The following is a 144179-nucleotide window of genomic DNA, read 5'->3' on the forward strand; positions in this document are numbered from 1 at the left end:
AGACCTATAATGGTTTATACAACTATGCACAATATTCCTGCAATTTTAAAGTGGAAATATATTACACAAAAAGCAGCGATACTAGCTGTGAAACGTCTGAAGTTCATGTAATACTAGCATCTTGATTAAACCTCTTATCAAGTCAAGCGCTATATTATTGGTTTTCTGGTAAACGCGTCTTATACTAGCAGAAGATTCATAGCTGCTAAGTGTGGCCAGTAAACATACAATATGCTGATCTGTCCGAGACCCATGCTAGGTTGGTTTATTAGATGTGGAGTATAATTATCATGCACTCTATCTTAAATGTATGAACCCTAATCAAATTAACTCCGACTAATTCCTATCAGCTGAAAATAACACATGCTACGATTACAGACATTCTGCCAGACGAGATATATTTACTACCTTGGAAGAGAGCTATAAAAAAAGGTTTAGTGACCTTTTTTTTACAAGTTTCTTCTCTTGACAGCATCAGCGTCTGAATTATTTTAGCTGATCTACTCTTAGTCGTCAATGACTATGTCATAGACGAGCATTGTCGGAGTTCACATGATGTATCTGAGCCGGGAGACGGCGAAAAAGAACTGATGTAAAGATTGTGTTAGAATCTTAACATAAATGTGTTTTTCCTACAAAATAACATTTTTGGTAATACAACTATGGGTCAACCTATCATCTCACAGATGTGCAATAACAGTTATTTGAATGCATTTTTATTCTTACAGCTCCTGCTAGCTGCTTCCCACTCTTGCCAGACGATACGATGGTAGTCTTACCAAACAGATTTTTGTGATTACAGTTCTGGTACTAGTGTGTGGATGCTACTCACACTGCATTTCCGTAACAGCTGCACAGCAAAGCAGCCTATCGACAGTGTGATGGAGATTCATGGGGTAGTGGGGTGGGTCCACGTTTATCAGTGTGTGTAAGCCATTGTTCCACAGTTTCCATCATCCACTGTCTGTTAGTTGAAGGTGTTGACCTTGGGATCGGCAGCCGTATATACAAAAAGGCGACGGCTAGTGGCGCTCTGATCACAGCTCCCAGGGCTGGCTGCAGGCTCTGTGTCCCCGTCGAAACCTGAACCGCTCACTATTTCTATTTTTGCCTTTTTTACAGTGCGGTACACTTTCTTCTTGTTTTCATATCTGATCTGTGTTCAGTTTTTGACTGGGTCCTCTTAACAGTAAATCTGAGGGGAGTTTCCCCATGTGAGAAGCGTAAGAGCCTAAAGCACATCACCGTCGTTTATGAGATTGCTGCATTTATTCATGCTTCTGAAATCTGCTCATCTTATGTTGACAGGTTTATCTGTGCTGTAGGCCCATATTGTATATTCACGAAAAGCTCTATCACTGGTTTCTCTGATGTTTACACGGAATTGTGTGTTTGGAGTTCGATGTTTACTGTGCGGAAATCAGCTTTCATGTGCAATGTAAACATGAACTATGTATATTTTAAATACTAACAGACAAGTAAAGATGTGAGGACGAGTGGTGCCTCGTGCTTGGGGAGCTCAGGTGGTAGAGCACTTGCCCGCGTGAGGCAAATGTCCCTACTTCGGGCCTCGGTGCGGCGCACAGCTGTAATCTGCCAGGAAGTTTCGTATCAGCGCACATCCCGCTGAAGAGTGAAAATCTCACCCTGGGAAGAGAAGACCAGATTACTGGCAAAAGTTAGCGAAGGAACTAGGGCCTCCGAGAACAGATCCTTTGAGAGAGGGACAACATCAAATTAGCGTAACTACTAGTGAACACTTAACAAGGAAGTGTACAGTTAGCACAAATTGCTTACACTCAAATTTTTCTGAAATTAGGAATTTGTAAACACCCAGACTGTACACTCACGAGCCGCCACTGATCACAGGACAGTTAAGTGACGACCTCTGATATAAATCGCACAAATACCCGAGATTTGCGATTCCTCTGGGTGATCTTGATCAATTCCCAGCGGTTCCTCAGGGGAGCACGAGTAGGGACGATGCTGAATATAAGTCGCCTAAGTATGCACCGTTACATTGTATCTTAAGATCGTCATTGTTCCAGAACAGGCACACAGTTAAACTATACATAGAGAAACTTATTGTTAATTTTTTTTGTATTTGTAACAGAGCTACACCTTTCCCCCGTATTACTCAGACCTTAAATGCGGCGACCTACAAATAATGAGCTAGTTGTTAAATGTTGATAAGTGATCAGCTCACTTCCTGCAGTTACAATATGTTCCTTGTCATTTTATTGTGCTTCCATTGGCTGAGTGGGGTTTACAGCTAATTTAATATGACGTGCCCAGTGTCAAGTTACGTCATGACCGTCAATAACTCTCACAATCGCGTAAAACTTGTGGGAGGTTCCCCTTGGTGACATTTACAAATCCCCGCGATTCCGCGGAGGGGGAGAGCGGCGATGAGGAGGCACCAAGCAGATCAATTGTGTAATCTGACTCCAGATATCCTGACCAGTGACCTTAGATAGGATCGTTATCTTCACAACACACTACCATCTACTGAAATGCCTGGTTTATGTATCCATGCTGACAGCTGTTCATCAGCGACGAAGGTTGGAATTTGAACGCCAGTACCGCAACGAACATCCATTGAGAGGCGACAGGCAGCCGAGAGAGAGAGAGAGAGAGAGAGAGAGAGAGAGAGAGAGAGAGAGAGAGAGAGAGAGAGAGAGAGAGAGAGAGAGAGAGAGGGGGGGGGCATTCCGAATCACGGGGTTTTATGGTCTGGTGAATTTTATTTCTTCTCAGTAGGACCTGCTGCATGAACTACGTCGAATTAAGACTTTTACAATTATGCCTTTCAACCACTTGAATTTACTTCATGTACAAGATCTGGTATATGTGTGTGCTGCATTCAGTGCGTGAGCTCGTTATTCTGGAACGCACAATGGACCACCTCAAGCTTGCATCCTTCCTTGGGGACCTTGTCCAGCAGTGCATGCAGTGTGTTTTCTGCCGCACTGTTATACACCGCTCAATGTACGGACATGGTTCGAAGAGTACCAGAGTGATCTTATCGTACTCCCCCTGGCTACCAGATTCCCCTGATTTAAGCCCAGTAGAGACTGTGGTACCACCTCAATCGGGCTTGTCGCCCCATGGTTGCTCACCAGAGAAACCTACAGCAGCTGGCCACGGCACGAGTCTGTATGGCACCATATCCGAGTCGGTATCTCCCAGAACATCAAAGACATGTCTCGCAGCTGTCTACGCTGCAAAACGTGGTTGTTCAGGCTTTTGACATTTGGTCATAATGTGATTCGACGGAGTGTAAAACTAGCCGATTGCTGGGCGTTGTCTGTGTATGTATTTTATTCCAGTCTACAAGTCTGTCTGCCCCACTTTGTCCATTTTTGTTTCCCTCTACGTTATCAGCCGCAACCAGTAGGAAGTGGGCGGTTCTTATTGCACAGTATCTCTCCAGCTAGTAAGCCAATGTATGTACAAAGTTTGCTTGGAAGAAAAACGCACGCACAGTCAGCCATATGCAAAGCATTAATCTGTAACGGTATAGGCTGCCTTCAAACCTTTCTATAGTAAGCTTATGGGACAAATAAATGGTCACCCCTAGGGAAATCATTAGAAGCTTTATTTAATACGCTGTAATTCCGTCAGTCTTTGTAACTGCCTGGATTCAGTTAGGAAATGAGTCCTTAAGGTTATGCAGGTACGTCGCATTCAAATTAAAGCGCTCGTTTTGCCTTTGATAGGCTCAAATTCAAGCAAATAGCGGGAATAGTGATGTATGCCTTTTATCCACTGTTTCAACATATCCTATAGATGTGCATTTTCAACTTCTCGCGGCGTAATGAATAGTTCATTAAATTTCGAGTATGCAGCCGCGTAAATAAAATTTCTTCCGCTGATATTTTGTCTGCGCATCGTCTGGCCGTCCTGTGTGAGTGGTCGAAATATCAGTGGGGGAAAAAAATTTATTTACACGGCTGCATTCCCAACATTTAATAGACTATATCCCTAGACAGGTTGAAGTCAGGTGATTTCGCAGGCCAGTCTAAATGTAGTAGGGAAAGACGGGTGGACTGTTCATAAACTAGTGACATTCTTCCAGCCCGATTAACTGTTTTTGTGTGCCCGTGAGAGTAATGGCCTCTAGCAAGTTGAGCAACTTCGAATGTTCGAGTCAGTTCCAGTCGCAATATTCTCGCGAACAAAGAATGGACCTTCATTCAACGCCTGTAGCAATTCGTGTACGGTTGGAAGAAATTTTATTTCAAAAACAGTGAAACGGTTCTCCGGTCGCTCTTAGGATCTGTTTCCAGCCACAATTCTGAGGTTTTGTGGCCACATGTGTTACACCACTGCTTTCACACAAGTTTAACAATCCGCCGCGAGACAAAAATCATATCCAGCAAATTCGTGCACCGTATGACCACGGGTATGGCCAGACGAATGAGCCTTTTTTGCCACTGCCACTCACGTCCTTGCTTTTTGCAAGTTTACGTGCAAATGTCCACTTAGAACACGAATGTCACTGATAACTACTGTCTTAAGGTTACGTAGATGCAGTGGGCGTGTAGTTGAGCACGTGACTCACTGCGCCATCTGCAAAGACTTAACGATTCATCTGCGTGCGCACTGGGACGACTTTTTGTCCAGTGAGCCTTGTAGTAATTTTAGCTATTCCGCTACAACAATGAAGAGCTTTGCACACGACTGCATTCGGTTTTGATTGTCAGCTGACAACACTAATTCCCCGAAGTAGGTATCGGGACAGCCAGAGTAGTTTTAACTCCTTAGGTACACCATCATATGAAAACTGTCTTCGCCAACATTTATTTAGCCACAAGCTCAGTAGTAATCTCTGTCGTAATAATTATACCTCGTCAACAGTTTCGCTGCGGTATCGGTGCAGGTGTGCAACTCTCCAGTGCGGCCCGCCAACGTGCGAGTGCGGCCGGTAAGACTAACGGCAGGTTCCGCTCGGAGCCGACGCTTCTAAGTACACCTGAGCTACAGGCTGACGTCAAGACCTTTTAAGATCTGTACGATCATGTTCTATACTGACTTAATGATGACTTAGATGGATTACTTCAAACAAGCTTCGACTGTATTGCGGTCATGTTTTAAAGTATGTTTGCTGTCTGACACCAATAGGGGTCACAGGCATCATTCAGATGTTCGTGATTTGTTAATGTAACAAAAAATATAATTCAAACAAGCAACAAATCACTGCAATCAGGGCCGGCCGCGGTGGTCTCGCGGTTCTAGGCGCGCAGTCCGGAACCGTGCGACTGCTACGGTCGCAGGTTCGAATCCTGCCTCGGGCATGGATGTGTGTGATGTCCTTAGGTTAGTTAGGTTTAAGTAGTTCTAAGTTCTAGGGGACTGATGACCACAGCAGTTGAGTCCCATAGTGCTCAGAGCCATTTTTTGAACTGCATTCAGGAAAAATTTGGATTCCAAAACGCAAATTATTAAGAAGGAATAAAAGGAAACTGGATTCATTTGAACTGATATTTACTTCAAATGCGCATTTTTAAGATTGACTGATAGAGGTCGTCAATCTAGTAGCATGTTTGCTCCTGGTATGAGAGAATGAACCGTCTACATTTATCATAGACGCCCAGAGGACGCCCGGATGTGTAGAAATTAATCTTGTAACCGCGGATATTTAGCGTTACCCATATGTAACGAAACACCCAGGATAACTAGCAATTCTCCTATACTTAGAGGTTTCCATTTATAGATCCTAGCTCCCTCTTTTGTATTTTCGCTCAGCAATATGTTGGCTGCGTTATCGTTCGTTTCGTCAACTACAAGTTGCAACAATCTGAAGAAATCCATAGGAGAATTGCCACCAGGATGAATTTGCAAAAAGTCTTCGTTCGTAAATGGGTGATACTGCATATTAAGTGGTTCTTTATGCCAGGACTCACCTGGATTCTCTGTGACAGGTCGAGCTCTTTTTCGTCGTCTATTTCCACTCAATCGTCGTGATACGTATTGTCAGATTTGGAACTGTCACGAAACAGATTCGAAAGCTGTGTTTCCACGTTATCATTCTGCAATTCGTCTGCAGTCTCTAAATGACAATCTCCGTGGTATGCCTCGTTCTCACTACACAGAAAAATCACTTTCGTCTAGTACACTAAGTAACTGATCCTCTGTCAATTTAATGTTTTTCCTGCTCCTTTTCACATTGGAAGGTCCAGGTGTCTGTTGATTAGCCACAATTACGATTAATATACGTTCGATAACTGACCACACAAAACAAAAGTTTACACGCTTTGATGCTAGCTTAGACGCTGCAACTAGACTGAGTAATCCGACAGTGAGCGCAGACGCTTATCAGCGTGAGCCGCAATGGCTTGCGGCTTGTTATGACGCTTATAAGCGTCAGCCGCAGCGAAAATGTTAATGCTTTAGTATTTTGATAGCCTGAGACCTCGTATGAAACTTTCATACGAAATTAACAAGCCGAGAGGAACTGCATAGAAATTACCTCAAAAATGAGGCTACTACTGCGCGATCCACTGAATTTCATGACTTTTCCATTTTACTATGAATGAGTTTCTTTCCACTTTCAGTCGCATATGAATGATAGGTAGAATGACTGCAGGAACGACCGTGTTCTGCAGTTTGATCTCGCCTTTGCATCCTCTATGGCATCGATACGCAGGGGGTTTTAGTGTGTTCCCAAACTCGCTAAGTACCAGTCGTTGGTTGAGTAGGTATTTATTCCAATCTTTCATTAGTCCCTCTCCACTTTCTCCACGTTATCACACCCAGCCCAATGTAAGGCTCGTGGCTTTCACCGCCACAGTATCTTTCCAGATGGTAACTAGTGCGCAAAATGCTGAACATTTCGTATGTATTTTTACACATTTCACCTGTATCTCCAGCGAATTTCGTCCTGCAGTTTCATATTCTGATTTAAAGTTCAGGTGTAACCCCTAAACTTTCGCTGCAGTGTGAGAGGCTCGCTCCTCACAGAGGCTGCAACTGATCTCACTCTGCGAATCACTTTGCATTGCCACAACTGTATCAGAAAAAGTAATAGAACCTTATTTCAGTAACTCAGCAGTGCTGTGGTGCTTAGGGCTCAGATGGTAACAATTGTGGAAACCCTATACAAGTACCTTGAAAGTATTGACAAACTAAGCTAATGACTTGATCCGTGGATAAGCTACAGCTACTATTTAAGGTAGACCATGCGAAATTTTCATGAAAGAAACTTCAAGAAGTATTTAAGAAACCCTTAATACAATCAGTCACGTATTCATACAACAAGGACTAAAATTAACAGTTGAGGAAAATTAAAAATAGACTATCGTGGAAAAACGGTGATGTTAACATAAACTAGGCGTACTTGGTATAGGTTGATCAATGACATTTAAAGTATCGTACCATAGCATTAGGCGATGGAATCTACCTCGAGGGCGGATTAGTGGCCGCGCCAATACATGAAGTACTTACACCCAATATGTATTAAATCTTGTGGCTCTATAGAGAGTTAATTGCGTGAGGCTTAATAGCCGTTTTGCCCAGATCATGTAAAATTTCAATGCTAAATCCTATAAAGAATGTACTAGACGTCATGAAAATAGGGACTTCAGCAAACTGTCCTGTATGCACTATTATGGTACAGGTTAACGGTATCATGAGATTTTATCTGTACGAAGACTTGCGGCAAACGTAATTAACACCGATTAACATTTGTGCAGGAACAAATGCTGCACGGTCATCAGTACAGGCCGAAGTGGCTGTATTTTAAATTCCGCATGGAAATTTATTAATAGCATGACTGCTGGTCCAAACCATTGCCCCAGGTAGTTTTTATGCTCATACGCGACGGTGAGTCATGTAGCGAGTTGGAGCAAATAAGGTCAGTCATAGGCCATCCGTGCATTGTTTGCCGACACCCTTTCCTTACAGCTCTGGCACCGTTCGGTAGGTGAATGTTACGGTTTATGGCGGCTACCGCGTAATGTAGACCATACTGTGCTGGTGTCCTTTCACTTCACGACAGGGATTACGGGCTTCATGAACCCGGCTGCATGAAGAGTTTTCTGATGACATCACTGTTTAGCAGTTTATGAATTTGTACTTTGAACATCGACTCAAAGTCTGACGAAAATAGGGAGAGAAACCCTTCGGGTAAATTTCCTTCAGTTTTTGGGTTCTAGTTGCCTAAGACTGAAAATACAGCAAACTTTCGTTCTCGACATGCTAACTTTATTAAACTTGGCAAACATTTAAAATTCCACAGGAACATAAAATCTTTTACAACAGATGTTTCAGAGCAATAAAATTTTAAATCCATTGTATGTCCTCGCCATGCCTAGTGAAGCATGCTAGTTCCAATACGCATTCTCTTAACCATTGTGGTTGCTTAATTTTGCATATTCGTCCAGACTTCAGGCAGATGTTGGAGAATGCCATGTTGTCAAGAGCATTACATGTTTCGTGGTTATACAGTTCGTTCCGCTACTCCCGACCCCAAGACAGAAGCTTGGCTCAGGGAAGTCCTAAGCTCTGCTGCATCCACAGGCTCGTCTGGTCTGAATTTGTAGAAGATACCCGCAACAATACCGCCTACGCACGGCCCCACCCAGTACACCTGCAAGAGAAAGGACGAATAAATATGACAAAGTGTCAAAATTATAGTTTTGTCAGTAACTCACTATCATAACACATTTCACTTTTCGTTGACTACACACCCAGTGGCTTGTCCATGAGCCTGTAACGAAAGCAGGTCCGAAGGAACGAGCCGGATTCATACTTGCTCCAGTATACTGCATCTGGAAACAAGGTAATTTAGTCATGGATGATTTCTCAGGAATATTTCTCGTTGACATTTAAATTAATCTGAATGACTGTACAGCTTATTGAATAGTAGGCGATCGTGTCATTCAGACGAGTTTTCTTTTTCCGCTGCAATCAGGTTTTGCTCTGATTATGTACAAACCGAACTTGATTTTACAACGTTGGCCATTTGGGCGCAATGCTCTATAACATCTCACCGAATATCTGATTTCGTAGCAGTTTTATCTTCCTCGGAGATAAATCTCTCTAACGTGTTCTCACATTTTAAATCCGGAGCTTTGTGCTTGTCGAACTATACGTGGGTGTTTAGTCTGGCATGTACTGAACCTGACTTTAGTGTTCGTTATAAGGAAGAACTTAATCTGGCGTACAAGACAAATGCGATACGGAGAGTTAATCGAGAGCAGATTTACAGTTATCAGATTGTGACCTTTGCGTCAGTAGGTCACTTTGCTTGCTCTCTAAAGAGCAAATAGAAGTGTAAACATTCAAGAGTAATTTTATTTATAGTACACGTTATGGGCAGCTATTGAATGAAACTGAACAGCGAAGAAGTTCGAGAAGTTCTCTAGCTGCAGAACTGGTCAATATGGAGGTTTAACTGAAGGTATAAATCTCGACTGACATTGAACTGTCAGCAGTCCTTATCTCTTGTAAAAGACCGTAATGATTTCGCAAAACCTGACTGACGCCATGCGTTAATGGTCAAATTGCGAAATTTGAAGCAGGGGTGAAGTGTTTCATAGTTAGGCAGATATCTTAACTTTTATCAAATTACCAGTTTTATGTACAAACATACGTCGAACGTGTGTTGCCGGTTCCTGTATATTAATCGAGGTACTATAATCTGTATTACTTCCACAATTAAATCTGCAGCTGACTTAGGAAGAGTTTCAACGTTAGCACAGCAGTCGTCCATAGGCAACTATGGAACCGTATCACTCATCGAAATTAAGCCTTACTGCACCAATGCACAGGGTCCCTTGGCGGCTGACGAACATACCGCGAACAAATGGCAGGCTGTCACGGAGAGGCCGATAGTGAAAGGTCCTGCTGCTGCCGCCCCTCTCGCGGCGCCCAGCACTGCGCTGTACACTGCCATCACGAGCACGAACGAGGTGAGCATCTCCACGAAGTAGCCCTGCGTCGGTGTCACGAGCCGATTTAAGGCAGTAATGCCCAGCGTTGCTACCGTCTCGTTAGGTGTCAGGACCTGTAACAACCAGAACATACGGTTACAAGGCGGCGGCTGCTGCTGCGGCAGAAAGTAGCATGTTGAATTACCTCAGATCATAAGTTGACATAGCACGAAAAATTAAGGCAGTTAATGTCTGTTACGGTTAACACGGCTCAAATTTTATAGTCTTAGTACTGTTCTTGTTCAGGAAAATCTTCGAATAAACTCAAGCGAACTATCGCTGACGTGTGCTTCACAAACATTAGGAATTTGCCCGTAAGCTTAACGTCCATCAATATGCCAACAACTTGAACCGCGTGCTTCCGTTTAGCACCTGTGCTTGCCTGTGTGTAACTAACGCTTACATGTTCAGGAAGCCAATAAGGGAACAGGGGTTCCGCACTGAATTCGTTCCAACAGCCAGACGATAGTGGAAACTAGGCTTTCCGTGTATGAAGATCGCCAAGGATTTTAGTCGCTGGTCCGATTAGCATTTTGCTGTCTCAGAACTTTGAACTGGTTCAAATGGCTCTGAGCACTATGGGACTCAACTGCTGAGGTCATTAGTCTCCTAGAACTTAGAACTAGTTAAACCTAACTAACCTACGGACATCACAAACATTCACGCCCGACGCATGATTCGAGCCTGCGACCGTAGCGGTCGCTCGGCTCCAGACTAGCGCCTAGAACCGCACGGCCACTCCGGCCGGCCGAACTTTGAACTACTTACGGAATTACTGCGTCGTTCTCTGGCAACTAGTTCCACGTACAGTCATGGTCAGATTTTAAGGAATCTGAATTCGAGACGTACTCACCAGTCTGATGTGTGGGTTTGAAGCAACCTTTTGGCTCCCCATTTAATATATACTTGTTACAGGTAAATAGCTACTTCAATAGGCTCATCTCCGAGTACCTGGAGCATGGATGAGCCAGCGGTGGCGCCCACGCACTGCGCCGTCACGTACAGCAGAGCCTTCAGCGGGCCCAGGAAGCCGCCCACCATCAGGCCCACAGTCACAGCCGGGTTCACGTGGGCGCCACTTACGTGACCAAGCATCTGGAAGAAAATATTTCGCCTGTTATATTTATTTTTGTTGACAACTTCTTACAGTACGACTACCAGGAGAGGCAGTCTTAGAGTGGAAATTGACAGCGTTAGTCTCAACACTTTGAAACAGGTCGAGCAACTTAGTATTTCATGTCGAGTTTCTGTGCCGATATGTTTGTCTATCGATTTCGAAGGAAGCGCTTCGTAACTAGTCTCTAAACATACTGTAACTGCGACGTTTGTTAAACGCTACAAGAAATAGCGAGTTTAAGTTCTCGTAACTGCTATTTTACTCCGTGCTCTTTCATGGCCCTTTATTATTCATTTTCTAGATGTGGGGCCAGTGTTTACAAAATGTGTTGAAGGTGTATAGCCTTTGTGCAAAGGCATGCCGCCCTCAGGTTCCGAAATCTGAAGCTGAAGAACTTATTTGGAGTAGCAAAACCCTTATGCTGTTTTCACTTTTGTTATAAAAATTTGAGGCGTGCCTCAGTATTAACGGCACTTCGAACAAAAACCTTTCTCGAATACACACCGCGGATGTATATAAACTAGAAATGTATTCTTGCGAAGAAGAAACCCACAATCAGCCACTTAATGCTACTATACCAATAGCGCATTATTCTGTATGATATGCAGGACTTGGTCATGGTCTTACTTCAGCTGTTCAAGAGAAATGGAATGTAGGTGTTAACAGTTGCCTGTTAACTAAACTGTGTCAAAGATCTGCCGTGGAACTATTTGGGTAAGAAAATACCATTACAAATTTTACTACTTTCTTTTGTATAAAAAAGAAATTAAGAATAATTAGGACGTAGACCCTTCAGTTTCCTGGTGTGGCACAACGTTCCTAATAATCTTTGTAATGTCTTATTTTGTGGTGACGCTGTGAGCACAATACTTTCATCTGAGTGCTCTCCGTTTGTTTGGCTGCTTATCAGTGGTGTGAAGTATATTCTGTCTTAAAGGTCAGATTCTGCTCATGCAAGCACGTCTATTTTCACGAACTATATTCTGACAAACCTCCTGGCAGATTAGAACTGTGTGCCGGACCGAGACTGTCCACGCAATGGCTTCTGCCTAGCCATTCGTGTAGCGTTCGTTTGAAGTTCGTATGTAATAGTGCCAGGCTTTTACGTTATGGGCCTGCCAATAAGTTATATAATTTCGCAGTGGAATATTTGTGCGAGTTCCCAGACTCCTTTAAGCCATTGAAGTTTAATGGGTTTGTTTAATTATCTCACCGAACGAGTGATTAGTTCAATACAGATGACAACGGTAACCATGACTTCCTAGATAAGACCGCCTTACCTCTAACCTTCACCACGGTTCACTTTCAGATTTTAATTGTTCATTTCGAAACCTACTTCGTTACCTCATCAGATTGTCAGTTCAGGACCGTTACTGCCTGTGCTTCATGACTTACGTCGATAGCCATACGAATCAGTCCATGGTTGTCATAAACTTAATGTTTGTAATTTAAGCTAATACGGCTGGCTGTAACAAACCTGGAGCGACGTTAATGCCTCTTCCTGCAATTATTACACGTCCTTTGAATTTCCGAAGTATCTGGCTGACTTCTAGTAAGGCACGATGAAGGCAGTACCAGCACCGACACTACTTGCAGAACTTTCTGCCGTTGCCGCTTTTGCTGTCCGCCGCCAAATCTCAGCCGCAACAAGCAATGACCTGGTACTAGCTCAGTAGCAGCAATGTGATTCTGTCCTTAAGGTATTTCTGATTCGCGTCTCAGTATACTCATTGCAGTTTCATTACTTCCTCCAAGTTACCGGTACACTTGGTGAGTTTCTATCCTCCTGCAGTGCGACCATACCGCTGTACCTACCTGCACAATGCATGCGACAGTAAGTCCAAATGTCAGGGCGATCTGAACGGTGGTCGGCTGGTAGCCTTCGGACCATGCTGTTGTCGATCCACACCCAACTAGCACCAGCAGGAACGTGCCGAGAAGCTCAGCAACCAGTTGTCTCAGCACTGTTTTCCAGGGCTTCAGGTCGTCCAACACCAACAGGTCCAGGAAACCTAGAATTAGCGTTTCTGAAGTAAATTGGCGATCGGAATATTGTACCTGCCAAGTCTAGACATTCGCACGTTCATGATTACACAAAAGAGCGGAAATCAAGTTATCAGTGTATGTCAAGGAGAATAAAGCCAGGTGAGTGAAAAATTAAGCCTTCAAGTCGTCACGAAAGTTTGGGAAACTGCTCAAAGAAGCCTTCGTCTGAAAATTAGAAGGCCTGACAACGAAAAATCTTACCGTAGTTTTTATGTCACCGCATCACGTTTGTCTGGCTATGTGAAGGCTAATCTCACCGACTACTGTTGAGATTCATACTGTTCCCTGATATTAAGGGTTATTCATTGAGAGGGTTTGGGTGTAACTTATTACTGGTACACCAGAAAAGTTATCCGGCCAGTAGATACTAAGTGCTGTTAATGTAAAGGTGCGGCGGGTCGCTAGTTAAGAAATTTAAGACTAAAGGTTTAGGATAATTTGAGAATATTTAAGCCGTAGGAGACACCCCTCTGAACCTATTTAACTTTTAAGTCAAGGGATGAAAATTGGATGAGAGCTTACCAAGAGAAAAGCTGTCCTTAACTAGGGAACAAAAGTTAATACCAGCGATTTCAAACGTGATCCAACTCTTTGTCGGATAAGAGAGCTGGGCCCGAATCGTTTAAGTTATGTGTAATTTATTACTTTAAGGTTAGGAAAGATAATGAAATTTATGATTTAATTTTTAACAAACTGGACAGTATGGTTCAAATGTATAGTTATTAAACTGAAGGAACATTCAGTTTTCGAAATTGAAGGATACGCTACGGAAAGTGGAAGTGTAATACCAGCCAGTGACCATAAACTGGGATTTTCTCAATTGTGCGTCGTCTACGACGTCTGGATTACTCTTCAAGTGCTGTTTCCAACAGACGCCTACCAGCCACAGTAACACGCAAAAATCTAGATAATTTTAGGTGAATTTGATTACTTAACACTGGATATAAAATGTTTTCCAAGGTAACTTAACGAACTCTTATCTCTTGAGTTCAGTTTTTGCATTAGGCGTAGATCTTGTTCAGGTAACACATTGGAAGACAATTGACAAGTAGATTGTAAGGAGAAGCACTGAAAATCTAATGACTACTTGGAAGTTTACGTGCGTACATACATACCATTTGTGGGCATACTGGATAGGAGGGGCACACTACAGCATTTGCAATATAAGCCGACAAATTTACGAAGATTCAGAAATTGCCAGAAGAGTAAGTAACGACAAACTTAGGCTTAGGATAATGATGGCGCTTATCCACAATACTTTATTATGTTTGGGCAATTTCTGACAATTTCCAACCCTAAATAACCAACGAGGTCGACTACTGATCAATGTTTTAGCTCATTATGTCAAATACCTTCAAAGTTGTTTATGAAGTATGAATTTTTGTTAAAAAGCTTTAACACTAACTACTCAAACACAAGTCACGCTTTTTGTATGCCAACACCTTGTCCAAAGCAAATTTTAACGAACGACCATAAGATTAAACGAGTTGACATTCTTGGAGGAAATGTCTTGTTTCACAAAGAGATTTGAAAATTTTGATGTGCCCAGGGAACACTGAATGAAGTGAGAAATCACTAAGCTTTTCACAAGTTAACGATAGTAGGTGGAAAGCAACTTTAACTTCGGGGAATTAGGTTCCTTAAGATAAGCAGCCAGCACAAACTGATATTAGAAGTAAGAAAATAAGACGAAAGCATAAACCTATCAAGTACTACAAAAATAGATGTAAAGACCGTATCCCAAGAATTTAAAGACTGCTTAAGCTAACGAAATGTCTACCACCAAGCTGTTCTCCGCCGTATTGATAATCTTAAGTACCCCACCCCTGAAACCACTCCCGTTTCCTCTGAAGGTTAGCTGCCATTTTTTTTTTTACTACTGTGTCAGCTGTAGCGTGCCCGTATCTACACTCTTCCCTTGTCTGTTCCGTTAGTGCAGAAGCTTTCTGTATTACCCCTTTTCTCTAACCAAGTTGAAAATGGTTTTTCCCGATTTTCTTCTCCTGTCTGAATGCAGCAACCTAGTTTCGCAAAGATCTATATCGCATCATTGTTTGTTCTGTATATGGTAAATGACAGTAGTTTATATTTGGCCCTCACAGACTTCACCTCCGTTCCTATAACAGCACTAAGCAGCTGACTGCTTCGCACCTACCATCAGACACTGACAAGCTACGTAACGATTCTTCGGTAAGGTAAAAGTAAGCTATGAAACATCGCTAAATACTGCTCTGTCCTCTTCACCTGAAGTAATCTGGTGCGACACCGCTTCCAATAAAACCTAGTAGAAAGGGTGCAATGAAAATTTCATTCTACGTGAATTGACGGATGGCTGGAGTATACTACAAAACTTCACAGACGGAACTGCGCTCTGTCAAAAAAAGTGAGCTGTTTGTTGTAAGTATTAATACTATAGTGAAAAGTGCAGATCGGTAATGATGGGAAGAGAATCCGACATTCTTACGGATGCCACGAGAAAAATAGAACTGCCGTTTTCCTCCTGTTCCGATACTGAGTACGGAATGTTAACCTGCAAACTGTTACATTATTTTTTCATCTACAGATGCTTAATGGATATCACGAATTTTTCTGTAAAAATTAAGGTAATTGTTACGAAAAGCTGTACGTTTTACATGTTTATCGGTGGAGGATATGTCTATCCTTTCTTATACTGCCGAACCTCAGGTATTTCTTTTGAAAAAGAAACCCGGAGACTATTTGCATGTTTAGTACCTCTTTACCCTTTATTTCAGAAACAAATTTGAGAACGTTAAATTTGGACGTACTGCAAGGTTAACTACGCAGAAGTTAACTACCGATTAAAGGATAAAAATACTTCCCCATATAGAAGTTGGCTTTTAAGAAGTTTCAATTTCGTTAATGGCGAAGTAATTTGTACACAAATTACTATTAGACAGGCGTTGCACAGGTGGGATTTTCTTTTGACTGAAGCTTAATTATCACTAAACATGGAAAAAAATTTATAACATCGGGAGAAATATGTGCAGGCCTAGCGCGATGGTTGCACCTTACACCTTAAAGACTGATCCCGCTAACGCTGTCTTTTTTTTGTTTACAGGGATGTCTCACTGCGAGCCTAATTCCATTACATCCTATTCGTTTATTTACTAGACAACAGAGCCTTTCTGTCCAGTGAGCTGCTTACAAAAACAAGCAGTTAGGAAGGCAGCAACATGAAGCGGCGATTCCGAACTCAGATTTCAAGCAGTTTGCGTTCGAAGCGTGCGTGTGCGCGTGTGCGTTCCTACTAACAGAACCAATTTTTAGCGTTTTGTCCACTTCGTGACACTGGACCGAATTGTGGATGTGTCGCGTGGCTCAAGTGGCATACACGAACATAGTTTCTTAAACCGCGGAAAAATTTTGACTGAACTCTAGAGCCGCGTACAGGGACTCTTTCCATATTATGGTGCCAAAATTTCTAACAAGGGACGTTAAGCAATGGTATACCTTTCTACGCCAAAGCTAGCACGGCTTCCCATATTCTAGACCATAACCCTTAATACGAACGCAAACAAATACGAAAATAGAGGTTCACTGTTCTGTGCGTTGTCGGAGTTACTCTCAGTGTTCAGCACTGGGTAAAAACTGGAAATATTTACCTACTCTGTGGTAGAGTTATCCGAATACCCCTGCTCCCGCACAATGCTAGTTTATCAAGATACGCTTGTCTAAAAGGTAGGAGCCGGTGGAGAAGTAAAGCTTTTAGCGTAGGTCGTGAACTGGGCAATGAATTTCATAGGTGAGAGTGTTGCGGATCAGGCGAGGATGTAGGTAAGATTCCTTTTCTGCCTTCCGGTCTTAATATATTAGCAAGTTGCTTCGACTAATATGCTCTTCATCACGGAGCTGCCAGACGAAACAAAGGATTATCTCATTAGAGCCATCAGAATAACTACGTAGCTGTTACACTACTGCCTGCTATTAACTGTTTCTGCCGTTCGTAAGCCATCCGATTTCAGCGTTTAGTGTGACACTTAATTCAGAGCCGGGAGAAGGAGAGTTATTGCCACACTATTCCTTATGGACAAGAACCTATACTTTCCTCCTCCTCCTCCTCCTCCTCCTCCTCCTCCTCCTCCCAACCGCTATAATATATATAAATGTCACCATCCATGTATTGTTATCTACTTGATGTGAGAGTCAAAAGTGACAAACTACGAGTAAGGCTCACCATAATACTTAAACATCATTCACCACAAAAACCATTTACGCATTAGGAATACCAACATCCCGGTCTTTCGGACCCGTCTACAACTGTGACAGACGGGCCTAAATTTAAATAATTTAACAAACTATTTTGTTAATGAAATGCGGAATGTAACTGCCTAAGAAACATTGGGTTATGATGAAAAGAAACGTTTTCGGCCCTTTTAAAATAAACCACGATAATCAGTTGGGATATTATTTGATTACTATCCCGAGTTCAGAGAGCTTCACCCGCACCACTAACATAGTAACCATAATATAAAATGTGGACGACTAGTTACATAATCATCACTTCATAATGAATAAATGGTAAAATTCGTATCTTGCACATCCGGAATTCAATCGCGTAATGTTAGAAAACATACGGGAGAAAGATCCAACTGCTACAACACCATACGGAGTAATGAGGCATAACGAAAGAACGTAAATGAAGGACAAACACCTACATTAACGTTCCTATCTCCAAACAATCCTAAGAGCCTTCAGGCAAGCAGATTTTAACGTATACTATACTATACTATACTATGCTATACATTACCAAGAAGTACAACTTACATTGCGAGGTAAAAAAATGCTTCAGCGCAAACATGCACATGTTGTTATTCTATACTAACAACAACAGCTGCGTTGCTAACAGGACCACACCACAAGCGAACAGGCTGGCTGCTCCTACATATACCTCTACTTGACCAAACACCATTGCAGCAAAGACGGCACAGGTCAAGACAGCAGTCACTGCTGAACGTGCTACAGTATAGTCTCTGTCGAGTTTGCATATCACAATTTCTTTATTTGTTTGACACAACGCCTCTGTCCAGTTTGCATACCACTATTTCCTTACTTTTTTGACACAACGCCACTTTCACAGTGTTTTACTGTAACACTTCATGGAATTCCTTTTTAAAGGAGTGTTTCTTTGCTTTACTTTTCCAGGTTTTAATGAGATGTGTAGCCTCCAAACTTTAACGTTTTAGGTAACAATAGCGTCTGACAACCAAACCTCGTCTATTGATAGCGTGTAAAATAAAATCTTGCAAGTAACCGTCATTTCATTCGATAAACTTCAATTGAAGGATCGAACAGAATTTAACGTTAATGACATCTAATGGATAACACCAAGAGGCAACTTCTGTTGCTGCCGGCTTTATGTGTAACATCTAATAGAGAGGATTAGCTATATTTCGTTGCAGCCGGTTTACTTCTACAGAGCACGGCAGACTTAAATGAAACATAATGTCTTGTAGAGCCAATGTTCCATGTGGTCTTAGTGTTACGTTAAAATGTGATTCGGCGTTACAGCTACAGGTGTTATTTCTAAGTACAATTAATTTATACATTTTTCAAGAACCGTATGGTTACGATTGGTCTCTTCAGTTTGTCGTTGAACTTCCCTCCAGCAACCTTATCGTTTCCCCCTAATGTCCAGTCCTGATGTTCTATGAGGCTAATATCAATACAACACACCGACTCTACATCTACACGCCCTACACATCGTTTCAGGATTGATCTTCCGCAATTTCCCCCTTTCATACAACGAATCCGCTCTGACATTCATCCTTCCTAACACATCAAATCCGTGCTTCCCTGTCCTTTTGGGCTGCAGGGTTCGCTCCTCCTTTCACGTCATTTCTGTTACTTTCCTCCCGATAATCATGCTATTGCCTCCATCCTAGCCTCCGTAAGCAACGTCAAATGACTCCAGGAAGCGTCGAAACACTAGTCTTCCTCTTCAGCAAGCCACTCTAATGCGCTGGACATGCAGTCATACCAACGAACTTAAACTTATACTTGAATTAAAAAGTTTAATCTGGGGTATACTTTTGTATCTAAATTTGTTGTTTGGATCAGAACTGATTTAAATATTTGGCAGGAGCATAATACTCCGGATTGGTGCTCACTTGCCATGGACTCAGCATGTCACCCAGAGTAACACTGATTTGAAACTTAGTATTCCCCTGCAAATTTGGTTCTATTGAAATCCCACTCCTCACAGCAGCACTTAATCCTCCTACGTCCAATGCATCCTCTCCCTGAGCGGACCTCACAACTTATTGTGGTGGACTGGAATCGTGCGTACTTCGTATACAGACTACCAACAATATCTGTGTTTTAAAAGACATATGTTAGTTTTAGGCACGTTCACCGTACAAATGACACTGCAATAAAGCGAATAAAACCTGTAGACATTTTAATATTTTAAAATTATGTAGGTATTTTTTATCTATGCTCTCGGCTGAAGAGCGACAGTTGTCTGCCGGTAGCGTACTTCTGCTCTGATTGGTAAGGGAATGACATTAATTTAAAGAAAAATTATCTGCAGTGATTGTACTAAGTATGAAAAAAAAGGAGTTGCATTCCTCGTGGGCTTTTCATAGTGCTGCTCTTAGGTACATGTTGCAGCAATATCCACTTCCCAGGTTGAGAATATTTTGTCTTTTCCTGATCATCATATAATTTTTTGTTCAGGGCTGCGAACAACGCGGAAAAAGTTTCATATTATTTTGTTGAAAGAAAATCCTAAGTAGACGATTCCCTACTGTGTGTTTCATTAAAGAAAATGAACGAAGTTTAGGGTTTAACACTACTTGGACGAAGCGGCCATTAGGGACGGGGAACAAGTTAGATCTGAAAAGAAACTGATCTTTTTCAGATCAACAGTTTCCTCAGGCGAAATAGGAAAAGGAAGAAAAACATAAATCTTGATGGCCGGAAGATGATTTGAACAGCAGCTCTCTTGGATTCGAGTCTAGTGTCTTATCTCTGTGCCATCTCGCAAGGTCCAAGCAGGAGAGGAATGAGAATGTACAATAACTTATGAAACCTAACATTTTCAGGAATATTGTTAGGAAGTACTGGATGTTAAAAGTGTTCGGGGCTCGCCATGAAAGTTTCACTTTCTTTTCAAATCTGTACTGAAATGTCCACTTCTGTGGGAAACGTGTGCTGAGTCATCTCAGTTTATCAATTTTTTCCACAAAATGTGATGTTCCGTCTCAACCTACATATCTGACACACAGGTTTAATGCATTAGAAAGGTTTCGTGTCAGCTAAAGTCATCATCATCATTATCATACTGTGCTTCACAGTCTAAGCCTGAGGGCTTATTCCGATCCATCAGTTCACATCTCCTTCGACCTCTCAGACATCCTGTGACCATCGGTCGGCATTGAGTGGTCTGCACTGGTAGGCGATCACTGCTCTTTCTAAGAACATTGTTGAGCCATTTTTGCCCGTGTTCTTCTATTTTTTGTAGTAATCTTCTGATCTCTTCATTGCCGTTACAATTCACTCTACTGCATTCCTCTCAGATACATTATTTCTGTGGCTTGCATTAGGTTCGTGGCGTTCAACTTTGGGATGCATACTTTCCTACCGTACAGGAGAGATATGACTGCCATTGCCTTATATACTTTCATCTGGGTGTCCGTGTGATAGATGTTAGACTGTGTTCTTCTGATTGTGCCGCACATCTGTGACAAACTTACTTTCTCTCGACGTATAGAAGGCAATTATATGTGACGTAGCTGCACAGGTAATCCAAGTTTGATATTTTGTTCTTGACAAGTGCCATCTGAGCATTTTTATCATCATATAACTTCTTTTCCGTTAAATACTATGAGTTTAGCTATAGTTTTTAAGAGTTTGCAGTCATATATTTTGGCTATTGTCTACAGCGGATGGTTTTCATTTCGAGAGCTACCTTTAAGGAAGATTACATTCTACCACGTTACTCTTGTAGAACTAACAAGGGAAAGGGAGACTTCTTTTGCTTCTTTTGATAGTGCCTTTGTCCCGCATTTTGCGTAGGGTCGGCATGGTTAAGATCGGATTTGGCATGGTTAGTTTTAATGGGTGACCAGATGCCCTTCCTACCGCCACCCCATACCCCCCCGGGATGGAATAAGTGTACCCCAGCTGTCTGCGTCTAGTGTAAACTATGAAATACTGCAAACATGTTCCAAATGTCTGCGAGGCGGGTAACTGAGGCGGGACGTGGGGACCAGCCGGGTATTCACCCAGGGGGATGTGGAAAACCCACTAACAACCACATCCAGGCTGGCCAGCACACCGGCCTTCGTCGTTAATCCGTCGGGCGGATTCGATCTGGGGCCGGCGTGCCTACCAAGAAGCAGCGCATTAGCGATCTCGGCTAACAAGGAAAAGGGAGACGTTACACATATTGATACAGAACGGAAGTTTAGAAACAATGAGGCAAGTACATTTTATAGTGATGCAGCAGTTCACTTTTAATTGTAACAGAATATCGATTCCCTAGATGTATGAGACAGGCGAAATACCCTCAGACTTCAAGAAGAATATAATATTTCCAGTCCCAAAGAAAGCAGGTGTTGACAGATGTGAAAATTACCAAACTATCAGTTTAATAAGTCACGGCTGCAAAATACTAACGCGAATTCTTTACAGACGAATGGAAAAACTAGTAGAAGCCGACCTAGGGGAAGATCAGTTTGTATTTCGTAGAAATATTGGAACACGTGAGGCAATACTGACCCTACGACTTATCTTAGAAGCTAGATTAAGGAAAGGCAAAACTACGTTTCTAGCATTTGTAGACTTAGAGAAAGCTTTTGACAATGTTGACTGGAACACTCTCTTTCAAATTCTTAAGTGGGCGGGGGTAAAATATAGGAAGCGAAAGGCTATTTACAATTTCTATAGAAACCAAATGGCAGTTTTGAGAGTTGTGGGGCATGAAAGGGAAGCAGTGGTTGGGAAGGGAGTGAGACAGGGTTGTAGCCTCTCCCCAATGTTATTCAATCTGTATATTGAGCAAGCAGTGAAGGAAACAAAAGAAAAATTCGGAGTAGGTATTAAAATCCATGGAGAAGAAATAAAAACTTTGAGGTTCGCCGATGACATTGTAATTCTGTCAGAGACAGCAAAGGACTTGGAAGAGCAGTTGAGTGGAATGGATAGTGTCTTGAAAGGAGGATATAAGATTAACATCAACAAAAGCAAAACAAGGATAATGGAATGTAATCGAATCAAGTCGGGTGATGCTGAGGGTATTAGATTTCAAATGAGACACTTAAAGTAGTGAAGGAGTTTTGCTATTTGGGGAGCAAAATAACTGATGATGGTAGAAGTGGAGAGTATGTAAGGTGTAGGCTGGCAATGGGAAGGAAAGAGTTTCTGAAGAAGAGAAATTTGTTAACATCGAGTATAGATTTAAGTGTCAGGAAGTCGTTTCTGAAAGTATTTGTATGGAGTGTAGCCATGTATGGAAGTGAAACATGGACAATAAATAGTTTAGACAAGAAGAGAATAGAAGCTTTCGAAATGCGGTGCTACAGAAGAATGCTGAAAATTAGATGGGTAGATCACATAACTAATGAGGAGGTGTTGAATAGGATTGGGGAGAAGAGAAGTGTGTGGCACAACTTGACTAGAAGAAGGGATCGGTTGGTAGGACATGTTCTGAGGCATCAAGGGATCACCAATTTAGTATTGGAGGGCAGCGTGGAGGGTAAAAATCGTAGAGGGAGACCAAGAGATGAATACACCAAGCAGATTCAGAAGGATGTAGGGTGCAGTAGGTATTGGGAGATGAAGAAGCTTGCACAGAATAGAGTAGCATGGAGAGCTGCATCAAACCAGTCTCAGGACTGAAGACCACAACAACAACAAATCGATTCCCTACTATGCTATCTGTCAGACAGCAGAAAGCAGTTAATACAGATAGGGTAAACGACTGGAAACCTTACTATGATCCTATAATTTGATCTCAATAATTAACTTTCCAACCAGCTGGATAAAGACAGTAGAGCCCTAACTAATAACATTTTCTTTGATGAAGCTCAAAACAAGGAAATAGCTGTACACCCAGTAACAAATGCTATCTCTGATAGTGATGCAACGATAGGATAAATGAGATAGTGCCCTACAGCACAGCTACTGCTCAGTGGAAACCACAATAATTAATGATTCCAGGACAGATATTTTTACAAATAGTTTACAAAATCATACCGGGGATGAAATTTATAATGAAACAGACGATAACATAAATTTCAATCTATTTCATGATAAATTCATATCACTGTTTGAGAACAGCTTTCCACGTCAGCTAATCAGAAAGGCCATTAAACAATCATGCAAAAAACATTGGATCAGTAGAGCTAGTAAAATTTATTGTGAAAGGAGAAGAAAATATATGTTTGCAAAAACAAGTAGAGATCCTGCAGTAATTGCACACTGCAAAAAAGTAATCAAAATTTACAAAAGTTTTAAAAAATTAAGAAACATCCACATTATTTCAGAAATCAGTAATGCTGACAACAGACTTAAGTCTATATGGCATGTAGTGAAACGAAAGACAAAACAACAGATCGTAGAACAAGATAAGTTCACTGTTGAATTCAGTGGAAGGGCTCTAAATAATCAGTGACAGATGGTAAATACAATAAACGATCATTTATTAACTGTAGTAGACACTATAAGGACAAACAGATCAAGGGAAATAAAACAGTACGTTGAACAAATAACTTACATAAAATTCAGTCATATGGATGTCTCACCCACTTCTCTTTCTGGAATTAAGAAAATTATATATTCTTTCGAAAATAAAAATTTGTCTGTATTTGATGGTTTCTCCAACAGTGTTAAAGATGTGTGCCCATGTAATAAGCCTTATATTATCTGAAATACATCATGCATCACTAACTCAGGCCATTTTCCCAGAGAGATTGAAATATACCATTGCCACACCTCTCTATAAAAAAGGTAGTACGAGAGATGTCAATAATTGCTCGCCCATTTCGCTACAAACATCAGTTTTCAGAAGTTCATGTATTCTAGAATAGTACATCACCTGAGCAACTATAAATGCTTAGTAAATCATAATTACAGAAAACTAGCTCAGCTGAGAATTACATAACTGCGTGGAATATGTTCTTTCGTACGTGTCTGAAAGGACAGTCAACACGCAAAATCCGCGGCTGCGATACATTACATGTAAATGGAGGGTGGAGATGGGGAGAAAGAAACGGAAAGCGAAGGGACTACTAATGTCAGTTGCATCGGAAATTTACGTGGAATCAGTGGCGAGTGAAAATATGTGCTGGACTGTGATTCGAACCTATGATCTACTGTCGACTTGACAGTTGCGTTAACCACTGCGCCATCGAAACACAGGGTTTACCGCAATTACACGAACTATCTCGGCACGCCTCTCTATCTACCCACTTTCCCACCTAGCGCCACCTATCTGTAGTCCCTGTCCACGTCCTCTACTTTGACATTCCAGCAGGAGGTCAGACGTAATTGTGAATCTGCACTGAAAGTTGTGGATCCGTTGCCCATCGAGGAATATCAGTTATATGAATGAGCGGTGTCATGTTAGAAAGAACAGACACATTCATATGACTGATTCGCCTCGATGGGCAACGACTCCATCACTTTCATGTCCGAGAGAACAGACACCACGCATTCGTATAATTGAATCGCTCGATGGGTAACGAATCCATCACTTTCATTGTGGATGCACAATTACGGCTGACCTCCTGTGGGAATCTCAAAGCAGCGAGCATGTAGGAAATGGACAGGGACTGCAGACAGATGGCGCCAGGTGAGTATCTTGGTCGGCCGAGAGACATGCCCACATACTCTGAGCAGTTGCGATAAACACAGTGTCCGGGTGGCGCAGCGGTTAACGCAACTTCCTAATAAGCAGGAGATCCCGGGTTCGAATTCCGCACACACTTTTACTTGTCGCCTCTGATTCCGCGTAAAGTCCCAATGCAGCTGACATCAGTAGTCCCTTTCCTTTCCTTTCTGTCCTTCCACCTTCAATTTACATTAGCCGAGAATGCTATTTACTAGTGCGCTCATCAGTTTTACAAGCACTAAATAACAAAATAGCGACAGTTGGTATTTTCTGTGAAGTATGTAACACATTTGACTGTGTGAATCACAATCTCTCCTGGATAAATCGACCTTTTATGGAATTGAATTAATGCATTACGGTTGACATCAGATACGTCAACATCACTGATACTGATGATGTCATCGAAAGTCCCTCGATATACGTTGTGACATATTGGTATGCAGTTAACTGGATTTCTGCTTTGATACTTTCCTACGAAGAAAATGCCAAAATGTGAAGACGTAGCTACATTCTTTGATCGCTAGCATGAACAATAACATGTATAAACTGCTTTTATAGATTAATCAATAATTACTTCTCCGTCCTTCAGTTATGCAAAAGTTATATACAGCTAATGGAGTCAATTCTGGTTAGAAATAACTAGGGGTACCAGACATGTACGGCTGGATTTGAACTTAATATTCTTTGTTTTTGTGATAATAGGAAATGCTACTACGGTTCCTAATTTAAAGCTGTGTGGTAAATTATTATCCTAACTTTGTGAACCAATTCTCGAAGTAATTAGTACAATACGTCTGGCGACATAAGTGATCTATGGGCGTTTAACATGCACAGGTGGTACCAGAATACTAGAGAATGAATGTGATTCACTATATCATTCGCATGGTGTGGGTTAATTTCTGAATTTCTGTAGCCATCTGTAAAAAGCAATAAAGGGTGTGGTTGGTAGGCCCCTTTACTCATTTTTAAATACGTTTAACATATCTGATGTATTTGCTGTCAAACATGTGTAAAACTGTAGCAAAAATGTTCTTCAATACTGTGTTCACATTACTGAAACAACATCTCGAAAAAAAGGCAAATTTTACTTACCTTCTACAAATAAAAGTACTCTGAAAATATTTACCTTTCTTTTAAATTCTACGTGACATACTTTTATTTGATGGAAGATTCCACAGAAACTAACTGAACTATAAGAGAGGTCTATCAGCAAGTTCACTTAACTTAAAAAAGGGAAATCGTTGTTTAACATCCTGTCAACGACGACGACCCTAGAGAAGAGGCACAGTGTGAGAGAGAATAGTGATGGGCCACGAAACCAGTCAAGACGTTCTCAATGGTACCATACTGGCATTCGTCTTAAAATATAGAAAAACCGCGGGAAACCTAACCCTGGTTGGCCAAACGTGGGTCTGATCAGAGCTCCTTCCGAACGCAGGTTCAGTGGATTAAGCATGGCGCCATCTTTGCTAAGTGTAATTCTGATCAGTTAATTATTTTTTCTATCAATAGCTTCTGCGAAGCTCTCTTTCTTTCGAGGAGATGCGTATACAATTTAAAAAATAATGCAGGACCAAGCTGTAAGAGATGTGTGGTTCAGAAAAAACGACAAACGAGAGATAAATGATGACCAAGAGTTAGAAGTAGCTAACAAATTAACATTGTTGGTGGTCTGGAAGACTGCAAAGCTTGTTTTTTCCTTATTCGCGAAAATCCTCTTGCGACTTACGATGAAACAGGTAATTACTCGCACTGAAGAATGTACTACCAAAAGCTCAAACAAAACGGAACTAACGTTCTTCAGGATTATTGCACTTCTAATGTGATTTATTTCTCATTTATTTCCCAAGTTTTCTTTATTTTTTCCTGTGATAAAATTATCATAGCTTAGTATATACTGGCGAGTACTGAATGACAAATTCAAATATAACCGAATACAGGCTGACAAAAAAAACTGCTGAACAAACCAAACCAATCGTAACGATAACCGTGCGAGAAGCGGCGAATGAACTCATAGCAAAATGTTACCTGCCGGGATACCAAAAAAATCATGACACGTTTTTGTCCTATGCAAAATCAGTTGTTTTTTCAAATTGTTGTTGATCAAGATAGCACCGGAACGGAATATAAATACGTGCATAATGAATTACTAAATTAGTTTTAAATGACACCAATTTCAGGTACCTTTGGCTGCAATATGAAATTTCAATTTTGACGTCGAATATACTTCGGACCAAAGAACAGTTGCAACAGTAGTCCTGGCCAAGAGAAAAGCAAACACAATATTACAGAAAATAATGTAAAAGCATTTTTATTGCTATAATTAAGGCCTTAATGGCAGAAAACTTACGTAATAAAATAAAGGTATTTGTATTATCATTCAAACTTATACCTATCTTACGTAATAATAAAGGAAGTAAGATATTAGTTTTACGTCCCCTCAACGACAAGATTATTCGAGACGGGACACAAGCTCAGATTTTGGAGGATGGGGTAGGAAATCCCTTTTAATGAAACCATACCAGCATCTGAGTCAAGCAATTTTGGAAAATCCTCGAGAACGCGAATCTGGAAGGTCGTATTCTACCCGATTACGAATCCAATACTTAACCACCTCGCTCTATGCGTTAGATACGTTCCTTATTCATCAAGATACTAGAGGCAAAATGTGAAGAGAAAAAAGATACATAATGTTTCGTGGGCAGCTCACAACTGTAAATGTAACTTATTGCACTTCGTGTATCTTAAGAAAACAGACATGTTAAGGATAATCCTGCAGTATGTTCATCTTAATTGACTTGAAGCTGTGATATAATATTCGTTTTGGGCACAAATTTTGACGAATCAAGAAAATTATTCAGGATTAAATGCCTGAAACATCCGCTTAAAACCTTACGATGTATATATATATATATATATATATATATATATATATATATATATATATATATATTAGAAAAATTATAAAAGTTAAAGTACAAATCATAGTTATCAGTACAGCGTAAGATTATGGACAAATTTCTAATTCCTGTGAGATATGCGTACCGCAAACCTAATTTATATCTTGAGAAATAGTTTCTCCTAAGATGACCACATCATAGTTTCTAAGTTTAACTGTTGCACTGTTGGGAAAATGGTAGATATAGAAATAAACTAGCAAAGACTACGAACACAATTAATGACGTTCAATAAAGGAAAGCGATGGGCGTGGCTCCTCTTGTAGTAATGTGGGTTGACGGAAAAAATTAGAGTTTCAGAAAAAGGTGAAGGTTGTTTCAGCCTTTCAGATGGAACGCAGTAGACCTGTCCTGACTTGAATCAGCTGAACAATTATGAAGCTTACATTTTGCCCACACGTCATGTCTTTTTAGGATACCGAAAACGTTCCGTCTTGGAACAGACGATGTATCTCTAATCTCCAATGAAGGGGAACTCAGCCTCCCAGGTGGCTGCAGGTAACGGAAACCAGGTCACTGCCGTATTTCCTGACTTTCATACAGCATTCGAAACAACTTAGCATCGTTGTCCTTACAGAATAACAGGACAGGTGTGTGATGAGTCCAAAGCCTTCCCAATTAACGGAAACCAATAAGTTATTAATGGAGGGATATCGGCAGAAGCCAAAGAAGAGTCACATGTATCTTGAGAACGTTTTATGCGATAGTTACTATACACAATCTACATAAATTCCCGGAGGATAATATTTCTAGTTTACTGAGGCTGTCCGCAGACGACACAATTTCATACCCCATACAAAAATTAAGAAAAAGGCGCTAAAACGGACAATTGATACTAAAGATGAGTGAACGAAGTGTAATAAGCGGAGCTTGAAGAGCCCTATAGCAACACAGCTGCCGTACACGCTGGTAGTCATATAGAGATCGCAGAAATCATATGTGATATGAAAGTGAAAGGACCTCGATGTCCCGACGGCATACCAGGTGAGATAATACCATCATTAAGTCCTTATGTAGTTCCTTACATGAGCACACTAATTAATGAATCCATTATCCAGGGGCGCTTTTCAAAATGTTGGAAAATGACAGAAGCAGTCATTATAAAAAAAGGAGAAGATAGATATCCCCTAATTCCCAAATCATACCGGTCGATTTACCTACTATATCTACTATGTAAGATTTTGGAAAAGCACTAACCAATAGATTAAAATGTCACAGGATTCTAACGGGATTAACTAACGCGCAATATGGATTCACGAAGGGTAAACGTACTGGGGATGGCATTAAGGAGGCGAAAAAATTAGTTTACGCTACAGATACAAAATATGTAATAGGTATGATGATAGACATATCTGGGACATTTGACAGCTTATGGTACACTTCATTCTTTAAAAGATTAAGGAAAACGGGCTGCCTGAGAATTTTACACAACCGCCTACTGGATTATTGGGAAGAGCGATATGTGACGCTGTCAAGTCCCACAGCTACAGTTACCAAACTTATTACGAAAGGACGTCCTCAGGGCTCTATTCGCGGTGACGATTGCTCGGACGTTAACTTAGAACCACCATTCGGCAGATTACAAAGCAGTCGGAATTGTTAGGAGTTGTTGCAATTTTGAGGATTTGTTACTTTTAGTGCACGCCAACAGTCGAGATAGGGTAGAAAATAAATATGACAAACTTCTCGGAATCCTGCATGAGTGGTGCTGGCAGGTGCGACTCAAGATAGCTCCACAAAAATCGACGTATATGTTACTTAGAGGACGACTTATTAGGGATCTATTGACTAAAATAAATCAGGAGGTAATTCAAAAGCATAGCGTCAGTCGGTATTTAGGTGTAAACTTAGACGAACGCTGGACATTGAATGCCCACTTAGAAATTGTAACGAGGAAAGGAAATTTTATAATGAATGAAATTATTAACTTGAGACAAAGGAGGTTCCGTTAGCCTCTGAGTGTAAGTAGACTGTACTAAGAGACTGTATTAACTGTAGTTGTGGGATATGGTGCCAGTGTTTCGGCGCATAGGTTACGACTGGTCAGACCTGCCGCTGCAGTAAGAAAAGTATAGCAAGAAATTCTACTTCGATGCTGCGGGGCCTTCAGCACCAAAGACGTGCTAACTATATGAATGGGCGTTTGTCCTCTGGAAACGCAAATAACAAAAAAAGCTGCCATCTATTGGCTGATGAAGAAACAATACGAAAAAATACACAGAATTCCCGGGAAACCGGCAACAAATCCAAGAGAAATGAAGAATTTAACATTTCCAGAATGGCACCAGAAAAGTAACTCATCAGACACAGGAAGGAGCACGTTACAGTTTCTTTCTCATGTAACTGAAAAGCATCAGAAGACGTATTTTGTGCCAAGTAGGGGACTGGTCCGCTAGATTAGCGGACATGTGCAATGTCCTAAATATCTGAATAGAAATCAAGAGCTTTTTTCAATAGTGGTACAAGTCCATTTCTGTTCATTCTGAGATACAGAGTCTTAAAGTTAAAAGAGCGCTGAAAAATTTGCAGTTGAGATACCAGGAGTTTTAACTTTAGGACTCTGTATCTCAGAATGAACGAAAATAGACTTGTGCCACTACTGAAATAAGCCCTTCAAATGGTAAAAGGGCAACGAGCAGCTGTGACTGTGGCGAAATGTGCACACCAGATCATGTCCTATGGGACTGGCAGGCTTTAAGAGGTAAAAGTGTTTATGACTTAGTTAGAGTAAAAGAGGACTTCAGTATCTTAAATCTTATAGCTGATACTGTCTCAGAAAAAGCATGGTGTAAGTGTAGCCAACAGACACCACAGCAGAGGCGAGTAAGGCCTGTATACTATCCTAAGGGACGTGAACGAAGCTCGATAGCTCTACGATGACGTGGTCCAGAAATGGGATCAGTGAAGGGAGGTGGTGACAAACGTACTCAAGAAGACTGAGAGGAATCAGTGCAAGTGATACGCGCTCATCCGGCACCATGCTGCCTGGAGGCGGCAAAATATTGTTGGACTCGACATGATGGCGGATCTGGTGCGGCGCGTAGACAGAAAGTTGATTCATTTCGATAGTAGTTAATTATATGTGTGTCCATCTCAGGGTAAACTAAGGACAAATAGTGATAATTTGTAACCACAGTAGCAATATTGGGATATTTGTATTAGTAATAGTAACATAATTTTCAGTAATAGTAGCATTTGCTGAATAACCCAGGTGGCGGCTTTTTGTGATTGTAACAGTTACATAGTCTGTTACTGAAGCGGTAGTATATGGTGTTGTGAGAGTAGTAATAGTAGTAGCTATAATAATGACTGTAAATTAGTCAATGCAATTTGAAACAACGAAAAGCTATGAGCCACTTTCTATATGGCTCTCTTTCTATCACAGTGAAGACCCGACTGAATGTGGATAGAGGTGCCCTAGGAAAATAATTGGTAGCCATCTAAATATTACTTGAAAGTAGTAGAAAAAAATAAAGACAAGTAAAAACAGCATATAGACAATGTAAACTTAATTCATGTTCAGAAAAAAAGATGAAAAATGAGTAGATAGTTGTCAAAATTCACGTGCATATAATTCTGTATGTAACAGACAATTGCTGAAATCAAGAAAGTGGACTATGCAAAATAAATAAATAAAATAAAATAAAATTTAATATGGGTAAACAGACGTAAAAACACGTTGCATTTGATTACACAACCTGTGATCAGTCAATGGGTTATGATGATGATGTTTGGATTGTGGGTGGGGGGGGGGGGTTATAGCGTCCGTACAAATTCCCAACCTTTCCAATCTTGCCACTTTCAAGAATGATGATGACAACAGAAACACCCAGTCACCTCGAGGCATGTGAAAATCCCTGATCCCGCCGGGAATCGAACCCGGGACCTCGTTCTCCAGAGACGAGAACGCAACCGCGAGACCACGAGCTGCGGACATCAGTCAATGTAGTCCGTTACACTTGCAAGTATGTAGGATTTCATGAGCCTAACTATAAAGATTATATAATGTAACTCTGAGTAATGCAGATGTGAGGTAATCCAGTGGAAATGTAATTCTCTCATAAACAAGGTAACTTACAAAATCTTCGTTCGCCTAATTCTTGAGTATTGACTCTCGACTTGGAACCTTTACGAACTGGATTAACAGGACAAGAGAAGATCGAAAGAAGATCACCGGGCTGCGTCATGGATTCGTTTAGTCACAAATTCTCCATAAACTGTAATAGGAAGCGGTACAAGACACGGTCCTTGAGTCGTGGACAGCTTTACTCTCCAAATCTGTAGCGCCTACAATAAGAGAGATGAATTATATTACTTCAGCCAACTAATATTGCGCATATTCATTACGACGAGAAGTTATAGGAATTCGAGCATATCAAGAGGAGGATCTACTATATTTCTTGTCGCTCATTACCCGCGAAGGGAGCAGAGAGGAAAAGGGAGTGTTTGTAGTACTCTATGAACCATCGGCGACATACAGTGCCATGGCTGGTGAAGTGTAGATTTAGGTGTGGATGCAGAGTCGTTCGATGGGCAACCAAAACTCGCCAAAAGGAAGCAGATGTCGTATTATTACGAATCTGGACTCCAATTCGGGTGGTCGCTGATTAAAAGTCCTGATCAGCCATACTGATTTAGTTTTTCCGTAGTTTCCCTAAATACCTTAATTGCTTAAGATAAAAGCCGGACTCCAGTTCGGGTGGTCGCTGATTAAAAGTCCTGATCAGCCATACTGATTTAGTTTTTCCGTAGTTTCCCTAAATACCTTAATTGCTTAAGATAAAAGCCGGGACGCTTCCTTTGGAATGAACACGACTGATTTCCTTCACGATAATACCCTTTTCTCCGGGCTTGTGCAGCATCCTTTTTTTCCCCATAACAGCTGAGGTCAGCTCCGTCTCCAACAACCTCGTCGTTTACGTAGCGTTTAACGTTAATCTTCCTCCATTTGACCGAGCGAGGTGGCGCAGTGGTTAGCACACTGGACTCGCATTCGGGAGGATGACGGTTCAATCCCGTCTCCGGCCATCCTGATTTAGGTTTTCCGTGATTTCCCTAAATCGTTTCAGGCAAATGCCGGGATGGTTCCTTTGAAAGGGCACGGCCGATTTCCTTCCCAATCCTTCCCTAACCCGAGCTTGCGCTCCGTCTCTAATGACCTCGATGTCGACGGGACGTTAAACACTAACCACCACCACCACCACCTTCCTCCATTTCTAGAACTTATTTACTACTGCCCGTTGGTGTGTAATCGATTATGGAAATCTTCTTTCACACCTACTCTCTTCTTACCAGCGAAATTAAAATCACTTACCATATTTTCACCACCTTGTATCTGTGATCTTAATCGGTCCGTTTTAGCGATCTCCACTTTGAAGAGAGATTAAAGAATTCATAAAATGCTGATTAATGTCAATAATTCATAGGAGTGTCAACCGTTTCCTTAACAGGAAGAGACCCCTGTGCGGGTATACAGTAAGTTTCTTACAACTCACAAATTTACGAAGAAACGAGTTTACTTGTTACTGACAAGGATGACCTTCGCATGTACGTCGTTATTAGTTCCGGCCTGTCAGAACTAAAACCACCAATGCAGATCTAAACCAAAAAATTAATTAACTTTATGGTTTGCATCCCGAGGTGAACATGATCGCCGGCCGGAGTGGACGAGCGGTTCTAGGCGCTACAGTCGGGAACCGCGCGACCGCTACGGTCGCAGGTTCGAATCCTGCCTCGGGCGTGGATGTGTGTGATGTTCAAAATGGTTCAAATGGCTCTGAGCACTATGCGACTTAACTTCTGAGGTCATCAGTCGCCAAGAACTTAGAACTAATTAAACGTAACTAACCTAAGGACACCACACACATCCATGCCCGAGGCAGGATTCGAACCTGCGACCGTAGCGGTCGCTCGGCTCCAGATTGTAGCGCCTAGAACCGCACGGCCACTCCGGCCGGCGATGTGTGTGATGTCATTAGGTTAGTTAGGTTTAAGTAGTTCTAAGTTCTAGGGGACTGATGACCTCAGAAGTTAAGTCCCATAGTGCTCAGAGCCATTTTTGAATACGATCGCTAGCGACTGGAGGATTTGAGAACTTACTTTTATTTTCTATCGAGTTCAATCAAAGCTCAAACAATACACGTTAATATAATTGTATGTTACGTATTCTTCAATAAAAAAGCTTTGCTGAGTGAGTATTTGTGAAGAGCAAGTTATATATTTAATGGAGTTAGTCGAGCTATAGGTTGAGAGGTCCACATGGTGACCCTTGGCACGGTGTGGGTTGTCTTTGCCGTGCTGGTGTTTACTCTTGCGCGATACTAATAGGGCCGGGAGCAGACGGCTTGGGTAGTCGGTGTAGAGCAGTGATATTGGTTGGACCGTGCTTACTTTTGTAATTCAATATGCCGTGCTCACCGTTTGTAGAAGAATGTTGTAGTACAAAAAGTGAGTTTGAATATGGAGAGCTAAATATCTATTTTCGTGTTCTTGCTGGTTGTTATGTGATGTTTCTGAGGAAGTTTCTGTGTTCTATTGTTTGTTTGTTCCACTATGGATTTCATACGCCAGCTATCGGTTTATAGGTTTTACTTTTCTTGGTGACTTGTAGTGAGGCTACTCTTCCTTGTAGTGGGTTGCACATGGTGTTCGTATTTCGTGTTGAGTGTTTTCGCGTTTTATTTAAAGTTTTGCTTTATCGGTGCACTGATGTTTGTAGTAAGTCTTCGTAGCTATCTGCATGGCTACGTCAGCCAGAACATCCATGAGTAGCATTAACTTCTTTGTGGAACATTATCGTAGTTGTTGCAGTGTGATTGGCTAGCGCGTAGATAGTATTTTCAGTTAAATTTTAAGTGTTCACTGATAATAGGGAAAACTAGACTCGAAGAGATTACTTTCTTCGTATGTGATCGGGACCGGCCGTGATGCCTGCATTTGAAGCTGAATCGGTGTGCGGTAAGAACCTTCGTGGGTTTTCTGTTTAAAGTGTTCTGAATAACTAAGAAAATCTGCGGAAACGCGTTCACAGCATACCGGTTATCGTTAATCTTATAACGTCGGTGTTAAGTTATATGTAACCGCACTAGTATTAGTTTCGTAGTGGAAAAAAAAAATGTTAGGTATATTAGCACATTACTAAGAGGAAACTTGTGCGACGTATGTAGGGCAGTAAGTGGGGGGGGGGGGGGGGGGAATAAGATAGAGGAAAAATTTCTGATGGATGTTCATCACTTTCATGGCGAAAGTCACGTGACTCTCGATCACTAGTTTCATCCGTTCATATGTTAGCTCAAAATAACTGTAAAGTAAGCCATGTAATGGTAAAATGAGTATAAATTTACTTTCAACTTTTTTACAGGAATAACAGCAGCAGCAGGAGTGCACGAGGTGAAAGAACGCAGTTCTACACTGCGAAAGTTTGCGGCAGAGTTCTTAGGAACGTTTATATTGGTGCTCGTCGGGTGCGGTTCCACCACTGTGGCTTGGTCCGACGGATACAAGCCAACAACAGTTCAAATTGCCCTGGCGTTTGGGCTGACTGTTGCGTGTGTTGTACAGGTTAGTCTCAAATTTCGTAGTAGTGTAAAACAACTTCTATAGACACGTAGTACTACTGGCAATGTTGGCGTGCAGTTGGGCTTAATAGAACCTATTGTTCCTACCCACTTAAAACGATGCCAATGTTACCGCTTTAGCGACGTTCGCTCTAAATCGGTCTTACTGCCCCAATTCTAGTTGTCGCTTTAAGGAGCCATTTTTACCAATACTCTTCGTTAGTCTCAAGAGCAGATAAATTACATGAAGTCTAGTCGGCACCAAAAATAGTTTACTATTACAAAATTCGCTGGACGAACATACGTTAATCGAAACTCAAATTCGGTTGCTATTGGATGCTTAAAATAAGTGTCACTAGCAATGTAAACGTAAATAGCGGATAATGGTTAAATCCAGTCTTTATTGGAAGATTGATTTGTTTCAGAAGTCCGTAAATTCTCGCAGGTCAGCGTGTTGGATAAGTAGACTCACGTAATATAAAATGAGTCGTAAAACGTATTTGCAGGACTTAATTGGTAAGTGTAATTTCATGGGTAAAACATGGACACTATAGAAAAAAAATCTACTTAGAATTTTTAGTGGACCTTCATTAGTACTACGCGGGAAAAATGGTGTTTTAAGTGTCCTTTCGGTCTAAGGTTGTCGAGGTTCTAAGATACTCCGTAGAAGTAGAGCCTCTAACACGCAGTTTTTCAGTTAATGAATGCCTCGTATTTTCAACTCTTCAGCTTTGTGCTCCGCATGTCTTCTTAATTTAAAATGAATATACGTGACACTCCATTAGTTAAACTCCCACAACATCTAAGTGATAGGTTCGTAATACTAAGTAATTATTCTAATACAACGCACAATGTGCTAGTGTACGGAGATGGAAAACCATAAACAACCTATCGCTCAGGCAAGTAAAGTTGCCACTTAAACCGATATGAGTTTAAAGCCTCGACAGCATTAAGAACGTTACCAGCTCATCCTGGTGAATAGTCCGGGACTCTAGGGAAGAAATTATGTCACAATATACTTCGTACTGTAAATTGTGCTGCAGTAACGTCGTACACTATAATAAGACAGATTTCCATTAGTTCTGTATAAAAGGAAAATAGTTCACACGCTGTGCACTATTTCCAGTGCTGAGGGAGATGAATTGCTTTGGGATAACACATGTTGATTAAATTTACTTAACTCCATGGGATTCGTGTAGAGATGAGAAACAAAAATTACTAGAACGTGGTGATATGCTCCAGCGGTCATCTCTCCTTTTGGGCATAGCGGATTACATTTATCTTCAACCGAGAACTGAGAGCACCCTAACAGGAGGCAACTCTTCAAAGGTGCAGAGTCTTAGGGCGAGGGCGTGCTTCCGACAAATAGGGGCAAGTGTTGAAACGAAACACGGGTTTGTTAGGCGTGGACAGCTAGTGGTGGGCACAATACTCAATGCCAAATCTTGCAAGTCTGGCGTAGACAACGCGTATCACTAGTGCTGGCGGACAAAATAAAAGTACTGCATTGCTCAAGGGTATCGGACGGAACGATTCTGCAAACGGTAGAACGCTATGGCACCGTAATAAATGCTTAGCTGTATGCTCTAGTGCAAAGAAACATAACATTGACATACGTACTGGACGAACTAAGAACGTACTGGGCCACGCTTTAACCTGCCGCCGTATCGTTGCAACACGAACGCAACTGGCATGGACGAAAAGGCATATGTTGGCCAGATCCTCGGAAATAAGTAAAGGCTCCTCCCTACCGTTAATGCCAAGGACTGGGAAGCTTAATCCATAAGATGAGGGGCGGTATTGCAGGAGGTGCGATGGTGTTATGGAAGTAGAAATTTACACAACGAAAGCTAAAGACTTTGACAACTCGTCTCGTTCTAAGTGAAATAAATTAATGTAGTTGCAGATATCCGTAATGGGTCTCTTTAGAATTCCATATGCTTTTCCGATGAGTGATACGTAAGTCACAGAAATGGATGTCTACATGGAAAGTCGACGAGTCAATCAGTTTCCATTAGCCAACACATTCCGGCGTTCGCTATCGCAAGACCGTTCTGCCTTCATAGAAGAGGAACTAAGGTATACTTACCGGATTCGGTGGTGTCGAATCGCTATTAAGCCTCTCGGCAACCTTACGCTTTCATGTTTCCACTCTGGGGTGAATGCTACGTTAGTGGTCTCTTAATACATGACTTAAGTGTAGGTGATACACAGTAAAAGTACATAAACTCTAGAAGCTGTACAAAACACTTCATTTCTTAAACGGTTAATTGCACCCACAGGAAGGTGCAAATTAAACGGTTTGTAACAGTTAAATTCAGTAAATACTAATTTCTAATACGGATGCGAAAAATATTAAGCTTACTGATTTCTAACGCTTTAAGCCTCACTAACACTTCCCATAACTGTGTAGTCGTTTGCGGTTTTAAAATTGTGGTTACAGTAAAACTCGCTACTTACGAGAACCCGATGGATAGTAAGTGGAGCAATGACTCACTGGAAGCATTTGTAACGACACGGGAAGGAAAACAACAAATAAGAGGGAAAAAACATTCCTCGTAAACAAGAGGAACATGTTAATCGCGCATGCTCCGAAGAGCTCTGGAATGCATTAAACCATTCCATAGGATGCTCACTTAAACACCTCAGTTAAGAGAATAAAACAATCAATGATATGTTAAGTATCATTTGCTGAGAATCTTTGGTTACAAAAAACTCGTTTGTTTAATCGTTTATACATCTCAAACGGCTACATGTTCCTCTTACACTCCCATTACCTTCCAGGTTGTGTGGTGCTGAATCCACGTTGCACGTGACGCTAACAACTCGGACACCCAAATGTAGGCAAATTTCTTCAAAAATAGAAATTGGGGTACAGCTTTTGTAAATCTGCGTATATTAGAAAAGCTTCTTACCCACTGTCTAGAGCGAATGGGGAAAGTAATGTTAAGAGCTTGATGAAACATGCCATGAAATGGAAACCACGTAGTAAATGTCATATCAAACTAACACATTAAAATGAGGTGTCACGTGCAAATACTCTCCCAGTGCTACTTTCAATTAAATGTTACACTAGCACCTGTATCTAACAAACATGCTCGTACTTTACATTTGTAGACATCCATGAGTAACAGTACGTAAAATTAAACATTCTAACATGTTAAATCTAGCCAGTCAGTACGGCTTTAACTTCTTTAACTGAAGTCAGTGTTCGTGTGCACCTAATGTGGAAGTCCCTAAGCTTTATTGGTGTGCCCGGTCCTAATAAAATTCAAAGTTTGCTACTGCCTCTGAATCTCTAATTGAATTTGCCTCACGTTCTGCCAGCTTGAATGGGAGGCACTGTGGAAAAGCCACGTGGGAACTACCATAAGTCGGTTGATCCTTCGACAAAACCAGCCACTCGCCTCCTCGGCGGTCTCAACTCTTTCGTGGCTACTTCGGTAGCGTGCAATAGACCCTAAGCTATTACAGAACCTACCTGCTTACTCTTGGTGCAGTCTTTGACTGTTCTTACTGCCTACTTCCTCTGGATGGCAGTCTTTGACATTGGCTCCGTTTCCCTAGGCTCTGCTTTCCTTCGTTGGTGTTGTCCTTTACTTTCCGGCTAAAGTGATTTTGTTCCTTCATGGGTTTGACCTAAAGTCTAGAATATTTTCCTGTAGTGCTGACCCACTGGTAAAGATAGCGCTCACTCAAATGTCTGACACGCGTTGTAAAAATAAACTTTCACGCACTTAGTTGATTCAGAAAATTTTATAAATTTTCCAGAATTTTGGACAATTCTGTACATGAATATACATTAAATAATGAACAAAATATTCCATAATGATTCGGTCGGGTAACACTTAACCCAATATGCGATGATTTTTTTACCACGCATGTATGACATGATCGCAGAGATTCTGGGCCTATTAAATTACGCACAGGAAATTTAAGGTTTTTCTGTATAATTTAGTTGAACACGTCATGTTGGATCTTAGGTATAAACAAGGAATGATTTATGAGTGCCCAAATATTGAAATACATGCGGAAAATTCCCAATCAGTCATGCATCGCAAAATGATACGAACACTCTCCATCCTGCTGCATTTTATCTTAAAGCTTCCTCTTACTCCTTTCAGTAAGTTTTGCTTCAATGGTAAATGTGTTCGTACACATTCACTAAAACTCACCTTTTCCATAAAAATCTAAATCGTTCCTTTAAGGACGATTCAGATTAACTACAGTATTCTAATCGTGGAATAGCGCTTGTATTGTGAATACCGTCGATCCCAATAAGCTCGTGATGAGAGCTGGAGTACGTAAAAAGATTTAGCGTGAGGCTACGGAGCGATAGTTCATAATCATAAAATCTCTTCGTAATTCTGTCTGCACTTGGCAAGGTGTTAAGTGCTGCGTCTGTCCATCTATGTGTTCTTCCGAAAGATAGGTCGTAAGACATGTTGCAAGAAACAAACGAGGACGCTTGTCACGCTTGCTGCGGTTTTCTCGGTTTTTCTGCTGGTTCCTATCCTTCATCTGTAAAAGATCGTCGACCTAACCCGCTCGACACATACCGCCTTGCTTCTCTCGCCCACCTGTCGGGCATAACTTGAATTTGCCTTTCGCGATGTACGTTTAAATAACATGTTTCTAATATGTACCACTTCCTATTGTGGCGTAACAATTCGGTATTAAATACTTAAGTTACCTTCGAATTTTCTTCTATTGCATTTCTTGGTGTGCCACTGATCGTATTTATTGCTCATAAAGGAACTCAAATTGCGAGTACTTCCGCAGCAGACCGTAAACAAGGCATTGCACCAAAGAGAAATGAAACGGGAACGGACAATTCAGATAGTGCAAAACTAGCAGTGTTGCAAACGTATAGAGACAGCAAACAGAACAGCTATGAGCCTAAATTTTTGTTTCGTGAAATACTGTTTTGTGAAATTTTGATGTGACATGGCAGGGTACACTATAAAATTCAGTACATAGGTACTATTTGGTCCAAACCCAATAAACGTAATAGGGAAGGCTACAGTAATTACTTCCCGTCATTCGAAACCACATGGTCTCCAAAATGCCCCACACAACTATTGCGTAGTCTCACGTGTGCTCAAAATAAACGCAGTAGCCCATCGGGCATGGTACGGTCGCTACGGGTATTTTGGTAGAGCCCACTGGGAGCAGCCGTCATCTATTAAGGTTGAGCCGGTAGCTCCCCCTGTCTCCCTTGGGGCATCAGGACTCGATGTAACGGGCGCATGCCAGACAACCGGTGCTGCAGCTTCGTGGGGCGACATCTTGATAGGCGACAACAGGGGGGACATTCCGCACACGAAACGCCTTATATAAAAAAATTGCCGTACGGATCGTCTCAAGACGCTAATTATTCAAACCGGTCAATTCAAACCTCACAGCTTTCCCTACCCTGGCTCTCCCGTGGAAGAGAGAAAAATGAAACATGGAGGAGCGAAAAATTCATCAGATACTTAGTGTGTACTTCAACTAAGGGCGGAGTACTTAAACCCCGATAGCTCCGTGGAACATATTGAAGATTAAATTTCCTCAAGCAAAAAAAGCGCAAAAGGTAACTGTTAATCATATTCAGTTGCAATCTACAGATAAGCAAACAGGTGAACGTCTGGCTGGCATAAAACCATAAAAGATCGTTGCCTTCACAGTAGACTCGAAAAATGGACAAGTGAATTATCTTTCACTGAGACTTGGTACTAAAGACGACGCGCTTCGTTAAAATCTTAAGCAGTTAAGAATACGTTTTGTCACGCCTTAAAGGTCCCAGAGATAATACAGGTCCTCTAACCATTAAAGGGAATCTCCTCTAAGAAAGTTGGGTCCTACAGTTGGCGTGAAACTCATCTCCCATTAGGTGCTGCAGATGAAATGACGTAATCATCCTGCTGCACAACGATCCAAAATTTGGTGACTCCGATCGCTCCACGAAAGTAGTCTTCCTGAAAATTGGTATTTAAATTGAACAGAATACCATTCTCGACAATCATTCGTTTGCTCAGTGTTTAACAACGAAACTACAGGAAAAATACAATCACAGCTTGTACAGTGAGGCATGCCAAAACGGGAATCCCTACAGCCTGTTGATGTCGGATAATGGGAAACTCAGGTGCCATTGACTGAAACTTTTGATAAACAAGTAGGCAAACTGCCATCTCCAGTAGTTTCCATCGGTGTCTTCGGGGAAATACTTCCGGCACGTAGCCAGAACACCTCCCTCCCAGAACGCCACTGATAAGCGGCCCAGTGCCAGCTAATCAATCAAGCTGTGGCCTGTAGCTAAATTACTGGCTCTTACTTGCCCCACCACTCCCACTTGTCTCGAGTAGGGTCTCCAGATTCCCAGGATGGAGTCTAGGATCTCAAAAGCTACTAGAATGTCCCAAAGTGTCCTCAGAGGTAGCAGATGCTAAATCGATGATCACTGATAAGGCCCCCCAGGGGGCTCAAGGTTCTTTGGTGAGTACGTACATGGCGAGCATGGGGCCCCGAGCTATTGCACCCTTCCTTCTTTCCAGGGCTCAATTTCCTTGCCCTTCCCCCTTCTTTCCTCTCCTTGCTCCTTCCCCTTCGCTTTCTCCTATCCCTCTCCTGGTGTCCTTTCTTATTATGGCCTCGCTATCCTCCTGGTTATGTTCGTATTGCAATTTAGTTTAGTTGCATAATCACCTCATCCTTCTGGCATTCCCTGGTCCCCTGCGGTGTTTAGCCTCCATTACTAAACTTCTCTTCAGTAGTGTGAGCCATTTGGGGAAGAGCACGTTACCTAGTGTCTGACTTGTGCCCTCCTTGTTCATGCCACCTTTCCTTTCACATTGTTGACTGATGCTAGGGTGCATAGCCAGCACGGTAGCCCCCCCCACCCCGCAGGGGGATCCACAACTCTTTTGTGTATACGAGCGTAGCGAGCATGGGACCCCAAGCTAATGCGGCCCTCCTTCCTTTCCAGGCTGCATACCTTCCTTTTCCACGTCCTTCCCCATCCCCCATCTTCGCTCCCCCCCCTCCCCCCACCTCCGCCTCTTTCCTTCCCTTCCTCCTGCTCTGGCAGTATGTTTAGTACCTACGTCCAGAGATGGTCGCTCAAAAATGTAACAAATTCTTCGCTTTCTCTGCTTGCAAGTCTTCATCCTTCCTTTGTCCTTCTTTTCCTTACCTCTTCTCTTCACCCTTTCTTCCACTGTGGCGTTTGAGACCCCTCTTCTTTCCTTTCCCTTTCTTTGTTTTTCCCTTCCTCTTTATTCCTCCCTGTGCGTGTCTGAAGGCCGACCCACGCATTTCCATGCGTAGCTGGTGACGGGGTAACGCGTAATTCCCCGCCCGGGTAGACAGGTAGGACATGTACATACCCCCTGGTAACGGCCAGGCCCAGGGAGGTGTGATTACCCGAGTTGATACCTTCCGAAAGTGCCGATTGGTCCCTCCATCCATTTGTTGGGAGGTGACCTGAGGTGTGAACAATCACCTAAGGCGTGAGTGGCCTCAGAGAGGGCCCCCACAAGGGAGCAGCACGCCATCGGAGACGCCGGTAATCATGGGATGCTTCGCAATGGTTTCCTCAGCTTCTTCTATGTCTGCTCACAAGCGTAAGTTCGAGTCTCAGCCACAGACAGTTCTTCCATCGTTGCCACAGTTCGTCGTTGTTTCTCGGTCTGACGAAGGTCACGACTTCTCCATGGTCAACCCTTTCATTATTCAGAAAGGCGTCGATGCAATTGCAGGTCCTGTAAAGTCTTGTTCCAGATTACGAAATGGCACCTTGTTGTTAGAAACAGTTAGTGCCCTCCAGGCACAAAAATTACTGCGTACTTCCCTGCTACACACCTTCCCTGTCGGGGTGGATGCGCAACACACTTTAAATTCCTCACGTGGGGTCGTTTATACACGCTCCCTCGACGGATTGCCAGCGAGGAAATTCACCACCACCTGTCTGTCGAGGGCGTAACGGCTGTTCATAAAGTAATGAAAAGGATTGACACGAACATCGTTCCAACCCATACTGTCTTCTTGACATTTGACAAAGTTAAACTCCCATCGAAAATCAAAGCGGGCTATGAGAATTTCCGTTCGCCCTTACATCCCAAACCCTACACGTTGCTATCGGTGTCAGCGGTTCAATCACACTAGCCAGTCCTGTTCCAATCCGGCCAAATGTGTTACGTGTGGCAAGGATGCCCATGAGGGTGCTTGTCCACCTCCATCCCCTCATTGGATCAATTGTATGGGTGACCACGCTGCTTCCTCTATAGATTGCCCCATTTTTAAAGACGAAAAGCTCATTCAGGAAATCAGAGTGAAGGAAAAGGTGTCGACCTTTAATGCTCGAAAATTATTCGCCAGTCGAAAGCCCACTGTGCTTCACACAGGTAAATACAGCACTGTCCTTGCCTCTCCTCGGCCAACGAAGGTGGCCACGCAGACTTGTGATCTCACCTTTAGTGCCACGGTCGTCAGATCGGCCAGCGCGAAGATCGCCCATTCAACCTCCCCACTTTCGCCTGCTCACGCTATGGCTCACCCTTCATCGGGTTCTGCTAAATCTCGAGCCCAGAAGTCAGGCATCAAGACTTCCAAAACAGAGCATACTCGTGAAGATTTTTTACGTACCTCAACTTCACAACTATCGGTTCCTCCTTCATCTAAAAATCCTTTTGCCAAGAAGGCTAATAGGAAACCCAGTTCCTCTCCTTCACCGCCACGGCGTGTCTCATCTCCAGCACAACCTGGCGGTAGCCGCCCTCGGCTGTCTTCTGTGTCGCCGAGGCGCACTCCTGGCGGCCGATCGCTGGTGGCAGGAGCTGCTCCTGAACAACCTATGGATCAGGATCTTATGCCTTCGGCTGAATGCCGTTCCACGCTGTCGGTCGCATGGTCTGATCAGTCGTTGAGTTGAGGGCAACTATGGTTACATTCTTCCATTTTCTGTCCACCCTATGACCATTATCCATTATAATATCCGCGGCATTGGAGCCAGTCGGGATGAATTGTCGATCCTCTTAGGGTCCTACTCGCCAGTCATCTTCTGTCTTCTGGAAACAAAGCTGCGTCCCCACGACTGCTCTGTTCTCCCCATTCTCAGTCAGTCGGATTTGATCTCCACTCTGTTGCAGGCACTCCAGCACATGAACTCATGATTCTCCTCCATCATACTATCCATTATAACCCAATCCACTTCAACACTTCCTTCCAAGCTGCCGCCGTCCGTCTTTCCCTTTCTGGATACACGTTCTCTCTTTGTACTGTATACATTCCATCGTCCACACTAATGGCACGAGCTGATATCCTTCATCTTCTTGGTCAGCTTCCACCCCCCTATTTGCTGGTTGGGGACTTCAATGCCCACCACCCACTTTGGGGATCTCCACATCCTTGTCCACGTGGCTCACTATTGCTAGACGTCTTCCACCAAGCGGATCTAGTTTGCCTCAACACTGGGGTCCCTACATTTTTATCTGCCTCCACGACAAATTTCTCATTTGGACCTTGCGGTTGGTACTGTTACGCTAGCTCGGCGCTTCCAATGGTTCGCCCTTGATGATACACACTCGAGTGACCACTTTCCATGTGTCCTTAAAATGCAGCCTCAACTGCCATATATGCGCCCGCGACGCTGGAAGTTTGCCGAAGCTGATTGGACACATTTTTCGTCTCTAGCGACATTCGATGACCGTCACTTTCCCAGCGACGACAATGAGGTCACACAAATGACAGACGTTATTCTTACAGCTGCGGAACGTTCAATACCTCGCACCTCCGAATTGCCCTGGCGCCCCCAGTTCCTTGGCAGAACGAGGCATGCCGTGACGCAATACGTGAGCGGCGACGTGCTCTTCGCATTTAGACACCATCCTACTTTAGCCAACTGTATCCGCTATAAGCAGTTCCGTGCGCGATGCCGTCGTGTCATGCGCGATAGCAAGAAGGCAAGCTGGAAATTCTTTATTAGCTCATTTAACACCTTCACTCCCTCTTCGGAAGTTTGGAGTCGGCTCAGACGGTTCTCAGGCGCGCCTAGTCTCTCCCCGGGCTCTGGGCTCACTGTCGCGCATGATACATTAGTGGACCCCGTCGCAATTTCTAACTCATTGGGTCAGCACTTTGCTGACATTTCGAGCTCTTCAAATTACCCGCCAGCGTTTCTCCCGAAGAAACGTGCAGCGGAAGTGCGACATCTTGCTTTTTCCTCTCAAAATCGCGAAAGCTACAATACTGTTTTCTCCATGCGGGAACTCCAACATGCACTCTCTTCTTCTCGCTCCTCCGCCCCAGGACCGGATGGTATCCACGTCCACATGTTGCAGCATTTATCAACCCATAGTTTGCGTTACCTCCTTCGCCTGTATAATCGAATTTGGACCGACAGTACTTTTCCCAGACGATGGCGGGAAGCTATCGTCGTTCCAGTTCCGAAACCTGGAGAGGACAAACATCTCCCCTCTAGCTATCGCCCCATTTCTCTCACGAGTAGTGTCTGTAAGGTTTTGGAGAGTATGGTGAATTACCGTTTAGAGTGGTGGCTGGAATCCCGCAGTCTTTTAACACCTGCCTAATGCGGATTCCGAAAGCATCGTTCTGCAGTTGACCATCTTGTTGCTCTCTCCACTTATATCATGAATAATTTTCTCCGGAAACGCCAAACAGTAGCAATATTTTTTGATCTGCAGAGAGCATACGATACCTGTTGGAGGACAGGCATCCTCCGCACACCGTTGTCTCGGGGCTTTCGAGGTCGGCTGCCCCTTTTCCTTCGCGAATTTATGGCAGAGCGCACATTTAGGGTGCGGGTGAACACTACTCTCTCCCGTACTTTCTCCCAAGAAAACGGGGTACCCCAGGGCCCCGTGCTGAGTGTTGTACTGTTTGCCTTTGCCATCAATCCAATTATGGATTGTCTCCTTCCTGATGTCTCGGGCTCCCTCTTTGTGGACGATTTTGCGATCTACTACAGCTCTCAACTGACCAGCCTTCTTGAAGGACGTCTTCAAAGATGTCTCGATCACCTCCACTCTTGGAGCATCGAAACCGGCTTCCGTTTTTCTCCCAGTAAGACAGTTTGTGTTAATTTTTGGCGACGTAAGGAGTCTCTTCCACCCTCTCTACATCTAGGACCTGTGAAACTTCAGTTTTCGGACGTCGTTAAATTCTTGGGTCTTATGTTTGACAGAAAACTGTGGTGGTCCTCCCACGTTTCTTACCTTTCGGCTCGCTGTCTGCAATCCCTTAACACCCTCCGTGTCCTGAATGGTACCTCGTGGGGAGTGGGCCGAGTGGTCCTTCTCCGCCTCTATCGCGCCTTAGTGCGCTCGAAATTGGATTATGGAAGCATAGTCTACTCCTGCTCGGCCTTCTATTGTTCGGCGTCTCGACTCTATCCACCACAGTGGATTACGTTTAGTATCTGGAGCTTTTTACACCAGCCCTGTGGAAAGCCTTTATGCTGAGACTGCTGAACCTCCGCTGTCCAATCGGCGAGCAGTCCTTCTGAGTCGTTCTGCTAGCCATCTGTCTTCCATGCCTGCTAATCCAGCCCATGACCTTTTTTTCGACGCCTCCTTTGATGTAGGGTATGCAGGCCGCTCCTCCTCCCTACTACCCCCGGGAGTCCGCTTCCGTCAACTGCTCCATTCTCTTTCCTTCCGCTTTCCTAAAACCTTCATGACAACTTGGGGTACAGCACCGCCTTGGCTCCGTCCCCGGATCTACTTGCTCCGTGACCTATGTCAATTTCCCAAGGATGGTACCCCCTTCACTTGTTTATCGTCGGGCATTTTGTGCTCTATGTGCACAAATGAAGGAAGCCACATTTATTTACACTGATGGCTTAAAAACATCGTTCACTGTAGGGAGTGCCTATATTGTTGGCGACACCCCAAACCGATTTGGGCTTCCCGACCAGTGTTCGGTTTATACTGCGGAGCTTTACGCTGTTCTCCAGGCTGTCCAATATATCTGTCGCCATCAGCGGATACAGTATGTTCTCTGTTCAGATTGTCAGCTCTCTCCTCAGTCTCCAAGCTATCTACCCGGTCCACCCTCTGGTCCACCGGATTCAGGACTGCCTACACTTGCTCCACTTGAGGGGCGTCTCTGTGGCATTCCTTTGGATCCCAGAACACGTTGGTACCTGTGGAAATGAGGTGGCTGATATAGCGGCCAAGGCTGCAGTCTCTCTTCTTCGGCCAGCTATTCGCACGATTCCCTTCACCGATCTACGGAGTGTTTTGTCGTTGTGTTGCTCTTTTATGGCACGCACATTGGTCGACACTTCCCCATAATAAATTGCGGGACGTGAAAGCTCTTCCTTGTGCTTGGACCTCTTCCTCCCGAACGCGTCGTCGGGAGGAGGTAATTTTATCTAGACTCCGGATAGGGCACTGTCGTTTTAGCCATCGACATCTTTTAAGCGGCGATCCTCCCTCCTCTGTCCCAACTGCTCTCAGCTGTGGACGGTAAGACACCTTTTAATTGAGTGCCCCTATTTTAATGTCACGCTCCCGTCTACAGCTATCGCCTGATATATCGTCGATTTTAGCATATGACACGCGCTCAGCCGATCGCGTTCACGAGTTTATTAGTGCCAGTGAGATGACAGTCATTTGAAGCTCTTTTTGGGGACAACCAACCCCTTTCTGTAGTGGTTTTTTAAGCTTTTCTTCTGCTTTTAGTTCCTCCAATTTTTTGAGTTTCGTTCCCATTGCTGCTGGTTTCCATTTTCGTTTTTTACCTTTTCCTAAGTCACAGACCGGGCGCTAATGACCGTAGTAGTTTTGCGCCCTAAAACCCTAACAAGAAAAAGCACAGTAGCCAGCCCATGTGGTGGGGTCGCTGTGTACCCTTTTGGTTGAGCCCCCTGAACAAAGGGTCACACTTCAGATACCTGAGCTCTGACCTCATGTAAGGAGTGGTTGCTTGTCACCCTGGAGCATTGGAACTCCCAGCAATGGCTGCTGTGCCAGACGGCCCTTGCTGTGACTGGGTGGCGCCTGTGAGGAGAGCCCCTGATCGGAGTGGGTGGTATCAGGGCGGATGCTACGCAAATGAAATGCCTACAGGTCCAGAACTCTGGCCGTTCTTCTGCGGCTGACTTTTTGTGTGGAACAGATTCTTTTGGTGCTGCTTCTCCTGCCCCTTCTGCCTACCCTTCCATGGCTAGCCCCATGGTGTAGTACAGCCATTGCCATCTGTGATCGCCGTCGGTGTTTGCAACACCTTAAAAGGCAACCATCCGTTGCCAACCTTACTACCTTTAAACGCCTTCGCGCTAAAGCCCCTTATTTAATCAAAGCAAACGGATGTGTTGGGAACGATCTGGTTTTTTCCCTCGCTTCTACTGTCCGTATGTCACGGGTGTGGACTACACTTCTCTCTCCAAGGTTGCCATAGGCAGTCCACCCTCCGACCTCCACCTCCCAGATGGCCTTTGTACGGACCCGTTGATTCTTGCGGAACATCTTGCGACCCATTTTGCAATGGCATTTGCATCAACCTCTCATCTGGCTGCTTTCCTTCACTGGAAACTGCAGGCCAAAGCTTCTGTTCCACATTTTACCCCTTGTCAGAATTTTACAACGAACCTTCTACTGAATGGGAATATCTTTCCACACTTTCTTCTCATGATACAGCCCCTGGCCCAGACTAGATTCATAACGAATTGCTTCAAAATATCAGTGCTCAACAATGGCAATGTCTTCTCCAGGTGTTAAACCGTATTTGGCTCCAGGGTGATTTCCTTCTCAGTGGAGGGATGGCATCGTGGTTCCTGTCCTTACTCCTAGTAAGAACCCCTTATTTGTTGACAGCTATCGGCCAATTAGTCTGACAAATGTTGTTTCCAAGTTACTTGAACAGATGGTAGCCCGTTGGCTCAATTGGGTCTTCGAATCTTGGTATCTATTGTCACTTTACCATTGTGACTTCAGAGAGGGACGGTCTCCGATCACTTACTTCGCTTGGAATCCACAGTGTGGCAGGCTTTTCCCAGCACTGCCATTTGGTTGCAGTAGCTTTCGACCTTTGAAAGGCCTATGACACGGATTGGCGCCGTCACATCTTACTCACACTTCATCAGTGGAGTCTTCGGGCCTCACTCGAAATTGTTATCCGCGAGTTCCGGTTCCATCGGCCTTCCACGGTTCGGGTTGGTACTGTTGTTTGTTCTCCACAGACACAGGAGACGGGCATCGCACAGGGTTCTGCATTGAGTGTACTCCCTTTCGTCATTGCTATCGATGGACTTGTGGCCTCTGTCGGTCCTTTGGTCGCCCCTGCTCTGTATGTGGATGATTTCTGCATTTGGGTTAGTTCCTCTTCGATGGCCTCTGCAGTGTGACAGCTCCAGGGAGCTAAACGGCGTGCCTCTCCATGGACCTTCACACACGGGTTTCAATTCTCTCCTTTAAAATCGCGGGTGGTTCACTTCTGTCGCCGTACTACGATCCACCCTGATCCTGAGCCCTATCTCGATGCACAACGATTGCCTGTGGGCCCGCAGTTTCATTTCCTGGGTCTTCTTTTCGACAACAAGCTCACTTGGCTGCCCATATCAGACTTCTGAAGGTAGGATGTTTCTGTCAACTTAATGTTCTTCGCTTCCTTGTCCACACCTCTTCGGGTGGGCACCGCTCCATCCTTATCCGCCTTTATCGTGCTTTTGTTTTCTCTCTTGCACTATGGTTGTCAAGCTTATGGTTAGACTGCTCCTTCCACACTGCATGTGCTGGATCCAGTCCACCATCATAGCAGTGTGGCAACTGGTGCCTTCCGTACTAGCCCTCTTAATAGTCCCCTGGTTGAAGCTTGGGATCCCCTCTCCCTTTCAGTCCAGCGATCCCAGCTTCTGGTGTCTTATGCAATCGCTGTCCGTTCCTCTCCCACTCTTCCTTCCTAGTCTATCCTGTTCCCGAACCATGGACGTCGCCCACCTGATTCCCGCCCTTGGGCGGGTTCACCGGTTGGGCTACACCTTGATCGCCGTGATTTTCAGCTTCCTTCTTCGTCCTGTCTCCCCAGTTTTCTCCCCCCCCCCCCCTCCCCCACCACCACCTCGGTTAGTTCCTCGATCCTGAATTCTAATGGATCTCCGCCGAGGTCCGAGAGATTCCATCCCCCCTATGGTGTTCCGTTCCCTTTTACGCCGAATTTTATGGGAGTTTCGGGATGCTGTTGTTTTTTTTTACACCGATGGCTCTAAATCTGCTGACCGTGTGGGATATGCCTTCACGTCCTCTGTTGGCACGGGAAATCATCTGCTGCCACCTAAACGTGGGGTGTTTACTGTGGAATTGATGACAATTTCCCAGGCCCTTACCTTTATTAAACAGTCCAAACACAACCGCGTTTTGTTAGATACAAACTCGATGAGTGGCCTTCTGGCTATTGACTGGTGGTTTTTCGCGCCGTTTCTTGGTCTCTGCCACCCATGGCCATCTCGCTGATATTCACCGTGCTGCTTGTTCCGTTGACTTACTTTAGGTTCCTGGCCATGTGGGTATCCCAAGTAATGAGCATGCTGATCGTCTGGCTGGGGGAGCAGCCGCTTACCCCCATTCTCTGTAACCCCTCCTGCAGCGGATTTACGGCTTCACATCAAATCGCACTTCGCGCAATCATGGGCCAACTCTTGGGAAGCTACCTCCCTGTCTAATAAACTCCATGCGATTAAGGTGACACCAGGCCCGTGGCGTTCTTCTTTTCGCTTCTCCCGAAAGGACTCGACCACACTGTCGTCTCTGCATTGGCCATTCCAGGCTAAACCACTGTTTTCTTTTGTGTAATGAGCCACCCACCTTTGTGGTTGTGGAGCCTTCCAGTCAGTAGCCTACATTTTGGTGGAATGTCCCTTACTTTGCTCTGCGTACTAAGTACAGACTCTTCTGAACTTTACTTTTAATGTTGGCTGACGATTCCCGGACAGTCGAACTCGTTCTCAGTTTCCTCCAGGAATGTAGTTTTATTCTCAGTTTTAAGGTCTTTAATCTCACTCGGGTGTTGGGGCAGGGCGGTGAGCGTTGGGGTATCTCCCACTGTAAGATGTGTCTGGAGATTCCCCTCTGGCCAAGATAATTTTTCTTCCCCTTTTAGTCTGTTTTTCACTTTTTGGGATTGGTTAGTCTCCTTTCCGCATACGCACTTCTGCATTCTAGCTGTTGAACGCTTTTAAGTCGCAGGTGGTCTTGCCTCTACTGCTTAAGAGGTGGGATATTTCCTGCCTCTAGCATAGCGTTGGGGTCGCTCTCTTGCCGACTTATCTCATTTTGTCTTTACCATTGACAAGACTGCTCTTCCACGTTTTTTAGCCTTTCCTCTTTTATCGTTCTGACTATTGAGATGTCAGGTATTGCACCATAATTAAAGAATAAAATTGAAAATTAAAGTAGCTTTTCTAAGTTTGGTCAAAATACGCGTCAGTATATTGTTTAAAATGTCTGGGTGATCAGATCTCTTCCTAAATTAACCCTTTCTTAAGTGGCGCTAGAAAGCCAAAAATTTGCATGAAGTCTGTCTGATACGAAAACCTGATGTGACCCCTTTAAGCTACCTCTATATTACAGTAACTTGCTGAGAATTAAATCTGCAGCAAATTCCTTATTTGTGGTAAAGTATCAGTTCTGTTAATGCTAGAAAGTTTTAATTACAGCACGTGATCAAACCCATTAAATAATAGAGCAAGTTCAGGCTTTCAGAGACATTGTATAGACATGAACATCAAAGTTGTAGTTCAGAAGTCATGTTCTATCAGTTCCGTTCTAAAAATTCTAGACTACATTGAAATGCAGCCCACCTAAAACTTTCTTGGTGACTAGAACCTACTTGAACTCGTATAAAAAATCACGAAAGTTCTAAATTTATACACAGATGTTATCGTTAGAAAATGGCTATTTAGTGGCTACCACTGGGGGCGTAGAGCGGATGACAGGTGTTCCCTTGGCCATCCGCTGCGCCCATATACAGGGATGGTGTTACAAAAAGGTACGGCCAAACTTTCAGGAAACATTCCTCAAACACAAAGAAAGAATGTTACGGGGACATGTGTCCGGAAACGCTTACTTCCCATGTTAGGGCTCATTTTATTACTTCTCTTCAAATCACATTAATCATGGAATGGAAACACACAGCAACAGAACGTACCAGCGTGACTTCAAACACTTTGTTACAGGAAATGTTCAAAATGTCTTCCGTTAGCGAGGATACATGCATCCACCCTCCGTCGCATGGAACCCCTGATTGGCTGATGCAGCCCGGGAGAATGGCGTATTGTATCACAGCCGTCCACAATACGAGCACGAAAAGTCTCTACATTTGGTACCGGAGTTGCGTAGACAAGAGCTTTCTAATGCCCCCATAAATGAAAGTAAAGAGGGTTGAGGTCAGGAGAGGGTTGAGGCCATGGAATTAGTCTGCCTTTACCAATCCATCGGTCGCCGAATCTGTTGTTGAGAAGCGTACGAACACCTCGACCGAAATTTGCAGGAGTTCCATCGTGCATGAACCACATGTTGTGTCGTACTTGTAAAGGCACATGTTCTAGCAGCACAGGTAGAGCATCCCGTATGAAATCATAACGTGCTACATTGAGCGTAGGCGGAAGAACATGGGGCCCCATCAAGACATCACCAACAATGCCTGCCCAAACGCTCACAGAAAATCTGTGATGATGACGTGATTGCACAATTGTGTGCGGATTCTCGTCATCCCGCACATGTTGATTGTGAAAATTTACAATTTAATCACGTTGGAATGAAGCCTTATCCGTCAAGAGAACATTTGCACTGAAATGAGGATTGACCCATTGTTGAATGAACCATTCGCAGGAGTGCAACCGTGGAGGCCAATCAGCTGCTGATAGTGCCTGTACATGGTACGGAAACAACTGGTTCTCCGGTAGCACTCTCCATACAGTGACGTGGTCAACGTTACCTTGTACAGCAGCAACTTCTCTGACACTGACATTAGGGTTATCGTCAACTGCACGAAGAATTGCCTCGTCCATTGCAGGTGTCCTCGTCGTTCTAGGTCTTCCCCAGTCGCGAGTCATAGGCTTGAATGTTCCGTGCTCCCTAAGACGCCGATCAATTGCTTCGAACGTCTTCCCGTCGGGACACCTTCGTTCTGGAAATTTGTCTAGATACAATCTTACCGCGCCACGGCTATTGCCCCGTGCTAATCCATACATCAAATGGGCATCTGCCAACTCCGCATTTGTAAACATTGCACTGACTGCAAAACAACGTTCGTGATGAACACTAACCTGTTGATGCTACGTAATGATGTGCTTGATGCTAGTACTGTAGAGCAATGAGTCGCATATCAACACAAGCACCGAAGTCAATACCTTCCTTCAATTGGGGCAACTGGCGGTGAATGGAGGAAGTACAGCACATACTGACGAAACTAAAATGAGCTCTAACATGGAAATTAAGCGTTTCTGGACACATGTCTACATAACATCTTTTCTTTATTTGTGAGGAACGTTTCCTGAAAGTTTGGCCGTACCTTTTCGTAACACTCTGTATAAATTCTGCCTGAGGCAGAGACTTCACTTAAATTTGCACCCAACCACCTCGCAGTCGGCGTCAAACGTCGGCTTACGCGCTGCCTCGGGTGACGTCACAGCTAGACTACAACTAAACTCATGTTTTCGGTAAAAATAGGAAGTGAACTCGAGAGAACTGTATAGTACTGGATCCCTTACACTTCACGGAAGTAATTGTGCCGCCCGTAATGGTAACAAAATCACGTGGCAAGTGGTGATATGATTCCCACTTCTGTGGCGAGCAATTAACTCAGATGAGAAGAGGGCGAAAGACCATTTATTGGAACTTACTGTATAGGTCACATCTGAACTGCTAATAGTGCGGTTTGATAGTATTACTCTTTTAATAAATATCACTGTGTTATACGTATGACAATTATCAAATGTCTATCAATTAGAACTCAATTTTCATGTATCATAGATTCTGATCCCGCAGAGTAGAGTAGAAACGTTTATTCCAGTGGGCAAGACAAGAACGTGGACGTGCAGACTAGATACTATGTACAGTATGTTCGCCATCGGTTTGTGGCCGACCACGGAAATAATTTTCAGGCTTCTCGTAAAAGGGGCCCCCCACCCCTGTCTTTGCCACTAACGAATCACTGGGAACTGAATTGGTTTTCTATGCAAAAGTGGTTTCTATTTTCAGGTAAGACTTAAGCTAACTTTGAGCTACGTGGATTGGTCTCGGCTTGGCGCCATCTACCACTGCATGCAGCGTGTGGTGAACCCTTCCTCTTTAACCAGCTCACTCTTCCATCCCTTTCCTGTTTGAATCGCTCTTGAGCGCAGTATCTCCTTTTCTGCCACACGTCCCTCTTTGAGGTAGCACTATTAAATAGTGGGTGCTCCTTAGGGCTTGTCTGCAATGCAAACGACGGCTGTGGGTGGAAAAATTCGTGTCGCATGCAGAGGCCCAGGTGACTTAAGGCCCCACCCTCTTTACTTAGGCGACCTCTCCTTTTATTATAGAAAGTTCAAGGAATGTTCACTACTCTTTCGTAGGTATAGGGTCGTAGTCAAGTCAAAGTATCTAACGTTAAAGCTTCCAGTGTTGGAAACATTCAGAGGCATCAACGGAGTTGGGCCTATCTGTTGAGGAGCTTGTAGTGAGAAAGAGTTCGCGGTGTTTGTTCTTTTGCACTAACGATAAAAACTTGTCTGATATCTTCATATGCTCCTGGTTTTTTTATGGCGTCAGTACATCTTACGGCGATAGGTCAGTTTCTCAGAAACTAATTGGTTGGTTCCTTGTTCCAGTGTATGATCTGCTGCCGCTAATTCAGTCACCTTGTTCAGGCGGCGATTGCTCTTACCTTAATGGTGGGCGTTCATCCTTCTTGTAGTTATGTATACTTTGCTTTGGACCACGTCACCTATAAAATCAGCAATTAGGCAAATAAAAGCCCTGAAAGCTTACCTTCTAGGCCAGCTAAGTTCTCAGCAATCTCACTTTTTCACTGTTACCTGCTGGGTAGAAGGTATTCCTTACTGTGATGCTGTCTTCACCTTAAATCGGTTTGGTTAGAGGTGGAAATGCGGCACATCCTCTACCAATCCCTACGTACCGGTCAGATAGCTTCATTTCAATTACGTAAATCGTCAGTTTCACATTGTGCGCACGCGCGCGCGCGCACACACACACACACACACACACACACACACACACACACACACACACACACCTTAAATGTACACAGAAAATCGTGAGGCAAAAGCAAACGACCAATTTTAGTGACGTTTCTAGCCGTAAGACAAATAATAAGCGTACAAAATCGTAATTGCTCACTAACACCCATGTGGACAAAACTCCTTCGGGAAGGGGTTGGTACGTGAAATATTGTAAAAGCGGTCAGAGATAACGTTCTAAACTTCATAACACAATGCCTCCTCCACCACCACCACTCTTCGGATTTCACGTTGTATTTATCTGTATATTCGAACGACTTGTTTTTATGCGGAATCACTTCTTATGAGCTCTGAGCAGTCTTCCTTGAAAGGATGTTGAAGGAAAATTTTTGTGGTTCCATTTATTCCTAAATTTCACTACTCTTCAGTTGCGATACAGTCTGACGTTTGGACGCGGTGCGGTCCGCAGCTCGTGGTCGCTACCGGGTTCCAGGGTTGGATTCCCGGCGAGGTCAGGGATTTTCTCTGCCTCGTGATGACTGGGTGTTGTGTGATGTCCTTAGGTTAGTTAGGTTTAAGTAGTTCTAAGTTCTAGGGGACTGATGACTATAGATGTTACGTCCCATAGTGCTCAGCCATTTGACACGGTGCGAAGATCAAACTGACCATCTAGACGCAGGGCATATCGGAACTGGCAGCGAAATCTGCTTACAGTCGATCTGAAAGACAAATTCGCAATTACATGGGAATAAAACACTCCGGTGTGAAAGTTCTATTAGTCACTTGAATGTCTACTGTAACTGATAGGCAGTAAGGATTTAAGAAGAAACCGCTGCAGTGATGAGTACTATTGAGCGCATAGCTCAGATGTATCATCACATTTAACAAAACGAGAAAGTTATCGTGTGGACAAGGGAGCGATACAACGTAGACTTAAAAGCCTACGATTAAACCAGTAGCTGTTACATCAAAACCGCTAAAAATCAGGCAAAAGTTCGCTTTTAGATTAAGTCTTTGCTCAACGTAAATTCCAAAGAATAAGAGCAACAAATGTTCAGTCTTTCACGATACTGCTAGAGAGGAAATCAGTGTGTTGTACGCATCCTTAGCTGTCGACCTCTCTCTGCTGCAGACAAGTTAATTCCATATTTTGAATAAGATTTATATTTTTTGGCGAAAAAAAAAACCCTGATTGTGTGCTAGATTCCCAGAAAATCTTCTGGTAACTTGGAGATATACAGATCGCAACCAAAAGATTCGCGATGCCCAAGGACTCGAATGGACGAGCCGTGCGACCGCCCTTCAGATATAAAACCAAGTAATACTGCAAGATGATACCCTTCTGTTTTATTCAAACTTAGATATTTCTGCTACATTTCTTTAGCTGCAATGAGCTAAAATCAAATCATACAGAAGTTACGGCAATGCGTTTTTATTTTTCCCAAATCTTCAAAATTCTTGCAATGTTTAAATAATTGTATGCAATGTAGTATGATGGATAACTACAGTTACGGGGCTATTACCAATGATTGAAGCGATTTCATAAATTCACTATAGCTCCACTCATTGACATATGGTCACGACACACTACAGATACGTAGAAAAACTCAGTATTGTTCGGCTGTAGCCGCACTTCAGGTTTCTGCCGCCAGAGCGCTCGAGAGCGCAGTGAGACAAAATGGCGACAGGAGCCGAGAAAGTGTATGTCGTGCTTGAAATGGACTCACATCAGTCATAACAGTTCAACGACACTTCAGGACGAAGTTTAACAAAGATCCACCAACTGCTAACTCCATTCGACGATGGTATGCGCAGTTTAAAGCTTCTGGATGCCTCTGTAAGGGGAAATCAACGTGTCGGCCTGCAGTGAGCGAAGAAACGGTTGAACGCGTGCGGGCAAGTTTCACGCGTAGCCGCGGAAGTCGACGAATAAAGCAAGCAGGGAGCTAAACGTACCACAGCCGACGGTTTGGAAAATCTTACGGAAAAAGGTAAAGCAGAAGCATTTCTTAAACAGGAGATTGGAAAACAGATGGATTGGTCGTGGTGGAGATCATGATCAACAATTCATGTCATGGTCTCCACGCTCTCCCGACTTAACCCCATGCGATTTCTTTCTATGGGGTTATGTGAAAGATTCAGTGTTTAAACCACCTCTACCAAGAAACGTGTCAGAACTGAGAGCTCACATCAACGATGCTTTCGAACTCATTGATTGGGACATGCTGCGCAGAGTGTGGGAGGAACTTGATTATCGGCTTGATGTCTGCCGAATCACTAAAGGGGCAGATATCGAACGTTTGTGAATGCCTAAAAAAACTTTTTGAGTTTTTGTGTGTGCAAAGCATTGTGAAAATATCTCAAATAACAAAGTTATTATAGAGCTGTGAAATCGCTTCAATCATTTGTAATAACCTTGTATTTACCGATTGAAAATGTGGAAATATGTATTGAAGAGTTCCTTAACTCACCTAAGTATTTCATATCGGCTGAAAAGCTGTTGCACAGCATAGCTACCAGCATTTTGCGAACAGAAATCGGACGACTCGCCACGGAATGCACAGAGCACGACTGTAGCAGCGAAAACGTCAATGCTTTCCTATAACATAGATATTTCATACCAGATGAACCAGGACACATACTGACGAAAACCACACTGAAGTAAGGTAGTAATTACCAACTAACGTGTGCAAGTGAGACCTGCTTTCTTTCAGAGTCTGGGCCATGTCAGCGGCGCGCACGTGAATCCGGCGGTGACAGTGGGGTTGCTGACGGCCGGCCACGTCTTCCTGCTGAGAGCCCTCTTATACGTGGTGGCCCAGTGCGCCGGCGCCGTTGCTGCAGCCCTCGTCCTAAAGGTAAGGATGCATGCGAGTTGCCGGTTGGAGACTCAACTTTTTTTTTTTTAGGCAGTATTCAGATGAAGAGCATCAATCAGTGCACGAGCGTCCAGTTAAATATAACACCATTGCCACAACATACCTTAAATATCACTTTTATTCCAGCAGTGAGGGAAATATCCGATCAGAGATTTCCACAGCTGATTAATTGCAGGAATCGGTGGCTAACATCTTCAGATGCTGCAGTACACATACAGGGTGTTTCAAAAATGACCGGTATATTTGAAACGGCAATAAAAACTAAACGAGCAGCGATAGAAATAAACCGTTTGTTGCAATATGCTTGGGACAACAGTACATTTTCAGGCAGACAAACTTTCGAAATTACAGTAGTTACAATTTTCAACAACAGATGGCGCTGCGGTCTGGGAAACTCTCTAGTACGATATTTTCCACATATCCACTATGCGTAGCAATAATACGGCGTAGTCTCTGAATGAAATTACCCGAAACCTTTGACAACGTGTCTGGCGGAATGGCTTCACATGCAGATGAGATGTACTGCTTCAGCTGTTCAATTGTCTCTGGATTCTGGCGGTACACCTGGTCTTTCAAGTGTCCCCACAGAAAGAAGTCACAGGGGTTCATGTCTGGCGAATAGGGAGGCCAATCCACGCCGCCTCCTGTATGTTTCGGATAGCCCAAAGCAATCACACGATCATCGAAATATTCATTCAGGAAATTAAAGACGTCGGCCGTGCGATGTGGCCGGGCACCATCTTGCATAAACCACGAGGTGTTCGCAGTGTCGTCTAAGGCAGTTTGTACCGCCATAAATTCACGAAGAATGTCCAGATAGCGAGATGCAGTAATCGTTTCGGATCTGAAAAATGGGCCAATGATTCCTTTGGAAGAAATGGCGGCCCAGACTAGTACTTTTTGAGGATGCAGGGACGATGGGACTGCAACATGGGGCTTTTCGGTTCCCCATACGCGCCAGTTCTGTTTATTGACGAAGCTGTCCAGGTAAAAATAAGCTTCGTCAGTAAACCAAATGCTGCCCACATGCATATCGCCGTCATCAATCCTGTGCACTATATCGTTAGCGAATGTCTCTCATGCAGCAATGGTAGCGGCGCTGAGGGGTTGCCGCGTTTGAATTTTGTATGGATAGAGGTGTAAACTCTGGCGCATGAGACGATACGTGGACGTTGGCGTCATTTGGACCGCAGCTGCAACACGGCGAACGGAAACCCGAGGCCGCTGTTGGATCACCTGCAGCACTAGCTGCGCGTTGCCCTCTGTGGTTGCCGTACGCGGTCTCCCTACCTTTCCAGCACGTTCATCCGTCACGTTCCCAGTCCGTTGAAATTTTTCAAACAGATCCTTTATTGTATCGCTTTTCGGTCCTTTGGTTACATTAAACCTCCGTTGAAAACTTCGTCTTGTTGCAACAACACTGTGTTCTAGGCGGTGGAATTCCAACACCAGAAAAATCCTCTGTTCTAAGGAATAAACCATGTTGTCTACAGCACACTTGCACGTTGTGAACAGCACACGCTTACAGCAGAAAGACGACGTACATAATGGCGCACCCACATACTGCGTTGTGTTCTGTATCTTTCACATCACTTGCAGCGCCATCTGTTGTTGAAAATTGTAACTACTGTAATTTCGAAAGTTTGTCCGCCTGAAAATGTACTGTTGTCCCAAGCATATTGCAACAAACGGTGTATTTCTATCGCTGCTCGTTTAGTTTTTATTGCCGTTTCAAATACACCGGTCATTTTTGAAACGCCCTGTAATTCGCCACCAATGTCAACAGGTGGAAAAGTGGAAATTACGTGTTAGTATCGTCGCACAGTGTCTACAATCATTTTAAGCTTCCATAAATGACGCTGATACGATGTACTGATATACTACTCAATGTAAAGCCAGTAGTAGTAGTAGTAGTAGTAGTAGTGCTACGTGCATATGTGCAATGAAATCGGTACTGGTGTTGAATTTATGGATTGGTGTGTGGCGATGGTACTGACACAGGTACTAATTTAAACGACTGTAAATGAAATGATAATTAAATGGACACCCTAGATGCAAATAGGCGTTAATTTACTTCATTGGGAACATGTTGAAAATGTGTGCCCCAACCGGAACTCTAACACGGGAAGAGATACTACCGTCATACATAGTTAAAATACGGCTTCCCGGCCATTCACCTTGTGCGAACGCACACGCTATACCCGAACTCATACGGGACTTGGTAATCTGCCACGAATAATGGGTATCAGGGGCAAACATCTGTTAGGCGGACTACGAATGTAGTGGTGTGGACATGTTGGGAATGTGGGTCTTACGGGGAGCGTGCAAAGGAAAAGCCCATGCAGGCACACTATCCTCTGTGCCCTCGGTCGATCAGATCGATAGCATCTGCCATGTAAGCAGGAGATACAGGGTTCGAGTTCCGGTCACGGCACACATTTTCAACATGTCCCCAGTGAAGTAGATTAACGCCTGTTCGCAGCTAGGGTGTCAATTTATCATTTCATTTCTAGCAAAGCTGCATGGTCATCTACGGTAACTGTTCCTTCGGGAACACACTACCGTCATATATAGTTAAACGACTGTATCTGAAGAGTTCAGTAAAATGTAACTGGTTACTAAAACATGTTACTCACCAGCTAAAGGTTTAGGACAATGCCATTCCTGCAATAAGGTATCGGAAAAACTGCAAGCCAAAACTTGCTAGAAATAGTGGTGATAAATGAAGGGTAAAGGCTTTCGCAGTCCCCTTCCTGTCTACATCTAAATCTATACTCCGCAAGCCACGCAACGGTGCGTGGCGGAGGGCACTTTACGTGCCACTGTCATTACCTCCCTGTGTCGCATTTAATCTCTAAACACCGAAATATGAAGTCGGCGAAATTACGAAAGACATGTAGAGTGAAATACACCAGTGGTCTTGAGGATGGTAAGAAAAGTAACTCTCGGATATATCACATAGTTGACTAATTTTCCAATAGCGGTTACAGTAGCGTATTCCACTGTTGTCAAGTGCGTAATAGGATGTAATATGAGGCATAAGTGTATTCTAATAATTGTCATAAATATTGGCAGACACAGAACTACATACCCTCCTGCAATGTTCAGACGTGTACCCCAAAATACTCAAAGGGAGATGGTCTGTACTCGATAGGTAGTTATTCTGTAGCAGCGAAGACTAAAGTTTCACTTCAGTGACCTAACGTAGAAAACGGAGGTCGTGAGTTTCTGCTATCCTCGATACACTCTAAAGTAACGACTGGGTGGTACACAGGTCGTTACGTAAAGTACACCCAGAGAAACTTGCCTTCACAAAAGGTAGAGGAAGAGCCCACACATTCCGTCCAAATTTACCTGCTAGGTAAAAATGCAAAAGACCCTCTTGTGGTGCGCTATCACACAATTCTGACAAGAACTGTAATGCCGACTTCCTTTAATCAGAAATAATTCTCAGATTGTTACTGCCAGACCCAAATTTCATTTCTTCAGTAATAGCGGGAAAACACCCTGTCCTGGGATAAGAGTATATTCAAGCACTGTAAGGTACTAGTTACCTTCGCGCCGCATTCAGTGCAGAGAAAATATTAAGCGTATAACCTACATACAAGCCTAGAGATAAAGCCCTTAATGTAATCGGAAACGCTAGCAGAAGGTATACGTAATGTTTCAGGCGCTGACACCTGAAGAGTCTGCATCCACTTTGGGCTTGACGGCGGTGAGCCCACACCTTACGCTGACGCAGGCAGTCTTCGTGGAGGCGATAATAACTTTCGTGCTGGTTATAACTGTGTGTGGCGCCTGCTTCGGGGAGAGCGCGGAGGCGAGGAGTGGTACTCCCTTCGCCATAGGCCTATCCATAACGGCCTGCCACCTATTCGCGGTAAGTAAAATAGCATGCGCCTGCTTAACTCACTTTCAACAGAGGGAAGACTGACCCACGCGTGACGCTCGCTAATAACGCAACACAGTAAGGTCAATACAGGTTCATTTTAGGACTATTTTCTCGCCACTCAACGGATGGGGCATATTGCGCAGAGTTTAACTAGAATTTGTCAACAGTCCCAAAACGTTCGTTGCCGTTCTGGTTTTGTCAGCCGTATCTGGACGAAGTACCAGTGTCTAGTCAGAGCAAGCACTACATAAAACGAGTGCAAAATGAAATTCTACTGGACTTAAACTATCCTCTCGAACTAGGAAATGACTCTTTAGCTCCACAAGAAACGAATGCAAAAAAACTCAGCGAAACAATGGAAATAACTGATAGTGAAATCTCTGCAGGAGACGCTATACTCAGTCTCGTGGAAGACGTAAGACTAATTTATCCGAAGACACAGCGATAGCTGCAATGGCAGGAACATTCTGGCCGGATCCATACACTAATATTGGAGTAGAGTGTATTAAAACTAAAGATGGAATTGTAACTTTACAAATAAGTTCCTATCACTTCAATTCGTACTTCCCTTAATGCACAATCTTTTATGTTTATAGCGAAAATTGTCCTACCTTTAGCCAAGTTCCACCGAACTCGGCATTCTCAATGAGCGTTCATTCTGCAAAATATGAAGACTTAGTGTGGACATAGTTATGCACTTCGTCTAACAGTCTCCACGATTAGCTATTACAGCCAGGTTCTTGAGTACTAGTCAAATAAGACTACTAAGGTTATCTCAAACTTAATGCAGTTTCTGTAGAATCACGAAGCAGCCTGCAGTTAACTCCTTAATTAATGGAGAAAATTCTATAAATACAGGAAGGCATATTGATGAAAGTAAAGATAATTCGGCAAATCAAAAAAGTGCTGCTGCCATCTATCCTTCACTTACATCACGTGCATGTGTAAGATCAGCAGCGTTAAGGCAATTCCGCAAAAAGTCTGTAATTACCTAGATCAACTGAATAAAATTTTCCAATTAAAAATAGCAAATATGGAAGAGTCTGTGGAATTCGGCAAAGCCTCACTTAAACCCGCAATAAAGTATTGATTCCAAATCTAAGAATCCCTTTGGCCAAAAAGAAATGAGTTGATATTCGTAGAGATCAGACAGCTAATGGCAGCATATGCAAGACTTACAAAGTAGTTCAGCTGTGGAATTTGCCAGCGACCGTGAACACGGTTCAGTGTCAACTTAGCAATGTTAAGCTAACAAACGTGCAGCAGTAAGAAACAGTCTGCTCTGTAGACGTTACTGAAGCACTGAGTTACTAATTGCTGGATCTGAATTACGAAAAGTTCCAGCATGTTCTGCACATAAGAAAATGCATAGTATGTCACGTCTTAATATAACAAACCATAACAAAAGTTATAGCTTAATACTCCAATGTCAATTAGTTCCTGGATAAGGCAGAAGAATAAAGGAACGTTTCCTACATTATCGCCAACGGGTAGATTTCCCCCACAAATTGCGCCCTGTGGTCTCACTAACAATGTAGCTGGAACACTTCATAGTAGCATAAAATGTGAAACTGATCAAAAACGGCACTTATTTTAAATTTCGTCCATTTACTGGTCAGATATCGGAATAAAAATTCAGTGTTAATTTCAAACGTTGATAATATTCGTGTATTACGTCAATTTTAATTCATAACTGCAGTTACTTTAACTTAATTGTTCATAGTTTCACCTCAGTTGGGGCGAATCCGATCACCACTATTCTGTGTGCAGGAACGGAATCGGACTTCCAGTGGAGTGAATCTGATAGACTTTACTTTAAAAAAGTATATTGCTATATTTCAATAAATTTTAAAATTTCTAAACGAATTTTTACAGGCACATTACACTTCACATTTTTGCTACAAAAACACATGGATTCACAAAATTCGACAAAACATTTTGTTGGATGTCATCTCTACCTTCCAAAATTTACCTCGCCTTCTGTATTTTGGAATAACTTCAATAATTTGGACTCCTTATACCTCAGTTGCATCGTAAACTTGTGGAAAGACAAACATTACCACCGAAAACATACCTTTTTCCGGAAATGTCGTTTTAGAAGTGCTTTAAATTTTACCAATAAACCTGAACCTTCTTCTGTAGGAAATTTTACTGTCGTGAAAGCATTCCCTTTACATTCCCTTTAAATTAGTGCCAATCTTTCCTTGTCCATTTCCTCATTCTCTTTTGACTCGTGCTACTCCAGATAACGATTACATGTTCCGGATAGGTACTCCCTGCTTGCAGCCCTGTAACTAAAATTTTCATTGAAATCGCTGATAATTGTTCCTTTCTCTGGAGTTTGCGTGGCTTTTCTTTTGTTTGATTAGAGCGAACCTGTTCAAATTGCATTTCAAAGGCTGCTGCTCAAGGAACTTCACATGAGCTGGTGCCATGTGCATTGTTATCGGCTGCTTCTGGAATCTGACATGACTGCATCTGGACATAAAGGGAAAAATTGCTGCTTTCCTGACTCTGATATAGTTGATTTGGACGTGAAAGGTATAGTCTCCGAGGTTTTTAAACAACCTTGGAAATTTAGAATTTGGCGTCACTCCTCTTCCAATCATCTTATTTCTCCACGCAAGGTATGAAGGTCTAAAAAGGCCACATAAAGTGGCTAACAAATGAGCAGAATTAAGTAATAAAAGAACAAATTTAATGTCCTGTCCTTGGCGCAGTTTCATCACGTTATGACGACTAGACAGAGTGTCACCTACACCTACTTTAAGTCCATCTAATTGCTGGGTGGAAGGCAACACAATTTCAACAAACAATTATTCAAGCACTGTTAGGTCAAGCCAACCACTTCGATTCCTGTCACAACCTGCACCAGTTTTGCCCCTTCAAAGTATTGTAGAGGTGTTCCCTATAAACTGTTAACGGTAGGACTGAGCCGTCAGCAGCTGCTACTACCATCACACTAATAATTGACTTAAAAACTATCAACTATCCTGTAAAGATGTCTTGTGCCTCGCTTCCCTTTCTCACTTGTCCAGGATCGTCCCAAAGTTTGTCTAGTCATAGTTCATAATGTTCCAGGAAGGGGCACCACTCAAAATCACTTCAAGCTTCTTAAAATAATGGCTGTTCCTCGGGTAATTGCTGCTTTTGCCGTCTTCATTTTCGCTTAATTTTTTTCAGATGTTACCCACCCGTACACAGGTAGATTGTCCCGAAATCTTTCTTCAATTCTCCCTGCTCGCTTGAGATCCGCCTGTACAAAGGTCCTAACATAGTTATTCCTCAAAGGAAACCCCCATTTCGCACAACACAATCGTTCAACCAGGCTTTTCTCCTCAATGTTGGTTCACGCTGGTTGGCCGCCTATTTTGTATTCGTACCTTTCGTTCAGTGAGTCATGTAAAATTTGATAAATGGAACTGCGTATTGCATCTGAAGATCTCAGGATGCTTAATTTTCCTGATTTGACAGATTTCACAGCATTTAGAAGAAATTCTGGTTTGTAGTTAATTTCTGTATTGGTCCCAGAAAATATTCGTATAATCGAATGATAGGATTCACCTAAAAAAATGCAATTTTGTAATTAGGCCTGTATAGTAAGCATTATTAACAATGAATAAAAACCAAAACTGGAGGTTTTGACGTTCATATGCAAGCAATAATATGGGAACTTGCCAGTTCCGTCGGAAGTAAGACGCCAGCACAAGTTTTCGCACTGTTGCGGTAACCACACCAGCGTACCACGAGACTCGCACACCTGACAACGCGATTAGCTCGTTGCGCGAACTCCAACACGCCACTGTTCTGTCTTGACAGACTAGGCAAGAATTCACGGCAATGGTTAGCTGCAATGTCGTTAAAATGCTACGCTGTTACAGACGTGGAAAAACCGGTAAATGATCGGATTGACACCACCTGATCGGTTTCATCTCATTTCACAGTAACATACTTCAGCAATCGAATGATGCATGTAGTAGTCAGAGGTTAAAATGCGGTCATATTTGGAAATTGTAACAACTTTCTTCCAGGCTAGAAGTTACGGAACAATCTTGTCACGAAAGAGATGCACGAAAATATTAAAGCATAAATCCCTTAGTGACCTTCCAAATGACTCGACGGCTGCAGTGAAGTAACAGGGATAGACGGTTGAGTCCATCCCTGCAGTGTTCAATATGGAAGTTCCATTTTGAAAGTAACAAAACACTAAATGCCGTGAATATTTCTATTGTCCCCTGTTTTTTTTTTTTGCAGAAGTTGTTTTTCCTCAGTTTTATCCTTTTTCTTCAGATATTTGCGTCCCATAACGTAGGTGTTTGTTTTGGTGGCCTTGTTCTTGCCTCCACACTAGTCACTCTCCGCCTTTGCCTATATTTCGTCTGGTCTGCAGTTCGGTGTTCCCTTGTCTTCCCCTGGTATTGACCGCGTTGTAGGATGATCATGGTGTGGGTGTCAGGACGGGTCGGTGGCAGGAAGAGTTTCTGGGGCACCCCTGCTCTCCCCATTTCCACCCACCCCATCCTGTTCTTTCCTTTTCTTTCTCGTCTAACGTTCCTTTTACCTCTGTTTGCCTGTTATTCCTGCCACTTGACAGTGCTGTTCGTTGTTCATCCTTTTTGACATCTTATATTCGGAAAATAAATGGTTTGTTGATTAGGGAGGGGCCAAACAATGAGATCCTCATTTCACGATCTAAGCTTCATCGTTTTCAGTACTTACGCCAAACCGATCATTTACTATTTTGAATTCGCATTAATTCCGGAATGTCCTGCTTTTGACAAGTGTGGAAAATAGTTAACAAAATTCGTTGGAATAAGAATTTGAACAACGCTGAAACGATTTACACAAATAACCTTCAAATAATTGTTGAGCACTTTGCACTAATTCTTCATGCAGCAGTGGCTTCAGAATTTTGTAGCTATCTACCAAATTTTGTGTAAGGCATCAGAATTGACTTATCAAGGGATATAAAATGAGTTAACTGTTCTGACTGCTTGAATAACTTGTATTATAGGTACATAAACCACTTAGATAATCGCTTTCCTGAAGTCAGTATCTGTTCAAATTTGAACGTGGATACCTTGTTGTATGAGAAAGTTGCTCACCTTCAAATACACACCCAACAGTGACTGGACAGGTAGATACGAGTCGCCATTCCTTCGCGTCGGATTCAAAAGATCCATGGCGTAACAAAAATCAGTTCCTGCAGTTCAAATTTAATGCTTACAATCGTGTCCGTTCATGGGAATAGCTACTGCAAACCCTGCCTGTTACAATGAAAGTGTACAGAATACCATTTTTTCTGGAACAACGGCGTCGTCGAACACTTCATCTCTGGTCCTCTGAACTAAGTCTAACAATTAGACTGACAATTTCGTTCGGAGGCCATGGCGGCTTCAGAGTCAAATCCGATACGCGCTTCTCAACCTTTTTCCTAACTGTGGCCACCTGTTGCTGGAGCAGCCTTAATGCTGGCAGGTCCACTAATTAGCCAGGGAATCTTATGGTCAGTCTGTCGTACATGCGATATCAGGGCAACAAATTCACTTATTCCAGTACAAAAGACATTAAAAGAATCAGAAGACAAAGGGTTCTGAAGTAAACGTTGAAATGTGAGTCTGAGCACTTAAGATCTAAATAACTAAAGTTATAAATTACCTTTACTAAACGTCTACCTCAATTAACGTAATTTACTGATCATGATTGTACGTCATTTACTCTCCATCACTTCCAGTAAACTTGATCAAAGTATGACTATATTACTGAAATGGCTGAAATGAAGTTAACTGAGTTGTATAACACCGACACTGTCACGTGTCTGGTGCTACATAAAATTAATGTTCATATGAGTACTGTCAAAACAGATGCCTCATTCTCGAAACCTTGCTATGAACTAAAATGGTGCATTTCCGGAGTTAAATAATAAAAAAATAGTTCCGTGCTACAGGTTGTGTGCAATGACTAGTTCCATACACTTAGATTTCTACCCATTGATACATTAGAATACACACTAAATACGTTCACTTAAATTGTATCTCAAGCATTAATGTAGTGCTGAGCTGAATATCTGCATTTCCTTCAAAATTTTCTTCAGTTTACGGATATGCTCATCTAAACGGTTTAAATGGCCCAAAATATTAAACGGAATTGATACTGTGCAGGCGCATTGTGCTTAGTTAGGACAAAAAGGCTATGAAGGTTTTTTCTTTGAGATGTAGGCAGTCTCGTTGCATTACAACGTGGTCACGGTAGAACATCAACGCTCCGGCTCACTGGGTCCCAGTCGCTGAATGTAACACTTGGACCGATGTTCTTGGGCGTTCGCCCGTACGTGGTAACAAATTGGAAATGGGCTGCGTGTACTGCTTAGAACACACATATCAGTCCATATTTCTCAGGCAACGATCTTGAGTGACAGGGAAGCTACTATACGCTGAACAGTTCAACCATTTCAAAAACCAAGCTGTGGTTACGTTCTGTCTGGCTGGACGAACAACATACATCAATACGCTATAAGATGGCTAATGCCTGCAGCAAAATTTTCATTGAGGAGCAGAAATACTCAGCTGTACGATGTGTAAGTGCTTAAACAGTCTCAGTAATTAGAATCCATTCTCAGAGATTGGCCAGCGGAGAGGGATCCCGCGCCAGAAGACCAGTGTTGCTGCTGCAGTGTCGGCTCTAATGTTGCGGCGATCTCCAGGCGACCGATCAAATCAGATCAGCGAGTTTACCAGACAGCTGACCTGGTAGGACGCTCAGCTCTTACAGGCCTCGACATGCACTGGATCGATGTTGTAGAGACTAAGGTTTTCCGAAATTGCTCCTCTGCACATGTGTAGCCTTTGCAATAAGTTACTCTGGGGTAAATTAAGCATTCCTATTTTCCCTAAATTCGCTGCCTACCCGGCCGCCCAGTCGTAGCCTGGATATTGTGTACACAACCAGTGTACCTAATAACTTTTCTTCTGTTATCACTAAAAACGGCAGAGTGCCGAAGCTGTGCTGTGCGAACAAATCTTCGTTCAACATTCAGTAATTGGCTTGGAAGTGCGCTGTTCCAGTGAGAATCTAGTAAGCTAGTCAAATACCGTGATAGATGATCCCATAACTGAACGAAATGAAACACCAATCTTTCAATGAGTTAGCTCCCTAGTACTCAATAGTAGCATTCAGTAAACGTCGGATAGTGCTAGCATCATAAACAACTGACACCTGCCGTCGCGTAAACAATTGGGCAGTCATAGTACTATTATTAATCCACTTTCAATCTGTTTAGAGCCAACTTAACGTAAACTTAACTCATATCACATTAAGTTTCGATTTACGGACTACCTTAATCTTACGTAGCAAGAAGATAAGTTGAAGTCGATAAAACTAGGTCTCAATTGTCGCATTGGTGACAGCTGTAAATGGAAATAGTTTAACCTCATTGTGATTACACATAAATACATGTGTGGCATAGCAATTAAACAAAAGCGGAGTTCGGCAAAACGTTATCGCCACGTATTGTCCAGCACAATAAACTTAAAGCAGAAATTTACCTCAACATTAAAAGAAACTTAAATTAGTATTTGCCACTAAGTCATGCACACTTAATTACTTCGAAATGCTGCAGGTACGCAACATAAAAACAAAGCGTATCTGAAATACGATAGTCATCCAAAATACATTTTGCTGATAATACTTAAAACTACGTCGTGGTATCTAGCATCCTCGACAATAAAGCTGTGTACTTCATTAAGCTAAAACGCTAGGGAAAACAGGGCATGGATGACGGAGTTCCGTAAGTTATCTGTTGAGAGCGAGATAAGTTCCCATGTTCTTTCTGGTCATTCCCTACTGTTAAGTTTTAGCCATCATTCGTAAGATTTTTATAATTTTCAGATGTAAAAATCTGGCCCCCTTGAGAGTTCAGTTCTTTTGAGAGTTCGTGAGTAGCGCTCACAGGGCCCCAAGCTATTGCAGCCCATTCTTCCTCCTGACTCCTCTTCGTTCACCTTCCCTCCTTAACTATCCTCGCTCTTTCCCCGTTGTTCCCTCCTTCCCCCCCCCCCCCCTCCCAGTTTTTTGAGATAGCTACGTGGCTATCCAGCTGGTTCCCTTTACTGCTTTAAATTTCGTTCTGCCTGTTTCTTCATCCTTCATGGCGTTTAGGTCCCCACTTGAGGTTTGACCTCCACTTCAAAATTTTATTTTAGTGTGAGCCATTTGGGGAAGAACTCCCTCCCTAGGGTCAACTGCATGGATTTATCTCCCCATTTCCTTCTTCACCATAGCCCTTTTTTGACCCTGATAGTCAACTGCACATACAGCCAGTACGTGTGGTGGGGCTGTTACTTACCCATCTGGCTGAATCCCCTGGCAGGAATCACACTTCAATGTCTGAGCTCTTCCTTCCCCATGTACGCCAGGTAGTGGTTGCTTATCATTTTGTTGCATTGGAACTCGGGACGATGGCTGATGTGCCGGACCTAACTGTGGCTGGATGTTGCCCATTGGAGAATCCCTGGTCGGAGTGGGTGTCCCAGAGCGGATACTAGACATTTGGAGCGTATCAAACTGTAAAAATATGACTGTCCTCAAACAGCCATATCTTCCAATAGTGAAGGATGATTGAATGCTTTCTTTTATCTGGCAACCTTCCCTTCCCTTGGCTACACCATAGGTGAAACTTTCCCCACTACCTCGTCTGTACTACCACGGATGTGTACATATTCACCGCCACAAAGCCATTGTTTCCTGTGGAGAATAGAGGACCAATTTGGTGGTATCGCTCACTAAGACGCAGTCGGGCTGCTTGCTAATCAAAGCTTCTACCACCCAGTCCGCAACTTAAACGGGTAGAGATCTTCCAATTGACTTACTTGCTACAGACTTAGGAGGGAAATCTAACTCATGGCGCCCCTGTCCATTTCAGTGCTGCTCATAGTACCTTTCTGGTACATCTCACGATCTCCTCCCTTGCTCTCGTGGCTTCCCTACATTGGTCATCCCATGATCTCGGTGACAGTGACAACTTTATGGTAATACGGTAGTTCCTCTGCTGCCGCCAGGCAGACAGGCCCCCCACGTTGAGCATTCCGTAGAGCCAGTTGTTACTTACAAATATCCTCTGCACTTGCACATCTCCCGAACTGCATTGATGCGGTCGTGCAAAGAGTCTCTGCCACTATCCATGTTGCAGGCACAACTGTTCCCCTGTCCATATGTCCCCCTCGTCGTTGACCGGTACCGTTATGGACCAATAATGTAGCAGTGGCTGTCCAGGACAGCCGGCGAGTGCTGCAACGATTAAACGTTACCCTTCACATACCAACCTTCTTCCTTTTTAAGCATCTCCATGCTATGCTAAGGCTAATAATTACCTTACGCAGAGCAGAACGGAAGGCTGGGAACACTGTTTCCTCTGAGGACCTATGCCTCTTCGTAGCAGGTTTCGTCAAACCACCATAGCCTTCTGAACAGCCAACTTAGGCTGTTAAGCCTTTATCTTAAAGGTCCTCTCAGAAAATAGACATAATTTGCGATAGCATCGGCGTCCTCTTCCTATACCATAAGTTCTCGTGCAGAAACGCCGAGTTGCACAGACCTCCTCTTTCAATCGGCACCATACTGAATGGGATTGCAGGCTCTTCCTCTTCATGAGAAGGCTGCAGGCACAGATTCTACACACATCCAGAGGAAACACTTAGATGTTACTCAGAGGCAACATCTCCTCAGGGTCTTAAACTGCATTTGGCTCACAGGTGTTTCCCTTTCACAGGGGTGAGACAGTAGTCATCCCTATCCTTAATCTCAGGAAGTACCGAACATGTTTAAAGTTACCGCCCGATTTGCCTGAAGACTCTAATCTTTAAACGAGTATAGGACGGTTGGTTTCAGATCATGTTGGGTACTTGAATCTTTGGGCCTTTTGTCCTATCAGGTTGCCTTCCAGGAAGGACGATCTCCAACTGACCATATTCTCCGCTTGTAAATGGCAATCACAGGCGTACACTAACTGCTGGCACCTTGTTGCGGTCTTTCACCTACTTAAGGCATACGACATGGCTTGGTGCTGTAACATTTGAGTTACCCTTCATAAGTGGGGCTTCCGGAAAGTTTTATCCCACTGGCTCTTCAAGGTTAGTTTGCAGTTTACTTAGTACCCCTCAGATTCAAAACAGTATCCCCAGGGTTGTTAATTGTCACACTCCTCCTCACAGCCATCAACGGGCTTGTAACCTCTGTTAGGCTTGTGGTTACACCAGCATTGTACACAGATGATTGTTGCATATGGTGCAGCTTCCACTTCGTAGCATCTGCTGAGTGCTGGCTCAAGGCGCCGTCCAACATGCCTCTGGGCCGTCTCCCGTGGCTTAATTTTCTCCCTCCAAAATGTTGGTTACGCATTTTTGTTGTCTACCTACAGTACTCCATGATCTAAAACTTTATTGAGGCGACCACCTCCTCGATGTTGTAGCAGTCCCATTTCTTGGACCTTACTTTAGAGAGCTGGCGAGTCCGCCCCATATTCGCCACCTGAAGACCAGAAGCATCCAGGAGCTTTTAATGCTCTCTGCTTCCTGGACCACACATCTTCGGTGCAGACTGTCACTCTTCTCCATCTTTACCGTGGTATGGTCTTGCCTAGACTAGATTGTGGTAGTCAGGATTGCAGCTGAGCTGTTCCTTCCACTCCGCAAATACTAGACTCCTGTACACCATTGTGGGGTGCATCTGGCTACTGGTGCCTTTCGCACTACTCCCATTGTCTCCTTCAATAAGTGGGGATTCCCCCTCTACAAACATGATGGAGCCAACTCCTTGTTTCTTAAGCAATCGCCATTAGACGATTCCCTGACCATGCAATGTACCATGCCCTTGCAAACATTGAACGTCTCCCACCTGATGATTATTTGCCCATGGATGGGATTGTTAGTTGGAGGTCCTGAAAGGGAAGTGAGTCGCATTAAATTTCCACTCACTGGAATGTGCCGTGCGCATTTCGCGTCTTCCACTTACTTAGAACACAATTTTTTTCCGGATCAGTTCGTGTGTTCACAGAACTAGATCGATTCAGAGCCCTCCACTATTGTGTATCTGACTTTCTTTATAGATACCTGTACTGCATGCTCAGTTGTCTCAGTCCCAAGTCGGGTGGATATCCCAGAGAATGAACTGGCTGACAGTTTGGCTAGAAAAACACTTAAACCTCACTCCATGTCATGATTCCAGCTGCGAATATGCGGGTCTACTTCAAATCTTTGCCCAAAAGTGGAATGACATCTGGTCCACTACTGCTCACAGTAATGATCTCCGCACAATTAAGGAGTCTATTGCAATTTGGCGCTCCTCCTTACGCTCCTTTCGGATGGAGTCCAGTCTTGAGCCGTCCATAGAGATTTTACGTTGCTTCTGGAGTAGGGACGGGGTGGTTCTGGTTGGGGCTCTCAATGTTCGCTTGGTCTGGGACCATAACCACTCCCCCTGGCAAAGACAGCTCTTTTACCTCTCTGTTTTTAGATTTCTCTATCCTTTCATACCTTGTGTGTTCAAACTTCCTGGTTTTATGGAGTCACCTGTCTTCTAGTGGAACCTTTCTTCAATGTATAACATTTGAATCAAGGGCCTGATGACCTCACCGTGTACCTCTCTCTCTCTCTCTCTCTCTCTCTCTCTCTCTCTCTCTCTCTCTCTCTCTCTCTCTCTCTCTCTCTCTCTCTCTCTCTCTCTTCTTCCTCCTCCTCCTCCTCCCCCCCCCCCCCCCAAATCTATCAAAATCTGACAAAGAACCGGTGTAATCGAGGCATACAGAAATATTAAAAAATCGGCTAAACTTAAATTAGAAAGTTTGCATTTCAACAAACGCGATGCATGGATGAATTTCTCGAAATAACTCTAAAATTGACATGCAGTCCGATTCTTATTTTCAAGAATCTGAAAGTTATTCTTTAGCTTAAAATTTGCTTTCCTTCCATATATAGGTTTCGATACATCCAGAGAAATGAGAAACGCCATCGGACATAAAATGCATGCGTTTTAGGTGTTAATGCAGTCGAAATGTTTCCTGGAGACACAAATTCAGACTGCTTTTTAACAGCACTTCTCCCCTTCATACTAGAAAATAAAAAGTTGTCATTGTCACTTTATATGGCTGTACCAAAGCTCCTACTGTTGTAACTGCAGCACCAGGAACGAACCTTGTTAGTATCTTAATACTTGACTGCGTAATACATTTGTTAAGTTTATTTAACTACAATATATTTTAGTAAACGAATACTGTTCACAGATGCAATACACTGGCGCAGGCATGAACCCAGCGCGTTCTCTTGGGCCTGCTATGCTGAAGTGGCAGTGGGACAATCACTGGGTACGTATTCACTCTTACCACTTTACCACTTGCAAATAAGAATTTTTAGTAGTGACTAAAACATTGACCAGACAGAGATAAAACCACATCGTAAACAATGCTTTATTTTGCTATATCAAGTTTCATTAACGGTTGTATGCTGCTGACCGTACCTAGTGCAGTATTGGTTTTATAATTAGTGAAACTTTAACTTGTTTTCAATCTTGGAGTTACCCAGCTGGAAATACCGATACCTTTAGTTCAGCTTTTGTGATGTGAGTGAAAACAAGGATTTTGATCACCGTAACCTTACATCTATCAAAACAGATACTTCGTTAAACATCCCATTTGTTCCGCGAATGTAACACACTCGAGGTACCTAGTCAAATACACCGCCATGAATGAAATGCATAACATTCTAAACATGGCTTCTGCGCAGACAGCAGCACTGAAGTCGTAGAGCCGTGGTCATCAGGCAGCAATAAAGCCAGTAAGGAACTGCCGTTAACGTAGTTCAACTTTTCAGAGATGCCACTCCCAGTTAATACATAATGACTGCCAGATAAAAAAAGGCGCTTTAACACTTTACACGTCAACTTATACGAACTTCATCTTGGGACTCCATTGATTACATTTCACTGTCTTAAAGTGACATGATTAACTGCAAACTATGTTCGTGTATGCCACTTCAGCTACGCGACACATCCACAATTCGGTCCAGTGTCACGAAATGGACAAAACGCTAATAATTGGTTCTGTTAGTAGGAACACACACACACACACACACACACACACACACACACACACACACACACACACACACACACACACACCGCGCGCATGCAACCGAACGAAATGTCTCCCCCCTCCCCTGTGAGCCCATTCAGATCGGATTAGGACCCCTCAGGGGACTCAGCATTTATTTGCTGGGTACGGGCTGGGCGAACCCGGGGTCCCCGAGCTGTGGACTGGTGTGCGCCGCCAGTCCTCTGACACCGTAAGCTCTGGGCATGCTTCAGCGACCACCGTGTGGCGCAACGGTGGAACGTTGTGTGTCGCAGGGACTGGGGATCTTGGCTTGATTGCCTGGATCGCGAGGATGGTACATACCTCTATAAAAAAATCTTCAATCTTAAGGTGTGCTGCGCGCTGATAAGATGCATGGCTGTTGAGGTGGAACAGTCGCTAGCGGGCGACCTCTGAGGAACATGCCGCACCTCAATTGTATAAGGCTTACCCAGGCATGCGGGGCTCTGTCTGGGCTGACGTTTCGCTCCCTAGCTGCTCGTGGGACGCACATGGCAATCACGTATTTCCCTTCACCAACTTCGCAATCAGTCCAGCGCATGAGGGAGGCTAGTCCTCCAGATATGCAGATGGAAAAGAGTAACAGGGCTCGTGGAGTCGTAAATGACAATGTTTTCATCGTGATTAAGAGGACGGAGGGCTCATTTGAAAAAGTCTCCTTTCTACATACATAACGGTTTAGGACGACTCGCAGATACACTGAAATCTATCAAACGCCTGAGGAATGGTACCCTGTTGAGACTACTAGGGAAAAGCAAGTGGAGCTGCTTCGAAAGTCAACCGAGTTAGGCGAGTATGATATTACTGTCGAGTTGCACAATTCCCTCAACTCCAGTAAAGGCGTTGTCACCTGCCGTGATTTAATGGATATCGATGTCGACGAGCTGAAGCAAGAGTGGGCAACACAGGGGATTGTAGACGTGGAACAAAGGACACGTAGGAATAATGGAGTTATTGAGAAATCTGCCACCTTCATTGTGACTTTCAATTCGCCTGTCTTGCCTGAATACGTTCTGGCTGGTTTCCTCCGCCTTAGGGTTCGGCCTTATATACCTAACCCTATGCGCTGTTTCAAATGTCAGCGATGTGGCCATACGACAATCCGTTGTGGGGGTGAACCAACCTGCGGTATATGTGGCAAGGCAGCTCATGAAGCTGGGACCAACTGCACATCTCCGGTGCTGTGTATCAACTGCTCTGGGAGCCATCCCGTCTGGAGCAGAGACTGCCCCGTCTTTGCGGAAGAATGAAAACTTCAGGAGATCAAGGTGACAGAGGCTACCTTATATGGAAGCCAAAAAAGATTATAGGGCTACAAAACCCCCTGTCTTTGCCACATCCTGTGCCTCCTTGGTGCACAACCGTGCGTCGCAAGTAGACGCTTCGACGCAGACCATGTCCAGCGTAGCAGTATCCTCTACAAATACCTGTACCTGCGTTTGTACCTGCCAGAGCACTCCCAATAACGATCTAGCTATTCAGACTTCTCCACCTGCACCAACCGCTATTGCAGAGAAAGCTACAGTGAAGCCTTCGAAGGCCCTCCAGCAACAAGAGTGCCTCTCCACTTCCCACATCCCCGACTTCCACAAAGAAAACGGGACCAGGGAAAGGGGCACGGCGTTTGACGTCAAACCTGCCAAAGGCACCATCGGATGTCGTCATGGCATCCCTGACTGATGAGGAGGAAATCGTCATGGATTTTGATACCTCTTCCCCAGAACCTGACAGCCTCTCTGCTGCCACTCGCTCTACAAGTGCCTCACCAGCGCGGCGCAGAGACAAGGGGAAATCTAAACCGAAACGCTGATATGGCTCCCATACTTCAGTGGAATCTGAATGGAGTCAGACCTCGCTTTGCAGAATTGCGGCTGTTAGTACAGGAAAACCCTTTTTGCATATCTTTGCAAGAGACACATTTTAAAGAGACTGACACGCCTGTACTTACGGGATATCACATGTACAGGAAAGACGATCTGACTGGTAGTAGAGCTCAGGGTGGGGTGGCAGTGTTAATTAAGGACACATTCCACTTCTCACCTGTGACCTTAACTACAACGCTACAAGCGGTTGCAGCTCGGATCCTGGCCCAGGTTAATGTCACAGTGTGCTCCTTGTATTTACCACCCTCTGAGCTCATTGACAGTGAAGCCCTCGCACGGCTCATTGATCAGCTACCCCGTCCCTTTCTCATTTTAGGAGACTTCAATGCTCATAATGCATTATGGGGTTCCAACAAAACCTGCCCCAGAGGCCAGATAATTGAGCAGTTGCTCAGGACTTCCGACATCATATTGCTGAACACAGGTCAGGTCACGCATTTTAGCACCGTTTCAGGTTCGTCTTCTGCCATAGAAATCTCTATTTGTTCGCCTGTGCTTGCGGACATTGCTCAGTGGGTCGTCGACGACTACCTTCATGGCAGCGACCATTATCCTATCTGGCTCCATCTGCCAGTTGAAATGGGTCGTGTCGCACAGCCACCGAAATGGTTGTTCCGGAAGGGAAACTGGACGCTCTACTGGCAGTTGACCGTTTTTGAACGGTGTGAAGGCGTTTAGGATTGGGTGGATCACATTACGGCGGTGATGCACCATGTCGCTGATGTATCCATACCAAAGTCAAAGGGAACACCTGTGAGGCAGCCTGTCCCTTGGTGGAATGACTACTGTCGTACCGCCATCAGAGACAGACGGGCGGCTTTGAGAAGATTCCGTCAGTGCCCCACTGCTGCGCATCTGACAACTTTCCGAATAGCACGGGCGCGGGCGAGAAAAATCGTTAGGGAGAGTAAACGGAGGTCTTGGCGTGAGTTCCTGAACTCCATCAATAGGTCCACATCTTCAAGCAAAGTATGGGAAACCATTAGGAGGATCTCAAGGCGATACTCTCGACCGCCAATAGCAGCTATACGTGAGCGGGGGTGTCTCCTAACATCTCTAAGAGACATCGCCCGGGCGTTGGCAGAATCTTTTCAAACTATTACGGCCGATTCTAGCAAAGGACCCAGAATTTCTGCGCTATCGGGGTACACAGGAGAGGGCTGGTTTTGATTTCCGTTCAAAGAACGCTGAGGAATACAACTAGTCTTTCTCTTTGTGGGAGTTGGACTCTGCACTGTCCGTATCTCGGGATACCGCACCTGGTCCAGACCTGATATCGTACAGCATGCTGCAGCAGTTGGATCTGCGGTCAAAGGAAGTCCTCCTTCAACTTTTTAATGAAATTTGGAAGACAGGCGACTTTCCTAGTTCGTGGAAAGAATCGATTTTAATTCCCCTTTTAAAACCAGGGAAGGATCGGACCGAACCCAGTAGCTACCGTAGTATTACTCACGAGCTGCGTCGGAAAGACATTTGAGCCTATGGTCAATAGGCGCCTGGTGTGGGTTCAGGATGTATCATTCCACCCTAGATAACCTGATCCTACCCGAAACAGTGATACAGGATGCTTTCCTACGTAAGCAACACCTTATCGGGGTTTTCTTCGACCTGGAGAAGGCGTACGATATTACCTGGAGGCATACCATTTTGCGGCAGCTTTATGAGTGGGGTTTCCGTGGGCGTTTACCCACACTCATCAGATCCTTTCTGTCGGACAGGTATTTTAAGTATAAGGTTGGGAATGTCCTGTCTGACTGTTTCAAGCAGGAGAACGGTGTCCCTCAAGGAAGTGTCCTCAGTGTGACAGCTTTCGCAATTGCCATCAATAGTATTGCGTCCACAGTACGACGGCCCGTGCAGTGCTCCTTGTTTGTGGACGATTTCTCCATTTTCTGTGCGTCTTCCTCCCTCATAGCTGCTACACGCCAATTACAGCTGACACTCGTGCGATTGGAGGAATGGTCTAAGACCACGGGCTTTAAATTCTCTTTGGAGAAGACCGTTTGTGTAGATTTTAACCGTTCCCGTTCTCTTTTTAATCTCCCTGTTTTAAAACTAGGAGACATTGTTCTCCCCTTTATGGAAAAAGTGAAATATCTCGGGCTTATTTTTGACGAGAAGCTCACATGGTTGCCACACTTAAAGGATCTAAAAGTCCGCTGTTTCAAGGCTTTAAACGTCCTTAAATGCGTCAGTCATAGATCCTGGGGCGCTGACGGGGCACGTCTGCTCCAACTTTATAAGGCCTTTGTGCGACCTCGACTGGAATACGGATGTCAAGCTTATGGCTCTGCAAGACCTTCCTACCTCAATGTTGGATGTGATTCACCGTGAGGGTATTAGGCTTTCAACGGGGGCTTATCGCACGAGTCCAGTTGCTAGTCTGTGTGTCGAGGCGGGTGAGCCTCCGCTGTCCATTCGGCGTCTTCTCCTCGTGGTACGGCACGCGTACAGGGCCAAGTCCACTCCTCTTTCATTGGCGTCAGACACTTTCTCCCGGCCGGCACTGGCACGTCTCTTCCGCCACCGTCCGGCGGCAACAAAGCCGTTTGGCATCCGTGCAAAGGAGTCTCGAGTCAGTACACCTGGAGGGCATTAAGGTCCTCCACCAGGGATGGAGTAGGGGATCTCCCTGGTGACTACAAAGGCCAAGATTACTTCTTGATCTGGCTGCTTACAGGAAGTATTGTACCCCGGACCACCTTTTTAAAATTAACTTACTGAGATTTTAGAACGCCATTCCGATTTTATTACTGTTTACACGGATGGGTCTAAACAGGGGGATTTTATGGGCTGCTCTGCTGTGTTTCCCGATACTGTCCATTGGATAGGGCTCCCAGAGCAGTTCTCAGTTTACTATGCAGAACTGTTTGCCATTCTGCAAGCATTAGAGCATATGCGCCGACATCGTGGCACGAAATTCATCATCTGCTCCGATTCCAAAAGTGCTCTACACGCTCTTGAACAGATGTACCCAGCTGATCGGATGGTGCAAGAGGTGCAGGACGCACTCCTGCTCCTGCAACGGCAGGGTAAGGATGTGATTTTCTGCTGGGTTCCAGGGCACATAGGGATTCCTGGAAATGAACCTGCAGATGCGGCTGCCAAGGAGGCTTGCTCCATCCCACCTCCTGCTTGCTGTTCCGTCCCCCTGCAGGCCATTAAGTCTTTCGTGACTCGGAAAGTCATGCGTTGGTGGGAGGCTCAGTGGCTGGACGTGAGGGATAATAAGTTGCGAGCGGTGAAGGATTCTGTCCGACTGTGGCTCACCTCCTTCCGACAACGACGCGCTGAGGAAGTAGCCCTTACACGGCTTTGAATAGGACATTGTCCTTTGCCACATGGTTTTGTTATGTCGTGAGGAGCCATCAACGTGTCAGACATGTGGGACACAGCTGTCGGTACGACATATTTTAACTGAGTGTGTTTTATATGCGGGTTTGAGGGAAGATTTGTTTCCCACCAGACCTACCCTCTCTTTTAACCAATAATGAGGCGAGTGTCGCTAGAGTTTTACGTTTTTGTGTGATGTCTGGCCTTCTTCCCAAAATATTGGGATTGAAGTCTTAATGTGCTGTCCAGTGGTTTGGTCACCCATTATTTGTAAGTGGTCACTCAGCCACCGTTAATTATTTTTACCTGTTTGTACTGCTATTTTATTTTTAGTTTTATCTCCCTGTTTTGATGTGCTGTGTCCGGTCTTGCAATTTGAACAATACCAATTCTCTCACAATTCGGCTCTGAATTGAACTTTTGGGAACGGGCGCTGATAACCTCGTTGTTGTGCGCTTTAGTTAAGAATGTGATTCAGACCTCCGAAACAAGTAGGTAATAGCTTGCTGTTTGGAGGTTCTTCCAAAATTTTAAGTTACATAAGCGCAGTCTCTGAACGCGTCATCCAGTGACACTGATGGAGTAAAATTCTGTCCTCGATGCCAGAAAAGCACCATTTGCTGCTGGTTAATTGAGATTTATTGTATCATATGAACAACGCTGAAGTCTCCACTGCTTTCAGAAAAAGCTTGTAGCTAGGCGTGGTTACTAAACCCAGAAACACACAAAGTAGATTAAGAGCGGCACAATACCATTTTTTTCACACTCAAATGTTTGCCATACATTAGTGACAAGTGTTTGTTTCCTAGGGTCGAATGACAACTGAACTCCGGATAAATATCAGCTTATTTCGAATAAATACGTCCCGAACGCTACAGTGAGTCACCAATTTCAAATACAGCGTCATCTAAAATGCCTAATAGAGATGTAAACAGCTGAAGTTCCCTAGGCAGAAACAAGAAATATCTTGGGAGAAACAGAACTTATTCCCACAAGGAATGTATCATCGTTAAATCAGTATCATGCAATAAGTCACCTGCAGTGGTCTCCCAAACATTTCTCTACGTTCGAAAAGTGAAAGAAGCACAGCATTTAAACCACAAACGTGGCGGTGAGAGGACTCCGTGCTCCTAACGGAGGACTTACTTCCAGCTGTGCATTTGCTGTCTGTTTAGTTTGTCCGTTCTCTGTAAAAGAAAAATGCTGTTGTACATTAATTAGCACAAATGTAGCATATTCTAAAAATTTCAATTTTATTCGTAATATCTAAGCATTAGTGTCTGACAAAATGTAAACATCTGAACAAAAGTTTCCACATCAGTCTCGTTAAAATATTGCTGTAGATTTTTACTTTTTCTAGATCTACTGGGTGGGACCACTTGTCGGAGGCATTGCAGCTGGCGTCATGTCCAGGTGCTTGTTCACAAAGAACACTACAGAAGCAGCACCTGCTGAGACCACAGCTAACACTGAACGTGAACCTTTATTACCATAGATACCTGTGTAACTACTGGTACTGGAATAAGACTGTCTACGGACAGGGAGAGTAATTTTCTCAAATTACTGCAAATTACAACTTACATATTCTGTAAAATGTATTGTAAAGTAATCAAAGCCTATGCTGCTCTGTGTACCTATTTCAAAAAATCTTACAATAAAAGATTAAACGTGAATTTAATCAGAAGCACCCGTATAACACAAATAGCTTAAGTTACTGAAGAATTAAAGGTAAATAATCAAAGTGGTTGTAATGGATTAGTCCCTATAAACTTCGCAAGCCTCTCAAGTTCCTCTATTCTTATCATTAAAATTAGTTCATGCTAACAATACATGATACTTAAGCTTTGGGCCCGTTTTGAACAGTTTAAGATTGATCTTCGTACAGGACATCACACACGAAATAGTCATATCACTGCAAGATACGGAACACACATTGAAATAAACTGACAAATTTTCACTTGCGTAAAAACGTTCTTCTGTTCTCGGAAAATGGAAGGAGGAATAGGGTATTCGCGCAGTATACTAGTGGCGTATTCTAGGAAAAAAACAGTAACAATTGTCCCAAGTAGATGACAAGCTAAACAATTTGCGACAAGTTCTCTTGATGCCCCGTTTAGAGAGACATACAGTAACAACTAACGGCCATTCGAAGTTACTCTAAATTAGCGCACAAGTACCTTACCATGGCATTGGTGTGGGATATAGTGACAAACGAAAATCTTTTAGACCGGTACTCGAATCCCGATTTCTTAAGGTTAATGATAGCATTAATCATCCAGCTATCGACACACGTGCTTCTTCATTTTAACTTACGTATCACAATATCTTGTTCCCTTTTGTGGGGAATACAGCCTAAAGCTGAGGGCATTACGTCATCGATGTAAAAGAGAATGGTGCGTGCATGGATAACAAGTGGTTATTACGAACGCTATCGATAAGCGATAAATGCTGTCATGGCCTGGCACACTCCCTAATTTACATCTAAAAAAAACTGATGCCGAGATAATCGACACATTAGTGCCTTAACTCCTGGAATTCGGTAATTTCATTTCGGGTGTACTTGGGGTGAGCAGAGGAGCTCTACTAAACTACCTACTTACGGCATGTTTGGATGCGAAGGGGAAATAATTTGCTTGGAACTTTTTCACTGTTCCAGAAAAATACTGCAGTCAGGTCTTTCATTACTACCTTAATTTTGAAAACAAAAATTAAACAGGATCTACCACCTGAAATCCTTGGAAGAGCTACGCGTATAGAACCTTGGTGACTTCTCCGTAAAGACCATTTTCTTCGGGTTAAAATTTGGCACTTAAAAATCTGTTGCACGAAACGTGCCTGCACAGAATTCCTTTATAATGGCCTTCAGAAAATCACTCCTGTTCTAATTCACGCAGACGAAATGTAAAAATCCCTCACACATGGATAATTCGACTTCGAAACTTGAGGAATCAGTCAAGAACTTTAACTGGAAATTATCAGTGCTGTAATGTTCGTAGATACGTAACAGTGCATCAAGTTAATGAAAACGTAAAGTCAGTTCTGAAAGTGCAAGAGAGTATACGAGCTCTCACGATTTGTCTTCTCAGGTGCTGAGATACACATACCAATAGATTTAGTGTATCGGAAGACCCAGTGATCTGGCACGGTCATTTTCCGTGAGCAGATAGCAGTCTGATACAGATAGTTTACTCATTTAAGAAACAGACTGGCCACCTTTGGAAGTGACCTATCAGTATGTGAGTCATAAAAATGGTTTTATAAATCATATCAAATAGCGCATGTGATGAGATTTTAAGAAGCATAAATCCGCTTAAACAGTAATGTTGCGTCCTGCAAGTATACAAACGGACTTAAATGTGGCTTCTGTAAAGACGCATGTGCAAAACAATTTTTAACCAAACAAGGCAATGTGAATCCATCTAGCCTCTCGCGCTTGTCACTTTGAAACTATTATTTAAACTTTTAAATTTTTCCGTCACAGGTGAAAAATGTATCTAACTTTAGCCTGTTTTAAAAAAACTTTAGCCCTCCGCCTTAATGCTAAGTTACTGCAATCAGCATCAAGCACGTGATGAAATCTTAGATGAAGAGACATAAATACTTCCGCACGTGATAGGATTTCGAATGAACTGTGCTAGGACTAAAATTTTTGTTGCCTCATATGCGCGATCAGTCACGGAAAACCTTGTTAGGAAAAGGATAGCGTGGCCTTTAAATTCCATCCTTCTATTCATCAAAACTATATAGGAGTTGACTCAGATATAATGAACAATAGTGCCCTCAGCGGAATATAGATGAAAATGTGGACTTCTCTTCCTTTAGTAATATGCTGTGTTGATTATGTTGACAGAATATGGGAGTAGGCTTCCGTGCATAGAGTTCGGAAATTTCAGTAATTACTTCTGGAGTACTAACATTTTGTTGTTCGTCTGCAAATGCGTGGCGTCAGGTTCGGTAAGTTAAGCAACAGAGTTCTTACGCTGCCCTGATATAGTATAAGTCAAATTATAATGCTTTACGAAAACATAGTTGAGGTTAGACTATTTTTAATTTATTACATACGGTCGGTTGGTAAGCCTGCTTATGGGCTATGGTTTCTAGGACTTGCAACACTTCGTAGTAGAGGGATCCCATGACCATAGTACACACTGCAGGAACACTGTGTAAAAGCAAGGTAGCGTCCAGTTGTGTGAAAGATGACGGTAAGAAATCCCGCCTGAGAGCCATGTGCTGTGATTTGCTCCCTGCTTGGTAAAGGTCAAACAGCGAACTTTCTTTCGCGAATAGTCTGTTTATGGCGTAGCTGTTATCAACAAACGAAGTGTGTTTAAGTGGCGTAGTTTAGTCTAGGCAGAACAAATGAATGGGATTACTGAGAAACCGCACATGTCCATTTTTGACAATTGGGTTACAGCTTTTTGTACTCTAAACGCACAGTCCGCTCATGATACACAGAAACACCATATACTGTGGCATTTTTTTTTATGCAGGTATTGAGTTAGTTAAATAAAAGATAAACTCCCATCTACAAAATACATGGGCTGTAACAAAATTTTCTTTCCAGCACTGTATTAAGTAAGCAATCAATGTGCATGTAAATTACAAGAAAATGCACGACCTAAGGCGATTTCTACATCCTACCAAAAGAAACCATCCAGAACTTCTAGACTGAAGCATGCCGGCTAATTCTGTCAAAGAATAAACCAAAGAGAATGGAAAACACAGTTCGGTTCGTTTTTGTCCATAATAGCATTAACGTATGAGGTTAGTAATGAGTTACGCTTATTTACTAAAAAATATTGAGAAGGTTCATATGATCACCAAATTCTAAGGTAACGTCAAGAAAACGTGTCATTGTCTGTGGTGCATCGGCATTCTTCTCTATATTTTTTTCACGAAAAAATGAGCAGGAAATTGTAATTCCAGCATAATTTTAAGGAACAGGTTTCTAAAGGGTTCCAGCCAAATAATCATGATGAACAGGAGTGGAAGACTTGCCGTTTTGACAGACGAATTGGTATAAAAAAAGGAAACGGTTAGTCACGACCACAGATAGATAGTGGACGAATTTATTTGCGACGTTCTCACAAGCATCCAGGGCTCTTAAGACAGACGTTCGGACACCACAAAATGCTCGCAAGATAGGTCCTAAAAACAGTTGCAGAGCAGCACAAGTACACTCGGGTAAGTAGTGTCAGAGTGTTCTTTGTGCGACATGAATTGGAAAGCTCTCTTGTGACAGGATACTAAGCGTAGGTAACTCATTACACGCCAGGTACAAAATGACAGCTGTCAGTGGCGTAACACCAGTTCATTTAGCAAAAAATTCAAAACTACATTTTCGGGCTGAAAATCATGGCCTCGGTATTTTGGGAGCGAAAAAGTCATTTCGGTCGAATTTCTGCTTGCTGGAGAATACACCAATGCACAAATATTGGGAACCTAAAAGACTCGGATGCGTTAAGAACAAAACGAGTAGAATGTTGTCGAGAGGAGTGGGCTTATTGGAAAACTTGTATCTACTTCCATAATAAGTTGGCTAGTCCAGCACACTGTAATTCATTTAAACACCAGGATTCTTACGCTTTCTTCTGAATCATGGTGGAGTCCTAACTGCATCAGCAGATTGGTGTAACATGTTTACTTCTGAGGAATAAGGTTACAGCCGGCCAGTGTACCCGAGCGGTTCTACGCGCTACAGTCTGGAACCGCGCGACCGCTACGGTCGCAGGTTCGAATGCTGCCTCGGGCATGGATGTGTGTAATGTCCTAAGGTTAGTTAGGTTTCAGTAGTTCGAGTTCTAGGGGACTGATGACCTCAGAAGTTGAGTCCGATAGTGCTCAGAGCCATTTGAACCAATAAGGTTACAGTTGGTATATAGCCTCTTAGTTTTCAACATTATAATCTACACCCCTTGGCAAAATTTATCAACTCGCATCTTAGTTTTTCTTATATAAGACTATACGTTCCCCCATTAATCATCAAATAACGTTTTGCATTAGGAAGGTTGATTCTTCCGTTCCTTCTTTACCACAGAAGCTATTGCACAGGAGCCACATACACTACTGACCATTAAAATTGATACACCAAGAAGAAACCCAGATGATAGACGGGTATTCGTTGGACAAATACATTATACTAGAACTGACATGTGATTATATTTTCACGCAATTTGGATGCATAGATCCTGAGAAATCAGTACCCAGAACAACCACCTCTGGCCGTAACAACGACCTTGATACGCCTGGGCATTGAGTCAAACAGAACTTGTATGCCGTGTACAGGTACAGCTGACCATGCAGCTTCAACACAATACCACAATTCATCAACAGTAGTGACTGGCGTATTGTGACGTGTTAGTTGCTCGGCCACCATTGACCAGACGTTTTCAATTGGTGACAGATCTGGAGAATGTGCTGGCCAGGGCAGCAGTCGAACATTTTTTGTATCCAGAAAGGCCCGTACAGGACCTGCAACATGCGGTCGTGCATTATCCTGCTGAAATGTTAGGGTTTCGCAGGGATCGAAAGAAGGGTAGAGCCACGGGTCGTAACACATCTAAAATGTATCGTCCACTGTTCGAAGTGCCGTCAATGCGAACAAGAGGTGACAGAGAAATGTAACCAATGGCACCCCATACCATCACGCCGGGTGATAGGCCAGTATGGCGATGACGAATACACATTCCCAATGTGCGTTCACCGCGATGTCGCCAACCACGGATGCGACCGTCATGATGCTGTAAACAGAACCTGGGTTCATCCTAAAAAATGACGTTTTGCCATTCGTGCACCCAGGTTCGTCGTTGAGTACACCATCGCAGGCGCTCCTGTGTGTGATGCAGCGTCAAGGGTAACCGCAGCCATGGTCTCAGAGCTGATAGTCCATGCTGCTGCAAACGACGTCGAACTGTTCGTTCAGATGGCTGTTGTCTTGCAAATGTCCCCATCTGTTGACTCAGGGATCGAGACGTGGCTGCCCGATCTGTTAGTCATGCGGATAAGATGCCTGTCATCTCGAGTGCTAGTGATATGAGGCCGTTGGGATCCAGCACGGCGTTCCGTATTACCCTCTGAACCCACTGATTCCATATTCTGCTAACAGTCATTGGATCTCGACCAACGCGAGCAGCAATGTCGTAATACGATAAACTGCAGTCGCGATAGGCCACAATCCGACCTTTATCGAACGTGATGGTACGCATTTCTCCATACACGAGGCATCACAATAACGTTTCATCAGGCAACGCCGGTCAACTGCTGTTTGTGTATGAGAAATCGGTTGGAAACTTTCCTCATGTCAGCACGTTGTAGGTGTCGCCACCGGCGCCAATCTTCTGTGAATGCTCTGAAAAGCTAATCATTTGCATATCACAGCATCTTCTTCCTGTCGGTTAAATTTCGGGTCTGTAGCACGTCATCTTCGTGGTGTAGCAATTTTAATGGCCAATTGTGTAATAGAAGCTATGAATCTACATCTGTCGTTAGCGAGCCACAAAATGCTGTGGAATGGAAGTATCTTACTGCAGTGCTGGTTAGTCTTTACACATCTTTAGCAACTAAGACGTTACTGGACTCATTTGTTGCTGTGTTTTGAACCGTTTCCCATATTACCCTGGCGTGGCACATTCTTTTCAATTCCCTGAAGGTTCACGATTGGAATTAAATTTTTAACCGACCAGCAGGTACAAAAAGATGTTCTGAAGTCAGGGAAGGAGCTGGCGGGAGTGTTCTTCGAGGAGGGCTGAAAGAAGCTTGTGCTGTGGTTCGCAACAGGCGTTGCACGGAATGACGATTACGCTGGAAATATAGTCAACAATAGGATGTAATTTTTTCCAAAACTTTTACTAAAATTAAAAAATCTAATGCTTACTTCCTGAACATGCCTCATAAAGCAGCCTTCTCTGTTGCGTACAGCCATAAGTCACTGGATTAAATGGCAGAAACCACGTCCTTACGAAAGTGTTCAAATGTGTCACTGTTAAGGTATGTTTACACTGGGATACATGTATCGCGACATGTATGAGCGACATGTCAATTTGACATGTCGCGATACATCACCTCATACAAAAATTCACGGAACTTGTATGCGGACCCTCCAGCTCATACATGTCGCGTATACATTTTGTATATCGCTTTTTGGCCATATACGAGACATGTATGAGCGACATTTGAAGAACTTGCGCATGCGCAGTACTATCATTTCCTGTCGTCTTGTCGACTGCCGCTTATTTCGACGATTAGCGCATGCGTAGTACCAGGCTCTTTGGCGGCTGTTTGAGTTTTGAAGGTGCTGACTGTCGTTTCGACGTTAATGTATCTGCATAGAATATCAAAAAGTGCCATATGCAACATTATTCTTCGTGTTTTCGAGGCCATTGTGCAAGTTTTATCCCAAGAAGTGAAGGTAAGTTTGATATATATATATATCAGAGTATGTAATACATTATATAATTTTTCATGCTTCTAGCACGTATATCAATGTTTTGCTATTATTCCGGCGGCCTCGCGTGATAATGTTGACAACGGATGCCAATGCCGACAATCGTGTGTGAGATGTTGGCATTAGCAATCGCGCGACAATGCAAATGTTTTGTCACGAAATCTTCGTTTTACGAGGAATCCCCAGTGGCTAAAAAACGAAGTGTTACTGCCAACTGATCCTCTGGTGGAATCACTTCCCGAAAGTTTGTGTTGGTTTTGGACACAAGAGGAGCCACAAGTGATAACAAACCGCGGAAATCCTCTATACTCCTCCTAACATAATTTCTAAAATATGCGCCATCCTCTAGCGTTAATTCGCGAGAAACTCTCTGTGCCACCATCTACGCTTCCTCCGCCTTTTCTTCCTATCATCTTCCAAAAGAGCAAGTGTATCAGCACATAAAAATGTGAAATCTTCCAAATCGTCGTCGGAAGCTATCGCACAGTGATACATATCAACCAATGTAAACGCACGCTCATACATGTATGAGGTTGATACTTGTCAACTCGTACAAGTCGCGATACATGTCGCAAAGTCGCATATACATGTATCGCATACATGTGCCGATACAAATCGCAGTGTAAACGCACCTTTACACAATTGTGCAGAACTTCGACCAGGCAATGTCTGTCCATGGATTAACTTCACAAGGCCACACTTAGTTTGAGGTAAGTGTACTTTCACTGTGCCCCTCCTTACGTATTTTTAAAATTTTTGTCGTCCATTTCGACACGCAAATCACTCGTATCAGCGTTTGAAATCTCGAGATTCCGTAAACACGAGCACTGGTTTAGTAACTGTCGGTCCACATAAGCGCTAATTTCATACTTACGCGCAGATTCATTCATCTTGCAGTCATTTCCACCAGTGTATTTATCTTTAAATGGAGTAAAACGGTGCCGGCCGAAGTGGTCGTGCGGTTAAGGGCGCTGCAGTCTGGAACCGCAAGACCGCTACGGTCGCAGGTTCGAATCCTGCCTCGGGCATGGATGTTTGTGATGTCCTTAGGTTAGTTAGGTTTAACTAGTTCTAAGTTCTAGGGGACTAATGACCTCAGCAGTTGAGTCCCATAGTGCTCAGAGCCATTTTTGGAGTAAAACGGTGTATCTTTTCCCCTAGGGTTCAGACATGTTTGAAAAAGACATTCATCACTTTTATAATATTTACTTAAGTACAGGCCTTTCCATATTATCAATATGGCCGTGTTGGATTACCTACAGAAAACGTTATCCTGACTCAGAAAAAGGCGTTTTTCTTTTACTTATCATTTGGCTACAAATGTAGAAAATGAGGCCATTATTATCGCTTGAAGGACAATGATTCCTGCAATGACCCTACAGTCATCAGAACGCGACCCAGAAAAAATAACATGTATGTGAACTGCAAAAAACTCCACCCAAATGCGCCGAAGAAAACTGCCTGAGCTAATTTTAATTAGGCACACATTAGGTAACCCATGACCCATACAGTACAATGATATTACTCATACTGTTGTTGTGGTCTTCAGTCCAGAGACTGGTTTGATGCAGCTCTCCATGCTACTTTATCCTGTGCAAGCTTCATCTCCCAGTACCTACTGCAACCTACATCCTTCTGAGTCTGTTTAGTGTATTCATCTCTTGGTCTCCCTCTTCGATTTTTACCCTCCACGCTGCCCTCCAGTACTAAAGTGGTGATCCCTTGATGCCTCAGAATATGTCCTACCAACCGATCCCTTCTTCCAGTCAAGTTGTGCTACAAATTTCTCTTATCTCCAATTCTATTCAATACCTCCTCATTAATGTGATCTACCCATCTAATCTTCAGCCTTCTTCTGTAGCACCACATTTCGAAAGCTTCTATTCTCTTCTTGTCCAAACTGGTTATCGTCCATGTTTCACTTCCATACATGGCTACACTCCACACAAATACTTTCAGAAACGACTTCCTGACCCTTAAATCTATACTCGATGTTAACAAATTTCTCTTCTTCCGAAACGATTTCCTTGCGATTGCCAGACTACATTTTATATCCTCTCTATTTCGACCATCATCAGTTATTTTACTCCCTAAATAGCAAAACTCCTTTACTACTTTTAGTGTCTCATTTCCTAATCTAATCCCCTCAGCATCACCCGATTTAATTTGACTACATTCCATTATCCTCGTTTTGCTTTTGTTGATGTTCATCTTATATCCTCCTTTCAAGACACTGTCCATTCCGTTCAACTGCTCTTCCAAGTCCTTTGCTGTTTCTGACAGAATTACAATGTCATCGGCGAACCTCAAAGTTTTTATTTCTTCTCCATGGATTTTAATACCTACTCCGAATTTTTCTTTTGTTTCCTTTACTGCTTGCTCAATATACAGATTGAATAACATCGGGGAGAGGCTACAACCCCGTCTCACTCCTTTCCCAACTACTGCTTCCCTTTCATGCCCCTCGACTCTTATAACTGCCATCTGGTTTCTGTACAAATTGTAAATAGTCTTTCGCTCCCTGTATTTTACCCCTGCCACCTTCAGAATTTGAAAGAGAGTATTCCAGTTAACGTTGTCAAAAGCTTTCTCTAAGTCTACAAATGCTAGAAACGTGGGTTTGCCTTTTCTTAATCTTTCTTCTAAGATAAGTCGTAAGGTTAGTATTGCCTCACGTGTTCCAACATTTCTACGGAATCCAAACTGATCTTCCCCGAGGTCGGCTTCTACCAGTTTTTCCATTCGTCTGTAAAGAATTCGCGTTAGTATTTTGCAGCTGTGACTTATTACACTGATAGTTTGGTAATTTTCACATCTGTCAACACCTGCTTTCTTTGGGATTGGAATTATTATATTCTTCTTGAAGTCTGTAGGTATTTCGCCTGTCTCATACATCTTGCTCATCAGATGGTAGAGTTTTGTCATGACTGGCTCTCCCAAGGCCATCAGTAGTTCTAATGGAATGTTGTCTACTCCCGGGGCCTTGTTTCGACACAGGTCTTCCAGTGCTCTGTCAAACTCTTCACGCAGTATCTTATCTCCCATTTCATCTTCATCTACATCCTCTTCCATTTCCATAATATTGTCCTCAAGTACATCGCCCTTTTAATAAACCCTCTATATACTCCTTCCACCTTTCTGCCTTCCCTTCTTTGCTTAGCACTGGGTTTCCATCTGAGCTCTTGATATTCATACAAGTTGTTCTCTTCTCTCCAAAGGTCTCTTTAATTTTCCTGTAGGCAGTATCTATCTTACCCCTAGTGAGACAAGCCTCTACATCCTTACATTTGTCCTCTAGCCATCCCTGCTTAGCAATTTTTCACTTCTTGTCCATCTCATTTTTGAGACGTTTGTATTCCTTTTTGCCTGCTTCATTTACTGCATTTTTATATTTCCTCCTTTCATCAATTAAATTCAATATTTCTTCTGTTACCCAAGGATTTCTATTAGCCCTCGTCTTTTTACCTACTTGATTCTCTGCTGCCTTCACTACTTCATCACTCGGAGCTACCCATTCTTCTTCTACTGTATTTCTTTCCCCCATTCCTGTCAATTGTTCCCTTATGCTCTCCCTGAAACTCTGTACAACCTCTGGTTCTTTCAGTTTATCCAGGTCCCATCTCCTTAAATTCCCGCCTTTTTGCAGTTTCTTCAGTTTCAATCTACAGTTCATAACCAATAGATTGTGGTCAGAATCCACATCTGCCCCTGGAAATGTCTTACAATTTAAAACCTGGTTCCTAAATCTGTCTTACCATTATGTAATCTATCTGATACCTTTTAGTATCTCCAGGACTCTTCCAGTTATACAACCTTCTTTCATGATTCTTGAACCAAGTGTTAGCTATGATTAAGTTATGCTGTGTGCAAAATTCTACAAGGCGGCTTCCTCTTTCATTTCTTCCCCCCAATCCATATTCACCTACTATGTTTCCTTCTCTCCCTTTTCCTACTGTCGAATTCCAGTCACCCATGACTATTAAATTTTCGTCTCCCTTCACTACCTGAATAATTTCTTTTATCTCGTCATACATTTCATCAATTTCTTCATCATCTGCAGAGCTAGTTGGCATATAAACTTGTATTACTGTAGTAGGCATGGGCTTTGTGTCTATCTTGGTCACAATAATGCGTTCACTATGCTGTTTGTAGTAGCTAACCCGCACTCCTAATTTTTTATTCATTATTAAACCTACTCCTGCATTACCCCTATTTGATTTTGTATTTATAACCCTGTAATCACCTGACCAGAAGTCTTGTTCCTCCTGCCACCGAACTTCACTAATTCCCACTATATCTAACTTTAACCTATCCATTTCCCTTTTTAAATTTTCTAACCTACCCGCCCGATTAAGGGATCTGACATTCCACGCTCCGATCCGTAGAATGCCAGTTTTCTTTCTCCTGATAGCGACGTCCTCTTGAGTAGTCCCCGCCCGGAGATCCGAATGGGGGACTATTTTACCTCCGGAATATTTTACCCAAGAGGACGTCATCATCATTTAATCATACAGTAAAGCTGCACATACTAGTATAACACAAATACTTAAATTTACAGAAATGAAAAAAATCTTAATAAAACGTAATTTAGAACTGCATGTTTTACAGCTTCCCTCTTTTCCCATGGAATGGATTACATTATGTGACAGGATGTTTTGTGAGGCAGCACTTAAATGTTATACTGATATCCTTTAATAATTCCTGGATTATAGGAAAACTTGTATCTATTTCTATAATAAGTTGGCTAGTTCAGCACACTGTAAGTCATTTAAACACCAGGATTCTTAAGTTTTCTTGTGAATCAGGGTGGAGTCCTAATTCCATGAGCCGATTGGTGTAACATGTTTATTTCTGAGGAATAAGGTTACAGCTAATATATAGCCGCTTAGTTCTCAACATCATAATCTACACCCCTTGGCAAAATCTACCATCTCGCATCTTAGTTTTTGTTATATAAGACAATACTTTCCCCATTAATCATCAAATAAGGTTTTGCACTAGGAAGGTTGATTCTTCCGTTCCTTCTTTGCTACATAGGGTATTGTACAGGAGCCACATAATAGAAGCTATGAATCTACATCTATTGTTAGCAAGTGACAAAATTCTGTGGAATGGAAGTATCTTACTGCAGTGCTGTTTCCAATCGTATCATAGCTTTTTTTTTATATCTGTGCATATTTGCCTTCAGTATATTAATACGTAATATTGCCCCTTTATTTCTTCAATTAAATTATAGTCTGATTCCCGTATGGCTTACGCATCCCCGATTATGTACTAACCTCCATCCTTGCTTTGTTTCGAAGTGGAAGTTTTTTGTACTACATGCAAAACTAAAAATGTAAGAGAGAGAGCAGATAAAAAACTTTATTGTACATAATAAATTATATTACCTGCATTAAGAACGAAATACTTTCTCTTGCTGGCCATAAAAAAGCGTGATACTTGCGTTCTTGTTTCGACCCAATGTTCGATTTTTCAATATGAAATTTTGAGATAAGTATTCTTATTCCCAAAGAGTAAATGGAACTTTATCCAGTAGTCTGTTTCTAAGTAAAATATACTCGATCTCATTCCTCACGTTTCTTATAAACTAGATAATAATTTAACTTGAAATAGATTTTCCGGCCTACAAATTAAGCCACCAGTGACTTCAGTTAGTATGCATTTGAGACCTTAACGCTTGTGAATGTAGACATGTGGTTTAACTTTAACTCTGTAGATTGGACATTAGGATGATGGCTCTGAGCACTATAGGACTTAGAGATCATCAGTGCCCTAGAACTTAAACCTAATTGACTTAAGGACATCACACACATCCATGCCCGAGGCAGGATTCGAAACTGTGACCGTAGCGGCCGCGCGGTTCCAGACTGTAGAGTCTAGAACCGCTCGGTCACCCCGGCCAGCGGACATTAGGCTTAACACAAGAACCCTAATCTTAACGAGTAGTACCTGGATGCTGCATCATCTGCCCCATATAGCATTTTAATGTGTTACACTCTGAGAAATGTCACATACACGATAAATGATTAACTATGTACATTCCTGTAGTAGGATACCTAACAGCTTTCTGTGATCTTATCATTTTAAATTCTTTTTTAGTTCTATACGTGGCCTCTTAACAATTGGATCTGGTGATTAACACTATTACACAGAAAAAGCGACTGTAATAATTATGAATTAACTACTGTTGCTTTATCTCTAGACAGTACGACCTTAAAAGCGACTGTGAATGTAAACATCCCACTTCACTGTCTAGAACTAAAACTACCACTTTTTATTCTCGAGTCAGAAACATGCAAATTTACAAAAGTAGCCATACACGTAAATCAAAATTATATATATTTTTCATTTTGTTATAGATGGCGCTGTAATAGTCACTAGCGTATAAATACGAGGTATCACGTAACATTCCGCCAGTGCGGACTGTATTTGCTTCGTGATACATTACCCGTGTTACAATGGACCGTTTACCAATTGCGGAAAAGTTCGATATCGTGTTGATGTATGGCTATTGTGATCAAAATGCCCAACGGGCGCGTGCTATGTATGCTGCTCGGTATCCTGGATGACGTCATCCAAGTCTCAGGACCGTTCGCCGGATAGTTAAGTTATTTAGGGAAATAGGAAGTGTTCAGCCACATGTGAAATGTCAACCACGACCTACAACAAATGATGATGCCCAAGCAGGTGTTTTAGCTACTGTCGCGGCTAATCCGTACATCAGTAGCAGATAAATTGCGCGAGAATCAGGAATCTCAAAAAAGTCGGTGTTGAGAATGCTACATCAACATCGATTGCACCCGTACCATATTTCTATGCACCAGGAATTACATGGCGACGACTCTGAACGTCGTGTATAGTTCTGCCACTGGACACAAGAGAAATTACGGGACGATGACAGATTTCTTGCACGCGTTCTATTTAGCGACGAAGCATCATTCACCAATAGCGGTAACGTAAACCGGCATAATATGCACTATTAGGCAACGGCAAATCCACGATGGCTGCGACAAGTGGAACATCAGCGACCTTGGCGGGTTAATGTATGGTGCTGCATTATGGGAAGAAGGATAATTGGCCCCCATTTTATCGATGGCGATCTAAATGGTGCAATGTATGCTGATTTCCTACGTAATGTTCTACCGATGTTACTACAAGATGTTTCACTGCATGACAGAATGGCGATGTACTTCCAATATGATGAATGTCCGGCACATAGCTCGCGTGCGGTTGAAGCAGTGGATTGGTCGTCGAAGAACCGTACCATGGCCCGCACGTTCACCGGATGTGACGTTCCCGGATTTCTTTCTGTGGAGAAAGTTGAAGGATATTTGCTATCGTGACCCACCGACAACGCCTGACAACATGCGTCAGCGCATTGTTAATGCATGTGCGAACATTACGGAAGGCGAACTACTCGCTGTTTAGAGGAATGTCGTTACACGTACTGCCAAATGCATTGAGGTTGACGGACATCATTTTGAGCATGTATTGCATTAATGTGGTATTTACAGGTATTCACGCTGTAACAGCATACCTTCTCGGAAATGATGAGTTCACAAAGGTACATGTATCACATTGGAACAACCGAAATAAAATGTTCAAACGTACCTACTTTCTGTATTTTAATTTAATAAACCTACCTGTACCAACTGTTCGCCTAAAACTGTGAGTCATATGTCTGTGACTATTACAGCGCCATCTATCACAAAGCGAAAAAAGTGGTTCAACTAAAACATTCGTATTTCTTTACGTACTACACGAATATGTAATAAAAATAGGGGTTCGTATTTAAGAAAACGCAGTTGATATCCGTTTGACATATGGCAGCGCCATCTAGCGGGCCAACCATAGCGCCATCTGGTTTCCCCCTTCAAGCTAGACAAGTTTCATTATTTGTAGTTCTTTCGTTTGACGCTTATTTCGTGAGACATTTGGCCCGGTCACGATCGACGCACCACCCTGTGTATCTATATATAGCTGATTTCTCCGTGTAGCCAATATAGCTCAGTCGGTTAAGTGATGGAGCTATAGTGGCTACACATACTATTATCGTCCCTTCAAATGTATCTCTCTATATATGCCAACTATTTGTCAGTACCTGTTATAGTTAGTATCATGGCAGGGTGGGTGAAACATCCTCATCACAAGGACTTTGTTGTCGGTGACTGATCCTGTGAAGATGCAAAAGAAGACCTGAGGAAGAAGAACGGAATTCTCCTTCCTTATTAATATACGTGCAATTATTTTAGGTCCATCCAATTGTGGTAAGGCTAATATCCTCATGACGCTGCTAACACATGTAACACACTAATTACTTCCTGCCTTCCATGCGGAGCACGTATTGATCTCACCGCGGACTTCTAGTACTCAACCACACACGGGCCTGAAGATGGCATTGACACAACGTCGAAACTAGTAGCCAAATAAATATGAAATCTTAAGTACATCTGGAGGAGTTTCATTTTTAATAAAGAGAGAGGCATATAGATGGAGTCCGATTTGAACATGTTTGTGTACTCTCAAAAATACTGTTTCAACCCAAGTATCAGCTATTACAGGAGATATTGCGCGGTGTAGATGGTGTTACATACACGACATTCAGTGAAAGCGGTGATATCACTCCACCTGAAAAAAGCAAAGGCAAACACTGTTTTCATATTTGACGATGTTGCTGTGGGAAACCAAGACCAAATTCGAAAATATTTCTGTTTCTATTGTCATATGGGAGCTGATGTATTTTATCTAAGCCAAACATATTCCAGAATCCCGAAACAGTTGGTTAGGGATCATGCAAACCTCGTTATAGCCTTCAAACAAGACAATCTGAATTACCAGGCACATGTAGGAACTGACATGACGTTCAATGATTTTGTAAAGATATGTGCTGATTGCTGGAATCATTCACAGTATGGTTTTCTCGTTATTCATAAAACAAGAAAACTGAGTGATGGTAGGTACAGGCGAAACTTTCAAGGGTTTCTGCATATATAGCACGGTAAGAGAGGTTAGTACATCAGTATACGCTGCACCGTGGACAAATTCGAGCGCATGTCTATTTCTCAACCCGAGAGAATGGGTGTACTCAGACAGAATATTCGCCTGCACATGGATGCGAAAATTCAGGCTATTGTGCATAAAGTTGGAGGTATGCGCAGAGAACTAGAGACCTATTACAAGACTCTTCAGGGCATGGTGAATGTGTTAAATGAGTTAGTGAATGAAGTTGGTAAGAAAGTAACCGACTTAACTCAAAAAGTCGAGGCTATCGAGGGGAAAATAGATGTAGAGTTCCTTCGTGTTGAGAACGGAGAGCTAGCACATAGTAAGAGAAAGAAGAAGAGCGGATATATAAAGTCTCACGCTGCGGAGATGTCTGATAAGTATACACCATGATGTCAACGAAGCCGAAAGTGATTCAAGCGTGGAAAGCAGTTCGAAAGAAATTACGGTCGCTGAGGTTAGGGCATATGGATCGACAGCAAGCACTAAGAGAGACCTTTAAGCTGGTTACTGAATCTCTCAGACAGCTCTCAGCAAAAAGAAAAACACGCGAGAACTATGGTGTTGCCATTGACGAATTCATTATCCGTCACGCCCCTGGTCAGATAGAACATTCGGCGTTAGCAGGGGAAGACGGTACATGTTGGGCATGTAGCCTATAACTGTAACTGATGACACAATACAGATTGGTGATAGGTGGTCTCCTTGAGAACACCTGATTTAATGAATCTTATTTTCCCAAGACCTACCAAAAAACCTGTAAATTATTCAGTTAATGAAAGGGAAACGTACCGTGGAATAAGATCGCGAAAAGCCTTAGCAACGCGAAATATAAAACCATTATAAAACCAATACTTGATGGCGAAAACAATGACAACAACAGCAGCAGCATCGGTGATGGTACTGACATGGAGCATAAAGCAGTGAACAATCGAATCCGGCAGTATATATATTTTATGACGACCCCAACGAGCTAATAGATCGACTACGGCTGCTCATGGCGTCGGCTGCTGCACGTAATACAGCTCATTTGAATGAGGCTATTTCAATAATCTCTAAGCTAAGAGAGAGAGATATCATCGAATAAGTATGGAGACAGTAGTTCGAGAACTGCACAAACCAGCACGCAAAACATGTTATGATTAAAGATTAGTTTTACAATAGGTATTTCAAGAAATAAAAGATCGAATGTGGATACGTTGTAACCTTCGCGGCTTCCAGAAGTAATTACTCCATATAATCGAACCAAACATACCACAATAAAAATGAGACCAATCGATGTTCATGATGATGGACTCATGGATACGGTGTACTATCGCATTAAAATTCTGGATCCACGCAGACAGAAATTTAATGTAGGTGATCTGGTACGGCCTTTGAGGAATCATACCTACCGAACTGGTCAACAGAGATATTTACAGTTTCAAAGGCGTTAAGAACGAATCCTGGAACTTATATATTGAAGGATAGTAAAGATGAAGGAATTGCAGGCTGCTTCTACGCGGAGGAGCTGCAGAAAAGCTCAGAACCGAATGTGTTTCTCGTGGAAAGAGTCATAAGACGCCGGGGAAATAAAGCACTAGTCAATGGCTTGGTTTTCCTGCTGCACTAAACAGTTGGACTGATGCTAACGATTTGCTGTATAATGGGGGGCTCACAGCCCACAACCACCGCAGTAGCATAGCATGCGTGTTAGGAGACGCATTAAAGGAGGTGGTGGTATTCTAGACAAACTGACAGTGGAATTACTCATCCCTGGGTATAGCTCGAACGGTCAAGAACGCGCAAAACTCCCAAGCGCAGTTAGAAGAGGCAAGAAGACATAACCGCATGATGGAAGCCGCAACCTTCGGAAAAGGACTATACTTGAAACCGTACAGGAAAGGGCTTGTTCTATTCATAAATTTAAAAAATCCCATTAGCGGTCCTACCAGATCGTTCACTGACAAATACTGATCATCTTAAGTTTGTTAGAAATAAATTCTACATTCCAAGATTCCGTGGTGTGTTTATGCGGGATACACTACCGAAAACTATGTAGAAAACTAGTGAATGCGGCTCTGTGAATTTAGATGTTGCTGGAGGACCTGGCACCTACTGGGTATAATATGTTATGAAAAATGCTGATACCGTCTACTATTTCGACTCATGTGGTGACCTACAACCACCAGAAGAATACAGCAATACTTCACACACATAAGACATGTGTTCTACAATTATCGGCGCTATCAGGACTTTAATACATACCACTGTGAACATCTATGAATCATGTTTCTCTTGACGTTTAAAAAGAAGAAGAAGCATTCTATATAAGGAGGAGCTTTAAATATTCCTTCATCAGTTGAGGTTCAGTTGCAATGTCGAACACTTTGACGTTAAAAGAACGATCTTCTGCACTGCGTGCAAATTACTTCCCGCCAATTGAGTTGAGCATTGGTGAATGAAGTATTGCATTGATTGGACTGGCGACGTACAACAGCATCCCAAATATCAGTGAGACTAACAACAAAATGTATCTGGATATTAATGGTGAAAAAGACAATGTGTAAATAGAACCGGGTGCAAACGATATCGATGATTTAAATGAAGTCTTAAAACAGTCTAGAAAAGATATTGAGCTAAGTGTAAACATCAATACACTTAAATCTGAAATAAGGATTGTAAATGCAACTATTGACTTTAACCACAAAGGTTCAATAGGGCTCCTACTGGGTTTCAGAAAAGGGCAGGTTTTGAAGAAGGATCCAAGTAAATTTTAGAAGTCAGATCAGACTGTGGACATACTTCCTGTCAGCACAATCCGAGTCGAGTGTAACACTGCAACGAACTCCTATCTCAACGACAGTCTGATTCATACTATCTACGGGTTCTTCCCCTCAGTTGCAACGGGGTATAAGATTGTTGAGACACCTGACAGTGCAATATACCTTCCAGTGACAGCTCAGACATTACACTATTTGGAGCTGCGTATTGTGGACCAGAATAATCAACTTGTTGACTTTCGCGCTGAGGAAATCACTGTACGATTACATCTAAGGCGTACGGTAAAAAACAAGTGCACGTAATCCACAACACGTCACTTCGCTACCGAACCACAACGTGATAACACGTGCGATCTACGACTTTCTTAAATCAGTTGGCTTGAAACCTCGCAATGACATCCTCACTCAGTATAACGAGTCCAATAGAGTATGATGAGAGAATTATACGCCAGGAATACTTCTCTCATAAACCTTATGCTTCATCTACATTTAACAAGAACGATGAAATTAGGATTGTTATCCAGCACCAAGACGCACTGATGCTTCCATGCAAGAGTTTCCTATATCTAGAGGGGTCATTCAAGAAACCAGACGGCAGCGATACAGTGGAATCCAAGCTTACACGTAACGCTTTAGCATTCCTCTTCCAAGAGATACGCTATGAACTCAATCTACATCTACATACATACTCCGAAAGCCACCTGACGGTGTGTGGTGGAGGGTACTTTGAGTACCTCTATCGGTTCTCCCTTCTCTTCCAGTCTCGTATTGTTCGTGGAAAGAAAGATTGTCGGTATGCCTCTGGGTGGGCTCTAATCTCTCTGATTTTATCCTCATGGTCTCTTTGCGAGATATACGTAGGAGGGAGCAATATACTGCTTGACTCCTCGGTGAAGGTATGTTCTCGAAACTCCAACAGAAGCCCGTACCGAGCTACTGAGCGTCTTTCTTGCAGAGTCTTCCACTGGAGTTTATCTATCATCTCCGTAACGCTTTCGCGATTACTAAATGATCCTGTAACGAAGCGCGCAGCCCTCTGTTGGATCTTCTCTATCTCTTCTATCAACCCTATCTGTTACGGATCCCACACCGGGGAGCAGTATTCAAGCAGTGGGCGAACAATTTTACTGTACCCTACTTTCTTTGTTTTTGGATTGCATTTCCTTAGGGTTCTTCCAATGAATCTCAGTCTGGCATTTGCTTTACCGACGATTAATTTTATATGGTCATTCCATTTTAAAACACTCCTAATGCCTACCCCTCAGATAATTTATGTAATTAACTGCTTCCAGTTGCTTACCTGCTATATTGTAGCTAAATGATAAAACATCTTTCTTTCTATGTATTCGCAGCGCATTACACTTGTCTACATTGAGATTCAATTACCATTCCCTGCACCATGCGTCAATACGTTGCAGATACTCCTGCAGTTCGGTACAATTTTCCATTGTTACAACCTCTCGATATTCTACAGCATCATCCGCCAAAAGCCTCAGTGAACTTCCGATGTTATCCACAAGGTCATTCCCCTGCGGCACACGTGAAATCGCTCTTACTTCGGAAGACTTCTCTCAACTGAGAATGACATGCTGCGTTCTGTTATCTAGGAACTCTTCAATCTGCTCACACAATTGGTCTGACAGGCCATATTTCTTACTTTGTTCATTAAACGACTGTGGGGAACTGTATCAAACGCCTTTCGGAAGTCAAGAAACTCGGCATCTACCTGGGAACCCGAGTCTATGGCCCTCTGAGTCTCGTGGACGAATAGCGCGAGCTGGGATTTCACACGATCAGTGGATCTGAAATCAACCGTACACTCAATGTTGGACAACATCAACCATTAAAACATACGTCTCTACATCACCCGTGGATCTGCATAGTTTAGAAAATGCGGGGTGGTTCATAGACGATCTGGAGCATAGAACAGTGCAGAGATCAAGCGATTTACTGCATGCATACCTCTAAAAATACTTATTGGCTACTTTGAGGACAAGAGGCAAAGCTAAACAGGTACTCATTCTTGTATGGAGTGCGACAGATAATAACTCATACATTCAAAGAGCTCAAGAGGAGAATATGTTCACAATCAGGAACATAATATGGAAAATGCCTCATCAGTGTATCAGACAAGGAGCGTTTGAAGCTTTAAAAAGTTCTGTATTCCGGTACATTTCTATTACTAACATTCCGCTCTTTGGAGTTTTTCGAGTACCCAGTGCTACCGACTGCAAGCAGATAAACATGGGCTATCAAAACCTCTCCACAGCTAGAGACACCTAGGTTCATCATAAATACGTTTCAGACTGGCAGAAGATGGAATACAGCAAATGACTACAATGTGTTCGGCAACTGCAGGTTAACTAGTGCCAAAGTCTACCTGAATTCAGAATTCTATCCATATGACAATTTACATCTGCAGTGGGATGAAAATGTATAGCCTACAGTCTAGGATACGACATGTACGCGAGGTTTCATGCTTCTTACTATGAAAGTGCTGAAGAAGAATGAGGAGGTTGTCCACTCATTCCACGGAAATTCAAGGAGCTATCACTGATTATCGTTATAGACCGTTCGAAATAGAACAAGATAATTTAGTCTGGACCTATAGATGTGCCAATTGAATCTGAATCTTCAACAAATTTTCCAGAACACACTGTCACGTATGCTCTAGTTCTACATGACCGTATGATCAACTACTGCCCGCTCACCGGTGTTGTGCAACGAGCTGTATAAATGAACAGGTGCTGCACCATACCTAGAGCACTTCACAATGGCATCTCAAGGTGTGAACATCATTGCAGAGGCTCAGCGTTTCTATTATGATAAGTGTAGACAGCTCATAAATAGAGATGTTCCATTCGTAGCGTATACACAAGATGCGGGAATAATAGAGACATTCTCAACAAACATTGCATCACCGAGGTCTTTCAAGTATGTGAAGTGTGCTAAGACACGGAAGAGTGCAAAGTGGCTAACACATTTCTACCATGGCATTCACTGGGATGATCCTGGCATACCCTATAAAGATATGGTGACGGCGTTTAAATTATTCGATCACACAGATACCATCATCTACGTGAAGGGGAAGGAGAAGATCTCATGGGTGCATCGAATCTTTAAGTTTGCTGCTATTCAAGACCCGGAACTCTATGGGTGTCCTTCTCGCCATCGACTCAAGAACAAGAAGATGTGTGAAAATAGTGTTGCTGTGTCTGCTTATGAAAATGTAAAATTACTTTTAAGTTGGATAAGAAATAAATGAATTTTTACTTCACAACCTCTGTGTTCCTTTCTTCAGCCCCGTACCCACTTTGACAGTGTACAGTTTTAACCACATGCTATCTCTGTGGATTTCTTCAAGCACAGGAGATATAAGTTTAGACTTGTCTGCTATATATCTTTGGAAGCGGACATGGTCACTTGCTTCCTGCTCCCATAAGCCAATTCGTGCTGCACGATAGGCGTAATTCCATGCAGCTATTTTACATATTTTGTTATCTTCCATCTTAAACTTCACCTCCTTAATAGCACTTATCTTCAGCAAAACTAATGTCGTTTGAGACCTACACAGCCTTTATACACATATACATACATCATGCAATAGGGGATGGTTTTTTTTTTATAAATAACGACAACAAAGACGTACAGTGACGAATGTTTTCTTCGTTTATTCAGTTCACACAAATACAATATAGTTCTTGAGGTACAATATAATTCTTGAGGTACAATGTAGCCTTTTGAGTTACAATATAGTATTTTTGAAGTATAAATTGATTCTGCCATTCCAATGTAGAAATACTTTAAACTTATACTCTACAACAGTAACACTGATAGGAATTTTTTTCTTACAAATCCACGCTAAAAACTAATGTGGAGATACTTTCTTTACTACAATTAAATTCCACACCACCTGTAGCATAGCTTTTACAATAATTCTGATGGACTGTGCACCCCCAGGATCGAATTTCAGCTGTCCCCAATAGCAGAGGTTCTTACAATAACAATTCTGATAGACTGTGAGTGTAGATATATACAGGGTGAGTCACCTAACATTACCACTGGATATATTTCGTAAATCACATCAAATACTGACGAATCGATTCCACAGGCCGAACGTGAGGAGAGGGGCTAGTGTAATTGGTTAATACAAACCATAAAAAAATGCACGGAAGTATGTTTTTTAACACAAACCTACGTTTTTTAAAGGGAACCACGTTAGTTTTGTTAGCACATCTGAACATATAAACAAATACGTAATCAGTGCCGTTTGTTGCATTGTAAAATGTTAATTACATCCGGAGATGTTGTAACATAAAGTTGACGCTTGAGTACCACTCCTCCGCTGTTCGATCGTGTGTATCGGAGAGCACCGAATTACGTAGGGATCCAAAGGGAACGGTGATGGACCTTAGGTACAGAAGAGACTGGAACAGCACATTACGTCCACATCCTAACACCTTTTTATTGGTCTTTTTCGCTGACGCACATGTACATTACCATGAGGGGTGAGGTACACGTACACACGTGGTTTCCGTTTTCAATTACGGAGTGGAATAGAGTGTGTCTCGACATGTCAGGCCAATAGATGTTCAATGTCGTGGCCATCATTTGCTGCGCGCAACTGCAATCTCTGGCGTAATGAATGTCGTACACGCCGCAGTACTTCTGGTGTAATGTCGCCGCAGGCTGCCACAATACGCTGTTTCAAATCCTCTGGGGTTGTAGGCACATCACGGTACACATTCTCCTTTAACGTACCCCACAGAAAGAAGTCCAGAGGTTTAAGATCAGGAGAACGGGCTGGCCAATTTATGCGTCCTCCACGTCCTATGAAACGTCCGTCGAACATCCTGTCAAGGGTCAGCCTAGTGTTAATTGCGGAATGTGCAGGTGCACCATCATGCTGATACCACATACGTCGACGCGTTTCCAGTGGGACATTTTCGAGCAACGTTGGCAGATCATTCTGTAGAAACGCGATCTATGTTGCAGCTGTTTGGGCCCTTGCAATGAAGTGAGGACCAATGAGGTGGTCGCCAATGATTCCGCACCATAAATTTGCAATCCACGGTCGCTGTCGCTCTACCTGTCTGAGCCAGCGAGGATTGTCCACGGACCAGTAATGCATGTTCCGTAGATTCACTGCCCCGTGGTTTGTGAAACCCGCTTCATCAGTAAACAGGTATAACTGCAACGCATTCTCTGTTAATGCCCATTGACAGAATTGCACTCGATGACTAAAGTCATCACCATGTAATTGCTGATGTAGCGACACATCAAATGGGTGAAAGCGGTGACGATGCAGTATGCGCATGACACTACTTTGACTCAGTCCATCGGCTCTCGCAATGTCCCGTGTACTCATGTGTGGGTTCATGCCAACAGCAGCTAACACACCAACTGCACCCGCTTCTCCTGTGACGGATCTGTTACGAACCCGTTTGCGTGCTACGACCATACCTGTTGCATACAGTTGGCGGTAGATGTTTTGCAATGTGCGGCACGTTGGATGCTCTCTGTCCAGGTACCGTTCTGCATACACCCTGCAGGCTTCAGGTGCATTTCGTCGACACTCGCCATAGATGAGTATCATCTCCGCCTTTTCAGAGTTCGAATACGCCATGGTCACAGTTCCTACAACACTACACTATCACAGACGTCTGGTAACACGGTGTACTGCAATTGATCTGCGTGGGGAGACGAATGCAGAATAACAATAGCAGCAAGCGCTACATGCGAACACTGCGACAGCTAGACCAAACCACAACAGTGCACTACAGCCACACTCGTAAACACGGTCGTCATCGTAAACATGTCCCTGCAGATGCTACTCGCCGACCGTGGCCCGTGTTTGTTACAACACGCAACTGAACGTCGGAGGTTTCAAGCGTCAACTTTAGGTTACAATATATCCGGATATAATTAACATTTTACAATTCAACAAACGACACTGATTACGTATTTGCTTATATGTTCAGATGTGCTAACAAAACTATCATGGTTCCATTTGAAAAAACGTAGGTTTGTGTTAAAAAACATACTTCCGTGCATTTTTGTATGGTTTGTATTAAACAATTACACTAGCCCCTCTCCTCACGTTCGGTCTGTGGAATCGGTTCGTCAGTATTTGATGTGGTTTACGAAATATATCCAGCGGTAACGTTAGGTGACTCACCCTGTATATATACTTAAAAATTATTGGGACTTGGATTGCTAGAGGCAGGTGAAAAACTTAAAAGCTGTTCTATTTAGAAGCCACACATGGTATTTGTTTTTGCTTTTTTAATATTTTTTGTTTATGCTTCTTTTTAAATTTTTCCTTGTTTCACACACATGGTGTGTGTGTATTTGTATATAAATGTGGTTCTTTTTCTTTTTATACTCTCTACGTATGTACATACACATGTACATGGTAAAGAAAAATATTTACACCATAAACACACACACACACACACACACACACACACACACACACACACACACACACACAAAATTACTTACACTATGATGAAAGGTAAAAGGGTCATACTACTACTCCGCAGACTCTCTCCCCCCCTCTCTCTCTTTCCCTCTCACTGTCACTCAGAGTCCCCCACACCTTCTTCCACTACAAGTGAGTAGTGTGTGTATGGGAGAGTTTCAATCCCATCGTCACAAATGACCCTTTTATCGTCATGAAGCGACAGACCGATTTTAAACTGCAGCACAATGTACATCTCCTGTCCTCTCGATCGAATACTGGTCTACTGTACCATATGTGGGGGCTGCAGTACAGCACTGAGAACACCACTGCACAGGCACCACAAATAGTCTTCGATAGAGAGGGCTCTTCATGCCATACGACGCACACCTTTAGACCGCCTCTGGGCGGCACCTTCCAATGTGCGATATGCATAAATTTTCGCCTCATCCTTCATAAGACCGATAACCTTCGTGTTCTGTGGAATAATACAATTAGGATTATCAGCTGTGTATGAGGATGTGTCGAATTCATTACTGTGGAACCTCGTTACTTCCTATGGATTGCAGTTCTTCACACAGTAGATGAAGCTAGCTATATCCATATAAAGTAATTTAGGATCTGCGAAATGAGTTTTCACAAACTCATAATGAAAGCGGTACATGTGGAGTTTGGACAGGTCTAGTATGCACATCCCCATATAAATAGGTTTCGTAAACTCTACTGCAGTCTTCACCACCTCCACAGCAACAATGTTCTTATTGAATATGGTGACCTGCTTAAAATTCGTTCTGGCAATGCTTTTTCTTATAACATAACGCCCTCCCCATTCGGTTCTAATAAAAATATCACGTCGTTCTCTCTAATTCTCCATTGTTTTACCGAAAATTGAATTATTCATTCAGCTCCATACCCAAGCTGGGACACTGTTGGAGATTACGATAATGAATAATGTATCTCCACTTATCCCCAGCACTGTCATCAGTTTTGGTGTGGAGCTTCCTCGCAGAACTGGTTGCTCTGGACACATCGGAAAATCGGGGCGTGCATCATGCAAACTAATAGGGAATGTGAGTTCTGCCTCCACCACTTAACCTACATTGGAATCAGCTGCCATACTCCCCCACCATTTTTCCACCTAATCTCTTGCATTCACCTTCGGACACCCATCGAAACTCACCTATCGGCAGTGATTGCTGCATGGCGTGCCCGTATAAATTATTTATGTCCAGGTACATTATTAACTCAAATCAAGGGATGTATTGCAACTGTCACCCATCCGCAGGTTATTTGTCTTCACATGCATATGGACACATTGGGAATTTCCCCCATGGATCCCTTGCTCAAAGAAAAGGAACATGTCAGCATCAGTCAATAATTCAATGCTGCATTTCGTTTTCCTGAGCGTTGCATCCCAAGACGAGTCAGGTTCTGTGTAGTAAAAGGCAGGATCCAGAGAACATGTGGTCATGCATAGACTCCGAAATTTCTCGAAAACGTCCACGAGTAAGTGCACATGTAAAGCTGTGTGTACTCTCGTAAAGTGGAAATGTTGAATTCCTGCCAGACATTCACGACATACTCATACTCTGCATCCATTATGGCATCGCATGTAAGGTTGCTGGAGAATGCAGTTATGTCGGACAGCTTGGTTTGGTTGAATTTCGCCATACTGTCCACATTCTCATATGGGAAAACCCCCTCCCTAGACGCAACTGGAAACTTTTCCTTGTCAGGAAATGCAGCACGAGTGATATGTATATCTTCCCAAGGCAGAGTTTCAATGAGTTTATGGAGCGGCGCCTGCATAAAATGTAATATATTAAGGAAGCAGAGAAATTATTGGTGTCATTGGTTTGGAGAATGAAATCTATTTCTCGAAGCTTTCAGGTAGGATATTGACCTGATCTTTCTCCACGCCGAAATCAGGCAAGTGCTCAGATAGAGAGTGAGCGTCATACCAGCTTAAATTGTAAAAGAAACGGGTATGTGTCTTGGTAACTGGTACTTCAAATTGCACACATTGTGAGCGTCACCATAGAACGTCCTCGTAAGATAACAGTGGTCCCTATGAGGAGTTTCCACTTTTCTGTCTAACAGCAGCCCACATATATGGCAGTCAATCGCATTATTATACAAATCTTCATTCTCATTCGATTTGATCATGGAACAGTTGTCGCTGTAAAACTTATCAGCCTCCCGTGAAAGTTTTTCGAGTTCAGTGAGCAGCCAAACCGCAAGATTATCCCTGACATAAGATTTGTAGCGGTTAACACTAGAATCATAGGACAATACAATTTGGTACGCTGTCACATAAGTTTTTCTGTAAAGGTGGTGTGTGAGGCTGAAGGGTCACCTTCGCAGTAGGTCACACGAGCGAGGAGGCATTCAAAGTCAGCGTACACTACAATCGGCAATCACCCCTTGTGGTGAGCATTCTTGAACTTTTTGAATTTGGTTTCTTCAGTAGGCATAATGACACGTACCAGATCCTTGGAAGCGCCGTGTAGTACATGCGTTGCTAATAACTTGTCTGAGGAGATATAATTCAGGCACTTTAAGCAAATGTGCTTTTTGGATTTGTCGTTATTCAGTTGAGAGAATAGGACTCGGGACATGTCTTTGATCCAAACATAGTGATAATTATCACTTCAGAGAAGAGCAGCATGTTTACATGAAACTCATGCTCACCGGCAAATTTTGAGAAATGGAGGAGGGCGACGACAATATCCTCCGAAGGTAGAGTTTCAATGAGTTTATGGAGTGGCGCCTGCATAAAATGCCATGAACATGAACCGATATTCCGGTATTCTGCACCTCAAATTTGATCTTGACAGGGAAATCGATACCATCAAAGTTATAACACCCAAGAATGTTATCACCTACATGGTATGTACTGGGACACTCAGGATGATATCTGTAATTGTAGTTTCTTTCCCAAGCAAGGATCAATCATTTTTGATGTATATAATCTTATTGTCTTGAAATTTGGGCCCAATGATTTTTCTTAAAATTTTTGTTTCCTTTACCTCAAGTTTCTCCATTTGGCCTTTGAAATTCATGTTAAGTGTTTCTGCTGCATACAGTGCTTCTGGCTTAATCACTGTCTTGTAATGTGTAACTTTGGACCCCCATGAAAGGGATTTTTTGTTGTATGTATTTTTTGTTAGTTGGAAGGCCAATTCAAGTTTATTTTTTCTGGATCCCATTGCTTTGCTTTCCCCAGCATTCCAGCTAATCCATTCTCCGAGACATTTGAACTCTTTTATTATTTCAATCTTCTGTTCTTGAACTTTGAGGTATTTACATGAGTGCTTGATGTTTGCCAATATCTTAGTTTTTTCAGAGGAGATGTGAATACCAATTTTAGCTGCTTGTTTCTTTAGTTCAAAGATTTGCTCCCGTGCTTCTTCCATTGTTTCAGCAAACAGGGCCATATCATCTGCAAAAGCAATGCAATTTACTTTAAGGTTCTTCTTTTTGCAACCCAGTCTTATACCACTCTTAATATTTGTGTTCCATTCTCTGACTACAAGAAAATTGAAAAATTTTCGGATTCTATGCGAAAAAGGAGAATAAATTTTTATGGTCATCTTCTCAGAATGAATTCCAACAGATTAACTAAACAAATCTTTGACTTCTTCCGTAACCGAAAAACGAAGCCCAACTGGTTTAAAGAAACTGAGAAAGACCTAGTGGAATTAAATATTTCAGAAAATTCACTTATTGATCGAATTGCTAAATTAATTACTAAAGGTGAAAACATAGGGTCCAAGACAAATCCACACAAAAGTCCAAATCCTTCATCTCGGTAGAAGAGAGGAGAGGAAGATCAGAAAGAATGAAGAAATACTGGGCCCTAAGAAAAGAACAACGCACAATGAAATGACTGATCCAGCGTACCCCAAAGAGGCTGAAACGAAAGAAGAGAAGAGAAAACGTCCTCTTTCCACGAAGTCCAGTTTGGTTTAGTTTTACCTACTGCAACCCATGTAGAAACAGGCTAAGTTTCGTTACAGCAACAGGACTGTGTTTTGACCATTCGATGGAAATGGGAACTGCGAGAAGGACAAGGATTTTTTGGTACTGCACTGTGGTGCGTTTCCAAACTACATACAAGTACTACAGATCCACGTCTATTCACAACTATCATCCCAACATGCCATCATTGTTATTCTGTAGTATCCAACAGAGGAAAATTACGAACTATAAAAGCTCGATTAACTTCATCCGATAGAGAACTCGATAAGATTTGTTCTGCATCTCTCTCCTTCCATATATAGAAAACAAATACTGCATGCGTGCAGGCATCGAGCACGTGTGATTATCCTATTAATTATACAGGTACTCATCAACTGCACAGACCAGGTTAAAGTTTCATCACCTGTACTGTAAGAGGATGATCGTATACTGAGGACTATACTGTAAGTCGCAAGAGATGCACCCTGTGACCACGTCTTGTTGTTTGAAACATTGTTTTTTTTCTGCTCTACCACGCTTTGTACACAGCCAATCATTTTTTTTTTTTCCTGCCATGACTTCGAGGTCTGTACCAGGTTCTAAACTGACATTAACACGTTCTGATCCATGGCCTCTCGCAGAAAACTAGACCTCACACGGTGACACTATTGACGTCAGCTCATGACGTCACTCAAGATGGCTGCTGTTATGTCAGCTGATGACACGATTGACGTCACTCAAGATTTTATGTCAGTTCTGTCCATGTGATCATGACATAACCTCTCGAACTGTATTCTAAAATTGATTATAAATGTACGCTACTGGCCAATAAAATTGCTACACCAAGAAGAGATGTGTAACCAGTGCCGGATGATGCGCCAGTATGGCGAGGACGAATACATGCTTCCAATGTGCGTTCACCGCGATGTCGCCAAACACGGATGCGACCATCATGATGCTGTAAACAGAACCTGGATTCATCCAAAAAATGACGTTTTCCCATTCGAGCACCCAGGTTCGTCGCTGAGTACACCATCGCAGGCGCTCCTGTCTGTGATGAGGCGTCAAGGGTAACTACAGCTATGGTCTCCGAGCTGATAGTCCATGCTGCTGCAAACGTCGTCGAACTGTTCATGCAGATGGTTGTTGTCTTGCAAACATCCCCATCTGTTGACTCAGGGATCGAGACGTGGCTGCACGATCCGTTACAGCCACGCAGATAAGATATATGTCATCTCAACTGCTAGTGATACGAGGCTGGTGGTGTCGAGCACGGTGTTCTGTATTACCCTCCTGAACCCACTGATTCCATATTCTGCTAACAGTCATTGGATCTCGACCAATGCGAGCAGCAATGTCGCGATACGATATGTCGCAATCGCGATAGGCTACAATCCGACCTTTATCGAACGTGATGGTACGCATTTCTCCTCCTTACACGAGGCATCACAACAACGTTTCACCAGTCAACGCCAGCCAACTGCTGTTTGTGTATGAGAAATCGTTTGGAAACTTTCCTCATGTCAGCACGTTGTAGGTGTCACCACCGGCGCCAGCCTTGTGTGAATGCTCTGAAAAGCTAATCATTTGCGTATCACAGCATCTTCTTCCTGTCGGTTAAATTTCCCGCCTGTAGCACGTCATCTTCGTGGTGTTCTAATTTTAATGGTCAGTAGTGTAAATCAAACTGGAGTTTGTCTATTTTCGTGGTAAGTGGACATTTATTATGGTCGGAAATGTTTCTTCAGTAGTTGCTTTATTTTAGGAGTCAAGTTGGTGTTAAATAAATAATCGAGGGCAGGAGGTGGTTCTCGACCGGTCCCTGCTCGAGCGTACTACATGACGTCATACAAGGTATCAGAACGAGAAGCGTTGGGGATCTATGACATCGGCGCTTTGTAGCCATTATGGGCGGCTGCGTCGGTATACTTTTAGATGAACAGGATGCATTATGGGGGAAAGCGAGACTTTTGCCTTGACGCAGCGAGGCATTTCGCTGAGGCTTTTGGCCAGGGTCGCAAGGGGCCACGAGACTGTTGGCGTACTAGTTTGTGATTGTGTGTGAATGAGAACGCAGTCTTTTAGGACAACGATTTCTCCCTAGTACTGTGATGCTTTTTTTCCATCAGCTGTTATAGCGTGTATTGGTTTCGGTTACAACGACTTTCTTAGTAGACATGTATAGTGAACTCTGACTCAAACAGGGATAGATGCTATATGCTTGCAGGTAATAATTAAAAAAAAAAAATCATCTCTGCTCAACGCAAGGATCTAGACAGTTGAACATTTTTTCCACTTAGCTTGTAGATGTAGGGTAGAGTTTGAGTGTTTCTGCCACAGGTTTCGAGCGGTATAATTTCTTTTTCCTAGCAGGATAAGACTAGTTGTCAGTTTTTGCGGAGTACTGCCGTTCTTGTGCAGTGCAATGTATATAGTTGTGTGAGTTGGGCGGATCTTTGTGATGAATTGCGTAATTAGGAGGGATATTTGCGTAAGTATTGTGAAATTTTTTTCCCAGCACGATAACATGAGTTGTATGGTATAGTTTGCTTTTGGGATTTTAAGCCATCCTGTGCAACTATGCATAATTATAGTTGTGTAATTAGGACCAATCTTTGGGATTAATTATGTAATTAGGATTTATATTTGTGTCAGTTGAGAATGGTACTAGGAAATTGTTTTTACAAGCAAGATAAGGCCAGTTGTATGGTATAGTTTGTTTTTTGCGATTTGAAGCCATTCTTGTGCAGCGCTATGCATATACACTCCTGGAAATTGAAATAAGAACACCGTGAATTCCTTGTACCAGGAAGGGGAAACTTTATTGACACATTCCTGGGGTCAGATACATCACATGATCACACTGACAGAACCACAGGCACATAGACACAGGCAACAGAGCATGCACAATTTCGGCACTAGTACAGTGTATATCCACCTTTCGCAGCAATGCAGGCTGCTATTCTCCCATGGAGACGATCGTAGAGATGCTGGATGTAGTCCTGTGGAACGGCTTGCCATGCCATTTCCACCTGGCGCCTCAGTTGGACCAGCGTTCGTGCTGGACGTGTAGACCGCGTGAGACGACGCTTCATCCAGTCCCAAACATGCTCAATGGGGGACAGATCCGGAGATCTTGCTGGCCAGGGTAGTTGACTTACACCTTCTAGAGCACGTTGGGTGGCACGGGATACATACGGACGTGCATTATCCTGTTGGAACAGCAAGTTCCCTTGCCGGTCTAGGAATGGTAGAACGATGGGTTCGATGACGGTTTGGATGTACCGTGCACTATTCAGTGTCCCCTCGACGATCACCAGTGGTGTACGGCCAGTGTAGGAGATCGCTCCCCACACCATGATGCCGGGTGTTGGCCCTGTGTGCCTCGGTCGTATGCAGTCCTGATTGTGGCGCTCACCTGCACGGCGCCAAACACGCATACGACCATCATTGGCACCAAGGCAGAAGCGACTCTCATCGCTGAAGACGACACGTCTCCATTCGTCCCTCCATTCACGCCTGTCGCGACACCACTGGAGGCGGGCTGCACGATGTTGGGGCGTGAGCGGAAGACGGCCTAACGGTGTGCGGGACCGTAGCCCAGCTTCATGGAGACGGTTGCGAATGGTCCTCTCCGATACCCCAGGAGCAACAGTGTCCCTAATTTGCTGGGAAGTGGCGGTGCGGTCCCCTACGGCACTGCGTAGGATCCTACGGTCTTGGCGTGCATCCGTGCGTCGCTGCGGTCCGGTCCCAGGTCGACGGGCACGTGCACCTTCCGCCGACCACTGGCGACAACATCGATGTACTGTGGAGACCTCACGCCCCACGTGTTGAGCAATTCGGCGGTACGTCCACCCGGCCTCCCGCATGCCCACTATACGCCCTCGCTCAAAGTCCGTCAACTGCACATACGGTTCACGTCCACGCTGTCGCGGCATGCTACCAGTGTTAAAGGCTGCGATGGAGCTCCGTATGCCACGGCAAACCGGCTGACACTGACGGCGGCGGTGCACAAATGCTGCGCAGCTAGCGCCATTCGACGGCCAACACCGCGGTTCCTGGTGTGTCCGCTGTGCCGTGCGTGTGATCATTGCTTGTACAGCCCTCTCGCAGTGTCCGGAGCAAGTATGGTGGGTCTGACACACCGGTGTCAATGTGTTCTTTTTTCCATTTCCAGGAGTGTAGTTGTGAAATTGTGACCGATCTTTGTGATTAATTAGGATGGATAATTGAGTCAGTTTCCCTCGCAAAATAAATATAGTACGCTAATTTAACCTTCCTCTACCCCATGTGGACCGTTTCCATGTGTTAGGGGGTGGACTTAGCCCTTCCATCCAGCAGAATTAGGGTTCGAGTAGCTGATAAGTTGGGTTTTATTCTTGCACTCAGTGTTTGTGCATTGAATTATTTTTGGGTGTTTAAGCATTGTGAGCATGTCTGAATGCATTATTTCGGTGTTCTACGAGTAGTTTGCACGTCTGCGTGGTATGTACTGCATTATTTGGGCAATTTACGCGTTGTCTGCGTCTCTGCACATAAGCTTAATACATTATTTACGTGTAGTTTCCAGGTCTGTAAACTGTATATTGTGACTCCAAGCATGTTAGTCTGTGTGCTTTGCATCAGCATAAAATATAAATTAATCAGGTGAATTCCATGGCTAAATAAATTGTTGAAAAAAATAAAGAAAGTACTCTTCTGCCTCTCTTCAGCAGCCCAGAACAGGCTAATTCCTTTTTCACACCAGTTTCCCCTCCAGACTGCTGGTAGGGTGAGTGTTTTGTATCAGCGTAATAAATAAAACTACATGACATCTGTCCCTTGATGTATGTAGGAAATGTGGTTAGATGACCTTGAAAAAGTAGTTGAAACTAGGTTGAAAGCGTAGCGAACCCCTTTTCTTACCTATATGAGTGTTCTTAGAGAAAGCGACTATTTGTGTCCGGCAGATGTCAGCGGGTCTGAAAGTAGGCTAGTCGGTTGTCGTTCTTATTATTAATGGATATCAACCCGCTTTGTCTCCTGGGATGGGGCTGCAGCACACATATAGCCGGACAACAACGTGACATATCGCGAAGCGCTGTAGTAGTGGCGAACTAGGTCAGTTCTTCGATTGGAGGCAGTTGCCTCTTGTGTGACAGGTGTTTCCATGCATTGTGCGAAGAAGTTACTGGAAGGACAGTATTCTTCTTCCTCTTGATACGTTCAAGCATTAATGCGTAGCTAAATCAATGCATGTAATACGTCTGTTAGAAGATGGACAACCAATAGCTCAGCTCCTTGTGGTGGTATCACGAATATAATGCTGTAGCTAGATAATAAATTTAAACAAATTATATTCGAATTGAATGAGCAGCGTTTAGTATAGGCAACACAATACTAACGCCCCTCAGCTGCAGGAGTAAGCACTTAAAGAGCAAAATTAATGTCCATTTTGCAAGAGGATTGCGAACACACTTGATGGTGGTACTGCCTCTAATTGTTTGAAGAAAGACTTATGTCCAGAGCTAAATGAGTGCATGTAGTACAGCCACTAAAACACGGACCACCTATGTCTTAGCCTCTTGTGGTGGTAACATGAAACTAATACTGTAGGTAGATAATAAATTTAAACAAGCTTAAGGGAATTAGATTAGGAAATGAGACACTTAACGTAGTAAAGGAGTTTTGCTATTTGGGGAGCAAAATAACTGATGATGGTCGAAGTAGAGAGGATATAAAATGTAGACTGGCAATGGCAAGGAAAGCGTTTCTGAAGAAGAAAAATTTGTGAACATCGAGTATAGATTTAAATGTCAGGAAGTCGTTTTTGAAAGTGTTTGTATGGAGTGTAGCCATGTATGGGAGTGAAACATAGACGATAAATAGTTTGGACTAGAAGAGAACAGAAGCTTTCGAAATGTGGTGCTACAGAAGAATGCTGAAGATTAGATGGGTAGATCACATAACTAATGAGGAGATACTGAAGAGAATTGGGGAGAAGAGGAGTTTGTGGCATAACTTGACTAGAAGAAGGGTTTGGTTGGTAGGACACGTTCTGAGGCAACAAGGGATCACCAATTTAGTATTGGAGGGCAGCGTGGAGGGTAAAAATCGTAGAGGGAGACCAAGAAATGAATACACTAAGCAGATTCAGAAGGATGTAGGCTGCAGTAGGTACTGGGAGATGAAGAAGCTTGCACAGGGTAGAGTAGCATGGAGAGCTGCATCTAACCAGTCTCAGGACTGAAAACCACAACAACAACAAAGAAATTTAAGCAACTTTGTAGAAATTTATACAAATTCAAACAAATTTATACATATTATATTCGAATTGAATGTGAAGTCTACAGTGGGAGCGACACCAACTAACAGCGGAGGAGTGGTACTCAAGCGTCAACTTTAGGTTACAATATCTCCGGATGTAATTAACATTTTACAATGCAACAAACGGCACTGATTACGTATTTGTTTATATGTTCAGATGTGCTAACAAAACTAACGTGGTTCCATTTAAAAAAAATCTAGGTTTGTGTTAAAAAACATACTTCCGTGCATTTTTGTATGTATTGTATTAAACAATTACACTAGCCCCTCTCCTCACGTTCGGTCTGTGGAATCGGTTCGTCAGTATTTGATGTGGTTTACGAAATATATCCAGCGGTAACGTTAGGTCACTCACCCTGTATATACAGGGTGTATATGAAGTCCTGGAACACTTTCAATTATTTATTGCACAAGAACCAAACATTGTACAGACATCACACATATGTCATTTTGAAGAGAAACCCTGAAAGTTTTTTTGCTTGCATACCACCACAGCGTAGCTTGGTAATTTGCCGATAGCGCTATTCGCAAACATGGCGAGTTCAGATGCGGAGAGAGCTTTCTGTGTGTTGGAGTTCGACAAAAATAAGTGTGCTACATCTGTTCGGCGGACATTGTATCCATAATTATAGTTTCAGTATCAATCCGCTGTAGGAAAAGAACTACTGCTCAGAATGACTTAAAATTGAATACCACGGAAAAAATGACCAATAGATGGGGCTGTAGGCGTCAGAATATGCACACCAATAGACGCGTCGCACACAGCCGTTACACAGTTGACGTCCGTAACGCCCAAAATGACTGTCTCGACAAAGGATCGCGAGCACAACAACGCTGATAGTAGCTCTACAGAAATTCCAGACAGTCAAGGGTGTGAAAAATGACATTGGTCCCATGTCCGCTAAGGGTCTGGAGAAAATGATTACAAAACTGCGAAAACACGTTCTTTAGAAGTTGCAGATTGAGTCACAACTAGTCAAATCATACAAATATGTACGATAAGCACTGTGTAGGTATCTGATGTGAAGTACTATGTACGCTCAGTTGGCGGTAAATCAAATGGCAAACTACTATTCATTGGAAGAACTGCATATAAAACACTTGCACTCGAATAATGTTAGCTTGTGTGGGACTCCCACCAAGTCAGGCTTACTGGGGTATACATAGAGGCCGTACGAGGTGGCCGAGCGGTTCTAGGCGCCAGTCTGGAACCACGCGACCACTGCGGTCGCAGGTTAGAATCCTGCCTCGGGCATGGATGTGTGTGATGTCCTTAGATTAGTTAGGTTTAAGTCGTACTAAGTTCTAGGGGACTGATGGCCACAGCAGATGTGTGTGATGTCCTTAGATTAGCTAGGTTTAAGTCGTTCTAAGTTCTAGGGGACTGATGGCCACAGCAGATGTGTGTGATGTCCTTAGATTAGCTAGGTTTAAGTCGTTCTAAGTTTTAGGGGACTGATGACCACAGCAGTTAAGTCCCATAGTGCTCAGAGCCATTTGAACCATTTGTATACAGAGAAAGGTGGTGCAAATGGTCCCAGGCATGTCTGGCTGGCGACACTGTGCGACAGAAATGCTGAAAATTCTTGACTGACATATACCTGAAGAAAGACGCCGTACGTCTCTGAGGCATCTGCATGGAAAACTTCGAGAACCATCTTGCGGGGGAAAAAACTATGATCATTCTTCTGCTCCCTACGTATCTGTCCCGCAGATATCGCACAGGCAAAATTTGGCAATTATCACCTAGTGCAGAGGCCACGCTCCATCCTTGACACGAACGGGAGGAAACCATGCAGATCACTCTGATTCGCAGAGTATAGTAGTAGAAGAAGTTGTATGGATATGCTATAGTCATACCATAATTGTTACAAGTCCTACCTCGAGTACAGAATCACCAAATATACCCAACGTACATACGAAGGCGGCCTGAAAAGTAATTCCTCCGAATTTTTTATTCTGTTCTCAATATCGGTTGAGGTATTACATGTCATGCATACTACTCGGTCCGCTTTTCCGCTTCCGAGACGCAATTTACAACCCCCTGCCGCTACAGGGCTCCGAATTGTAGCGTGTAAGATGGCGGTGTGTAACGTAACTATGTCGGTGCGTGAGAAACTGCGTGCTATAATCCCTCAGAGAACTGAAAGCATGAGTTCGAAGACTTCTTCCATACATGGAGAACACTCTCCTTCAGCATGGCAATGCTAGACCACACGCGAGCGCTGCGACATCTGCAACAATCAGATGTCATCGATCATCCTCAATGCAGTTCCTACTAGACCATACCGAATTTTCATCTGTTTCCAGAACTTAAACAACAGCTTCGAGGACTTTCCAGTACGCCCTCGTAGTTCTGCTAGTACTACGTTGCATTATTTCTAACGACTCCCTGAGTATTTATGCTGCGTTTTCATATTATGTATATGAATTTGTTACGACACTAGGAGTGCGTCATTTAATATCCTCGACGTTAGTTATCTGGCTTTCATGATGAGGTTCCCAAATTGTTCTCTTAAGTCGCATTAGATTCTAATAAGTGGTTTCGTTAAGAGGTGGATAAAATTTTGATCCCAATGGCTTAAAGATTTATATTTGTCTTCACTTCTGATTACATGTGTTCGTTCCGTTGTAATCAGGTATTGTCAGGTTATGCACTGTGGTCAGAGGTGTCTGGAATGACGTTGCTAGGATTAATATTTGTTCCGGTTTGACAATGATCTGGAAAGAAGAAAGTGATCTTCCTAACAATTGGACAGTAATCTGTGTGGTTACGATTACACCTCTTTACGGTTGCGCTACTGTATCGGATTCCCGGGACGAATATCTTCAAAAGACAGTCTGCGATTGGTGTCCCTGCACTCCGTTCGACAAGCTGTTTGGCTTCTGATGCGTTTTAATTCCCTAACCGCCGACAGAGGCCAGCACAGTGTCGGCCCGTACAGCACTCGAGCAGTGGCAGTGGCAGTAGCCATCCTGTGTCGTGAGTTCGCCGCTGACAATTGTGATCCGCGCAGAACGATTCATGCGCATTATGTGTCCCAGGCAGCTTTTCCTCTTCTTGTCGCTGGCAGATATTAAAAATGTCGCAGTTCTTTTTTATTTTCTTGCTGTGGTTATCGGTAAATTAAATGTAAAAAAAAGTATAGTATTGGGGATATCACGGTAATATCACGAATGTTGTTCTACTGTAGTGTGGTTTTTTCTTGCTGATATGTCCCATAATGCCAGTAATATTTGTAAGGAGCCTCTCGTGAACGTTAACGTGATGGATGAAGAATGCGGATACTTCCTATTTTTTCTTTCTGGCATAACTTTGTATCGTTTTTCTACTTTTCTATTTCCTCAGTTACGACGGTACAACAGAACATAACAAGTAGTTAATATTTTTGGACCATGACGATTGCAGCTTAACAGTAATAACACTATCATTAAACAGAAGGTGGAAGATTGGGTTTAACGACCCGTTGATTACGTAGTCGTTAAAGACCGAGCATGAACCCAGATTGGACGAGGATGGTGTGGGTGGTAGGCTTTGGTATTCATCTTAAATGATTGAAGGAAATCGTGGAAAACTTCAGTGAAGATGCATAGAGTATTGAATCCGACACCTGCCAAATACGAGTCGACTGGGCTGTCTTTAACTATTGCCTCATCTCGTTCGATTCATCCCACAGAAAAGTGGACGTCTTAAACAAGCTGTTATTTGTAAGTATCCATTCTTTTTATTTAGGCAGTTTTAGAGTGGTAGCAAGTGAAGCCTTTAATGTTTGTAAATACATATTATGATAAACGGCTGTAGTTCTAAAGGTAATATACGATACCTTCTCTGCTTTTTACTCGCCTTAACGAAAAAGTGACATTATAGAAGGAAAAAGAAATTAGAAATTGGTATTTGTGAAGTATGTTATAAAGTGTGTTTTGGCAAAGAGCAAGGCCTTCATTCACTTTCTCAACTTTCATTCTGTTTATCCTTTTTTCTCATCTGACCACTAAGAGTTCACTGACGAAAAGAAATGTGCATTCAGCAGTAGTTACACCACCGGTGATAAAAGGAAACTCACTTCTTATATTTCAGTTCAAAATTACGCTTTAATTTTATCATGATGAAACAGCTACAGAATAGATTGAAAAGTGTCATGTATCCTCTATAATTTCTTCAGACTGCTTCCCGCAACGGAAACGGAAATTCGTACTATGTAAACCAATCTAAAATACAACATAACATGACTCGGTACTACCGATAGTGCAAAACATTGCCGGCCGAAGTGGCCGTGCGGTTAAAGGCGCTGCAGTCTGGAACCGCAAGACCGCTACGGTCGCAGGTTCGAATCCTGCCTCGGGCATGGATATTTGTGATGTCCTTAGGTTAGTTAGGTTTAACTAGTTCTAAGTTCTAGGAGACTAATGACCTCAGCAGTTGAGTCCCATAGTGCTCAGAGCCATTTTTCAAAACATTAATAGGTAGTAAACAAACACTGTAGACCAAGTTCTACAAGTGGTGCTTCCTAGCCTGTATACTTGCACAGTAAACTGATCGCGAAAAATATTGTTGCCAGTGGAAACCTCAATAAAGCGTTTATTTTGAAAAAAAGAAAATCGGGACTGTTGCGAGAAAAACTGGACGAATGGACACCCTAGTCTTAATGGAAGTCATGCTTCAACAACCAGTGTAACACGTTTTGTAGAACTTATTATGCGTTCATTTACCGGAACAGAACTGAATTTTGGTCAATATTAACGGCTGGGTACGGACAACTCCTTTCTTCGTTGTGTTAAAAAGTGTGTGAGAGTAGAAACGCTTCGATTGAATCGTTTTATTTAAATTGTTGATTCATACCAAACAAGCTTGAAATTACTTGCAAGCGTAAGAATATCATACGCTGTTACAGCAATCTTCATCCTTCTAGTAACTGAACCGGGAGTACCGAAATGCTTAACGACCTTTCTTTAGTCTTCATCGTTAAGTCTGAAAGTCAGTTCGTCGTGCACCAGATGGTTCTTCCAGTAAATGAATAAACTGAATAAACTTTAATAAACGGTCAAACATAGAACTTTAACTCGTTGGATTTCATTGTAAATTAAATCAGCGAATAGGAAGCGTAAATTTCTAGCCACGACATTAGCAAAAAAAAAAAAAAAAAAAAAAAAAAAAAAAAGCCCCATTCCACCTAGATCGTTATCATTGAAACTGGATAGGCTATATGATGAGAAAATGGAATGATTTTGTTGTCGTTGATAGACTTTGTCGTTGAGGTGAGTGTGTGAGGTACATTTTTGGCACCACTTCAGAACACAAAGATTTTGAAATTTTTTCCTTACTATTTTGTTATTTAGTCTAAATGTAAACTACTATACACGATGATGCACTAGAAGCTACTGCAACCGATTTCGTGTATTATGTTGTGTGTGTTGCTTATCTTATTTCCGTCGGCTATTGCTTACAGTAGGAAGAAATATCAGCGGAAATCGGTCTAACAGTCTCGTATGTGTAGTGACAGACTGCTTCAGTGAGGGTGATACCTAGGACTGATTTTCAAAGTTCAACACGTTGATTATTCTCCAAAACCGCACTGCCATTTTCAGCAAAAGTCACTCGTACTGTTTGATTTGCATACCATGACAGTAACCAAAGTTACCCCATATACGTTTTGCGAAGGGTTTTGTAGTAATGACGGACAAGATAACTCTCACGATACCGTAACAATGCCAGCGGCTGACACTTCTCGGCGAGTACAACTGGAGAAGTATTGTCAATACACAGCTGCTTATTAGGCGTCTGCCATCCACGAACCAGATCTGCTACTGAAAGGAAGATAAGAATAACTCGCCGGGCCGGATTACTCTCATTCAGTTACTGTTGACACACGCCAAGGTCGTACCGGGGGATTGACGTTGGAGAGACGGGCTCCCGCCAAGGGTGCAGATAGAGACACTGGCGCAAAAACTGTATGAAAGAAAAATCAACAGATAAAATTAACCGGGAGATTTAGTGTGTTCCTATCTTCTGCCGAAGAGAAGAAGTCCAAGCAGCACCATAAAGATACGATTGCTACCGAACAGACTTCTATCACTAACATGGGCCGTGCGTTATTAGCCGAGCGGTCTAGGGCGCTACAGTCATGGACTGTGCAGCTGGTCCCGGCGGAGGTTCGAGTCCTCCCTCGGGCATGGGAGTGTGTGTGTTTGTCCTTAGGATAATTTAGGTTAAGTAGTGTGTAAGCTTAGGGACTGATGACCCTAGCAGTTAAGTCCCATAAGATTTCACACACATTTGAACACTAACATGGTTTACGCGGGAACAGTGCCGTCTCGAACGACCTCGCTGTCGATAGGACGGTAAACTCTAATATTATTTCCTTTATCGAAACAGTGTACTTCATTCACAGACCCGATCTGTTACTGGAAGTAAGATACAAGATACACAGTTCAATCAAGTTCAACAACGGAGCTCTTGCTACTCCGCTACGCATTTTGATCATATGTTTTTGATTTCCATGACTGAGGGCTGTTCAAAATTTATGAGGAGAAAATATAACTTTTTTGTGATGTACGTCGTACTAAAATCGAATGACATTAGCTGCATAAACAATAAGATATAGATATTGTTTCACTTTCAAGTTTTTGGAAAGATTATACAATTTGTAATTTGTTTAGTAGAATGATATATTTGTTGTCTGCAATATTTATCATCTTTATAGTTCATTTAAGTAATATTTTCAGTAATGCTTCACTTTTAAACCAGCTTATCGAAGTGTAAAGTTCGCTAAATATGCATAGAAAAAGTTACAGAAAAGTACTTTTACTGCAGGGAGCGCGGGCAATAGCTTTGGCAGTTATTACAAGAGCGCAGCATCACCCCAGTACGGTTCTGCATGTTGTGTAATAGTCTTTGCCCCATTTAGGTAGCGCCGAAGTATTTTGGGATCTTATCAGCAGTTTCGAACCATTATAACAGCACCGCTGTCGGTTTCATGTCAATCATGTCTGATCTGTGCAGCATGAATAGGCTATTCACTACACTGATTCAATTGTGATATCACTTTCACAAGTTTGTTGCAATAACTCCTTGGTTCTATGCGAAAATAATCTTTAATATTTGTAGTAACCTGTAGATCATTCAGTTTATGATACCGTGGTAAAAGTTTTTACCATATGACGTCTTTCTCATAGACACACCTGCTCTCGATACAATCAACCGATTGGTGGCAACACTTCTGTTATTGCAGACTTCATTCGTAGTTTTAACCAACTATAACTGCAGCATCCCAATGTGTTACCATCTTAATAGCCACATCTAACACAATGCTTCTTCTGTTGTACAAACGAAAGTCGTAGATTCCTTTATCTCACTGCTCTCAACTTTTGTGAATCGCCAGATAAAAACAAAACTGCACACTATTCCACGGAAATAGTTTCTGCGTTTAAGCACGTTTTACTCTACCATCATCACTGTAATAACGCAGCCACCTTCGCCAAGTGGCCGCGAGCGGCCGTGGAGGAGGAAGGGGCCGGTCTCCCTGGGGCGACCCGCGGGTACAGTAATTCTGCAAGCACACAGCGGGAAGCCGGGCCGACGTCCTCGCCTCGCTCAAAGAGGGACACGGAGCGAAGGGCCTGTCTGACAACGAGAAGCTCAAATTCAAATGGTTCAAATGGCTCTAAGCACTATGCGACTTAACATCTGAGGTCATCAGTCCCCTAGACTTAGAACTACTGAAAACTAACTAACCTAAGGACATTACACACATTCATGCCCGAGGCAGGATTCGAACCTGCGACCGTGGCAGCTACGCGGTTCCGGACTGAAGCGCCTAGAACCGCTCCGCCACAGCGACCGGCTGACAACGAGAACTAATGGACATTTGCAGCCATTAGGACAGAACTCTAAGAATGCATGCGAGGGAGCATCTGAGTTCTTCTGGACTTGCGGCAGTCATTTTACCTGCCTTAGGAAACTGGGATGTGCCGACGATTCCAGCACCCAACGGGCACAGGGAGGTGAGTGCAAGCTTGCGGAATCGGCACAGGGAGGCGTGTGAAAGAAACCAGCATTCTTAAGAAGATGTTTTCCCCGACAGTGAGGACATTCCTTGTAAATGACGGACGCCGACAGATTTTGAGACGGAGACCAAACATGAGTGTCAAGGATTCACGCAGAGAGAGCGGTTATAAAGAAGTGTTGTGTAGCTGCTCTCCTAACAGCCTCGGAATGCAGGAAAACATCTTAAGAATGTGAAATCGTGAGAGGAATGCCGATTCACGAGCCACACGCCAGCCCACGCCAGATAGAAAATTTCCACCCTGCACGTAGAGGCGTGGCAATGAAACGGCGATCTGTCCTTGGGCTACATTGAAAATTTCTTCCGCCAATGACAATGCCAAAAGGAATAATGTTTCGAAGAGGAGTTGAGTTGAGAGATGGATGAGAAGCGAAAAAAGGGAGTCGTGGAGACACCGCGGAAGCGAGAGTACATGGGCGCTCCTTCACCCATCGCCAACATCCATCTTCCGATGCCGTGATAGCACAGGTTCGGCCACGCAACCGACGACGGGCAGACAACGCGGAGATCGTACCTGGGATTCGCCGCGATTACTAATGAGGGCAGCCAAACCGTGCAGCACAGCTCCGACGCGACGCGCCGCACCGACGCAGCGACTGCCACCGGCAGCAGTATACCACGAATGATAACAAGAATAGTGAGACGATGCGTTACCTCCTCCTTCCCTTTAATAACTGATTCGTGTCCACGCCCAGTCAAATCTGCCCTGAGATTTATAATTTTGTCTTGTTTTGTGTAAACAGAACGAAAATAAATACATTTCTTTCATGTTTTGAACATATAAGCAATATTTTATATTCATACAGGAACCACTTAATTTTGTACCCTTTGTGTTTGATTTCATTTAATTTCTCGAATTCACTACAGTTTTGGTGCCCAACACGGGGCGACCGGTATCTGATGTCACAAAATAATTTCCCCAGAGTTCACAACATTACCCTTAGAAATCTTCGCAAAGAAACGTCAAAGCGTTCATTTAATTCTTGAAATTTGTATGGTAAGATCTCGGCCGTTGCTAGACATGGAGGGGGGCAGTCCGACAATGAAAGTGTGATTGGTCGCTCTCGCATGACGTCAGCAGGCAGACAACAGCCGGCCGCGCCTGACAGCTCGCTGTATGAAAGCAAGGCTGCGGGAAGGTTTACGTTGCATGTGTCTTCCGCAAGAGATTTAAACACTTTTAAAGTATAATAAAAACAAAGATAAATAAATTGGGCCTAACAAATACATAACTAAAAGTAATTCCACACTAGATGCAATAATTCAATTCGGTAAACGAACATACCTGCAACTTTTAAGTGGACTAATCGCCTGTTGCGAGTGAAGGAAACCGAATTTTCAATTTTTTCATGGTCGAGATGCTGACCAGGTCAAATTCTTCTTTGCTGCATACTTCTTCCTTGCTTGCAACTGCTTCTCTTTATTCAAATGCCTAATGTGGACAAATTTTCTCGTTCTTGCATAAAACTATATTGCATCTTTGTGCACCGGACGAAACCTTGCTTTCATGATTGGTCAAAGTTTTAACTACTTTGTCACACTTGGAAATGGTAAGTGTATGAAACCCAGAAAACATAATTTCAAATTATTTTACTGTGTTCACCCAGACTGTTGGTATTTAAAAGACCCCCTCGAGAAACAATAGATATCAAGTAATCAGAACTTGTTCGAGGAATTGAGCACATTTCAGATCGTGATCCGAAGGATTTGTCAGTGGCTCAACACTTACATGCAAGATAGGCTGTCATGTAGTGTACAGTGCCAGGCGAAACGTGTTCTGCATCAGAATTTTTTCCCTCCATTTCGTGGGTTGTTCTCATGAGTTCTTCTTCCTCTTCCGTAATGTGTGCAATGTCAAAACTACTTGCACACTGAGCATTCACTTGGTTTTCCTCACTCGCTCACAGAAAGATCCGTACCTAAAGACTCGAAAATTGCTCAAGTCACACCAATACCCAAAAAGGGAAGTAGGAGCAATCCGCTGAATTACAGGCCTATATCACTAACGTCGATTTGCAGTAGGGTTTTGGAACATATACTGTATTCGAACATTATGAAGTAACTCGAAGAAAACGATTTATTAACACATAGTCAGCACGGATTCAGAAAATATCGTTCTTGTGATACACAACTAGCTCATTATACTCATGAAGTAATAAATGCTATCGACAGGGGATGTCAAATTGATTCCATATTTTTAGATTTCCAGAAAGCTTTCGACATCGTTCCTCACAGGCGTCTCCTAACCAAACTGCGTGCCTAGCCTACGGAGTATCGCCTCAGTTGTGCGACTGGATTCGTGATTTCCTGTCAGAAAGGTCACAGTTCGTAGTAATAGAAGGAAAGTCATCGAGTAAAACAGAAGTAATATCCGGCGTTCCCCAAGGAAGTGTTATAGGCCCTCTATTGTTCCTGATCTATATTAACGACATAAGAGACAATCTGAGTAGCTGTCTTAAATTGTTTGCAGATGATGTTGTCATTTACCGTCTTGTAAAGTCATCTGATGATCAAAACGATTAGCAAAATGATTTAGATAAGATATATGTATGGTGCGAAAAGTGGCAATTGACCCTTGCTAAAAGAAATCAGCTAAATTTCGATTACGCGGTAAGTCACACGAATCTGAAGGCTGTAAATTCAGCTAAATACTTAGGGATTACAATTACAAATAACCTAAACTCGAACGATCACATAGATAATATCGTGGGTAGAGCAAACCAAACACTGCGATTCATTGGTAGATCACTTGGAAGGTGCAACAGCTCTATAAAGAGACTGCTTACACCACGCTTGTTTCCCTATTCTGGAGTATTGCTGTGCAGTGTGGGATCCGCATCAGGTGGGACTGACGGATGACATCGAAAAAGTACAATGAAGGGCAGCTCGTTTTGTATTCTCACGAAATAGGGGAGATAGTGTCACAGACATGATACGTGAACTGAAGTGGCAATCATTAAAACAAAGGCGTTTTTCGTTGCGACGGGATCTTCTCATGAAATTTCAATCACCAGTTTTCTCCTCCAATTGCGAAAACATTCCGTTGGCACCCACCTACATAGGGAGAAATGATCATCACGATAAAATAAGAGAAATCAGGGCTCACACAGAAAAAATTTAGGTGCTCGTTTTTTCCGCGTGCAGTTCGAGAGTGGAACGGTAGAGAGACAGCTTGAAGGTGGTTCAGTGAACCCTCTGCCAGGCACTTTATTGTGAATAGCAGAATAATCACGTAGATATAGATGTAGACGTCACGTCAATACGAGGTTCACTGATAATGAATTTCATGAATTCGTCATCGTGCGTTTCGGTGTCTGCAGCAGCTGTACTACTGATTCTCTCATCAGCAACTGATGCACTGTTTGATACCGGTACCTCGTCTGCGTTTCCTGTTAAAACAGGCACAGAATTCTGTGCTTGAACTCGACTGCTGAAGAGTTGTTATAGAAAGCACGAAGACCTCGAATTCTCGAAAAATAATTTTGCAGACAGTCTTCATTTAGTCGAGACGTTAGGATGTACCTTCTTTTATCTTTTCTTACTACTTAAAACAGTCCTAGAAGTGGTGTGATGGAGATTATAAACCCCTTTTGAAACGACGGCAAACCCTTTCTGTTTCCAAAGCGCATATCATGGCAAACATCTCGAAACATTCTTGAAGTGTGTTCTCTTGGCTTGGAGGATTGAGACCGAACCCACTACGTAGAGGCGTGCCATGCTCGAAGGTAACTCTAGAATTCAAGACGTCGATCACATCATTGACTAATTCAAAGAAAATACTGTCTGGTGCCTTTCCTAGAACATACAACAGTGCTTTAGTCGTGTGGTGTGAAAAAAACGAGCAGCCATCAAAACATTTTGTCGCGCTCTATCTGTGACACTAGTGTGAGCGTCTGATAAGTGATGCTTTATATTCAGGTCACCTTTCTGACTGTCTAAAAGCCTCTCAGTTAACTTATTCATTACTGAAGTTCCAATAGCTAGAACTACTCCTTCATCCAAAAAGTGGTTTCTAAGAAGCTTCTGTAAGTGAGGCACATTGCAGAAAACCCAGATCTATCTTTCCTTGTCCCCTGAATTTGTGAAAAATGTTTTGGATGTGTCGACGTAAAGCTCATTTCACATTCCAGAATTTTTTCCTCCCACATTACACGTTACGGCCACAACATGCAGCCCGGAACGTTCAACTTTCATTATTATAAGTTGGAGCGGGTTACCGTTCATTGTCACATCAAAGTCATTATAAACTGGTTGCTTCCAAGATTTACATAAACCTCGAATCATCACAACTAGCACATTGCCGCGAGGTCCTGAAATCTTGTCTTACGTTGCATCATAGCAGATACTGCCGTCAGTGTTCATTTCGTCAAAACAAAGCATTGTTTTCTTTTGTAGCGCAGTAAATGAATGTGTCTTTGCTCTCAAAATTGTCAAAATTTCCTCCGAAACACCAGGACTGCACTTAAAATTCCTAGTTTAGTTCTGAAGCGTTGCACGACAAAGAATGTTGTGCTTTCTCAAATAAGTATAAGCTTTTCGAGAAAGGGCCTTTAGAAGTTAGTGCATAGGCAATATCCTGGGAACTCCATTTAACCCGTCTGTTGCCATGTAACGAACAGCGAATTTCAAAAAATGGTTCAAATGGCTCTGAGCACTATGGGACTTAACTTCTGAGGTCATCAGTCCCCTAGAACGTAGAACTACTTAAACCTAACTAACCTAAGGACATCACACACATCCATGCCCGAGGCAGGATTCGAACCTGCGACGGTAGCGGTCGCGCGGTTCCAGACTGTAGCGCCTAGAACCCCTCGGCCACTCCGGCCGGCGATCAGCGAATTTGTTCCGGAGTGAAACTTTTCAATAACACTTTTTGTACCTTCTTCCTTATCACACTTTCTTTCACAGTTGCACTTAATTTTTTCGTCTGACAGCGTTGACCCGTTTCAGGGCTGCATCACGTTCTTTTAGGGTCATTATTAGCACTACATTTTTCTTCTTCAAAACTTCCATTTCTGTATTCTGTCTTTTAATTTCTTCGTCCTTAAGTCTTAAACCACTGAGTTCACAGATCGGCACTGTATTTGTTACTTGGTCCACCTTCTTCTTCAGTGGGACACAGATTCCAAGACTCCAACTGCTCTATTTCGCACATCTCCGTTTTAATGGCTCAGAGCTCGCTCACGTACACCCTGCAGGAATAACAAAAAATGTAGTTAATTATTCGATCATTTTATCTGTTTTATTAATGACACGTGAGAAGCAATAACTACGTATCCATACATAAAATACATGACATTTGAGAATATTTAAATTAACGAAATCAACACTGTAATCTAGTTTAGTCAGATCAACAATAAAAGGCAGTATATTTAGCTTGCTTACCTCGTCAGCAGCTTCACTGTTGCTTTCAGTTGTACGCACATCTCAATGCCAGTTTGGTAAATGCTGTGCTGGGACTGCACTTGCTTTCAGCTTCTTTTTTATCGGCAAATGAAGGAGCTCGTGCTTTAAATCATGCTCGTAATCTTCCGGAAGAAAATGATTTGAGCAGATTCGTGCTTTGTTAACATTGATTTTATCTGCTCGCTAACAACGAGCTACCCACTTCTTTTGTACTGCATTTTTAGGGAATCGAAGATATATTATAACGCTAGTTTTCGACCATAACTGTTCCAGTCTGCAACTGCGCAATTACTCGTGTTCTTACTCGTCTCTTTCGCTCGTTTGCTACGCTATTGCAATAATTATTTAGCCTCGCTTTCCGTCTTAATTGTACACGTGCTATTCGCACACTACGCGCTGTGTGCCGGATGACGTCACAGCGCGATAGGCACTGTGGGAAACTTGGCCGTAGACCCGGCCGGAATGGCCTACTTCATAGTGTCTAGTTACCTTGGTTGCTAGTATTATGTAAAAAAAAATCTGTGCCTCACAGTAGGAAAGGAACATTTGGCTGGACGCAAGTCCAACGAAGTTCATCCATAGTAATGCCCAATTCAGTTTACGTCTTACACTGTTGCATCAGTAAACAATTCCAGCTATAATGCCGATGACATAGTCGCATCATCAATAAACACAACTTTATAACCTATTAATTCGCTCGGTAGCTGCCAAAATTATGATTTTATTTTTCTTCGTAGCAATTTTTCAGTATTTTCGTCATACGTCCCGCACAGTACCGAGGTTCTCCGTATCGTGTAACGCTATTTTATTCGCTTAACAAGAAGATTATTGTTCCCGATCGGTCCGCTAACGATCCCATTCGGGTCTTGAGTCATAGCACCAGGTCAAAGTCCCTCTCGTAGACCTACAAGTAGTTTGTGGGGAGGACTGTTACGCATTCATCGATTATTTAACTGTAACATCACGAATAAGCTAAAGCAAATCGTAAAATTTTCATCGCAGACAAATAAACGATTGAAACAGTAGACAAGAGATGTGGCTCGTATGAAGGTGTTGATCGTTGCGGCAGTGCGGCTGACGTAGAGTACTGCCCAAATGGAAAATATCGTGAGTCCGTGAGGTGTTGCTTATCCGCGTCAGCTGCCCATGGTAACAGATGGATAGCGCAAACTTCGCGGACATATACCGTCTAGAGTAGGGGTGATCAAGCTTTTCGACAGCGGGGCAAAATTTTTGAGAGGGGATTTCCCCGCGGGCCACATTACCAATTTTTGTTTTGTGAACCAAAACAATCAAGAAACATTAATTTATTTTTTAAAAAATAAAACAAATCTGAGGAAAGAATTCAATGAAATACAGTATTAGTGGGATGTCTGGTTTTGTGTGACTGGATGAAGTGAGTCAGTGTTGATGTTAACTGAAGCTGCTGCTACACGAAGAGTTTTCCAAGTGAACATCAGTAATTTCTGTTCTCATTTGTGATTTGATGTAGTTAATTCGACTAAAAAGCTATTCGCACACGTGTTTCCAAATAACGATATCGCTTTTATAGCGTGTTTGTAAAACGCTGGGTATTCCTTCTTGTCCAAATAAGTTTTATAGAACTCTTCAGAACCAACCTGATTACATTTCTCTTTTATCTGTGCATCACATTACATTACGCAGCATTCAGTTTGTAAATGGTCCAGTAGAGAACTCATTTATACGGAGAATAGGGTAGCAAATACAGAAAAAAGCAGAGAATGTTTCTTAAAATCTTGAAATCGTTTTTCGAGTTCGCATTTGAAATCAGATAATCAGATATCGAAGAAGCGTATTTAATCGCTGCCGACTGTGTGATGTCCGATTGCGTTGACAATGTAGGAAAATATGTGAAAATTTTTGTTCGTAACTGGTGTTCCCAAAGCCGACATTTCATTTGGAGTGCGGAAAGAAGATTATGAATGACCTTAATCAGCTGATCTTTTCGTTAGAGTCGAATATTAACATCATTTAGGAGGCTAGTTAAATCGGCGAAGAACGCAAAGTCGGGAAGCCAGTCTTTATTTTTGAGCTCCGGGAGTCTCTCTGACTTGCTTTCAAAGTATCATAGTATTTCTTGCTTCAAATCAAATACTCTTTTCAACATTTTCGTACGGGTTAGCCATCCTACTTCTGTATAATACGAAATGTTATCGGTCTCTGATTCCAAAGACTTCAGAAATTCTTGGAACTGACGGTGAACCAATCCTTTAGACTTGTTAAAGTTCATTGTTTTGACAACTACCTTCATAACATGGTCCATTTTGAAGGGCTTGACACATAAATTCTCTTGATGGACTATGCGACGAAAGCTTAGCATCGATGTATTGCGGGCCTCGTTTTCAATCAATTGAAGTAAACCTTCGTGTTTCCCAGCCATCGCTGGAGCACCATCCGATTTTAGCCCTGATAGGTTGTTAAGTTTCAACGGAAAACAACTTAACGACGATATAACTGCTTCCAACAAATCCAGTGACTTCCTGGTATTCCAAATTGGATACAATGCATCTAATTCTTCTGTTTTATTAAATTGACCCCCAATACCTCTGACATAAATCGCCACTTAGGTGGTATCCGCCATATCTGTTCATTCATCCAAAGCTAGAGAATAAAATGTAAACTCAGACGCACAATTTTTTTAAATTATCTGCAGTTTGCCCTCCAATGTAGATTTCAACGATGGTCTCTAAGCATTCCTTAACCATTTCGCCATCTGAATATAGCTTTTTTCTTTTTTTTCCTAATTCTCTTTCACATAGCGTGTTGACTTTGAATTCGTCCTTGTAAATATCCTTTTAAAGTCGTTTACCTGGTCTTGTCGAAATTTTCCCCTGCAATTATCAAACATAACTGTATGTTTAATGTCAAATGGTTCAAATGGCTCTGAGCACTATGGGACTTAACATCTATGGTCATCAGTCCCCTAGAACTTAGAACTACTTAAACCTAACTAACCTAAGGACATCACACAACACCCAGCCATCACGAGGCAGAGAAAATCCCTGACCCCGCCGGGAATCGAACCCGGGAACCCGGGCGTTGTTTAATGTCGTAACGGCGTTTGATGTTATATTCTTTTGGAACTGTAACGGATTCATTGAATATCAGACATATGTGTTCTACATCTACATCTACATTTATACTCCGCAACCCACCCAACGGTGTGTGGCGGAGGGCACTGTACGTGCCACTGTCATTACCTCCCTTCCCTGTTCCAGTCGCGTATGGTTCGCGGGAAGAACGACTGTCTGAAAGCCTCCGTGCGCGCTCTAATCTCTCTAATTTTACATTCGTGATTTCCTCGGGAGGTATAAGTAGGGGGAAGCAATATATTCGATACCTCATCCAGAAGCGCACCCTCTCGGAACCTGGCGAGCAAGCTACACCGCGATGCAGAGCGCCTCTCTTGCAGAGTCTGCCACTTGAGTTTGTTAAGCATCTCCGTAACGGAATCACGCTTACCAAATAACCCTGTGACGAAACGCGCCGCTCTTCTTTGGATCTTTTCTATCTCCTTCGTCAACCCGATCTGGTACAGATCCCACACTGATGAGCAATACTCAAGTATAGGTCGAACGAGTGTTTTGTATGCCACCTCCTTTGTTGATGGACTACATTTTCTAAGGACTCTCCCAATGAATCTCAACCTGGTACCCGCCTTACCAACAATTAATTTTATATGATCATTCCACTTCAAATCGTTCCGCACGCATACTCCCAGATATTTTACAGAAGTAACTGCTACCAGTGTTTGTTCCGCTATCATATAATCATACAATAAAGGATCCTTCTTTCTATGTATTCGCAATACATTACATTTGTCTATGTTAAGGGTCAGTTGCCACTCCCTGCACCAAATTCCTATCCGCTGCAGATCTTCCTGCATTTCGCTACAATTTTCTAATGCTGCAACTTCTCTGTATACTACAGCATCATCCGCGAAAAGCCGCATGGAACTTCCGACACTATCTACTAGGTCATTTATATATACTGTGAAAAGCAATGGTCCCATAACACTCCCCTGTGGCACGCCAGAGGTTACTTTAACGTCTGTAGACGTCTCTCCATTGATAACAACATGCTGTGTTCTGTTTGCTAAAAACTCTTCAATCCAGCCACACAGCTGGTCTGATATTCCGTAGGCTCTTACTTTGTTTATCAGGCGACAGTGCGGAACTGTATCGAACGCCTTCCGGAAGTCAAGAAAAATAGCATCTACCTGGGAGCCTGTATCTAATATTTTCTGAGTCTCATGAACAAATAAAGCGAGTTGCGTCTCACACGATCGCTGTTTCCTGAATCCATTTTGATTCCTACATAGTAGATTCTGGGTTTCCAAAAACGACATGATACTCGAGCTAAAAACATGTTCTAAAATTCTACAAGAGATCGACGTCAGAGATATAGGTCTATAGTTTTGCGCATCTGCTCGACGACCCTTCTTGAAGACTGGGACTACCTGTGCTCTTTTCCAATCATTTGGAACCTTCCGTTCCTCTAGAGACTTGCGGTACACGGCTGTTAGAAGGGGGGCAAGTTCTTTCGCGTACTCTGTGTAGAATCGAGTTGGTATCCCGTCAGGTCCAGTGGACTTTCCTCTGTTGAGTGATTCCAGTTGCTTTTCTGTTCCTTGGACACTTATTTCGATGTCAGCCATTTTTTCCTTTGTGCGAGGATTTAGAGAAGGAACTGCAGTGCGGTCTTCCTCTGTGAAACAGCTTTGGAAAAAGGTGTTTAGTATTTCAGCTTTACGCGTGTCATCCTCTGTTTCAACGCCATCATCATCCCGGATTGTCTGGATATGCTGTTTCGAGCCACTTACTGATTTAACGTAGGACCAGAACTTCCTAGGATTTTATGTCAAGTCGGTACATAGAATTTTACTTTCGAATTCACTGAACGCTTCACGCATAGCCCTCCTTACGCTAACTTTGACACCGTTTAGCTTCTGTTTGTCTGAGAGGTTTTGGCTGCGTTTAAACTTGGAGTGAAGCTCTCTTTGCTTTCGCAGTAGTTTTCTAACTTTGTTGTTGTACCACAGTGGGTTTTTCCCGTCCCTCACAGTTTTACTCGACACGTACCTGTCTAAAACGCATTTTACGATTGACTTGAACTTTTTCCATAAACACTCAACATTGTCAGTGTCGGAACAGAAATTTTCGTTTTGATCTGTTAGATAGTGTGAAATCTGCCTTCTATTACTCTTGCTAAACAGATAAACCTTCCTCCCTTTTTTTATTTTCCTATTAACTTCCATATTCAGGGATGCTGCAACGGCCTTATGATCACTGATTCCCTGTTCTGCACATACAGAGTCGAAAAGTTCGGGTCTGTTTGTTATCAGTAGGTCCAAGATGTTATCTCCACGAGTCGGTTCTCTGTTTAATTGCTCGAGGTAATTTTCGGATAGTGCACTCAGTATAATGTCACTCGATGCTCTGTCCCTACCACCCGTCCTAAACATCTGAGTGTCCCAGTCTATATCTGGTAAATTGAAATCTCCACCTAAGACTATAACATGCTGAGAAAATTTATGTGAAATGTATTCCAAATTTTCTCTCAGTTGTTTTGCCACTAATGCTGCTGAGTCGGGAGGTCGTTAAAAGGAGCCAATTATTAACCTAGCTCGATTGTTGAGTGTAACCTCCACCCATAATAATTCACAGGAACTATCCACTTCTACTTCACTACAGGATAAACTACTATTAACAGCGACGAACACTCCACCACCGGTTGCATGCAATCTATCCTTTCTAAACACCGTCTGTACATTTGTAAAAATTTCGGCAGAATTTATCTCTGGCTACAGCCAGCGTTCTGTACCTATAACGATTTCAGCTTCGGTGCTTTCTATCAGCGCTTGAAGTTCCGGTACTTTACCAACGTAGCTTCGACAGTTTACAATTACAATACCGATTGCTGCTTGGTCCCCGCATGTCCTGACTTTGCCCCGCACCCGTTGAGGCTGTTGCCCTTTCTGTACTTGCCCAAGGCCATCTAACCTAAAAAACCGCCCAGCCCACGCCACACAACCCCTGCTACCCGTGTAGCCGCTTGTTGCGTGTAGTGGACTTCTGACCTATCCAGCGGAACCCGAAACCCCACCACCCTATGGCGCAAGTCGAGGAATCTTCAGCCCACACGGTCGCAGAACCGTCTCAGCCTCTGATTCAGACCCTCCACCCGGCTCTGTACCAAAGGTCCACAGTCAGTCCTGTCGACGATGCTGCAGATGGTGAGCTCTGCTTTCATCCCGCTAGCGAGACTGGCAGTCTTCACCAAATCAGATAGCCGCCGGAAGCCAAAGAGGATTTTCTCCGATCCATAGCGACACACATCATTGGTGCCGACATGAGCGACCACCTGCAGATGGGTGCACCCTGTACCCTTCATGGCATCCGGAAGGAGCCTTTCCACATCTGGAATGACTCCCCCCGGTATGCACACGTTGTGCACATTGGTTTTCTTCCTTCTCTCTTGCTGCCATATCCCTAAGGGGCCCCATTACGCGCCTGACGTTGGAGCTCCCAACCAGTAAGCCCACCCTCTGCGACCGCCCGGATCTTGCAGACTGAGGGGCAACCTCTGGAACAGGACAAGCAGCCATGTCAGGCCGAAGATCAGTATCTGCCTGAGACAGAGCCTGAAACCGGTTCGTCAGACAAACTGGAGAGGCCTTCCGTTCAGCCCTCCGGAATGTCTTTCGCCCCCTGCCACACCTTGAGACGACCTCCCACTCTACCACAGGTGAGAGATCAGCCTCAATGCGGGCAGTATCCCGGGCAACCAGAGTCGTAATCCGATCGGTGGATGCGTGGGACGAGCTGGCCGTCCCCGACAAACCCCCATCCGGACCCCCACAGTGATGCCCATTGGCAACAGCCTCAAGCTGTGTGACCGAAGCCAACACTGCCTGAAGCTGGGAACGAAGGGATGCCAACTCAGCCTGCATCCGAACACAGCAGTTGCAGTCCCTATCCATGCTAAAAACTGTTGTGCAAAGAACGTCTGAATTAATCTACAGAGAGCGCAAACAAATCGACACAAAATTCAAACGGTTATTAAAATACAAGATTGCCTAGTAAATGCAGTAATGCTGCTACTTGCGCACTGCTGACACACTGCTCCGCGGCGGAAGGAGACTACGCGATTTTACACTATTCAGGTACTAAAACGCGATGCTACAACTCTCAAATACTATAATACGCCCGAAATTTATGAATTAGACAATGAAAGTACCAAAAACACGCAAAGAAATCAAGAATTAAACTATGTAACAAATGAGTGAGCTAGGAGTATACGACTTGCTGCTGCAGCTGCTTATCCAACGGCGGCAGGGAGCACACTGACTGACCAACTGACACTGGCCGTTCAAAACAAAAACAGAAGACAAACGACTACGCGAATTTACACTATTCAGGTACTAAAACGCGATGCTACAACTCTCAAATACTATAATACGCCCGAAATTTATGAATTCAACAATGCAAGTACCAAAAACACGCAAAGAAATTAAGAATTAAACTATGTAACAAATGAGTGAGATAGGAGTATACGACTTGCTGCTGCAGCTGCTTATCCAACGGCGGCAGGGAGTGTTTTGTTTTACATTCCAGAAACAGTAGTTCAGTCCACTTGTCTTGAAGATTTCTCAACTCGTCTGTAACTTTCCTCTTCTCAGGTCCTATTGGTTTACTAGTTGACACCATACCAAGTTTACGTCTTGAACTGAAACAGACATTTTTTACCATAAGCGGGAAACTGACAAAGTGACCGCATGGTAATCGGAGTTTTGTAATTATATATATATGTATATATATATATATATATATATATGGTACGTGAAGGTCAGACTCAAATATGAGTAACCTAAAGTAGTTCGATGCAACTCTGAAAACTTCCCTACAAAATCTATTTTAAAGTTGCTCGAAGTTGTTTAACAACGCTAAGCAAGTTTACTATTTTGATGGGCTGTGTGGCTCTTTGGGAGGCCGCCCAACTGCCACATAGGTGACCTTCGATTACCAGTCTTGGTAAATTTTTAAACAAAGGTTCATGTTCCATGGGCATTACCGTGATGCGTAGGGTACATGAAGATAGAAAAAAATTAATTTGAAATATTTTTCGTTTCTTAAACATTCTTATATACAAAGGATTTGTGAGTAGGGATTTTATATCTGCAATGGAACCTGGATTTTTGTGTGTGATGTGTAATTAGAAATAAGGCGCACATTTTCATAAAAATGGCCATGAAATATGTGCTAACTAGCATGTATTTATGTTACGTAGGTATTCAAACTGAACTAGATAAAAAAATAATGACCGAAACTAGACTCGAACCAGCAATCCAGGAATTACCAGTCTCGAGTACTAGTTTTCTTCCAGTCTTTGTGTATTTCGCGCTTCACGGAAATGCTTGTAGAGCATGCGACTGTGTTTAAAAATATATGTCACCTATGCACCTATGTTTAAAAATACAACCCATCTGGGTGTCGAACAGTGCCCCTTCACATTGAAAGCTAGCATCGTACCATAAAGCTACCGCACTTGGGAGACATCATAATATGTTCTCTCCATAGCTTTTAGACTAGCATTCAACTGCATTAGCAAATTAATATTTTAGTTCTGAACTTCATGTACCATAAATACACTCCTGGAAATTGAAATAAGAACACCGTGAATTCATTGTCCCAGGAAGGGGAAACTTTATTGACACATTCCTGGGGGCAGATACATCACATGATCACACTGACAGAACCACAGGCACATAGACACAGGCAACAGAGCATGCACAATGTCGGCACTAGTACAGTGTATATCCACCTTTCGCAGCAATGCAGGCTGCTATTCTCCCATGGAGACGATCGTAGAGATGCTGGATGTAGTCCTGTGGAGCGGCTTGCCATGCCATTTCCACCTGGCGCCTCAGTTGGACCAGCGTTCGTGCTGGACGTGCAGACCGCGTGAGACGACGCTTCATCCAATCCCAAACATGCTCAATGGGGGACAGATCCGGAGATCTTGCTGGCCAGGGTAGTTGACTTACACCTTCTAGAGCACATTGGGTGGCACGGGATACATGCGGACGTGCATTGTCCTGTTGGAACAGCAAGTTCCCTTGCCGGTCTAGGAATGGTAGAACGATGGGTTCGATGACGGTTTGGATGTACCGTGCACTATTCAGTGTCCCCTCGACGATCACCAGTGGTGTACGGCCAGTGTAAGAGATCGCTCCCCACACCATGATGCCGGGTGTTGGCCCTGTGTGCCTCGGTCGTATGCAATCCTGATTGTGGCGCTCACCTGCACTGCGCCAAACACGCATACGACCATCATTGGCACCAAGGCAGAAGCGACTCTCATCGCTGAAGACGACACGTCTCCATTCGTCCCTCCATTCACGCCTGTCGCGACACCACTGGAGGCGGGCTGCACGATGTTGGGGCGTGAGCGGAAGACGGCCTAACGGTGTGCGGGACTGTAGCCCAGCTTCATGGAGACGGTTGCGAATGGTCCTCGCCGATACCCCAGGAGCAACAGTGTCCCTAATTTGCTGGGAAGTGGCGGTGCGGTCCCCTACGGCACTGCGTAGGATCCTACAGTCTAGGCGTGCATCCGTGCGTCGCTGCGGTCCGGTCCCAGGTCGACGGGCACGTGCACCTTCCGCGGACCACTGGCGACAACATCGATGTACTGTGGAGACCTCACGCCCCACGTGTTGAGCAATTCGGCGGTACGTCCACCCGGCCTCCCACATGCCCACTATACGCCCTCGCTCAAAGTCCGTCAACTGCACATACGGTTCACGTCCACGCTGTCGCGGCATGCTACCAGTGTTAAAGACTGCGATGGAGCTCCGTATGCCACGGCAAACTGGCTGACACTGACGGCGGCGGTGCACAAATGCTGCGCAGCTAGCGCCATTCGACGGCCAACACCGCGGTTCCTGGTGTGTCCGCTGTGCCGTGCGTGTGATCATTGCTTGTACAGCCCTCTCGCAGTGTCCGGAGCAAGTATGGTGGGTCTGACACACCGGTGTCAATGTGTTCTTTTTTCCATTTCCAGGAGTTTATAAAATATTACATCTGCTTCACTTAATCTAGCAGCCTTGTTTTAAAATTTCGACCTCCATTTCGATGTCTTCTGTTATGATTGTTTCTTATAACTATTCCACTTCTCAGATCGGTGACATTAGAAAGCTAGGTGCATGAAGTTGCACTAGGAGATTCCCTTTCCTAACTTTGTGATACTTAAACGTCATCAATAAAAACACATTATTACAATTAAGTATTTATTTATTTTGTACAACTAAAATTAAAAGAAGGTACTGAGGCAGAAATGATTGCTAATCTCGACTGGTATACCTACTCGCCATAACTGAATACATGAAATAAATGCAAATCTACTAAAATTAAAGACAAGCATCACAGATTAATTGTAAAAATATGGCTTTACTTACCTAAAGTGATGATAGGTCTATCGCGATCAAATGTGCACTACGTATACAGATGAAGGGGTGGTAACTTTATGGCCGATAGTGTTGTGAGTTTGCAGTAAAATGAAATATGGGATTTATTGTCTGTGTCTGGCACTCGTCTCATTCCCGCAGCGCAACAAACGAATCCTGTTGCGCAATCCATACTGCTGCTCCTTGTTGGCTGCACATCACCAAGGCGAATTATATTTTCTTCAAGATAGTGCAGGAGTTTTTGAAAATAAATCCGACATAGTCATTTTTTCAAACAGAAATACAGAAGAAAATCTAACGATAGTTAAGTCAATGAACCGAGATATTCCTATTGTAATTAGATATGATACGAAAGACGCTTGATGGAACGTTCCTTCGGGGGTTTACGTAAAATGAAAGTTAAATTTTTCTTTCGTATGAAACAGCTCAGCGGGCTAAAAGTTAGCGCCCCGCGGTTTGGCCACCCGTGGTCTAGAGCGTTGCAGTCGAAAGATGGAGGTATAGGCTTGTTACCGTACTGACTAGTGAAAATGTTTGCTACAAAAGTGTCATTTATTGTTGTAGAAGATGAATAACTGGTCGAAGTAGCCTTGTTGTTTCCTAATATTTTTGATATTGCCAGTTCAGTCTATAAAGACCAATACGTGAAAGATATTGTGTGAATGAAAACTACTGAATCTCTCCAGAGACCAAGCAAAGTGAATTGTATGAACACTAGTTTTCGTGATTTGGTTGGTTGTTTTTGGGGAAGGAGACCAGACAGCGTGGTCATCGGTCTCATCGGATTAGGGAAGGATGGGGAAGGAAGTCGGCCGTGCCCTTTCAGAGGAACCATCCCGGCATTTGCCTGCAGTGATTTAGGGAAATCACGGAAAACCTAAATCAGGATGGCCGGACGCGGGATTGAACCGTCGTCCTCCCGAATGCGAGTCCAGTGTCTAACCACTGCGCCACCTCGCTCGGTTTTCGTGATTTATTGACAGCGTGTAGTCAGATACATCAGTAATAACAACCGTAACTGGTATTAGTAACTGGCGAGGATAATGACCCTAAGCGGAACTGAAATAGTTCATACAGTGAGTCCAAAAAGTATTCGTCTACCTGTATATTTTTAAAAAAAGTAAGTCCATTGGACGTGAAAAGAAAAGAATACAAATTCCAAAGAACTAATCCTGTGGTAAGTACCTCAGTAAATCATTTTCACTGAAAAACAAGGAACAAAATACGAGGGGCATTCAATAAGTACTGCAGCACATTTTTTTTCTGAAAGCAGGTCGGTTTTATTCAGGATTCCAATACAACATATTTTTCCCCATTCTTTTGGCTAAAAACTCTATTCATCAACATCATCTCCGCTCAGTGCAACGGAATACCGTCTTAGTAGGAGGGCCTGTATGTCCGCGTGGTACGGCTCAAGTGGCCGACGTCGGAGGCGTCTTGCTGCATCAATAGCCTCCCTATCACTCACGCACTGCTTCCCGCGGAGCGCATCCTTCATTGGGCTAAACAGATGACAGTTGGAAGATTCGGAGCTTGTGTAAGGTCTTGTGTTGTCACTGAGAAGGAGAAGTTAGTTTGCATTTTTGTGTTGACGCACTCGCTGAAATTGTTTCTACAATTTCCTGAGAGTTCCACAGTACACTTCAGAGTTCATCGTTACACCACGAGGGGGCGACATCAAACAGAATAACCCTTTCAGAGTCCCAGAAGACCATCGTCATGACTTTAATGGTGAGGGTGACGCTCCGAACATTTTCTTCGGAGGAGAGGTGGTGTGGCGCCACTCTGGGGATTACCGTTTTGTTTCCGGCTGGAAGTGACGAGCCCATGTTTCATCACCAGTGACAATGTTAGACAAAAAATTGTCAAGATCAGGTTCGTAACGCATAGGAAATTCCGAACAGGTGCTTGTCCGTTTCTCTTTCCGGTCTTCTGTTAGGCTGAGAGAAACCCAGCGGACACACACCTTTGAGTACCCCAACTGGTGGACGAGTGTGTCGGCACTACCAACAGAGAGACTTCCAGTTGTGCAGCGAGGTTTTTGATTGTGATCCCTCGATCATCTCCAATTAGAGTGTTCACACGTTCCACCATTGCAAAAGTGGGAGATCAGACAGTATTCCGCAACCTTGTTTCGATGACGACAGATATGCACTGACATTCAGCTAGCCCCTATGAATATTTGCGATGCTCTGGTTTCCCGCCAAAAGAAACTCAGTGACAGTTCTCTGCTTGAATGCACATTCGTTGAAGATGAAATTTTGAGGGCTACGTGTAGCACCACCACCTATTTAAGCGACATAAAACTGTAGAGGTTGAAGCGGGTATGTTCCACTATATCTCACCACAGACTTCGTATTTTTTGAACCGAAATTGGCAGAGAAAACGATTTGTTACATTACGTATTGAACGCCTCTCCTATATTCGGGCCGGCCGCGGTGGCCAAGCGGTTCTAGGCGCTTCAGTCCGAAACCGCGCTACTGCTCCGGTCGCAGGTTCGAATCCT

The 144179-nt window shown here is 43.2% G+C and overlaps 2 protein-coding genes across 2 annotated transcripts; one reads left to right on the top strand and one right to left on the bottom strand.

The window, feature by feature from the left end:
* Positions 1-8440: 8440 nt before the first annotated feature.
* On the bottom strand, positions 8441-17236 carry LOC124556134 (aquaporin AQPAe.a-like). Its single transcript, XM_047130150.1, has 6 exons — positions 17161-17236; positions 12868-13064; positions 10887-11030; positions 9800-10051; positions 8691-8771; positions 8441-8590 (listed from the first exon to the last, which is right to left on the bottom strand). Exons 1-6 carry the CDS (start codon positions 17234-17236, stop codon positions 8441-8443), a joined length of 900 nt encoding a protein of 299 aa, XP_046986106.1.
* A 17599-nt stretch (positions 17237-34835) lies between these two features.
* LOC124556135 (aquaporin AQPAe.a-like) lies at positions 34836-82267 on the top strand. The gene is made up of 6 exons (XM_047130151.1): positions 34836-34866; positions 35270-35469; positions 58359-58502; positions 62194-62403; positions 74690-74770; positions 82133-82267. Exons 1-6 carry the CDS (start codon positions 34836-34838, stop codon positions 82265-82267), a joined length of 801 nt encoding a protein of 266 aa, XP_046986107.1.
* Positions 82268-144179: the final 61912 nt, after the last annotated feature.

Source organism: Schistocerca americana, chromosome X (assembly GCF_021461395.2).
Source record: "Schistocerca americana isolate TAMUIC-IGC-003095 chromosome X, iqSchAmer2.1, whole genome shotgun sequence".
Lineage (NCBI taxonomy): Eukaryota > Metazoa > Arthropoda > Insecta > Orthoptera > Acrididae > Schistocerca > Schistocerca americana.

Excerpts from the sequence above, each read along its gene's own strand:
- LOC124556134 (XM_047130150.1), bottom strand. The coding sequence starts at position 17,236 with ATGGATGGTGACATTTATATATATTATAGCGGTTGGGAGGAGGAGGAG. Across the intron at positions 11,031-12,867 it reads CTGTCGCATGCATTGTGCAG|ATGCTTGGTCACGTAAGTGG; the intron begins GTAGGTACAGCG and ends ATTTTCTTCCAG. Across the intron at positions 8,591-8,690 it reads GCTCATGGACAAGCCACTGG|GTGTACTGGGTGGGGCCGTG; the intron begins GTGTGTAGTCAA and ends TTTCTCTTGCAG.
- LOC124556135 (XM_047130151.1), top strand. The coding sequence starts at position 34,836 with ATGCCTGCATTTGAAGCTGAATCGGTGTGCG. Across the intron at positions 58,503-62,193 it reads CTGCAGCCCTCGTCCTAAAG|GCGCTGACACCTGAAGAGTC; the intron begins GTAAGGATGCAT and ends GTAATGTTTCAG. Across the intron at positions 62,404-74,689 it reads CGGCCTGCCACCTATTCGCG|ATGCAATACACTGGCGCAGG; the intron begins GTAAGTAAAATA and ends TACTGTTCACAG.